Source organism: Mya arenaria, chromosome 5 (genome assembly GCF_026914265.1).
Source record: "Mya arenaria isolate MELC-2E11 chromosome 5, ASM2691426v1".
NCBI lineage: Eukaryota > Metazoa > Mollusca > Bivalvia > Myida > Myidae > Mya > Mya arenaria.
The window spans coordinates 37,823,870-37,932,486 of record NC_069126.1 but is presented as its reverse complement, the minus strand read 5'-3'; the positions used below and the strand labels follow the sequence as shown (position 1 = coordinate 37,932,486).

Genomic DNA, 108,617 nt, shown 5'->3' with positions numbered 1-108,617 from the left:
GGCCCATCAATTCGAGAAAGGGCACAAAATTGGCCTTTAAAATGAAAGCTTTGAATATTGTAACGCATATAAGACCATAATTATAGTGATTACTTTATGGGCCAATTTCTTGCGCTAATTGATATTATTTTATCAATCATAACAATGGATATACAAACGTATTAACAATCTATCAACGCATGTTATAGTTAAAATATAAATGCAGTTACTTGTTTTACACACCCTGTTCTTATCAAAACTTGGATAAGTTAATGGTATATGTATTTATTTTTATTTTTAAATAAATGAATTATTTAAATGAATAATATAATAATGAATAATATAGTTTATAAATATAAACTAGCTACTCGGTCTATATTTTTAATATTTTAGATAGTGTAAAAGTACCTCGATGTGTTGCATTAAGTGCTACGGTGAATTATACAAAGTATAGTAAAAGTGACCAACCTGCAAATCTTTGAATTGTGTCTACAACTACATTGCGTGTTACAAGTGGAAAACTTCACGTACATAAATAAACATATGTGCTAAAGATATAAGACCAGTTCATGCTTTGAAAACAACAGCAATCTTACATGCATGTTGCAGTTTATGTAAGATGTAAGCATTTATTGTAATTTAGTACAAGATCGAACCAGCTCACATAACACAAACGGGCAAAATTGGCCCTATATCGTTCATCTGATTCGACAAAAGGTTGTAAAGGTTATGATTGTATAACAAAGTGGACGCCCCCCATGCCTCCGCCCAAAAATCGGGCTGAGTTTCTGAAAAGTATTTTTTTAAAGTTTTGCTTATAGACATATAGTAGCGGCTAGCCCGTCACTGGCAACCATGTTTTTATGAATCAACATGGGGTGAAGGAATTTACATAGGGTCACCTTAGGAACATTTCTGTGAAATTATTTTTAAAATCCGTAAAGCGGATTTTTAGAAAAAGCCTTTCAACGTGTGGGGTAAAAAAATTTGATACAGGTTCACCTAAGGAACATTTCTGTGATAAAAATATTCAGCTCGAAAACCACGATCAATTATGGTCAAGTTCAATTAATATATAGATAGAAAACGTGAAGAAAACAACATTATGCAAAAAAGGACGATATCAAGGATACCGGACACAGAGCGGGCATCCAACCACCTAAATAAATTAGGGATGCTAGGAAAACAGCATACAAGATTAAGAAAGGAGATCAAAGGAAAGTAAAACGGAAAGAGCATATTCAAGGTAAAAAGTGTAAAACGGAAAGAGCATATTCAAGGTAAAAAGTGTAAAACGGAAAGAGCATATTCAAGGTAAAAAGTGTAAAACGGAAAGAGCTTATTCAAGGTAAAAAGTGTAAAACGGAAAGAGCTTATTCAAGGTAAAAAGTGAAAAACGGAAAGAGCTTATTTATGGTAAAAAGTGTAAAACGGAAAGAGCATATTCAAGGTAAAAAGTGTAAAACGGAAAGAGCTTATTCAAGGTAAAAAGTGTAAAACGGAAAGAGCTTATTCAAGGTAAAAAGTGTAAAACGGAAAGAGCTTATTCAAGGTAAAAAGTGTAAAACGGAAAGAGCTTATTCAAGGTAAAAGGTGTAAAACGGAAAGAGCTTATTCAAGGTAAAAAGTGTAAAACGGAAAGAGCTTATTCCAGGTAAAAAGTGTAAAACGGAAAGAGCATATTCAAGGTAAAAGGTGTAAAACGGAAAGAGCTTATTCAAGGTAAAAAGTGTAAAACGGAAAGAGCTTATTCCAGGTAAAAAGTGTAAAACGGAAAGAGCTTATTCAAGGTAAAAAGTGTAAAACGGAAAGAGCTTATTCAAGGTAAAAAGTGTAAAACGGAAAGAGCTTATTCAAGGTAAAACGTGTAAAACGGAAAGAGCTTATTCAAGGTAAAAAGTGTAAAACGGAAAGAGCTTATTCAAGGTAAAAAGTGTAAAACGGAAAGAGCTTATTCAAGGTAAAAAGTGTAAAACGGAAAGAGCTTATTCAAGGTAAAAAGTGTAAAACGGAAAGAGCTTATTCAAGGTAAAAAGTGTAAAACGGAAAGAGCATATTCAAGGTAAAAAGTGAAAAACGGAAAGAGCTTATTCAAGGTAAAACGTGTAAAACGGAAAGAGCTTATTCAAGGTAAAAAGTGTAAAACGGAAAGAGCTTATTCAAGGTAAAAAGTGTAAAACGGAAAGAGCTTATTCAAGGTAAAAAGTGTAAAACGGAAAGAGCATATTCAAGGTAAAAAGTGAAAAACGGAAAGAGCTTATTCAAGGTAAAACGTGTAAAACGGAAAGAGCTTATTCAAGGTAAAAAGTGTAAAATGGAAAGAGCTTATTCAAGGTAAAAAGTGTAAAATGGAAAGAGCTTATTCAAGGTAAAAAGTGTAAAACGGAAAGAGTTTATTCAAGGTAAAAAGTGTAAAACGGAAAGAGCTTATTCAAGGTAAAAAGTGTAAAACGGAAAGAGCTTATTCAAGGTAAAACGTGTAAAACGGAAAGAGCTTATTCAAGGTAAAAGGTGTAAAACGGAAAGAGCTTATTCAAGGTAAAAAGTGTAAAACGGAAAGAGCTTATTCAAGGTAAAAAGTGTAAAACGGAAAGAGCTTATTCAAGGTAAAACGTGTAAAACGGAAAGAGCTTATTCAAGGTAAAAAGTGTAAAACGGAAAGAGCTTATTCAAGGTAAAAAGTGTAAAACGGAAAGAGCTTATTCAAGGTAAAAAGTGTAAAACGGAAAGAGCTTATTCAAGGTAAAAGTGTAAAACGGAAAGAGCTTATTCAAGGTAAAAAGTGTAAAAACGGAAAGAGCTTATTCAAGGTAAAAAGTGTAAAACGGAAAGAGCTTATTTAAGGTAAAAAGTGTAAAAGGGAAAGAGCTTATTCAATGTAAAACGTGTTTCGACACGTACGTTTAGGTCTCTGAATGTGAAGACGTCATTCTGATTTTAACAGGGACCTGGCTTTCAGAAAAATACAAAATTATTTAAGACATTAGGAATTTTCACCATGGACATTTAATTGGTACGTAATTTAAAAATACAAAACAATGTTCGATATAGCGGATGAAGCTAAAGCTAAAATAAGAAATAAGCGAAAAACTATTGAAAAGCAAACTGATTTGCTGTTGGATAAAATGTGTAATAATTTTAATGTATTTTTGCCGCCATGTAATTCATCTGTTTTAAAACAATTAAATGATGATGATGATGAGGATGATGATGATGACGACGACGACGACGACGACGACGATGACGACGACGACGACGACGATGATGATGATGATGATGATGATGATGATGTTTTCTGACGATGATTATGATGATGATGATGATGATGATGATGATGATGATGATGATGATGATGATGATGACGACGACGACGACGACGACTATGATGATGATGATGATGATGATGATGATGATGATGAAAGGCGATATGTATATAAAACAAATCTGGTTCTCTTCTATTAGGAGCAGTACCAGTTTGTTCATGAAATAGTATTTGAATACGTTTAGAACAGAGAAGGGCATACTAACAGAAGAAATTGAAAATACACTTACATGACATTCCCCAATGCTAACTAAATGAGGCTAACTTTTCAGTCAAAATACATTTGATGTAGTTTCGCACAGTCATTAACATCAATTATTAACAATAATCAATAATTTAAAGTCTACAGATTGCTTTATTTTATCTATGCCAGGATGAGTGTCTCATTTACTTCAAATGAATGTCGTATTGAAAGGCTTTATTTAAGGTAACGCATATCCAGTTTCAATAATTACGCGAAATCATATTGAAAGAGCATGTAAAGCGTACGCCCCGTCTTTTTAATATAGTGCCTTGGGACTGTAATTGAATATCGCCTTTGTGTAAGAAGCAAGTGCAATGGAATTCCAACCGAATCGATCTGGTTTTATCTCCCTGATGTGTTTATCAGTTCAGTATATATTAATTTTTCACGCAATACTGTATTAACCCGTATAAAGTTACAGCTATTTCATAAAGGTTCCCTTCTTCTTATAACCAATTTGTAAATAACGAGTTCTATTGTGTGTTTTGATTTGAATAAACACAACTTCCTCTTTGGAACTGCGTCGTTCATTTGAGGCACTTGCATAGTGCATATAAGTTAAGGCACGATACTAAAACATTTTTCACTGCATGCGTGCCTTGTTTTCTTCCCTTAGGTTTTTAAGTCTTGTTTTAATTTGCTACCTTACAAATAATATAATTGTCTCATGTGACAAGTTTCAATTTTAAATCAAAGGTAACACTGATGTTGCAACAATTTAATTTCATGTGTCAAACCATACCTTAAAGCTGCACTCTCACAGATATATCATTTTTACAAATTTATTATTTTTTGTCTTGGAAAGAGCATTTTTTTGCGTAAATATCTGCAAACCAATGATAAAACATTGCTGCCAAAAGATCAGGTCGCAGATTTGCATATTTCCGTTCGAAATTAATGTTTTATGGCTTAAACCGTTAATAACGGTTTAAGAAAAATGCATAAAACATTAATTTTTGAACTTAAATATAAAAATCTGCGATCTATTGTTTTGTCAGCAGACTTATATAATTTGTTTCCATGGATTTCGCAAAAAATGGGTCGTTCCAAGACAAAAAATATAAAAGCTGTCAAAACGTTCAATCTGTGAAAGTGCAGCTTTAACCAAACACATGTGGTCACATGTGTATATTACATGGTGTGTATGGCAGTAAAGTCGACTTTATAACTGTCACTGAGTCTTCTTCTCTATGTATGACTCATTTTAAACGTATCAAAGTAAACTGAAGTTAAATAATGACAACTTAATTATCAACCATACTAGTTATTTTGTTATTGTTGTTTTTTTAATAAAATAAATACAGTTTTGATGCCATATGAAACATAGTGAGCATAGATAAAATTATGATTAATATCAACAACGGTCTTTCATTCTTCTTCACAGAGTTCATATGTATTACCTTACCTATTATTAAAGAGCAATATGTTTCAGGGTATAATGTATTAATATACAAAGGGAGACTAATTCGAAATCGTGTTATTTGTCTATATTTAGTAACGAGACAATATGCCCTTATGAGTTGTGTTTCTTGTAAGTAGGCAGTACAAAACATTACCACTCCATTATGCACCTAAAATAAAGCTCACAAAGATGTATGCACTAGTATGTTCTGTTTTTGTTAATATATGAACTGTTTACCTGAATTGGCAATAGTAACCTACTTATATAGTAAACGTTTTGGATGAGAATGTGCAATTTATAATACAAGTTGTCATAAGTTGTGTAGCATAAAACGCCGATAGTTTAATTCATATTTTCAATCGTGCAATATATTATAAAAAAGTTTTGTATGACCACCAGTAATAAATAGGATCATGTATGTATTCATAATAATTATGTCCGATCAACAAACTAGGACTATATGTGTATGTGCTGAATATCACGGCCATGTCACCCAGTCACATCAGAGTACTGACCCTTAAATTGCTTTAATTATGAAACCATTTTTGTCTGCGCTGTTACTCAATGAGCATTAGGTTTTCACATAAATATTAAGGCCGATTATCAACAGACTTAAACAATATATGTATGCACATAATAACTGGGCTAAGTTAAAAAAAAACCAGCTTTGTCGCCTTCAGACTTGGCCCTTGAATAGCTTAAATTACACAAACTTCATGTTGTCTGTGCTGTTGCTCGATATCCGTTTAAGCGATCATTCTCAAAGTTAGACAATATTTGTATGGGCAGATATCTCGGTCAAGATTAAACACAGCTTTGTCGCTCCTGTCACTCCATAGTAATGACCCTTGAAATGCCCACACTGTCCACGCTGTAAATCAAGACTCTGTTTGTATATGTATATGTATATAAGAGCTCTAGTCACTACAGATTAAGAGACCTAAAATTGCTTTAAAACAAAAGCATTGTGTGTTTGCATTGTGTCTCAATGAGATTTTAATCGTTTATCCTCAAACCTGGAAAAATTATGTATGGGCATATTATCTCAGCCAAGCTTGATAACCAGCTCTGTCGAAAGCGTCACACCAGAGTTATGGTCCTTAAATAACTTAAATTAAACATGTTTGTATGCTCTCTCTGTGTTACCCCCAAAAGCTTAAGACCGATCATCACCAAACTTATTATATATTGCGGCTACCTTCAATAATCAGCCATGTCTGTCGCCCCAGTCACTTCAGAGTTATGGCCATTGAATTGCTTAAATAACACAAACCTTGAAAAAAATCTTAATTTTGACAGTCATTTCTTAAAATGTATATATATTTATAGATAAACACGTAGGTGTTGACCATTTAGTCAATTCAAATTCAATTTCACAGGAAATAAGCCAAATACGGAATATAGTTCTGCTGGAATAATATTATAAATTAAGAAATGTAATGTTGTTTTTCAATACATGCAATCCAAATTTCGGTACTGGACTGTGTCAAATTAGTTACTGCAAACTTTTAAAAGTATGCACCAAAAATGCCATACTTGAATTTGTCTTATAATTAGAGACCAAAGTATGCTATGGTGCACACACTTTCCAAACAAGAATGTGTCTTACCAATAAGAGTTGTACCAGAATAACGTTGAAATTTAGAACTTATTTGGATTATCAACCAGAAGTGTGTGATTTTTATAAGCTGGTTCAGGCTATAACTTGCAAAGTAATTATTCAATTTAACCAGTATTACCAGGAATGTGACATATTTATAGGTTGGGAGGTCTGGACGAAGATACTACGCCTACTTCACTCTATTAAACACTAGACACAGACGGTATTCGGTTACGTTGTTATATCGGGGCAAAGTTCAGAAGTCTTTTATTCGAGTTAGCGAGTTTCACCAGCATGATGACTGTTGAGATGTTATAGTTAAGCATGTCCTTCAAATCACCTGTAAGATGGTGATTCGTGTAAGAGTCTTTAGTACGAATTGAGACCTTTCCGAAGTTGGTGAATTTTATGGGATTGCAGATTTGCGTGATTTTCCTCCATGACACCTGGTAGAGAGTGCTACGCCTAGTCTAGAGAGTACCAGACAAATTTCGGAATTATACCATCATACAATTTTGGGTGCAAAGTTAACAAGGGCTCATCTTCGGCGTTATCGAGATATCCAATGATGGTGGCATATATGGTGTGAGCGTTGTTTGTTTCCATTGTCGTTCCTGGTAGTAATCCGCCATTTATCTCTTTTGTGAGTTTCGGGCACAGTCGGAACTTAGGTTTCGTATCGCTTGAAGCCATGTCTTTGAGAACTTGGTAGTCAGTTGTGTGATCACTCTGATACCTGGTAGATGGTAATCCGCCTTCTTTCGGGGCCAAGTTTTTTCAGGCTATTTTTCGATAAAGCGAGTTTTCTCAGTGCGGCGACCTACCTATTTTGGGATATAGTTGTGTCACCTATCACATCTGACAAATGATACTCCACCTTACTTCACTCTTGTGTGTATTAGACCAAGCTGGATTCCGGAGACGGTATCGGCCCGGTGTCAACATAGCAAGCTTTTAAAAAAGTGAGTTAACGAGTTTTCCTGGGTGGTAACCAGCATATGGTGGGATGATGGGAGGTTGACGTTTCACCTACATCACATGGTAAGTTGAACTCCGCATACTTCAGTGTAGCAAAAAGCAGACCCATCCGTAGTTCGATATCATATCGTTTAAGGTGCCAAGATTGCCAGCCTCTTATTGAGATTTTTTAGGGTGGTGACCTACATATGTGATGAAAGGTATGCTCCACCCGAGGGGCGGTTTGGGTTTAAAATGTTTGCAGGGGTGTTTATGGGTATTCCCAAATCTTTTTACAATTTATAGTCCGAAATGGTTGATTTGGGGCGTATTGTTTACCTTTTCTCCTATATTGAACATAAAAGTAAACTTGAACGAATTTAGAGGGGGGCGCCGATTAACCCGATTAACTAAATGGCAAACAATATTTCAAAGATTGTAGATTGCGATTAGGGTTATAGCTGAAAAGATCCAGACATCCGAGGTTCGAGCACAATGCTAGGCACATCGTTTTTTTGTATAGGTAAAATGTTATTATATGAAATTAATTCGTATTTGTATGAGCGGTTACAAGACTTAATCCAGAGCAGAGACACTGGAAAGTGAGTTCTACTGTTTATTGTGTGTGAAAATAAACATATACGAGCATGATTCTCGAGAATGTCTAGACTAACAATACCTTTCTTTCGTACGCGTTTTAACGCATTCCGATACTCTTTGGGATCTAGATCTATAGTTTTTCTTTCTTCAAAGATATATAAACGATGGTAATTAAAAATGCAGAATGCAGTACATTTGTTTGAAAATACCATAAACCTGTAAATAACTGATGTTTGTAAGCAAATTGCACACATCAAGAAATAACAAAAAAGACATTTGGGATTTGATAAGGACGTTTGACAATAAGGCACAATATATGGTGTACACAATCAAAACTATATATGTGTATACCGAAATGATCTTGTTAATCGTCTGTATTGTAGAGAGCCCGTGGCTTGCATGGATATCGATAGTATACCTTCGTCGCAGACCCGGTCGTCACGCGCATCCTTGAGGTCTAGTAGCCAAATGACCTTAAAAGACATGCTTCTACCTGTCGACTTCCGGGATCCAGCGGGGATCTCGGATACTGACAACCCGGAGACGGATATCAGCGGCAACCGTGGTGACCTCGGGGACTTGAACGTAGGCCTGCTACTACTAGAGATACGTCAGGATGTAAAACAAATCAACACCAAATTTGATACATTGGAACAAAAAGTTAGCGAGTTAAAAGCGGAAAACAGGAAATTAAAGAAACAAAATGATAGCCTAGTGCTTTCTGTTAATAATCTCTCTGAGCGTTTAAACCAAGTTGAACTCAGTTCTTCAACATATCAAAACAAACAGGAACAACTTGAAACTCAAGCAAAACGGAATAATCTGAAGGTTTTCAATATACCAGAAGATCAAAACGAAACTAGATCTATTATATTAGATAAATTAAGGTCAATTTTAACTGAGCAATTAAACTTAAATGCGGAATCAATCCTATTTGATGACGTGTTCCGGATACCGTCAAGAACCGGAAGCCGCCCAATTATTGTGCGTTTCGCACTTCTTCAAGACCGTGATCGGGTACTGTCGGCCTTCCGGGAGAAGCGACGCGAGGGTGAACTCGATTTCAGGATCGGCGAAGATTTACCACCAAGAATTGCGCGGGCGAGGTCGGGGTTGTATCCTTTCTTCAAACAATGCATTGCAGAGAGGAAACGCGCTCACTTCAAACATGATAAACTTGTAGTGGAAAATACAGTGTATGAATTCGACGAAACTCAGAAAAAGCCCGTCCCTGTTAAGAAATAGGGGTGTGGCCAAGGCCCAAAATACATATCATTTGATCGCCATTTGAAACTATGTTCTCTTAATATAAGAGGTCTATGTAAATTTGTAAATGATTTAGATTTTGTGAATTATGTTAAACAATTTGACATTATTGCTTTGTATGAGACTTGGCAATCAAAGCGTAATGAGTTTAATGATATTTTGAGTGGTTATTCAGTTTTTGAGAGTATTAGAACCCAACGAAAAGGTAGTATCCGTAATTCAGGCGGTGTACTAGTGATACTTAATGAAACTTTTTGTCAAACTGAAATGATCACGAGAATATATGAAGAGTTTAAGGACTGTATCGTTTTGTATGTGAAAAAGGATTTACTTTGCTTGCAAAAAGACCTTATAATGATATTTACATATGTATCACCGGAGGGTTCAGTCATTTATGAAAATGATGAAAATGACGGGATTTCCTTACTAAATGATAAACTTACACTTATTAAATCAGACTTTCCGGATATATTATTATTATTAGCCGGAGACTTAAATGCACGTGTAAAAGATATAATTGACTTCATTCCACAAGACAATGTTGACTATATTTATAATACAAAAACAGACTATCCTGGAGATGAGTTTTGTTTACCGCGTAGCACAAAAGACTTAGTGTTAAACAAATTTGGGTTATCACTTATTGAATTATGCTGTACCCATGACGTGCATTTATTAAATGGTCGTCTCTTTGATGACAAGGAGGGAAATTTCACTTGTATGGCTAATAACGGAAAAAGTGTGGTCGATTATATTGTTGCTTCAAGTGAATTATTTGAGCATTTTTGTGACTTTGGTGTCGATGTAGCAGATTTTTCCGATCATTTCCCGCTCTATTGTACATTGAAAACCAACACGTTTAGACTACAGTGTTATGACGAAGGCGACCAGATTCGTAAGTACGTTAAGTACAAATGGCGCGACGAGTGTAAAGATAACTTTATGAGTAAATTTTCAACATTATACGAATCGTTCGTAAATAGTGTAGTAACAACAAATCCTGTTGATAAGCTAAGTGCATTTATAGATGTATTCAAAAACGCTGGTGAAGACATGTGTGTTAGGCAAAATGGGTCTTCGCGTATGACTGTTGAAAACGAGCAGCCGGACTGGTGGTGCAAAGCTTGTGATACGGCTAAACAGACAAAATACAAACTTTTACGTCGTTATCGAATATCGAACAATAGTGAAGATTTACAAAAGTATATTGACGCTAGAAATGCATTTAAAAATATATGCAGATCAAAAAAGGAGGCAGCGGAGAGATCTAACAGAGAAAAACTGATTGACTCTCGAAACAACCCGAAAGAGTTCTGGCGGCAAGTTAAGAAATCGAATAAAATAAATGTTGTAAAAGATAACAATATATCATCTGAAACATGGGTAGGATACTTTTCAGACTTATATAGTGAAACAAATATTGTTTACACACAAGATGAACAAAACGCGTTTGAGGAGCTTGCACGTGATATAAATGCAAATGAACTAGAAAGGGAGATAACTAACGATGAAATACTATTAGGTATAACTACGTTAAAAAAAGATTGTAGCCCTTGAAATGACGGATTATGCATAGAAATGTTTAAGAATACCAGTGGAATTATTTTACCGTATTTACGGGAATTATTTAACAATATATACGATAGCGGTGTATTCCCTGTGGAATGGAGCGAGAGTATCATTGTACCGTTGCACAAAAAGGGGTCTAAGGACGAGCCAAATAATTACAGGGCGATTTCGCTTTTTCAAGCATAAGTAAAATATTTACCAATATTTTGAATAAGAGACTATCACGGTGGTGTGAAGATAACGGGGTTGTGAGCGAATCTCAGGCTGGGTTTCGAAAGAAATACTCGACAATAGACAATATTTTTAATTTACGTGCTGTTATTCAAAAATACTTGTGTCGAAAGAAGGGGAGAATGTACGTTTTTTATATCGACTTTTTCAAGGCCTTTGACTCCTGTATACACGAGAACTTATGGAGAAGCTTATCAAGAAAAGGCATACAAGAGAACAGTAAATTCCTGATAATATTTCAGTGTATGTACAGGAACTTGAAATCATGTGTAAAGGTTAAAAACGGACTGACGCGGTACTTTAAATGTTCAATAGGCACAAAACAGGGCTGTGTAAGTTCTCCGATGATTTTTTCATTGTTTATTAATGATCTAGTCGAGTTCCTAAAGCTGAAATGCGAGTCTGGAATTTACATAAATGACAACATTGATGAAATGTATGCTTTCATGTTTGTTGATGACGTAGCAGGTGCTGCAGACACAAAACAGAACTTACAAAGACAAATAAATTACATTGAAGAGTTTTGTAACATAACTGGGATGAAAATCAACATTGACAAATCCAAGGTTATGGTATTCAGACGAGGTGGACAACTTAGAGCATATGAAAAATGGTACTATAACGGAAACCAAGTTGACGTAGTTTCATGTTATAAGTATCTCGGGGCGTTTTTTACGCCTACATTATCATGGACTAAAACTCAAGATACACTTAGACTGCAGGCTACGAAGGCAGTGTCAAATATATATGCGTTTCAGAAACGTTTTGGATACTTTCAGTTGAAGGATGCAATCAAACTGTTTGATTCGATAGTTGCACCTATATTGTGTTATTCATCTGAGTTATGGGGATATTGTCATATTGAAAATGTCGAACGTGTACATACAAGCTTTTGTAAATATATAGCATGTCTAAATAGAAATGTTTCTAACTGTTTAGCGTTGAGCGAGTGTGGAAGACTTCCTTTAAATGTGATATATATGACTCGTTGTGTAAAGTATTGGACAAAACTGATAAGCATGCCTAACTATAGGTACCCTAAAAACTGTTATCTAATGCTTCGCGAGTTAGACGGTGCTGGCAAGACAACATGGGCCACAGGAGTGAAAATACTTTTATTCGAACATGGTTTCGGTTTTGCATGGATCGCTGGCGAAGTAGGAAATATAACAAACTTTATTGTGCTATTTAAAAGCAGACTTAAAGACTGTGCAATGCAGAAGATGCAGGGATTTGTTGATTCTTCTCCGAAAGCGCTGCACTACAGACATTATAAAAGTCTTTTAAACCCAGAAAGATACCTTTCCATGGATCTACCATTCATATTGAAAAAGACGTTTTCTAATTTCCGTTGCTCTAGTCACGTATTGCAAATTGAAAACGGCCGACACGATAACATTGATCGGGACTTCAGGTTTTGTCCTTATTGTTTGAAACGAAATGTCTATGTTATAGAGGATGAATACCACTTTTTATTACTCTGTCCGTTGTATAATGATGTTAGACAAACGTACTTGTATGACCAACTTGAAAATAGAATGATAACGCTTCACTTGTTTTACAAACTATTATCAGACGACAATAGGCGAAGTGTTATATTGGTTGCACACTATATTGCAAAGGCTTTTGCTATTCGAGAGGAATTCATTCGTGATCGATAGTTTTCTATCATAGTTATATTTTCCTGATATATTTGCATTATACAGTTTTATATTTATACTACTTATATATGCATAACTCTGTCACCACTATTATGTAATTCTCTGATATTTGTATTTTGGGCCGGAGGCCTTGTACTACAATAAACATTATGTTATGTATGTTATGTTATGTTATGATAGTGTTAAGAAATAGTAATATGTGATGTGATTCAGAACAGAGATTTTACCTTATATCCTCAGTTTTTCTGGACACCTGTATCACATCACGTCTAAATTGGTGTATAAACATGCATTTTTTTTTTCGACCATTACTCGATCTCGATGGAACGTGTTTATACACCGACATCGACATCAATGTAATTTATGACGTCAGAATACCGACATCGATATCAACGTGATATATGACGTCAGAATTACTCCATATCATAACCCCTATGTATCGAGGAATTTCAAACTGTGGTACGCATGCAAACAATAGCCCGAAAAATGTTGATGATTGGGTGTAGTACGAAATGATATGTTACTTTTTTGGCCGAATATGTCGATAACATTCTCAATTTAATAAGATTATACTTACTTAATAACTGTATTTTTCCACGAGTCATGCGACTCCACCTTTAGGACTTGCACCTACTCGTTAACTCGTTGATCACATCCTTGAAATGTTGATAATAATGATTTAATATTCAATTAAACGATATACATTTGTATAATAATTTACTTGATTAATGTATCTTAAATGATATTAATGAATCAAATTCAATTAAAAAATTCGAGTGGATTGGTGGACAACGTTTAATAACAGAACAAAAAAATCGAACATAATATTCCTACAGCATATAAGAAACAAATGTGAACAATAGGAAGGCATATTTATAAATATTGGATGGCTAATTAACTCAATCCGTTACATTTAAACGTTGGCTGCGTACGTTTCCATCACAGGACAATATTTGTTTCCACGTGTTCTCAGAAAAACATGCACGTGGGTATGGGGACCAACACACCGATCGAAAGACAAACTAATGCACCCATTTTGCGCTATGTCTTTGTAACAGTCTTTTGAATATAGCGAACAAATCGATACATACCCGGATCGACAAATATTTACTCATTTGTGGTCAGGTGACAAAAGTGTGTTCATCATCCGTGACTAGTGGCACCGACAAACGTATTGAAATGTGTTTGATTTCCGTCAAAGCACTTCTACGTCAAACTTGCAAATGGATTTCCACCACGAACGTTACATTGTTAACTTTGAATAGTTGGAAAATTCCCGATCATGAAGAAGTCGATATAACTTCCGTTGTTGTTTATCAGAATACCAGTCTCTGGCTTATCTAAAAGAAATGACCATGCTTTGTATTTGCCTATTCAAGGTCATAGTTAAAATAACTCTTTTAAACAGTTTCAGTGATGGTATCTAGCGCTTCCCTAAAAGACTGAAATAACTAGTATACTGAATACACGTAATCATTGACACCATGTTTCTCTTCATTATAAGGCATTTTTCAATGTTAATAAAATGCTCATGGTTTCGACATATTTTTTAATCGATTTATTTACAAACATCTTTTTGGCGTGAAGGAGTGTAAGGTCCGCAATCAGTTAAAGCAGTTTTCAATATTCAGTACCGTATCTAACTATAAAAGACGATCATGCATCTCATTCAATTCTAAGTTTCCTACATGATGCTACCTTCGAGTCATAATATCTTGCATTGCAGAACACGGCCATTCCGTCTTCATTTCTTGTATTGCAGAACACGGCCATTCCGTCTTCATTTCTTGCATTGCAGAACACGACCATTCCGTCTTCATTTCTTGCATTGCAGAACACGGCCATTCCGTCTTAATTTCTTGCAATGCAGAGCACGACCATACCGTCTTCATTTCTTGTATTGCAGAGCAATGCCATTTCGTCTTCATTTCTTGCAATGCAGAGCACGGCCATTCCGTCTTCATTTCTTGCAATGCAGAGCACGGCCATTCCGTCTTCATTTCTTGCATTACAGAACACGGCCGTTCCGTCTTCATTTCTTGCATTACAGAACACGGCCGTTCCGTCTTCATTTCTTGCAATGCAGAGCACGACCATTCCGTCTTCATTTCTTGCATTACAGAACACGGCCGTTCCGTCTTCATTTCTTGCATTACAGAACACGGCCGTTCCGTCTTCATTTCTTGCATTACAGAACACGGCCATTCCGTCTTAATTTCTTGCAATGCAGAGCACGACCATTCCGTCTTCATTTCTTGTATTGCAGAGTAATGCCATTTCGTCTTCATTTCTTGCAATGCAGAGCACGGCCATTCCATCTTCATTTCTTGCCTTGCAGAACACGGCCATTCCATCTTCATTTCTTGCCTTGCAGAACACGGCCATTCCGTCTTCATTTCTTGCCTTGCAGAGCACGGCCATTCCATCTTCATTTCTTGCATTGCAGAACACGGCCATTCCGTCTTCATATCTTGCATTGCAGAACACGGCCATTCCATCTTAATTTCTTGCATTGCAGAGCACGGCCATTCCGTCTTCATTTCTTGCATTGCAGAACACGGCCATTCCGTCTTCATTTATTGCCTTGCAGGGCACGACCATTCCGTCTTAATTATGTCTTGAATTGCAGAACACGGCCATTCCGTCTTAATTTCTTGCATTGCAGAACACGGCCATTCCGTCTTCATTTCTTGCCTTGCAGGGCACGACCATTCCGTCTTAATTATGTCTTGCATTGCAGAACACGGCCATTCCGTCTTAATTTATTGCATTGCAGAACACGGCCATTCCGTCTTAATTTCTTGCATTACAGAACATGACCATTCCGTCTTCATTTCTTGCATTGCAGAACACGACCATTCCGTCTTAATTTCTTGCATTGCAGAACATGGCCCTTCCGTCTTCATTTCTTGCATTACAGAACACGACCATTCCGTCTTCATTTCTTGCATAACAGAACACGACCATTCCGTCTTCATTTTTTGCCTTGCAGAACACGACCATTCCGTCTTCATTTCTTGCATTGCAAAACACGGCCATTCCGTCTTCATTTTTTGCATTGCAGAACACGACCATTCCGTCTTCATTTCTTGCATTGCAGAACACGGCCATTCCGTCTTCATTTCTTGCATTACAGAACACGGCCATTCCGTCTTAATTTCTTGCATTACAGAACACGGCCATTCCGTCTACATTTCTTGCATTGCAGAACACGACCATTCCGTCTTCATTTCTTGCATTGCAGAACACGGTCATTCCGTCTTCATTTCTTGCCTTGCAGAACACGGCCATTCTGTCGTAATTATGTCTTGCATTGCAGAACACGGCCATTCCGTCTTAATTTCTTGCATTGCAGAACACGGCCATTCCGACTTCATTTCTTGCATTGCAGAACACGGCCATTCCGTCTGCATTTCTTGCATTGCAGAACACGGCCATTCCGTCTTCATATCTTGCATTGCAGAACACGGCCATTCCGTCTTCATTTTTGCATTGCAGAATACGGCCATTCCGTCTTCATTTCTTGCATTGCAGAACACCGCCATTCCGTCTTCATTTCTTGCATTGCAGAACACGGCCGTTCCGTCTTCATTTCTTGCATTGCAGAACACGACCATTCCGTCTTCATATCTTGCTTTGCAAAACACAACCATTCCGTCTTCATTTCCTGCATTGCAGAACACGACCATTTCGTCTTCATTTCTTACATTGCAGAACACGACCATTTCGTCTTCATTTCTTGCAGTGCAGAACACGACCATTCCGTCTTCATTTCTACTGGAGTTGTATACAAGAACACGTGTTGTGTTGTATGTTCTGTCTGTGTTCTCACTTACTGTTATTTGTATTGCATACGACATAGGGGAGTCACCGTCGTAAACAGTTGACGATTTGTTGTCAATAAACCATGTGATATTCGCTACATGAAAACCGAAAGGCGACTCGTATGCTAAGTTTACCAATCTGCTTTCCTGTGTATCTGTCACCTCTTGTATGTTTTCCATTATTTTTGCCGAATAGATATATATATCAATATGAACAATTAACAAAACGCTTATCTACGAAGTAAGTGTACACAGTAATTCTTGTTGATACACCTGCTTCTTCGCCATACCAACTATCACCACTATGCCCGAGGAGTTCCGAATGACCAACTATCACCACTATGGCCGAGGAGTTCCGAATGACCAACTATCACCAGTATGGCCGAGGAGTTCCGAATGACCAACTATCACCACTATGGCCGAGGAGTTCCGAATGACCAACTATCACCACTATGGCCGAGGAGTTCCGAATGACCAACTATCACCACTATGGCCGAGGAGTTCCGAATGACCAACTATCACCACTGTTGTGTTTTGTAAGAGGGTTGGGGTCATGTATAATATGAAGCTTAAGGAGCATGTACTCATTCTCACTATTTTGATAACGTTTAAATCTGATTTATCGTTTATTACGTTATTGGATTTAGGTAACTCTCCATAGAACTACATGAAATATTGTGAAGGTTCATTTGTCATATGTTGGATATGCAAATTGATAAAGATAGTGAACGATGTCCTTTTTATAAGAAGTTCCAATTAAAATAAATTTACTAACTAGTTTCCGGAGTAAAACAATCAATCAAAATAGTCAAAATATCCCAGACAACATAGGCTAGACGTCTTCCGAATTAATTTGTGAATAACAACAATATCAACAATTAAACCACAGACTAGACTTAATATTTATATTTATTTTACCACATATTTCCGACATCACAGGCTACTTCACATTACAAAACAACATGTATTAGGCAGCAAATATACAGATCATTCAAAAAAGGTTGTATCTAGTTTGTGTCAGAAAGAAGTCACACCACATTATTGCCGCTTGCCCAATGTGAAAACGACAGGAAACTGTTCCCCAAAAACACGATCATCAAACGACAGATAAAGTTAATACAGACTTAAACTGCCTTCTGTATGTAAAGAAGTTGTTATTAATTAAAATAGCATTCAATATGTATCGAGTAAGTGGGCGGGACCCAACATATTTCACTTAAGTGTTTACGCCGCCAATAAAAAAGCCTCGAGTGACGAATCCACGCAAATTCCTACCTTATATACCCCGTGCCTTCCCGCCAATACTCCAACGCCAAACGACAAATAAATCAAGCAGACGACAAATCGTCTGTTTTGAAACAGTAACAATTATATATAAAAATAAATAAATTTTATAGATGAATCTTTGTATCCCGTGTTTTAAACGAGTCAATGATTGTATCAAGGAATACACTCGATAAAGCTTCGTAAATATTTGTGGCCACGTAGCTATAAATTAAAAAAAAATACATCCTTTACGGCTCATGGTGTTGTTTCTGTACGTTTCCGTGCATAAGACAGGAGTAATACAATGTTCCTAAATAAGAGGGAGGCATTTATCATACATGTATGTATTTATTTATAGATATATTTACTTAAGACATTTAAGTTCCATTTGTATTTTCTTATCACATGTACTTAGGTCATACAACCATGTTCCTTGAATATATGAACATATTCGATCTCACCTATAATTGTGTTTATCACGGTATATGTATGTAATGCTATGTTCCATTTCTTCTTCAAAGGAGAAAAAAAGAATTATCTATCTATCTGACAGGCGCGTAGCTGCCTATACGCGAGTACGCGGCTGAATCCAGATGATCCTGACGGGGAAAAACAGCCATCTGCCAAGTTAAGGGTTTATTTGTTGATAATCCTAAAACTGTCCATTTTCCAGTACTAAATAAAGCATCACAGAACGCCCAGAATGCATAATTGTTTTAAAAAAATCACTGGCGGGGGTGCCCCCGAACCCCTAACCACAATTATGAATCCACGTGATAAGAGAGTTAGCTACGTCCCTGATGGTAAGTACTAAATAAAGCACCTCAGAACGCCCACAATGCATCAGAAAGCACCATATTTTCAAAATGTTCCTAGGGGGCCTGCCACCGATTCCCCTAGCACACTAATGAATCCATATGAATAGAGGGCTAGCTACGCCCCTGCCTTAGTGGTCAAACACTTTCGTCCATCAAATACAAGCCTCAACAACTCCGAAGAACATCCCTGGTTAAAAAACATTTGATTTTTAACTCACTATCATTCCAGGTTTAAGTTTCAAATATGTCTGTAACATCGTTAATAAATTACATTGAGCATTCTATCAAAACAGACAACTACTTTTTGCCTAGGTAACTCGATTACACTTCCACTGTAAAATTAAGACAATTGCGTACAAATCAACGTTCTAAAAACTAATCTAACAATTAATCAGCAAATTTAGAAACAGAGATCAAATATGTGTGTATAATAATCAAATATTAACAGTGGATAAAGCTTTTGCCAAATCCTGGCGCCCCTGTAACATTAATGGATTCGACCATTTTCCCACGGTCTTATCTATAATCCGGTTCAAACCGAATCTAAGGGATTGTCTCAAAATAGGTTTTACCTGTCAACTGAAATCAATGTTTTGTGCAATCAACCCGTGCAACCAAAGCCTTGCTTGTTAACTTCGTTGTACCGAATATAATACTGAGTATTTTTACCTTGAAGATAAATATCTTTCTCTTTCTTAAACATGAATAGCTCAAGAATGTAACTGAAGTCATATGCACGAATGGTGAAGAAATCCTCATAAGCCATGACTTTCTCACGGTTCGCTTCGGACCATGAGTCTGATTCCCTGCTTCATATGAAGGGTGCTACACAGCCGTTTGCAAAGTGCCCGGTGCCCCCGCATTTATAGCAGACAACGTCTCGTCTGAGAGGCTGTCCGGCCACGAAACGTTCTAACTTGCGAACAAATAATTCTTGTGACCATATGTTATCAATAATCATGTCAATGACTCAAGAAACCATGAAAAGAGGGGACATCTCAAACTATTTTAAAATTGACAGAACATTCATTAGTGATTTAATTCCTAGCTTTCTGTCTGAAAGATGTTGGGAGGCGTCTCCGAATTTCGACTTTTCAAGGCGAACCTTGGCGCGGTCCTCTGGGCGGATAAGCTGGTCATCCTAAGCGTCGATCGTTTCCTCGTTCTGTTAATATTCTTATATGGTGTATCACACGACCAGAGATGTATCTGCTATCCTAATTATCTTATTCTGATTTGTCCGCTTCTCACTGTAGAGGTTTTGGGTCCGATCCCCAATGTGGTATATTGTGAGAAGAGTGAGAGCGGTCAAGTGGTTTAGGTGTCCGCTTCTCACTGTAGAGGTTTTGGGTCCGATCCCCAATGTGGTATATTGTGAGAAGAGTGAGAGCGGTCAAGTGGTTTAGGTGTTCGCTTCTCACTGTAGAGGTTTTGGGTCCGATCCCCAATGTGGTATATTGTGAGAAGAGTGAGAGCGGTCAAGTGGTTTAGGTGTCCGCTTCTCACTGTAGAGGTTTTGGGTCCGATCCCCAATGTGGTATATTGTGAGAAGGGTGAGAGTGGTCAAGTGGTATAGGTGTCCGCTTCTCACTCTAGAGGTTTTGGGTTCGATCCCCAATATATAAGTGTGACACATGCTTTGGATGAATAAGGGAAAGTATATGTTATTCCAGTTTATAAGGGGAGTGGTAAAACAAACTTAGCCAGTGGTATTCATATACGAATACATCTTAAGTCATTTCTTTACTTAAGTCGATGTTCATGGTCGAATTAAGAAAAATGTTTACTTTCAATTCAACTCAATTCAATATCTTTATTTTGTCCTTGAAGGAGATATGCATCTTATATACAAATAGAAAAGGCAATATTCAAAATTCAAATGGAGCATTATATATATGCAAAAATAATAAGTTGTATATAATAAGTTGTATGGTATTTATCATAAAAATAAAGCATTTATGATATTTAAAACAAAATTCATATGATTATATAATCAACATCAGCAAAAATACAATGGTATAAATGAACATACAGTACTATATTGATAGGAATATTAGAAGAACAACAGGGCCCCTATTACAGAAGCAGCTGAAGTAAATTTTCAATGTTTTCAATTGATTATATAATAGTAATATTCATTCATTTATCTAAATGTTACCACACAGATATATATCATATATATATAATAAAATAAGAAAGATTTTTTTCATATGAGAACTACAAGATGTTTTCACTGCTTTAGAAATTATAGAAATATTCATTAATTTATCTAAATGTTACCACACATATCCTAAATGTACACAGTACCAGTCCCAGTATCTTTTAGTTACGTTAACTTATCGAAATGTTACCACACATATCCTGAATGTACACAGTACCAGTCCCAGTATCTTTTAGTTATGTTAACTTATCGAAATGTACGTGAATCAAATATGACTCCTCTTTACACCCCCCCCCCCCCCCCCCTTAAAAAAGAAGTAAATAAATCCATTATTAAAACAAACAATTAATGGCTACGTGGCCACAAATTTCCAGATACGAAAGCGCCTACATGTTGCTAATATGTTAGCTGTATCTAAATCATAAAGGCTTTTAATTGTTTTGGTCATTTAAGTCAAATGAGTTAAACACTTCAAAGCATTAAAGTTAACAATAAATTGCATCAACCTAGATTGTGCGTCTTTAAAATATAGGGAGAAAAACCCTTAAAACGGTCTTTAGTTGACATTATGTAAAACACTGAATACTTTGCTTATCAGGTTGAATATTTCATTCTTTATGAAATTATTCATAGTTTAACAGCGTCACACAGTATTATACAATGGATTTCTTTGACCGTACTGCAGGGTTAGTCCAACCAACGGGCGCACAAAGCTTGTCAATGACGTCATTTCCGTTGTGGTTTGAAGTCATCAAGACTTCACTGCACTTATGCCGTAAAATACCAAATAACACAAAATGTTAAGCATACTATACAATGATCACATTTCACTTGTGGATGCGGCATGAAACTGTTATCTCACTTGATTAACAATTATCCCATTTCTTTAGAATCAATGAATATTACCAAATACAAATAATTCAGCATCAACAAAACGTAATGTTTTTACTCGATTGAGTGTTCCGTTTGATGTCTTCATAATCCTTGATCGGTTCCACAGTGCACTTGTCAATACAGCAATTCACAGTGTGAGAGTATTTCTCCACCCTCTCTACCAGCTCCCTCAAGCACCGCGCGGACATTGTCACCTCGATCAGGTGAACATCATTGACAGAGGGTGGGAGGAGTAGTGGGTGATCACCGAGGGTTGTATTCATGATCTTTATTTGTTTTAAATGATTCAGCTGGGGAAGTGTCTTACAAAATAAGCTAATGTTCTTGATACGCCAAATGGTAAACTTCATTAATTGCTCACATTTTTGTTCTAATGACTGTACGATACTTCTTTCAACCTTTTCCGTAACATAAACTACCGTCAACTCAACTAAACTATGCGTATTAATCGTGATATTGGATGTTTCGAACCCATATATTGTCAAATATTGTAGACGACAACACGCAGAAAGGTCATACTGTCCAGCACGTCTACGTATTTCCACATGGGTAAGGGTGTCCTTTGAGCTGATGAACACTTCCTGGAGCTCCTCCTCGCTGATCTCTTTCTCGTGTCCGTTGATAGTTATATGACGTAACGGAGACTTGTTCATCGATATCAAGGTCTTTAAGGTTGTCAAATCCCTAGTCATACCATTAATATAAAGTTGCATTAGTTCCAGTTGAATATTCTGTACATTGTTGGCTTCTGCCTCTCTATAACCAGCACAGAGTGTTAGTTGTACTGTGTTACACCAATAGCTGTACACCAATCTGCCCATATAGTTAGCTATGTCACGTTGTTCGATTACAGCAGTTGACATCATAGCAGACATATCTTGTGCAACTTTACTGTTTAGACCGCACATGTAGATAAAAACCTGCGATACATCAGATTTTAAACTGTCTAATTGGTAATTTGAAGATAAAGACTTTATTTCTTCTTGAAAATCTGGCTTTATTACTCTTTGAATATCCTCGGTATGGTGAGCAATGTGAACTGCAGCAATGAATTCCTGTACAGTTTTGTGGATAAATGAGAAACTCGACGATTTTCTTATTAAAGATTGCGACTTTGTTTCCCGCATGATACCAGATTTCAGAGCGATCAGGAGCTCCTCTGATGTCAAACAGTCAACATTTTGAAACACCAGGGATGACTTTCGGTCCCCCGAAAACAACTTCTCGAATGCAAGCTTAGCCAGCTTCAATACGATATTGTAGTAGTTTCGTACATGTTTAGTTTGCTTGAAACATTGTAGCAACGGAGTGCGTTCGAGCGAAACACTAAGCACAGGAAGCGATTTTCTCCCAAGCATCATGTCCAACATGTATGCGTACATGTCACACAAAGAAATTGGTTCATGTCTTCCCTCAAACCACAGGCAAACTAGCAGCAGTACACTGATAGGGACTGAGAGTAGACGCGCCAGTCTTCTTCTGGCAACAAATCGGATAAAACCAATACATATTCTCTTGTCTGCTACTTTTTCATTAAGGCAAACCAGCGTTTTCTGAATTAATAGCGATGTGCTAGCTACTCCCTTTATTTCTAGGTATTTGCCTATTTTGGTGTCTTTAACGCGGTTTTGGGGCAATCGCCAAGGTCTCGATGTAATCAACACAGCTGCATCTAACGTTTGCGATAAATGCGGGATAACTTTGTCTTCTAACGAACATGAACACTTTGTTTCAGTAGGATGCGACCATTCATCCAGCCCATCTGCTATGACGACGCACTTTCGGTTTGACAACACACTTATCATAGTGTCGTAGCCAGCGGCCCTCTCCTTTGGACGGTAAATAATGTTGACCAGCTGATCTCGAATCATGTCTGACAGTTCACAGGATTCACAGCAATCTCTCAGTTTTATGTGAAACATAAACTCAAAGTCTTTAAGAGTGACCTCATCTTGAAGAAGGTCATACCTTGGCTGTGATAATAATTCACAAAATTCCTCCGTATGTGAGCTTACATACGATCGATCATCACCAGACAATGAATGGTATAATTCTAGAAATTCTCTTTGAACATTATATTTTACTATTACGCCATAGCTAGGTAGAAACCTTGGAATCAAGTTCGTCACTCCTTTCTGATCTAAACCCTTTTTGTTCAATAGCGGCCGTTCAAAGGAAGTATTCTCCTCTCTTTCTTGATCTAAACCCTTTTCTACAGAGTCTTTCATCGATACAAAGAACTGTGCAGCCCATTTTATGGTGCACATAGCGGAGAATGAGGACTTTCCCATGCCTGCCTCGCCCACAACGAAAACTGTATTGGACAATCCCTTATCTTTACTGAAGATCTGTTTGTAAGAGGAAATAGGCGAACCAGCGTGTTGTTGATCGTGTCCAAGTCTTCTGTGGTCTTTCTTCTCGATCTTCGGAGGGACGTAAAACTTGTCCAGCCTCTCGTCCTTGTCCGACAGCAGGGGCGATATTGGTGCGCTGTTGAGCTGCTTCTGATAGTACTTGATTAGCCGTCGACGTAGATCTGTAAATAGTTTAAGTATGTATATATATTACAAATAGCATGCATGTGCATTCTCGCTACATACTCACGTTGCACTGGAAGTAAATGTTGATAAATGATACAAACTACTACAGGTGTAAATATTTACCACATTTTCTGTAACTAACGGAAATTAACCTGGGAAAACCAGAACTATCACTGAGCGTGATTAGACCACCAAACGCCGCCAATGGCAGTTAAATGACTTTGACTTGATCATTAACAACATACCTTAAATACTGGACATTCTTTAAAATAAAGATGGTTTCTAAATAAAAACGAAACTATAGATATTTAAATAGTTAAACATAGTAGAAAATATGCTGAGCTGTACCATGTTATTGTGAAGTCTGTAACCACCAACCACAACATTGTGTAATTCTTCTTATTGGAGAAACAGATAACATTATTTACTATGCTCTATTTATGGCTGCGTAGTCTCTTTTTGGATTTTTTAACAACGCTTTCTTTATCTCGAACTCTCCGAGTCTCGAGGTTTTTAAGCCGATCCATGTGAGTTCTAGCCAACGGGTTTCGACTATAAAAAAAAACTTACCGAGATATAGTCGAAACCCGTTGGTTCGAACTCACATGGATCGGCTTAAAAACCTCGAGAATCGGAAAGTTCGAGCCAAGCGGAAATGCTTAGCTGCAGATTTTAAGCAATCTGTCCTTAAATACAGATCGAGTAAATGTCAATCTGTATAACATTATCGAAGTACATATATTACTCCTGCTTGTTCGGTTTTAATTTTTTCTTTAGTATCAGACAATTACCTTCTCTTTGTTCCGCCTCTGACAGGGTAGAAAGAGCTTTCATCTTCTGCAAGGCCTCCTCCAGCTCGCGTTTACCAACTTGAACAGTGTCTCTACTCTTTGCCACTGCGTCTTCAATCTCGAGTTTCCCTCTCTCCGTGACTACCCTAGCTGTTGCCATTGCATCTTCTAAATGAAGCTTCCCCTGCGTCACAACAACTTCTAGATTGCTTTTCGCTGTTTTCATTGCATCTTCGAATTGAAGCTTCCCCAGTGACACAACGCCTTCTATATCTTTCTTTCCTGTTTCCGCAGTCTCCACTAACTGACGTGTTCCAGCTTCCATGGCAGTCTTACCCTCAACACAACGCCTTCTATATCTTTCTTTCCTGTTTCCGCAGTCTCCACTAACTGACGTGTTCCTGATTCTATGGCAGTTTTACCCTGCAGCACAACGCCTTTCAGCTCGCTATGTCCTGTTTTTGTTGCATCTTCTAATTGACGCTTCCCCTGCAACACAACGCCTTCTATATCTTTCTTTCCTGTTTCCGCAGTCTCCACTAACTGACGTGTTCCTGATTCTATGGCAGTCTTACCCTGCAACACAACGCCTTCTATATCTTTCTTCCCTGTTTCCGCAGTCTCCGCTAACAGACGTTTGCCAGATTCTATGACAGTTTTACTCTGTGACACAACGCATTCTATATCTTTCTTTCCTGTTTCCGCAGTCTCCGCTAACTGACGTGTTCCAGCTTCCATGGCAGTCTTACCCTGCAAGACAACGCCTTCTATATCTGTCTTTCCTGTTTCCGCAGTTTCCACTAACTGACGTGTTCCTGATTCTATGGCAGTCTTACCCTGCAGCACAACGCCTTCTAGATCTTTCTTCCCTGTTTCCGCAGTCTCCGCTAACTGACGTTTGCCAGATTCTATGCCAGCTTCTACCGTCGCTCTAGCTTCTTCTAGTAGTTCACGTACTTCTTCAGTCGTTATTGGAAGGGTGCCTTTTTCAAGCTGTAAACCAGAGTATTGGTATTTAAACCTTATGCATTTGAAAAAAATAACATTACAGCTCAATACCTTATTTAAAACTATCCTCTATAACAATGCGTCAATATATGCTTACTTGACAAGCTGTTATATAGAACTATTAAATAGTAGGTTAAGTAATGACAGAACTATTTTAAAGAATAATGTATTTTAATATATCGTGTATATTTGCTTTTCGGACAAATAAACAATTCAATAAAGAGCATTTTAACTTTTTCAAAAACCTTGTTGAGCTCTGTGTGTCAAATAAACACACGCATTAACCTGTTGCAGTTTAAGAACAGCTTGCTGGGCATCCATGTCACTGGCCAGAAATGTAGAGTCTGTCAGAAGAGTATTCAGAGTGGTGAAGTAGTGAGCTAAGTCTGTGTCTGTCAACTTCAGATCCGTGGAATGGCGAATATTGCGGCCTATCACACGTGCCTAAAATGGAAAAATATGTTAAAAAATAGTAATTATAATATGTAATAAAAACCGAATATTCAAGATGGTTGTGTAAAACTATTATATGTTCCCATTGACAAAAAGGGGTCACAGCCCACATTCATAGGTAATATTATGTAGTTTGTGTTTGATAAAGTGCTTTCTTCATGTATATATAATAATGGTCCAAATATAAAGCATCATAGATAAGATTTCTATTAATTCTAATCATTTTGCTTCTTTAAGCGTTAACACACAAACCATATCTGCATCAAACAAAAACATCGTAAAATAATATTCGTACTTGTACTAGTGCATCTTATATAATGCAAATTACAGTCAAAGGCCAGATTTCCTTTAGCCAAAATTCTTATAGAATATGCTTATTTTAATTCACTGGCAGAAATATCGCGCGTATAAATTACCTCAGATAATGGGTTGGGTTGGTTGCCGATAGGGAACGACAATCTACGTTGGAACTCCGTACAGTTGATCATAACGCTAATGATACCATTGAAGTCTGACTCGTCGTACGACGTCACATCGTGATAGCCGTCAGGTGGCATAAAACATTTGGCTACTTGCCAATGGTTCGTACACCATTGGTTGGCTTTGGTATTCTTCCAGGACGGTCCACTATATCTGTGGACAGCGCATATTTCATCCCGAAAGTCATCACAAATCTGTGAGGGGCAAGGTCGGTGTATCTTAAATGGAGTGTTGTGGTACTTGCAGTTGCGCGGATGTGAGCAGAGTCCTTTTGTTGGACAAGGCAAGACATGTTCTGTCAGACAAAGGCTGCATGTTGTTCCAGCAGCGAGGTGCCTGGCATGGAGGACTGAATAGTGGATATTTTGATGAACGCGATGCGATTCCCCTTCAACGAGGCCTCGTAGTCCGGCCTTGGTGATCCTGAGGGCGAGGGATCCTTTTAGCCAGTTCTGGTTATCCTTTTCCTTAAGGATCTCTTTGTACGAAGCCATTTTGTTCTAAACGCGTGCTGACACGTTAGTGAAGTCAATCTGACTCCACACGGTCTGATGTTGCAGGAATCGCTGGAATTACCTGAAGGTTACAAGATACAATAAAAAATAGAGTGTGTTTTGTTGAAGCGAAATAATGAAATATGTTCATGCAGTAAATTTACTTAACAGATATATACCGGACGTCATTCGGAACTCCTCGGCCATTTTTATCGAAAATAACCTCGGATATATGCCGTATATTAGTTGAAGTAGTTCGTATTTTTTTTTAAATTACATCATTAATTAAATGAAGTGTTTTAACTTGTATTTATTTATTGATCTAAGTTGAAATTGATTGCCAGTGAAGTGTATTATTGCAAACTATTGTACACCTACTTAAAATTACTGCGAATTAAGTCTTTAAGTTTAACTGCTAAATTAAATTACTACGCGATATACTTGCAGCGGACTTAAACGTATCTATTTCTGAGGAGGTAAACCGTCCAAATACATCCGAGGTTGTTTTCGATACAAATGGCCGAGGCGTTCCGAATGCCGGACGTGGTTTGCCAGTCATGTGACCAGTGCTGGAAAAAACCGTCTTACACCCCAAATGTAAGATGTGTCACGCGTAACAACGCAATTTTTATAGTATGGTTCATGGAAAGTATATTATGCCAATTGAATCAAATATTTAAGTATGCAGGACTTTAAATTATAATTGAAAATTAATAATCGTAAAAAATGCGCTTCATCAAGTCAGCAAACAACGTCGCACGTGCATTTTGGTGAAATGTACAAACTTGCGTGTTATACGTCATTTTCTCCACAAGTTGATATTTTAAGATATGCATGAAAACATTAGATATCCATATAGTTGATTATAGGTATCTATCATGTGTTTCCGGTGCGGATAGAAAATCCGACCCTCGGGCACGCTTCGTGGTCCGTAATTTGGCAAGCCGCGTTAGCCGCTTACGCGCGTGCCCTCGGGTCGGATTTTTCCATCTGTACCGGAAACACATGATAGATACTTATAAATCTACTATAGCATCTTGTTTTATTTAAAGAATGTAATGTTAATGCATTTTAATTCTTTTTGTCAACCAGATTCACTGATGTGTTTTGAAATGTTGAAAAAAAAACCTTTCGATGTTTCGGACTCCACCCATTTTGAACACCCCAATTGCATACCATACCCCGATTAAATGCAACATGTCGATTTTAATCCTTAATATGTCAAATAAAGATATTCATCTTGATAAAATATGCATGTTGCATGATTGGGGAAACATATCTTAAGTGTAGTTGTAATACATGAAGTATTTGCTGGGACAATGACGTATGTGTGCTTACATATAATAACCATAACATCCAGTCGAATATGAACATTGCCAAGTTCGGAGAAATCCGGTGAAGCGATAGTGCCTATCAGTGGCGGGTCTATTGGGGGGCACAGAGGGCCCATGCCACCCCCACCCCCCGGGCCGGCAATAATGTTTTTTGGCATATCTATATTGATTTAAATGTACAAATAAGTTGTTTTGTCAAAATTTAAATTTTATATAAGCATTTGAGCAAATAAACGACATTCTCGTTTACCAGAGTTACGTACCTTTCACCTGAGTGACGTTAGATTTTATAACGATCGAACCTCTGATGAATGAGAATGATAAACGATTGAACCTGATTATCGAGTATAATATAGTATACGAAACGAAAAACTCTCTTGAAAATGATATCAGGGCCCAAACATTCGATTAAAAAAATCGGCACAGGATTTTACACAGACAGCTGATCAAAAGTAGATAAATATGGCTGCGGGTATACTCGTAAGTTTACTGTTTTCAGAATAAATCATATACCAGAAATATAAGTTGTTTTAAACTGTTAACATGTGCACATGTTCGTCATTGCTTTTAATAATGTCATTGTGTGTCAACAAGAGATGTGTGTTTATGACGTGCATTTAACAAAAGTTTAAATTCAAAACGTTGCCGCCTTGGAATGTCTCATTTTGGCCTTTATCATCGTCTAGTTCTCGGAATTATGCTGGAGCCTTTGTAAATTAATACATTATAAATTATTTGAAACCCTTTTTGGATTTGTTTTTCCTTCAGTTATCTTAAATAACAATGACATCCGAAGTACCTACAGTATCGTTGAGTGCAATCAATATACTGTAGGTTTATATAGCATTTATTCTACGGCATTTTGTGTGTCTCATGTGGACGAGTGGTTAACGACTTAGCCTATTGATCCGTCGACCCTGGTTCGATTCCCCAAAACGGCTAGCTATCCTTGTTATTTTTTGAAAGGTTTATCTAAGATCAGTAAATGCTATCTGTTTAATTCAATTGATCTGCCAAACATTATTGACAATGAAGACAAATGTTAATTCCATGTCATTATGATTTAAACAATGCATTCAAAAATGTTTGATATGTTTATAATTAGTTGTGCCCCCCTCCCGATATAGAAAGTCCTGGAACCGCCACTGCCTATAGCTATATCGATTTTGTATTTCTTATCTGCCTGACTCTTGCCATGCGTCCGAGAGATAAGTAAGTGCTAAAATAGCGTATCTTAACACTTCTATTGCACTGAGAGGAGACATCGATAAAAACCGCCGTTACCCAGATAAGCTCCAAAGTTGGCAATGATTGGCCATAATTTGACTAATACACCTTTAACTACTTACTAAATAATGCATTTATGGAAAATATTAATTACTGATAACAAGATTGTAACCGTGCATTTAATAGCTGAAAACGCACAAATATTAAATGATTTGTGAATGCTAAAAGATTTACTATGTTTTACTATAGTCTCACATGGTAGAAATACTGTGTTTTATGCTCATTTCTTTCAAATTATACTCGGTATCCTTTATCTGAACCATTGTTTTCGACAATTATTCATCCTTTTTGGAATATTAAAACGAAATTTGTGATTGTGGTAAATCTTATCTGGGAGTAAAAGTGCATTTTTAGGTAGGATGGATGTTTGAAAACCATCCTGTAAAGTTTCAATGCAATGCATCGAATTGTTGCTGAGATAAATTATATGTGCTAACAAGCAAAAATTTAACTGAAATGTATAAGCTTACGGCTGAACTATGAGTTTCGTTTCAATATCAGATACTGACTCGAACCCTTAACCAAGGTTTGACGTCAACGCCAATGGTGTGTAGTATCGCCCTCATTTTCTTTAAGCCAGTCGAGCTGAAAAGTTATTCAAACACAAATAAATAGTATTCAATCATTAATATCCATTGTCTAAAACAAAATTATAAGAAAATAGGCATGAATTTTAGAACATTATTCACAAGTTCATTTTTGCTACTAAAAATTTGTATCGCGATACGCGATGGAAATATTGCGATGCAATTTTCGTCTCAACACATATTCATCCCTTATTTGGGATGTGTAAAATGTAACTCTCTCATTCAATGTTCATTAGGCATTAGCAATTAGTAATTAGCCTGACCTTGACCTTGACCTTGACCACTGGGCCTGTCAATGTAGTTTTCATTGCATTACTTACAAATGTATGTCAGAAAATCATCAATAAAATAAAATCATGTCAATCAGAATATATAAATTATGAATATTTTCGTTATGGTTGGAAGCAATAACAATAAATTGTATTTTGAATTGTAATTGAAACAGGATGAACAGAATTGTCACATAAATGTGACAAAATCCCTCCAAAAGCTCCGACACTGCAAGATCATAAACTAAGTAAACACTTTGTATTAGATACAATGAAGATGTAATATACATATGCCATTTTGGTATTTCAAACTACAAGCGGATTATGAAGGGGTGCACCTAGCGCGCCCACCTCTTAATTAGTCCTGGTTTACTGTTGTTGTTTATTTCAATATGGGAGAAAAAAGTAACAAAATACGACAAAAACGCACCATTTCCTACCACATATTGTTAACATTTTCTTGAAGGAGTAACCTCAAACCCCCTTGCAAATAGTTTACGTCATATATTTACGGTTCTGAGGTAGGAGCGTATGTCAAAAGGTTGCGTTTCTGTGTAACGCCCACTCTTATGTCATTTTCTGGATCTCCCCCTGTAAATGGGCCAAAAAGTCAAGTTGTTTCAACTTTGGGCTTAATTGGTTATGGGGTATATGTCTGGGATCCATAAAGAACTTGAAGCATTTATATTTAAAACATCTTGACTTTCTTATTGCACATGGTTTATGCTCATTATCCTTTTAAAACAGCTTTAAAGCTGCACTCTCACAGATTTACCGTTTTTACTTTTGTAGTGCTGGAATGAGCAAATTTTTGAGTAAATATCTGCAAACCAGTGATAAAAGACTGCTGACAAAAGATCAGATCGCAGATTTTCATACTTTCGAAACTTAATGTTTAATGGCTAAAAGCATTACTAACGGTTTAAGAAAGGGCTACTCAGCCTATATGAGTCAGACGCCTGTCGTAGTGCTACTTAGCCTATATGAGTCAGACGCCTGTCGTAGTGCTACTTAGCCAATATGGGCAGACGCCTGTCGTAGTGCTACTTAGCCTATATGGGCAGACGCCTGTCGTAGTGCTACTTAGCCTATATGAGTCAGACGTCTGTCGTAGTGCTACTTAGCCTATATGAGTCAGACGCCTGTCGTAGTGCTACTAAGCCTATATGAGTCAGACGCCTGTCGTAGTGCTACTTAGCCTATATGAGTCAGACGCCTGTCGTAGTGCTACTTAGCCTATTTGAGTCAGACGCCTGTCGTAGTGCTACTTAGCCTATATGAGTCAGACGCCAGTCATAGTGCTATATAGCCTATATGAGTCAGACGCCTGTCGTAGTGCTACTTAGCCTATATGAGTCAGACGCCTGTCGTAGTGCTACTTAGCCTATATGAGTCAGACGCCTGTCGTAGTGCTACTTAGCCTATATGAGTCAGACGCCTGTCGTAGTGCTACTAAGCCTATATGAGTCAGACGCCTGTCGTAGTGCTACTTAGCCTATATGAGTCAGACGCCTGTCGTAGTGCAACTTAGCCTATATGAGTCAGACGCCTGTCGTAGTGCTACTTAGCCTAAATGAATCAGACGCCTGTCGTAGTGCTACTTAGCCTATATGAGTCAGACGTCTGTCGTAGTGCTACTAAGCCTATATGAGTCAGACGCCTGTCGTAGTGCTACATAGCCTATATGAGTCAGACGCCTGTCGTAGTGCTACTTAGCCTATATGAGTCAGACGCCTGTCGTAGTGCTACTTAGCCTATATGAGTCAGACGCCTGTCGTAGTGCTTCTTAGCCTATATGAGTCAGACGCCTGTGGTAGTGCTCCTTAGCCTATATGAGTCAGACGCCTGTCGTAGTTCTACTTAGACGCCTGTCGTAGTTCTACTTAGACGCCTGTCGTAGTGCTACTAAGCCTATATGAGTCAGACACCTGTTGTAGTGCTACTTAGCCTATATGAGTCAGACGCCTGTTTAGTGCTTCTAAGCCTATATGAGTCAGATGCCTGTTGTAGTGCTACTAGGCCTATATGAGTCAGACGCCTGTCATAGTGCTACTAAGCCTATATGAGTCAGACGCCTGTCGTAGTGCTACTAAGCCTATAGGAGTCAGACGCCTGTCGTAGTGCTACTCAGACGCCTGTCGTAGTGCTCCTTAGCCTATATGAGTCAGACGCCTGTCGTAGTGCTACTTAGCCTATATGAGTCAGACGCCTGTCGTAGTGCTACTAAGCCTATATGAGTCAGACGCCTGTCGTAGTGCTTCTTAGCCTATATGGGTCAGACGCCTGTCGTAGTGCTTCTTAGCCTATATGAGTCAGACGCCTGTCATAGTGCTACATAGCCTATATGAGTCATTAGCCTGTCGTAGTGCTACACAACCTATATGGGGCAGACGCCTGTCGTAGTGCTACTTAGCCGATATGGGCAGACGCCTGTCGTAGTGCTACTTAGCCTATATGAGTCAGACGCCTGTCGTAGTGCTACTTAGCCTATATGGCTCAGACGCCTGTCATAGTGCTACTTAGCCTATATTGGTCAGACGCCTGTCGTAGTGCTACTTAGCCTATATGGGTCAGACGCCTGTCGTAGTGCTACTTAGCCTATTTGAGTCAGACGCCTGTCGTAGTGCTACTTAGCCTATATCAGTCAGACGCCTGTTGTACATAGTGCTACTTAGTCTATGTGAGTCAGACACCTGTCGAAGTGCTACTAAGCCTATGTGAGTCAGACGCCTGTCGTAGTGCTACTTAGCCTATATGAGTCAGACGCCTGTTGTACATAGTGCTACTTAGTCTATGTGAGTCAGACGCCTGTCGAAGTGCTACTAAGCCTATGTGAGTCAGACGCCTCTTGTAGTGCTACTTAGACTATGTGAGTCAGACGCCTGTTGTAGTGCTACTTAGCCTATATGGCTCAGACGCCTGTCGTAGTGCTACTCAGCCTATGTGAGTCAGACGCCTGTTGTAGTGCCACTTAGCCTCTATGAGTCAGACGCCTGTCGTAGTGCTACTTAGACTTTATGAGTCAGACGCCTGTTGTAGTGCTACTTAGCCTATATATGAGTCAGACGCCTGCCGGAGTGCTACTTAGCCTATATGAGTCAGACGCCTGTCGTAGTGCTACTTAGACTATATGAGTCAGACGACTGTCGTAGTGCTACTTAGCCTATGTGAGTCAGACGACTGTCGTAGTGCTACTTAGCCTATGTGAGTCAGACGCCTGTTGTAGTGCTACTTAGCCTATATATGAGTCAGACGCCTGTCGTAGTGCTACTTAGCCTATATGAGTCAGACGCCTGTCGTAGTGCTACTTAGCCTATATGAGTCAGACGCCTGTCGTAGTGCTACTTAGCCTATATGAGTCAGACGCCTGTCGTAGTGCTACTTAGCCAAAATGAATCAGACGCCATTCGTAGTGCTACTTAGCCTATATGAGTCAGACGCATGTCGTAGTGCTACTAAGCCTATATGAGTCAGACGCCTGTCGTAGTGCTACATAGCCTATATGAGTCAGACGCCTGTCGTAGTGCTACTTAGCCTATATGAGTCAGACGCCTGTCTTAGTGCTACTTAGCCTATATGAGTCAGACGCCTGTCGTAGTGCTTCTTAGCCTATATGAGTCAGACGCCTGTGGTAGTGCTCCTTAGCCTATATGAGTCAGACGCCTGTCGTAGTTCTACTTAGACGCCTGTCGTAGTGCTACTAAGCCTATATGAGTCAGACACCTGTTGTAGTGCTACTTAGCCTATATGAGTCAGACGCCTGTTGTAGTGCTACTTAGCCTATATGAGTCAGACGCCTGTCATAGTGCTACTAAGCCTATATGAGTCAGACGCCTGTTGTAGTGCTACTAAGCCTATAGGAGTCAGACGCCTGTCGTAGTGCTACTCAGACGCCTGTCGTAGTGCTACTTAGCCTATATGAGTCAGACGCCTGTCGTAGTGCTATTTAGCCTATATGAGTCAGAAGCCTGTCGTAGTGCTACTAAGCCTATATGAGTCAGACGCCTGTCGTAGTGCTTCTTAGCCTATATGAGTCAGACGCCTGTCAAAGTGCTACATAGCCTATATGAGTCAGAAGCCTGTCGTAGTGCTACACAACCTATATGGGGCAGACGCCTGTCGTAGTGCTACTTAGCCGATATGGGCAGACGCCTGTCGTAGTGCTACTTAGCCTATATGAGTCAGACGCCTGTCGTAGTGCTACTTAGCCTATATGGCTCAGACGCCTATCATAGTGCTACTTAGCCTATATTGGTCAGACGCCTGTCGTAGTGCTACTTAGCCTATATGGGTCAGACGCCTGTCGTAGTGCTACTTAGCCTATATGAGTCAGACGCCTGTCGTAGTGCTACTTAGCCTATATCAGTCAGACGCCTGTTGTACATAGTGCTACTTAGTCTATGTGAGTCAGACGCCTGTCGAAGTGCTACTAAGCCTATGTGAGTCAGACGCCTGTCGTAGTGCTACTTAGCCTATATGAGTCAGACGCCTGTTGTACATAGTGCTACTTAGTCTATGTGAGTCAGACGCCTGTCGAAGTGCTACTAAGCCTATGTGAGTCAGACGCCTCTTGTAGTGCTACTTAGACTATGTGAGTCAGACGCCTGTTGTAGTGCTACTTAGCCTATATGGGTCAGACGCCTGTCGTAGTGCTACTCAGCCTATGTGAGTCAGACGCCTGTTGTAGTGCCATTTAGCCTCTATGAGTCAGACGCCTGACGTAGTGCTACTTAGCCTTTATGAGTCAGACGCCTGTTGTAGTGCTACTTAGCCTATATATGAGTCAGACGCCTGCCGTAGTGCTATTTAGCCTATATGAGTCAGACGCCTGTCGTAGTGCTACTTAGACTATATGAGTCAGACGCCTGTCGTAGTGCTACTTAGCCTATGTGAGTCAGACGCCTGTTGTAGTGCCACTTAGCCTCTATGAGTCAGACGCCTGTCGTAGTGCTACTTAGCCTATATGAGTCAGACGCCTGTCGTAGTGCTACTTAGCCTATATATGAGTCAGACGCCTGCCGTAGTGCTACTTAGCCTATATGAGTCAGACGCCTGTCGTAGTGCTACTTAGACAATATGGGTCAGACGCCTGTCGTAGTGCTACTTAGCCTATGTGAGTCAGACGCCTGTTGTAGTGCCACTTAGCCTTTATGAGTCAGACGCCTGTCGTAGTGCTACTTAGCCTTTATGAGTCAGACGCCTGTTGTAGTGCTACTTAGCCTATATATGAGTCAGACGCCTGCCGTAGTGCTACTTAGCCTATATGAGTCAGACGCCTGTCGTAGTGCTACTTAGACTATATGAGTCAGATGCTTGTTGTAGTGCTACTTAGCCTATATGAGTCAGACGCCTGTCATAGTGCTACTAAGCCTATATGAGTCAGACGCCTGTTGTAGTGCTACTAAGCCTATAGGAGTCAGACGCCTGTCGTAGTGCTACTCAGACGCCTGTCGTAGTGCTCCTTAGCCTATATGAGTCAGACGCCTGTCGTAGTGCTACTTAGCCTATATGAGTCAGACGCCTGTCGTAGTGCTACTTAGCCTATATATGAGTCAGACGCCTGCCGTAGTGCTACTTAGCCTATATGAGTCATACGCCTGTCGTAGTGCTACTTAGACAATATGGGTCAGACGCCTGTCGTAGTGCTACTTAGACAATATGGGTCAGACGCCTGTCGTAGTGCTACTTAGCCTATGTGAGTCAGACGCCTGTTGTAGTGCCATTTAGCCTTTATGAGTCAGACGCCTGTCGTAGTGCTACTTAGCCTTTATGAGACAGACGCCTGTTGTAGTGCTACTTAGCCTATATATGAGTCAGACGCCTGCCGTAGTGCTACTTAGCCTATATGAGTCAGACGCCTGTCGTAGTGCTTCTTAGCCTATATGAGTCAGATGCTTGTTGTAGTGCTACTTAGCCTATATGAGTCAGACGCCTGTCATAGTGCTACTTAGCCTTTATGAGTCAGACGCCTGTTGTAGTGCTACTAAGCCTATAGGAGTCAGACGCCTGTCGTAGTGCTACTCAGACGCCTGTCGTAGTGCTCCTTAGCCTATATGAGTCAGACGCCTGTCGTAGTGCTACTAAGCCTATATGAGTCAGACGCCTGTCGTAGTGCTTCTTAGCCTATATGGGTCAGACGCCTGTCGTAGTGCTTCTTAGCCTATATGAGTCAGACGCCTGTCATAGTGCTACATAGCCTATATGAGTCAGAAGCCTGTTTTAGTGCTACACAGCCTATATGAGGCAGACGCCTGTCGTAGTGCTACTTAGCCGATATGGGCAGACGCCTGTCGTAGTGCTACTTAGCCTATATGAGTCAGACGCCTGTTGTAGTGCTACTTAGCCTATATGGCTCAGACGCCTGTCATAGTGCTACTTAGCCTATATTGGTCAGACGCCTGTCGTAGTGCTACTTAGCCTATATGGGTCAGACGCCTGTCGTAGTGCTACTTAGCCTATTTGAGTCAGACGCCTGTCGTAGTGCTACTTAGCCTATATCAGTCAGACGCCTGTTGTACATAGTGCTACTTAGTCTATGTGAGTCAGACGCCTGTCGAAGTGCTACTAAGCCTATGTGAGTCAGACGCCTGTCGTAGTGCTACTTAGCCTATATGAGTCAGACGCCTGTTGTACATAGTGCTACTAAGTCTATGTGAGTCAGACGCCTGTCGAAGTGCTCCTAAGCCTATGTGAGTCAGACGCCTGTTGTAGTGCTACTTAGACTAAGTGAGTCAGACGCCTGTTGTAGTGCTACTTAGCCTATATGGGTCAGACGCCTGTCGTAGTGCTACTTAGCCTATGTGAGTCAGACGCCTGCTGTATTGCCACTTAGCCTCTATGAGTCAGACGCCTGTCGTAGTGCTACTTAGCCTTTATGAGTCAGACGCCTGTTGTAGTGCTACTTAGCCTATATATGAGTCAGACGCCTGCCGTAGTGCTACTTAGCCTTTAAGAGTCAGACGCCTGTCGTAGTGCTACTTAGCCTATATGAGTCAGACGCCTGTCGTAGTGCTACTCTATGAGTCAGACGCCTGTCGTAGTGCTACTAAGCCTATATGAGTCAGACGCCTGTCGTAGTACTTGTTAGCCTATATGGGTCAGACGCCTGTCGTAGTGCTTCTTAGCCTATATGAGTCAGACGCCTATCATAGTGCTGCATAGCCTATATGAGTCAGACGCCTGTCGTAGTGCTACTTAGCCTATATGAGTCAGACGCCTGTCGTAGTGCTACTTAGCCTATATGAGTCAGACGCCTGTCGTAGTGCTACTTAGCCAATATGGGCAGACGCCTGTCGTAGTGCTACTTAGCCTATATGGGTCAGACGCCTGTCGTAGTGCTACTTAGCCTATATGGGTCAGACGCCTGTCATAGTGCTACTTAGCCTATATGAGTCAGACGCCTGTCATAGTTCTACTAAGCCTATATGAGTCAGACGCCTGTTGTAGTGCTACTTAGCCTATAGGAGTCAGACGCCTGTTGTAGTGCTACTCAGACGCCTGTCGTAGTGCTACTTAGCCTATATGAGTCAGACGTCTGTCGTAGTGCTACTAAGCCTATATGAGTCAGACGCCTGTCGTAGTGCTACTAAGCCTATATGAGTCAGATGCCTGTCGTAGTGCTTCTTAGCCTGTATGCGTCAGACACCTGTCGTAGTGCTTCTTAGCCTATATGAGTCAGACGCCTGTCATAGTGCTACATAGCCTATATGAGTCAAATGCCTGTCGTAGTGCTGTAACTTAGCCTATATGGGGCAGATGCCTGTCGTAGTGCTACTTAGCCGATAAGGGCAGACGCCTGTCGTAGTGCTTCTTAGCCTATATGAGTCAGACGCCTGTCATAGTGCTACTTAGCCTATATGGGTCAGACGCCTGTCATAGTGCTACTTAGCCTATATTGGTCAGACGCCAGTCGTAGTGCAACTTAGCCTATATGGGTCAGACGCCTGTCGTAGTGCTACTTAGCCTATATGAGTCAGACGCCTGTCGTAGTGCTACTTAGCCTATATGAGTCAGACGCCTGTTGTACATAGTGCTACTTAAACTTTATGAGTCAGACGCCTGTTGAAGAGCTACTAAGCCTATATGAGTCAGACGCCTGTCGTAGTGCTACTTAGCTTATATGAGTTAGGCGACTGTCGTAGTGCTACTTAGCCTATATGAGTCAGACGCCTGTCGTAGTGCTACTTAGCCTATATGAGTCAGACGCCTGTCGTAGTGCTACTTAGCCTATATGAGTCAGACGCCTGTCATAGTGCTACTTAGCCTATATGAGTCAGACGCCTGTCATAGTGCTACTTAGCCTATATGGGTCAGACGCCTGTCGTAGTGCTACTTAGCCTATATGAGTCAGACGCCTGTGGTAGTGCTTCTTAGCCTATATGAGTCAGACGCCTGTGGTAGTGCTTCTTAGCCTATATGATTCAGACGCCTGTCGTAGTGCTTCTTAGCCTATATGAGTCAGACGCCTGTCGTAGTTCTACTTAGACGCCTGTCGTAGTGCTACTAAGCATATATGAGTCAGACACCTGTTGTAGTGCTACTTAGCCTATATGAGTCAGACGCCTGTTGTAGTGCTACTAAGCCTATTTGGGTCAGACGCCTGTTGTAGTGCTTCTTAGCCTATATGAGTCAGACGCCTGTGGTAGTGCTTCGTGGCCTATATGAGTCAGACGCCTGTGGTAGTGCTTCTTAGCCTATATGAGTCAGACGCCTGTCGTAGTGCTACTTAGCCTATATGAGTCAGACGCCTGTCGTAGTTCTACTTAGACGCCTGTCGTAGTGCTACTAAGCCTATATGAGTCAGACACCTGTTGTAGTGCTACTAAGACTATATGAGTCAGACGCCTGTCGTAGTGCTACTTAGCCTATATGAGTCAGACGCCTGTCGTAGTGCTACTAAGCCTATATGAGTCAGACGCCTGTCGTAGTGCTACTAAGCCTATATGAGTCAGACGCCTGTCATAGTGCTACTAAGCCTATATAAGTCAGACGCCTGTCGTAGTGCTACTTAGCCTATATGAGTCAGACACCTGTTGTAGTGCTACTTAGCCTATATAAGTCAGACGCCTGTTGTAGTGCTTCTTAGCCTATATGAGTCAGATGCTTGTTGTAGTGCTACTTAGCCTATATATTGGTCAGACGCCTGCCGTAGTGCTACTTAGCCTGTATGAGTCAGACGCCTATCGTAGTGCTACTTAGACTATATGAGTCAGACGCCTGTCGTAGTGCTACTTAGCCTATGTGAGTCAGACGCCTGTTGTAGTGCCACTTAGCCTCTATGAGTCAGACGCCTGTCGTAGTGCTACTTAGCCTATATGAGTCAGACGCCTGTTGTAGTGCTACTTAGCCTATATATGAGTCAGACGCCTGCCGTAGTGCTACTTAGCTTATATGAGTCAGACGCCTGTCGTAGTGCTACTTAGACTATATGGGTCAGACGCCTGTCGTAGTGCTACTTAGCCTATGTGAGTCAGACGCCTGTTGTAGTGCCACTTGGCCTCTATGAGTCAGACGCCTGTCGTAGTGCTACTTAGCCTTTATGAGTCAGACGCCTGTTGTAGTGCTACTTAGCCTATATATGAGTCAGACGCCTGCCGTAGTGCTACTTAGCCTATATGAGTCAGACGCCAGTCGTAGTGCTACTTAGACTATATGAGTCAGACGCCTGTCGTAGTGCTTCTTAGCCTATATGAGTCAGATGCTTGTTGTAGTGCTACTTTGCCTATATGAGTCAGACGCCTGTCATAGTGCTACTAAGCCTATATGAGTCAGACGCCTGTTGTAGTGCTACTAAGCCTATAGGACTCAGACGCCTGTCGTAGTGCTACTCAGACGCCTGTCGTAGTGCTCCTTAGCCTATATGAGTCAGACGCCTGTCGTAGTGCTACTAAGCCTATATGAGTCAGACGCCTGTCGTAGTGCTTCTTAGCCTATATGGGTCAGACGCCTGTCGTAGTGCTTCTTAGCCTATATGAGTCAGACGCCTGTCATAGTGCTACATAGCCTATATGAGTCAGACGCCTGTCGTAGTGCTACACAGCCTATATGAGGCAGACGCCTGTCGTAGTGCTACTTAGCCGATATGGGCAGACGCCTGTCGTAGTGCTACTTAGCCTATATGAGTCAGACGCCTGTTGTAGTGCTACTTAGCCTATATGGCTCAGACGCCTGTCATAATGCTACTTAGCCTATATTGGTCAGACGCCTGTCGTAGTGCTACTTAGCCTATATGGGTCAGACGCCTGTCGTAGTGCTACTTAGCCTATTTGAGTCAGACGCCTGTCGTAGTGCTACTTAGCCTATATCAGTCAGACGCCTGTTGTACATAGTGCTACTTAGTCTATGTGAGTCAGACGCCTGTCGAAGTGCTACTAAGCCTATGTGAGTCAGACGCCTGTCGTAGTGCTACTTAGCCTATATGAGTCAGACGCCTGTTGTACATAGTGCTACTAAGTCTATGTGAGTCAGACGCCTGTCGAAGTGCTACTAAGCCTATGTGAGTCAGACGCCTGTTGTAGTGCTACTTAGACTATGTGAGTCAGACGCCTGTTGTAGTGCTACTTAGCCTATATGGGTCAGACGCCTGTCGTAGTGCTACTTAGACTATGTTAGTCAGACGCCTGCTGTATTGCCACTTAGCCTATATGAGTCAGACGCCTGTCGTAGTGCTACTTAGCCTTTATGAGTCAGACGCCTGTTGTAGTGCTACATAGCCTATATATGAGTCAGACGCCTGTCGTAGTGCTACTTAGACTATATGAGTCAGACGCCTGTCGTAGTGCTACTTAGCCTATATGAGTCAGACGCCTGTAGTAGTGCTACTAAGCCTATATGAGTCAGACGCCTGTCGTAGTACTTGTTAGCCTATATGGGTCAGACGCCTGTCGTAGTGCTTCTTAGCCTATATGAGTCAGACGCCTGTTGAAGAGCTACTTAGCCTATATGAGTCAGACGCCTGTCGTAGTGCTACTTAGCTTATATGAGTTAGGCGCCTGTCGTAGTGCTACTTAGCCTATATGAGCTAGACGCCTGTCGTAGTGCTACTTAGCCTATATGAGTCAGACGCCTGTCGTAGTGCTATTTAGTCTATATGAGTCAGACGCCTGTCGTAGTGCTACTAAGCCTATATGAGTCAGACGCCTGTCGAAGTGCTTCTTAGCCTATATGGGTCAGACGCCTGTCGTAGTTCTTCTTAGCCTATATGAGTCAGACGCCTGTCATAGTGCTACATAGCCTATATGAGTCAGAAGCCTGTCGTAGTGCTACTTAGCCTATATGGGGCAGACGCCTGTCGTAGTGCTATTTAGCCGATATGGGCAGACGCCTGTCGTAGTGCTACTTAGCCTATATGAGTCAGACGCCTGTCGTAGTGCTACTTAGCCTATATGGCTCAGACGGCTGTCATAGTGCTACTTAGCCTATATTGGTCAGACGCCTGTCGTATTGCTACTTAGCCTATATGGGTCAGACGCCTGTCGTAGTGCTACTTAGCCTATATGAGTCAGACGCCTGTCGTAGTGCTACTTAGCCTATATGAGTCAGACGCCTGTTGTACATAGTGCTACTTAGTCTATATGAGTCAGACGCCTGTCGAAGTGCTACTAAGCCTATGTGAGTCAGACGCCTGTCGTAGTGCTACTTAGCCTATATGAGTCAGACGCCTGTTGTACATAGTGCTACTTAGTCTATGTGAGTCAGACGCCTGTCGAAGTTCTACTAAGCCTATGTGAGTCAGACGCCTGTTGTAATGCTACTTAAACTATGTGAGTCAGACGCCTGTTGTAGTGCTACTTAGCCTATATGGGTCAGACGCCTGTCGTAGTGCTACTTAGCCTATGTGAGTCAGACGCCTGTTGTAGTGCCACTTAGTCTCTATGAGTCAGAGGCCTGTCGTAGTGCTACTTAGCCGTTATGAGTCAGACGCCTGTTGTAGTGCTACTTAGCCTATATATGAGTCAGACGCCTGCCGTAGTGCTACTTAGCCTATATGAGTCAGACGCCTGTCGTAGTGCTACTTAGCCTATATGAGTCAGACGCCTGTCGTAGTGCTACTTAGCCTATATGAGTCAGACGCCTGTCGTAGTGCTACTAAGCCTATATGAGTCAGACGCCTGTCGTAGTGCTTCTTAGCCTATATGGGTCAGACGCCTGTCGTAGTGCTTCTTAGCCTATATGAGTCAGACGCCTGTCATAGTGCTGCATAGCCTATATGAGTCAGACACCTGTCGTAGTGCTACTTAGCCTATATGGGTCAGACGAATGTAGTAGTGCTACTTAGCCAATATGAGCAGACGCCTGTCGTAGTGCTACTTAGCCTATATGAGTCAGACGCCTGTCGTAGTGCTACTTAGCCTATATGAGTCAGACGCTTGTCATAGTGCTACTTAGCCTTTATGAGTCAGACGCCTGTCATAGTTCTACTAAGCCTATATGAGTCAGACGCCTGTTGTAGTGCTACTAAGCCTATAGGAGTCAGACGCCTGTTGTAGTGCTACTCAGACGCCTGTCGTAGTGCTTCTTAGCCTATATGAGTCAGACGTCTGTCGTAGTGCTACTTAGCCTATATGAGTCAGACGCCTGTCGTAATGCTACTAAGCCTATGTGAGTCAGATGCCTGTCGTAGTGCTTCTTAGCCTATATGGGTCAGACACCTGTCGTAGTGCTTCTTAGCCTATATGAGTCAGACGCCTGTCATAGTGCTACATAGCCTATATGAGTCAGACGCCTGTCGTAGTGCTGTAACTTAGTCTATATGGGGTAGATGCCTGTCGTAGTGCTACTTAGCTGATAAGGGCAGACGCCTGTCGTAGTGCTACTTAGCCTATATGAGTCAGACGCCTGTCATAGTGCTACTTAGCCTATATGGGTCAGACGCCTGTCATAGTGCTACTTAGCCTATATGGGTCAGACGCCTGTCGTAGTGCAACTTAGCCTATATGGGTCAGACGCCTGTTGTACATAGTGCTACTTAGACTTGCTGAGTCAGACGCCTGTTGAAGTGCTACTAATCCTATATGAGTCAGACGCCTGTCGTAGTGCTGTAACTTAGCTTATATGAGTCAGACGCCTGTTGTAGTGCTACTTAGTCTATGTGAGTCAGACGCCTGTCGAAGTGCTACTAAGCCTATGTGAGTCAGACGCCTGTTGTAGTGCTACTTATACTGTGTGAGTCAGACGCCTGTTGTAGTGCTACTTAGCCTATATGGGTCAGACGCCTGTCATAGTGCTACTTAGCCTATATTAGTCAGACGCCTGTCATAGTGCTACTAAGCCTATATGAGTCAGACGCCTGTTGTAGTGCTACTAAGCCTATAGGAGTCAGACGCCTGTCGTAGTGCTACTCAGATGCCTGTCGTAGTGCTACTTAGCCTATATGAGTCAGACGCCTGTCGTAGTGCTACTAAGCCTATATTAGTCTGACGCCTGTCGTAGTGCTTCTTAGCCTATATGGGTCAGACACCTGTCGTAGTGCTACATAGCCTATATAAGTCAGACGCCTGTCGTAGTGCTGTAACTTAGCCTATATGGGGCAGATGCCTGTCGTAGTGCTTCTTAGCCAATAAGGGCAGACGCCTGTCGTAGTGCTACTTAGCCTATATGAGTCAGACGCCTGTCATAGTGCTACTTAGCCTATATGGGTCAGACGCCTGTCATAGTGCTACTTAGCCAATATTGGTCAGACACCTGTCGTAGGGCAACTTAGCCAATATGGGTCAGACGCCTGTCGTAGTGCTACTTAGCCTATATGAGTCAGACGCCTGTCGTAGTGCTACTAAGCCTATATGAGTCAGACGCCTGTCGTAGTGCTACTTAGCCGTTATGAGTCAGACGCCTGTAAAAGTGCTACTAAGCCTATATGAGTCAGACGCCTGTCGTAGTGCTACTTAGATTATATGAGTCAGGCGACTGTTGTAGTGCTACTAAGTCTATGTGAGTCAGACGCCTGTCGAAGTGCTACTAAGCCTATGTGAATCAGATGCCTGTTGTAGTGCTACTTAGACTATGTGAGTCAGACGCCTGTTGAAGTGCTACTTAGCCTATATGGGTCAGACGCCTGTCGTAGTGCTACTAAGCCTATATGAGTCAGACGCCTGTCGTAGTGCTACTAAGCCTATATGAGTCAGACGCCTGTCGTAGTACTTGTTAGCCTATATGGGTCAGACGCCTGTCGTAGTGCTTCTTAGCCTATATGAGTCAGACGCCTGTTGAAGAGCTACTAAGCCTATATGAGTCAGACGCCTGTCGTAGTGCTACTTAGCTTATATGAGTTAGGCGCCTGTCGTAGTGCTACTTAGCCTATATGAGCTAGACGCCTGTCGTAGTGCTACTTAGCCTATATGAGTCAGACGCCTGTCGTAGTGCTACTTAGCCTATATGAGTCAGACGCCTGTCATAGTGCTACATAGCCTATATGAGTCAGACGCCTGTCATAGTGCTACTTAGCCTATATGAGTCAGACGCCTGTCGTAGTGCTACTTAGCCTATATGAGTCAGACGCCTGTGGTAGTGCTTCTTAGCCTATATGAGTCAGACGCCTGTGGTAGTGCTTCTTAGCCTATATGAGTCAGACGCCTGTCGTAGTGCTACTTAGCCTATATGAGTCAGACGCCTGTCGTAGTTCTACTTAGACGCCTGTCGTAGTGCTACTAAGCCTATATGAGTCAGACACCTGTTGTAGTGCTACTAAGCCTATATGAGTCAGACGCCTGTTGTAGTGCTTCTAAGCCTATATTAGTCAGATGCCTGTTGTAGTGCTACTTAGCCTATATGAGTCAGACGCCTGTTGTAGTGCTACTAAGCCTATTTGAGTCAGACGCCTGTTGTAGTGCTTCTTAGCCTATATGAGTCAGACGCCTGTGGTAGTGCTTCTTAGCCTATATGAGTCAGACGCCTGTGGTAGTGCTTCTTAGCCTATATGAGTCAGACGCCTGTCGTAGTGCTACTTAGCCTATATGAGTCAGACGCCTGTCGTAGTTCTACTTAGACGCCTGTCGTAGTGCTACTAAGCCTATATGGGTCAGAGGCCTGTCGTAGTGCTACTAAGCCTATATGAGTCAGACGCCTGTCGTAGTGCTACTTAGCCTATATTAGTCAGACGCCTGTTGTACATAGTGCTACTTAGTCTATGTGAGTCAGACGCCTGTCGAAGTGCTACTAAGCCTATGTGAGTCAGACGCCTGTCGTAGTGCTACTTAGCCTATATGAGTCAGACGCCTGTTGTACATAGTGCTACTTAGTCTATGTGAGTCAGACGCCTGTCGAAGTGCTACTAAGCCTATGTGAGTCAGAAGCCTGTTGTAGTGCTACTTCGACTATGTGAGTCAGACGCCTGTTGTAGTGCTACTTAGCCTATATGGGTCAGACGCCTGTCGTAGTGCTACTTAGCCTATGTGAGTCAGACGCCTGTTGTAGTGCCACTTAGTGTCTATGAGTCAGACGCCTGTCGTAGTGCTACTTAGCCTTTATGAGTCAGACGCCTGTTGTAGTGCTACTTAGCCTATATATGAGTCAGACGCCTGCCGTAGTGCTACTTAGCCTATATGAGTCAGACGCCTGTCGTAGTGCTACTTAGCCTATATGAGTCAGACGCCTGTCGTAGTGCTACTTAGCCTATATGAGTCAGACGCCTGTCGTAGTGCTTCTAAGCCTATATGAGTCAGACGCCTGTCGTAGTGCTTCTTAGCCTATATGGGTCAGACGCCTGTCGTAGTGCTTCTTAGCCTATATGAGTCAGACGCCTGTCATAGTGCTGCATAGCCTATATGAGTCAGACGCCTGTCGTAGTGCTACTTAGCCTATATGGGTCAGACGCCTGTAGTAGTGCTACTTAGCCAATATGGGCAGACGCCAGTCGTAGTGCTACTTAGCCTATATGAGTCAGACGCCTGTCATAGTGCTACTAAGCCTATATGAGTCAGACGCCTGTCGTAGAGCTACTTAGCCTATATTAGTCAGACGCCTGTCGTAGTGCTACTAAGCCTATATGAGTCAGACGCCTGTCGAAGTGCTTCTTAGCCTATATGGGTCAGACGCCTGTCGTAGTGCTTCTTAGCCTATATGAGTCAGACGCCTGTCATAGTGCTACATAGCCTATATGAGTCAGAAGCCTGTCGTAGTGCTACTTAGCCTATATGGGGCAGACGCCTGTCGTAGTGCTACTTAGCCTATATGGGCAGACGCCTGTCGTAGTGCTACTTAGCCTATATGAGTCAGACGACTGTCGTAGTGCTACTTAGCCTATATGGCTCAGACGCCTGTCATAGTGCTACTTAGCATATATTGGTCAGACGCCTGTCGTATTGCTACTTAGCCTATATGGGTCAGACGCCTGTCGTAGTGCTACTTAGCCTATATGAGTCAGACGCCTGTCGTAGTGCTACTTAGCCTATATTAGTCAGACGCCTGTTGTACATAGTGCTACTTAGTCTATGTGAGTCAGACGCCTGTGGAAGTGCTACTAAGCCTATGTGAGTCAGACGCCTGTCGTAGTGCTACTTAGCCTATATGAGTCAGACGCCTGTTGTACATAGTGCTACTTAGTCTATGTGAGTCAGACGCCTGTCGAAGTGCTACTAAGCCTATGTGAGTCAGAAGCCTGTTGTAGTGCTACTTAGACTATGTGAGTCAGACGCCTGTTGTAGTGCTACTTAGCCTATATGGGTCAGACGCCTGTCGTAGTGCTACTTAGCCTATGTGAGTCAGACGCCTGTTGTAGTGCCACTTAGTGTCTATGAGTCAGACGCCTGTCGTAGTGCTACTTAGCCTTTATGAGTCAGACACCTGTTGTAGTGCTACTTAGCCTATATATGAGTCAGACGCCTGCCGTAGTGCTACTTAGCCTATATGAGTCAGACGCCTGTCGTAGTGCTACTTAGCCTATATGAGTCAGACGCCTGTCGTAGTGCTACTTAGCCTATATGAGTCAGACGCCTGTCGTAGTGCTTCTAAGCCTATATGAGTCAGACGCCTGTCGTAGTGCTTCTTAGCCTATATGGGTCAGACGCCTGTCGTAGTGCTACTTAGCCTATATGAGTCAGACGCCTGTCATAGTGCTGCATAGCCTATATGAGTCAGACGCCTGTCGTAGTGCTACTTAGCCTATATGGGTCAGACGCCTGTAGTAGTGCTACTTAGCCAATATGGGCAGACGCCAGTCGTAGTGCTACTTAGCCTATATGAGTCAGACGCCTGTCATAGTGCTACTAAGCCTATATGAGTCAGACGCCTGTCATAGTTCTACTAAGCCTATATGAGTCAGACGCCTGTTGTAGTGCTACTAAGCCTATAGGAGTCAGACGCCTGTTGTAGTGCTACTCAGACGCCTGTCGTAGTGCTTCTTAGCCTATATGAGTCAGACGTCTGTCGTAGTGCTACTTAGCCTATATGAGTCAGACGCCTGTCGTAATGCTACTAAGCCTATGTGAGTCAGATGCCTGTCGTAGTGCTTCTTAGCCTATATGGGTCAGACACCTGTCGTAGTGCTTCATAGCCTATATGAGTCAGACGCCTGTCATAGTGCTATATAGCCTATATGAGTCAGACGCCTGTCGTAGTGCTGTAACTTAGCCTATATGGGGCAGATGCCTGTCGTAGTGCTACTTAGCTGATAAGGGCAGAGGCCTGTCGTAGTGCTACTTAGCCTATATGAGTCAGAAGCCTGTCATAGTGCTACTTAGCCTATATGGGTCAGACGCCTGTCATAGTGCTACTTAGCCTATATTGGTCAGACGCCTGTCGTAGTGCAACTTAGCCTATATGGGTCAGACGCCTGTCGTAGTGCTACTTAGCCTATATGAGTCAGACGCCTGTCGTAGTGCTACTTAGCCTATATGAGTCAGACGCCTGTTGTACATAGTGCTACTTAGACTTGATGAGTCAGACGCCTGTTGAAGTGCTACTAAGCCTATATGAGTCAGACGCCTGTCGTAGTGCTACTTAGCCTATATGAGTCAGACGCCTGTCGTAGTGCTACTTAGCCGTTATGAGTCAGACGCCTGTTGAAGTGCTACTTAGCCTATATGAGTCAGACGCCTGTCGTAGTGCTACTTAGCTTATATGAGTCAGGCGCCTGTTGTAGTGCTACTTAGTCTATGTGAGTCAGACGCCTGTCGAAGTGCTACTAAGCCTATGTGAGTCAGACGCCTGTTGTAGTGCTACTTAGACTGTGTGAGTCAGACGCCTGTTGTAGTGCTACTTAGCCTATATGGGTCAGACGCCTGTCATAGTGCTACTTAGCCTATATGAGTCAGACGCCGGTCATAGTGCTACTAAGCCTATATGAGTCAGACGCCTGTTGTAGTGCTACTAAGCCTATAGGAGTCAGACGCCTGTCGTAGTGCTACTCAGACGCCTGTCGTAGTGCTACTTAGCCTATATGAGTCAGACGCCTGTCGTAGTGCTACTAAGCCTATATTAGTCTGACGCCTGTCGTAGTGCTTCTTAGCATATATGGGTCAGACACCTGTCGTAGTGCTTCTTAGCCTATATGAGTCAGACGCCTGTCATAGTGCTACATAGCCTATATAAGTCAGACGCCTGTCGTAGTGCTGTAACTTAGCCTATATGGGGCAGATGCCTGTCGTAGTGCTACTTAGCCTATATGAGTCAGACGCCTGTCATAGTGCTACTTAGCCTATATGGGTCAGACGCCTGTCATAGTGCTACTTAGCCTATATTGGTCAGACGCCTGTCGTAGGGCAACTTAGCCAATATGGGTCAGACGCCTGTCGTAGTGCTACTTATCCTATATGAGTCAGACGCCTGTCGTAGTGCTACTTAGCCTATATGAGTCAGACGCCTGTCGTAGTGCTACTTAGCCGTTATGAGTCAGACGCCTGTTGAAGTGCTACTTAGCCTATATGAGTCAGACGCCTGTCGTAGTGCTACTTAGCTTATATGAGTCAGGCGCCTGTTGTAGTGCTACTAAGTCTATATGAGTCAGACGCCTGTCGAAGTGCTACTAAGCCTATGTGAGTCAGACGCTTGTTGTAGTGCTACTTAGACTATGTGAGTCAGACGCCTGTTGAAGTGCTACTTAGCCTATATGGGTCAGACGCCTGTCGTAGTGCTACTTAGCCTATGTGAGTCAGACGCCTGTGGTAGTGCCACTTAGCCTCTATGAGTCAGACGCCTGTCGTAGTGCTACTAAGCCTATATGAGTCAGACGCCTGTCGTAGTGCTACTTAGCCTATATGAGTCAGACGCCTGTCGTAGTGCTACTTAGCCGTTATGAGTCAGACGCCTGTTGAAGTGCTACTAAGCCTATATGAGTCAGACGCCTGTCGTAGTGCTACTTAGCTTATATGAGTCAGGCGCCTGTTGTAGTGCTACTTAGTCTATGTGAGTCAGACGCCTGTCGAAGTGCTACTAAGCCTATGTGAGTCAGACGCCTGTTGTAGTGCTACTTAGACTGTGTGAGTCAGACGCCTGTTGTAGTGCTACTTAGCCTATATGGGTCAGACGCCTGTCATAGTGCTACTTAGCCTATATGAGTCAGACGCCGGTCATAGTGCCACTAAGCCTATATGAGTCAGACGCCTGTTGTAGTGCTACTAAGCCTATAGGAGTCAGACGCCTGTCGTAGTGCTACTCAGACGCCTGTCGTAGTGCTACTTAGCCTATATGAGTCAGACGCCTGTCGTAGTGCTACTAAGCCTATATTAGTCTGACGCCTGTCGTAGTGCTTCTTAGCCTATATGGGTCAGACACCTGTCGTAGTGCTTCTTAGCCTATATGAGTCAGACGCCTGTCATAGTGCTACATAGCCTATATAAGTCAGACGCCTGTCGTAGTGCTGTAACTTAGCCTATATGGGGCAGACACCTGTCGTAGTGCTTCTTAGCCTATATGAGTCAGACGTCTGTCGTAGTGCTACTTAGCCTATATGAGTCAGACGCCTGTCATAGTGCTACTTAGCATATATGGGTCAGACGCCTGTCGTAGTGCTACTTAGCCTATATTGGTCAGACGCCTGTCGTAGGGCAACTTAGCCTATATGGGTCAGACGCCTGTCGTAGTGCTACATAGCCTATATTAGTCAGACGCCTGTCGTAGTGCTACTTAGCCTATATGAGTCAGACGCCTGTCGTAGTGCTACTTAGCCGTTATGAGTCAGACGCCTGTTGAAGTGCTACTAAGCCTATATGAGTCAGACGCCTGTCGTAGTGCTACTTAGCTTATATGAGTCAGGCGCCTGTTGTAGTGCTACTTAGTCTATGTGAGTCAGACGCCTGTCCAAGTGCTACTAAGCCTATGTGAGTCAGACGCCTGTTCAAGTGCTACTTAGACTATGTGAGTCAGACGCCTGTTGTAGTGCTAGTTAGCCTATATGGGTCAGACGCCTGTCGTAGTGCTACTTAGCCTATGTGAGTCAGACGCCTGTTGTAGTGCCATTTAGCCTCTATGAGTCAGACGCCTGTCGTAGTGCTACTTAGCCTATATGAGTCAGACGCCTGTTGTAGTGCTACTTAGCCTATATATGAGTCAGACGCCTGCCGTAGTGCTACTTAGCCTATATGAGTCAGACGCCTGTCGTAGTGCTACTAAGCCTATATGAGTCAGACGCCTGTCGTAGTGCTTCTTAGTCTATATGGGTCAGACACCTGTCGTATTGCTTCTTAGCCTATATGAGTCAGACGCCTGTCGTAGTGCTGTAACTTAGCCTATATGGGGCAGATGCCTGTCGTAGTGCTTCTTAGCCGATAAGGGCAGACGCCTGTCGTAGTGCTACTTAGCCTATATGAGTCAGACGCCTGTCATAGTGCTACTTAGCCTATATGGGTCAGACGCCTGTCATAGTGCTACTTAGCCTATATTGGTCAGACGCCTGTCGTAGGGCAACTTAGCCTATATGGGTCAGACGCCTGTCGTAGTGCTTCTTAGCCTATATGAGTCAGACGCCTGTCGTAGTGCTACTTAGCCTATCTGAGTCAGAAGCCTGTCGTAGTGCTACTTAGCCGTTATGTGTCAGACGCCTGTTGAAGTGCTACTAAGCCTATATGAGTCAGACGCCTGTCGTAGTGCTACTTAGCTTATATGAGTCAGGCGCCTATTGTAGTGCTACTTAGTCTATGTGAGTCAGACGCCTGTCGAAGTGCTACTAAGCCTATGTGAGTCAGACGCCAGTTGTAGTGCTACTTAGACTATGTGAGTCAGACGCCTGTTGTAGTGCTACTTAGCCTATATGGGTCAGACGCATGTCGTAGTGCTACTTAGCCTATGTGAGTCAGACGCCTGTTGTAGTGCTACTTAGCCTCTATGAGTCAGACGCCTGTCGTAGTGCTACTTAGCCTTTATGAGTCAGACGCATGTTGTAGTGCTACTTAGCCTATATATGAGTCAGACGCCTGCCGTAGTGCTACTTAGCCTATATGAGTCAGACGCCTGTCGTAGTGCTACTAAGCCTATATGAGTCAGACGCCTGTCGTAGTGCTTCTTAGCCTATATGGGTCAGACACCTGTCGTAGTGCTTCTTAGCCTATATGAGTCAGACGCCTGTCATAGTGCTACATAGACTATATGAGTCAGACGCCTGTCGTAGTGCTTCTTAGCCTATATGAATCAGACGCCTGTCATAGTGCTACATAGCCTATATGAGTCAGACGCCTGTCGAAGTGCTACTTAGCCTATATGGGGCAGACGCCTGTAGTAGTGCTACTTAGCCGATATGGGCAGACGCCTGTCGTAGTGCTACTTAGCCTATATGAGTCAGACGCCTGTCGTAGTGCTACTTAGTCTATATGGGTCAGACGCCTGTCATAGTGCTACTTAGCCTATATGAGTCAGACGCCTGTCATAGTGCTACTAAGCCTATATGAGTCAGACGCCTGTTGTAGTGCTACTAAGCCTAAAGGAGTCAGACGCCTGTCGTAGTGCTACTCAGACGCCTGTCGTAGTGCTACTTAGCCTATATGAGTCAGACGCCTGTCGTAGTGCTACTTAGCCTATATGAGTCAGACGCCTGTCGTAGTGCTACTTAGCCTATGCTTCTTAGCCTATATGGGTCAGACGCCTGTCATAGTGCTACTTAGCCTATATTGGTCAGACGCCTGTCTTAGTGCTACTTAGCCTATATGGGTCAGACGCCTGTCGTAGTGCTACTTAGCCTATATGAGTCAGACGCCTGTCGTAGTGCTACATAGCTTATATGAGTCAGGCGCCTGTTGTAGTGCTACTTAGTCTATGTGAGTCAGACGCCTGTCGAAGTGCTACTAAGCCTATGTGAGTCAGACGCCTGTTGTACTGCTACTTAGACTATGTGAGTCAGACGCCTGTTGTAGTGCTACTTAGCCTATATGGGTCAGACGCCTGTCATAGTGCTACTTAGCCTATATAAGTCAGACGCCTGTTGTAGTGCTACTAAGCCTATATGGGTCAGACGCCTGTCGTAATGCTACTTAGCCTATATGAGTCAGACGCCTGTCGTAGTGCTACTAAGCCTATATGGGTCAGACGCCTGTCGTAGTGCTACTTAGCCTATGAGTCAGACGCCTGTCGTAGTGCTACTTAGCCTAGATGAGTCAGACGCCTGTCGTAGTGCTACTTAGCCTATATGGGTCAGACGCCTGTCATAGTGCTACTCAGACGCCTGTCGTAGTGCTACTTAGCCTATATGAGTCAGACGCCTGTCGTAGTGCTACATAGCTTATATGAGTCAGACGCCTGTTGTAGTGCTACTAAGCCTATATGAGTCAGACGCCTGTCGTAGTGCTTCTTATCCCATATGAGTCAGACGCCTGTCATAGTGCTACATAGCCTATATGAGTTAGACGCCTGTTGTAGTGCTACTTAGCCTATATATGAGTCAGACGCCTGCCGTAGGGCTACTTAGCCTATATGAGTCAGACGCCTGTCGTAGTGCTACTTAGCCTAAATTAGTCAGACGCCTGTGAGCACGACAGGCAGCAGTTACGTTGACAGGACCCACCCTATGGCCACCCCCTCTAAAAACAATTATTAAAAAAAAAATCAAGACCAAAAATGATTGGAACATGATCATTTATCATAAAAACATAAATATCAACCAAAAATTCAACTAAATTTTTTCCCCCCAATATTTACTATTGTTTATAGTAAAGGTTGACATGTGAAGGCCCTCGTACGTAGGGTGGTGTTTTTGAAAAGCACGTAACTAGTGAGCACTACTAGTTGTACGTGAATAGAAACCGAAAGTTGAAAAACATTTGAGTCATAATTGACATTAATATAGTCATAATTGACATTCATATTTAACAAAACGCTGCACGATGCTTTGTATAATAAGGTAACATAACTATGCTTACTCAGGTACATAAGTTAAGAGTGTAAATTCCAAGAATTAATTTACTTCACTGAATGTGTTAATGAAAACGAAAGTAGAATTTAGTTTTCAGTTATCAGTGTCATCTATCGCAATTGAACGCCCAGTTATATATATTATAATGTTATTAAATCTAACGATATATTTCATTCCTTTGCTTTAGGTAAATGCAAACTGTAACTGAGAAGAAAACGATTAAATTACCTTAAGATTAAGTTTTGTCAGCCATAGCGGAAGCATGAAGTATGATCTGTCATTATTCTCTATACTGCGACAAGAACTCTTGATTGGACTCTATACAGCCAGTAAGTTTACCGTAAAGTAAATCTTGAATCTGTTGACTGCAGCCAGTTGTCTGCTCTATTACGTATGGCATGGGTTACCTGCCCTTACAATTTCATTGTCTTGTCATGCAGAGTACGCTGGGTACCAGCAAAAAAAAAATGAAGATATATTATATTCAAATTTACAATTATTAATATTGAGTATTATGTCATTTTTCTATGTAATGAAATATCAGATAAAAAAAAATGTTTCTGAATAGATGAATATTTGTACCACCAGTTTGTGTTTCAGAAGAACGAACTTTGTTTCTGATGATTAGTTGCTGTGAGCCTCTTACATTCTGAAATATGTAGAGCATTATTATACAAGTATGGAGTATATTGATATAACTTACATAGTATGTATGCACTGTGCTGTTTGTGGAGTTTTCATACATGTACTTTCTTCCATGTTTCTTGTTTGTGATTTCAAGTTCTACGTCTTTGGCGTTTACCCAGTGCCATTAAACCGGGTTTATGTTTAAACTTTTTGCTACTGAGCTTGTTTCTGTAGATTTTCGCATAAATATTTACATTTATAGGTATTTGGTGCTAGGAAAAGCTGTCACGTTACAGGGTCTTTGCATCCTCTGGAAGTATGATGATTATCGTTTTCATTCCAATAATATACGTAATCCATTAATGGTAACTGCTGAAAATTTTCAAACACCTGATTGATTTAATTTCCGAGAACTACTCGCCGACTGGTATGGGATTGCTTTTTAAATGATGGCATTGGTTGTAGAAATGTTAATAACAAAATTGTCTGAAATACTTTGATACCTTTTTATATGAACCAGACCTTGTTGGCGGTTAAAGAATACAAATTAAAGTACATGAATGCATCATATATAAAAATCATACAAATATTTAATGTTGTTTTTTAATATTTTATATCTAAATATTTTGTTGTTGCTTTTATGTCATACATTTAGCTGTATAGAGTCCAATAGTTGTCCTATGGCACGTCTGTAAAGTGGCAAATACACTGTGTAGAGGGTAATTTGATGTAAGAGTCTATTTTCTGACAAATTTTGCCTGATATCTGTTCAATTTTGTAACTGTTTCGAGTCCAATGCTTGTCCTATTGGCCATAATTTTCAGCTGGAAAAGTATATGTTTTGAACCCAAATACATAATTATATCCGTGCAACATAATTATTTTGAAGATTGTACTATTTTACGACATTTTCGTCTGGCTGTATAGAGCCCAAGAGTCAAGTGCGTGTGGTTGTATAGAAAATTACGACGACCATGGTCTTTGGTCCAAAGTCCAATCGTTATCAGCTTGCCTACGTCATATAGATAATAAATGGTTAACTTCAACTAATATTAACTTGCTTACTCCTACGATAGATTGACATATTGTATTGCTGGTATAACTTTAACTAGAGTAATGATCGTTAAGGGGTACTTTTTATTATTTTGTCGTTTCTTATGTATTTCTATCTGCCATAGCCATAACATAACAAGACTCGTTGATTTTCAATAAGTTGATCAGGTATAACTTTAAAGAGCAGACTTAATAAAGATATTGTCATTGACCGAGGCGATTTATGACTATAGTTTGCAACATTGCACTATAAAATAAGCATGGAATACTATTTGGAATGGGGGAGCTTCTCAACAGCTTGAACTCAACTGGGTATAGGTTAAACTTTCAAATTCAATTAGTTCATTTTCGAAATAGAGAGAAGGTAGTATAAGATTATCTTACAATATGTTATATTCAACAAGCGCTTTAACATCAGTTAAGCCGTGTAGTGAGTATTTACCTTCAATATGCGACCTGCAAAACTTTTCCAGAACCAGCCCTTTAAACGACTATTACGACTACTATTACGACTATTAATACTACTACTACTGCTACTGCTGCTGCTGCCATTTCCGCCTCCCCCACCGCCATTACCACCACCAACACCACTTGCTGCTGCTGTTGCTGATCCTCCTCCTCCTTCTCATACTACTACTACTACCACAACTTATAAGCACTCATGTTGTTGTTGTTGTTGTTGTTGTTGTTGTTGTTGTTGTTGTTGTTGTTGTTGTTATTATATTTATCATAGTATTATCATTACCATTTTTTATATAATTATATAACTACTATTTTTTATTTTTTTTTATTATTATATTTGTATTATCAAATTATCAAATAGCAATGTGATCGACAAAATCTATGAAGAATATGATTCTCTTAAACCACCATTTTGGTCAGTGATAAATATGAAAACTGTAAAGATTAGGATCCTATTTTTCATAGACCTGTGAAGAATATGATCTTGGAATAATAATTAAGGTCCTACACACCGTTATTGAAGATTAAGCAAATATATCCTAACTTAATAGACGCACAGGAAGAGAGCGGCCTGGCAGCCTAGCGGCCTAGTAGCCTAGCGACCTAGCGGCGTGAAGTTCGCAGACTTAATGCAGCTAGGCCACAAGGCCAATAACTGAGTTACAGACTTTATGCCGCTAGGCCATTAGGCCGCTGGTTCGCAGACTTCATGCAGCTAGGCTGCTAGGCCAATTACCGAGTTACAACCTTTACGCCGCTAGGCCATTAGGCCGCTAGTTCGCCGACTCCACGCAGCTAGGCCGCTAGGCCAATATTACAAGGCCAATGACCCAGTTACAAACCTTACGCCGCTAGGCCATTAGCTCGCTAGTTCGCAGACTTCATGCAGCTAAGCCAATAACTGAAATACAAAATTTTACGCCGCTAGGCCATTAGGCCGCTAGTTTTCAGACTTCATGCAGTTAGGCCAGAAAGCCTCGAGGCAAATGATTCAGTTACAAACATTACGCCGCTGGGCCGCTGGGCCATTAGGCCGCTAGTTCGCAGACAGCATGCAGCTAGGCCGCAAGGCCAAAAACTGACTCACAAACTTTACGCCGATAGGCCATTAGGCCGCTAGTTCGCAAACTCTATGCAGCTAGACCGCCAGGCCAATAACTGACTCAAAAACTTTACGCCGATAGGCCATTAGGCCGCTAGTTCGCAAACTCTATGCAGTTAAGCCGCCAGGCCAATAACTGAGTTACAAACTTTACGCCGCTAGGCCATTAGGCCGCTAGTTCGCAGACGTCATGCAGCCAGGCCGCAAGACCAATAACTGAGTTACAAACTTTACGCCGCTAGGCCATTAGGTCGCAATTCCGCAGACCTCATGCAGCTAGGCCGCCAGCCCGCAAGGCCAATGACTCAGTTACAAACTTTACGCCGCTAGGCCGCTAGTTCGCTATTTCACAGACTTCTTGCAGCTAGGCCGCTAGCCCACGAGGCCAATGACTCAGTTACAAACTTTATGCCGCTAGGCCATTAGGCCGCTGGTTCGCAGACTTTATGCAGCTAGGCTGCTAGGCCAATTACCGAGTTACAAACTTTACGCCGCTAGGCCATTAGGCCGCTAGTTCGCCGACTCCATGCAGCTAGGCCGCTAGGCCAATAACTGAGTTACAAACTTTACGCCGCTGGGCCATTAGGCCGCTAGTTCGCAGACTGCATGCAGCTAGGCCGCAAGGCCAAAAACTGACTCACAAACTTTACGCCGACAGGCCATTAGGCCGCTAGTTCGCAAACTCTATGCATCTAGGCCGCCAGGCCAATAACTGAGTTACAAACTTTACGCCGCTAGGCCACAAGGCCAATGACTTCACCCGCTAGGTCAAAAACTTACGCCGCTGGGCCATTAGGCCGCTAGTTCGCAGACTGCATGCAGCTAGGCCGCTAGGCCAAAAACTGACTCACAAACTTTACGCCGATAGGCCATTAGGCCGCTAGTTCGCAAACTCTATGCAGTTAGGCCGCCAGGCCAATAACTGAGTTACAAACTTTAAGCCGCTAGGCCATTAGGCCGCTAGTTTGCAGACGTCATGCAGCCAGGCCGCAAGACCAATAACTGAGTAACAAACTTTACGCCGCTAGGCCATTAGGTCGCAAGTCCGCAGACCTCATGCAGCTAGGCCGCCAGCCCGCAAGGCCAATGACTCAGTTACAAATTTTACGCCGCTAGGAAGCTAGTTCGCTATTTCGCAGACTTCATGCAGCTAGGCCGCTAGCACACGAGGCCAATGACTCAGTTACAAACTTTATGCCGCTAGGCCATTAGGCCGCTGGTTCGCAGACTTCATGCAGCTAGGCTGCTAGGCCAATTACCGAGTTACAAACTTTACGCCGCTAGGCCATTAGGCCGCTAATTCGCCGACTCCATGCAGCTAGGCCACAAGGCCAATAACTGAGTAACAAACTTTACGCCGCTGGGCCATTAGGCCGCTAGTTCGCAGACTGCATGCAGCTAGGCCGCAAGGCCAAAAACTGACTCACAAACTTTACGCCGACAGGCCATAAGGCCGCTAGTTCGCAAACTCTATGCATCTAGGCCGCCAGGCCAATAACTGAGTTACAAACTTTACGCCGCTAGGCCACAAGGCCAATGACCTCACCCCGCTAGGTCAAAAACTTACACCGCTAGATCATTAGGCCGCTAGTTCGCCGACTTCATGCAGCTAGGCCGCAAGGCCAATAACTTTACCCCGCTAGGTCAAAATCATTTCACCGCTAGGTCATTAGGCCGCTATATCGCTGACTTCATGCAGGTAGGCCGCTATGCCCAAAGGCCAATAACTTCACCCGCTAGGTCACAAACTAAACACCGCTAGGTCATGAAGCCGCTAGTACGATTACTTCATGCAGCTAGGCCATTAGGCCGCTAGTTCGCCGACGTCATGCAGCCTGGCCGCAAGGCCAATAACTGAGTTACAAACTTTACGCCGCTAGGCCATTAGGCCGCAAGTCAGCAGCCCTCATGCAGATAGGCCGCCAGCCCGCAAGGCCAATGACTCAGTTACAAACTTTACTCCGCTAGGCCGCTAGTTCGCTAGTTCGCACACTTCATGCAGCTAGGCCGCTAGCCCACAAGGCCAATGACTCAGTTACAAACTTTATGCCGCTAGGCCATTAGGCCGGTGGTTCGCAGACTTCATGCAGCTAGGCCGCAAGGCCAATGACTCAGTTACAAACTTTACGCCGCTATGCCATTAGGCCGCTAGTTCGCAGACTTGATGCAGCTAGGCCACAAGGCCGCAATGCCAATGACTCCGTTATAAACTTTACGCCGCCAGGCCATAAGGCCGCTTGTTTGCAAACTTCATGCAGCTAGGCCGCAAGGCCAATGGCTCAGTTACAAACTTTACGCCGCTAGTCCATTAGGCGGCTAGTTCGTAGACTTCATGCAGCTTGGCCACAAGGTCGCCAGGCCAATAACTCAGTAAAACTGTACGCCAATAGATCACTAGGCCGCTAGTTCGCCGACTTTATGCAGCTAGGCAGCAAGGCCGCAAGGCCAAAAACTGAGTTACAAACTTTACGACGCGAGGCCATTTGGCCGCTAGTTTGCCAACTTTATGCAGCTAGGCCGCAAGGCTAATGACTTCACCCCGCTAGGTCAGAAACTTCACACCACTAGATCATTAGGTCGCTAAATCTCTGACTTCATGCAGCCAGGGCTCTAGGCAGCAAGGCCAATAAATGAGTTACAAACATTACGCCGCTAGGCCATTAGGCCGCTAGTTTGCCAACTTCATGCAGCTAGGCCGCTAGGCCACAAGGCCAATGACTCCGTTACAAACTTTACGGCGCTAAGCCATTAGGCCGCTAGTTCGCAGAATTCATGCTGCTAGGCCACAAGGCCAATGACTTCACCCCGCTAGGTCAAAAACTTACACCGCTAGATCATTAGACCGCTAGTTCGCCGACTTCATGCAGCTAGGCCGCAAGGCCAATAACTTCACCCCGCTAGTTCAAAATCATTTCACCGCTAGGCCATGAAGCCGCTATATAGCTGACTTCATGCAGGTAGGCCGCTAGGCCGCAAAGGCCAATAACCTCACCCCGCTAGGTCACAAACCTTACACCGATAGGCCATGAAGCCGCTTGTTCGTAGCTTAATGCCAATAACTTCATCCCGCTAAGTCACACATTTCACACAGTGCTAGGCCATTTGGTGGCTTGCGCGCTGCATTCACGCAGCTTGGCCGCTAGGCCGCAAGGCCAATAACTTCACCCCGCTGGGTCAAAAAATTTACACCGCTAGGCCATTAGGCCGCTAGTAGGCTGACTTCATACAGCTAGGCCGCAAGGCCAATTACTTCATCCCGGTATGTCAAAAACTTTACACCGGTAGGCCATTATGCCGCTAGTAGGCTGACTTCATACAGCTAGACCGCAAGGCCAATGATATCACCCCGCTATGTCAAAAACTTTGCATCACTAGGCCATTAGGCCGCTAGTACGCTGACTACATATAGCTAGGCCGCAAGGCCAATAACTTCACTCCGCTATGTCAAAAACTTTCTTTTTTATATAATATATACTGATAATCATTTTTTATGTAAAAAATACCTTTGGTGGTAACATAGTGTGGCCTGCCAACAACAGCACGGAACACAAAAACTCAATCACAAATAGAATGAATGACATACATTTGAATATTTTATTATTATTTGATTGGTTGTTAATTAAGCATTTAAGCATAAGCTTTAATCAATGATGCTGAATTGATGTAAACATGGGATACAGGTGGTCTTTATTTGAATGTGAAGTCTACATTAGGCATTCAAACATCACATACATAAGGGATATCTTATAACAAGTATTTAATTAAAACTTTGTTATACATATCATTTAAAAGGAGAAAACATATCATTTAAAAGGAGAAACGGTATTTTAAACTGTTAAAGTTACCCTATCAAGACTAATAGTTATGCATTGACTGAATATATTTTTTCTTGAACACATTTTTTTACGCATATACATTTAACAAAAAAATGAAGAAAATCTTGCATTGTGTCACAGTGAACTAATTAACGGCAAGAACAAAATCAAACCAGTTGTTAAGTTGGGCAAGTTCCGTAATCTGGTAGGCTCGAATGTATTCTGGCAAAAATATTGTCATAGCCCGTACATTCAGAACTGCCCGAACTTAAACTGGGTAATTTAAATTGCATTTTACTTGCTATATTTATCTACTGGCATATAACATTAAAATAATTCACGCTTAAACATAAACCACTAAAAAAATCATACATCACACACACACATGAAACAATACTGGCAAATACAAACGGTACTAGAGTTGGGCACGTTCCGTTTTCTGGTAGGCTCGAACATATTCTTGCGAAGATATTGTCATAGCCCGTACACCCAGAACTGTCCGAACTTAAACCGGCTAATTGAAATTGCATTTTGCTTGCATACTAGATTAACTGGCATATACATGTGATAATAAAACATGGTTCAATCAGTATGTGTATAGTACATGTAACATTGCAACATGATTCAATCCGTGTGGGTATAGTACAAGTAACATCATAACATGATTCAATCAGTATGGTTACAGTACATGTAACTTTGCAACATGATTCAATCCATTTGAGTATAGTACATGTAACATTGCAACATGATTCAATCAGTATGGTAATAGTTCATGTAACATTGCAACATGATTCAATCCGTGTGGATAGAGTCCATGTAACATTACAGCATGATTCAATCCGTTTGTGAATATATCAAATACAAAATAAAATACAATTGAGACACATATTTGCAATATACATTATTTAGAAATATTAACTGGATATCTCGATAGACTGATAAGTTATTTATTAAAAAAAATAATTAAATATAAAAAAACACGTACAGCCTGATTGTAGATTCCCCTTCCATCTAAAAACTAATTCCCCAACTACTTGATAGCGAATTACCCTACTACTTGATAGCGAATTACCCTACTACTTGATAGCGAATTACCCTACTACTTGATAGCGAATTACCCTACTACTTGATAGCGAATTACCCTACTACTTGATAGCGAATTCCCACACTACTTGATAGCGAATTACCCTACTACTTGATAGCGAATTCCCACACTACTTGATAGCGAATTACCCTACTACTTGATAGCGAATTACCCTACTACTTGATAGCGAATTACCCTACTACTTGATAGCGAATTACCCTACTACTTGATAGCAAATTACCCTACTACTAGATACCAGAATCCCTTACTAGTTGATAGCAAATTACCCTACCACCTGATAGCAAATTGCCCTACCTGCCGATGGCAAATTGCCCTGACACCTAAAAGCGAATTACCCTACTACCTGATAGAGATTACATTACTATGAGATAGCATTTCCTCTACCACCTATTTTTTTTCGAAAGGACAGACAGACGGAAGTACAGACGGACGAACAGGGTAATCACTATAGGACACTTTTGGTTGGGCCCTAACTAACCTATTTTACATATATCTATACCTTAAATTATCTAACGTTGAGCAGATGCACATAGTAATACAACATACGTGCAAATAAATTCACTGGAAACAAATATTTTCCAACAAAAAAGACATAAATAAATTATTCATATGCGGTTAACAACAGGGACAGGGTGCGTAGTAATGCTACACCCCATGACTACGCCCCTTCCGCCCAAACAAGATAAATAAATATTCCAAGGCTTATTAACAATGACGTGGGAATTGTTACTAGAAATAACTAACAACATTGTTTATACTATTATTCTATATGAACCCTGCCCCTGTGCAATTAACCACATCACTGAAAATCAATTTGAACTTAGTAACACATATTAAATATTTAAACACTACAATTAACTAATTTTACTATTCAAGCACGTGATGCCAACTTCAACACGTGATGCTAGCTTAAACCACGTGATGCCAACTTAAACCACGTGATGCCAACTTAAACCACGTGATGCCAACTTAAAACACGTGATGCCAACTTAAATATGACACATTCAGTTTCTGGTAGGCTCGAATAAATTCTTGCAAAAATTGTCATAGCCCGTACAACCAGAAGTGCCAAGACTTAAGCTAGCTTCGTAACAATTGCATTTGTGCTTCCTATCAATGATATTCATGTAAAACAAATTGAGTCCTATATTACTATATAAAGCGCAAAACTAATCAATGATGGTAAAGTAATGGTAATGATAGAAACTATGAACTTTGAAACAAAATTTCGACTAGTCACGAACTAATTGTTGACATTTGCCTGCTTGGGTGCATTCGAACTTGAAACAAGACTGGGACAACGCACGAAGTTATTGTTGACAGTTGCCTGTATGGGTGCATATGAACTTGAACCAAAACTGGGACAAAGCACTTAGTTATTGTTGACATTTGCCTTTTGGGGTTCTTAATGAGATAACATTTTGTTTAGCAATTAATACTTAAATAGTGAACCAGAGCTATCTTCACAACTTATAATATTATTTTTTATACAAAATATTGATAACAACGAATAAAGCAAAATAATAATACCTAAACAAGTTAATTATATAACAATAGCGTTTGTAAATTAAAGAATTCTTTCAATCACAGTTGGCGGGTCTTCATTATGTGAACGGAATCAAGTTGCTGGTGGAATACTCGTGAAACGGCGCCTCACTTCCAGTCCCTACTTCCTGTCGGCCGTGCCCGCCGAACACCTTCTCTCCGTACTTCCGGTTTTGACGCCGAAGCGTTCCATGTAGCCGGTCAAAAAGCAGTGTGTTAAAACCAAAGTTGCAGTGGAAGTGTCTGAAAAGGGGAGATAATAACGTAATTTTGACTCACCGTATTCGTTCGGTTAATGGGCTTGACCACAAAGGAGGCAGTATCGGTCAGGAGATGGTGAAAACACCAACATTAAAATACGTGTTTACATTAAAGATGTTTGAAAATAGTTTTGGGGATTTTCTTATCAAATTTACAGTCGAACCTCGTTGGCTCGAACTCGCTTGGCTCGAGTTCCTCGTTGGCTCACAATGAGTGTAAAGAACCGATTTATTTTTACTGAAAGAAAGCATTTTCGCTCGGCTCGAGTTTCCTGAAGCTCGAGGTATTTTCGCGGGAGTTTGAGCCAATGGGGTTCAACTGTATACTAATATATGTATAAACAATTTAAAACATCCTCGATCGATACTGTCACCTATGCTTATCCCTTTGATTTTCATTTCTTTATTACCACATAGGGGTACCAACTATCTAAATGGTCGCAATCAATATGTGCATTTTCGGTCCATTCATATCCGTACAGTGTTAATCTTGAAAGCTCTTTCTTAAATAAATCATGAGGCAGAAATGTTGACACTTGAAAGCCGTAAATAATTTAATTTAATTCAGATATTTTGTGAGTCTCACAAATTAAATGTTTTACTTGTAAAAATAATTACACGTTGCCTATTTGACCAATAAAGGTCTAATAAAGTTTCGAAATAAATATTAGGTTACGTGGTTTTATAAGTTTGCTCCCGTAACGTTATCACAATGTTAGGAAGCCGTTACGCCGCTTACCTATGATGGTCGTCGTGAAACATGGAAGACGGTTGCCAGGGCCAGACGGCGTCCATCTTGATTCCTGAATGGTCCATCATGCCGTAGTAGTAGCCGTAGAGTAAGTGGCCAACAAACACCACTTAAATAAATATTAGACTGGGTCAAACTTACAGCCTCGATTATTGTGTTCAAGGGCACTTCCCAATACATAGAACATAGTGTTTGCCGTTGGTCCATTATGCCAAAGTGGTAGCCGTTAGTCCATTATGCCTATATGGTTGCCATTGGATCATTGTGCCATGATGGTAGCCGTTCGTCCATTATGTCTTAATAGTTGCCGCTGGATCATTATGCCATAATGGTAGCCGTTGGTCCATTACGTCATAATGGTTATTGTTGGATCATTATGCCATAATATTTACACCTCAACTTCCATTCCTTATAATGGTAGCCCTTGGTCCATTACGTCTTAATGGTTGCCATTGGATCATTATGCCATAATGGTAGCCGTTGGTCCATTACGTCTTAATGGTTGCCGTTGGATCATTATGCCACAATGGTTGTCGTTGGATCATTGTGCCTTAATGGTTGCCATTGGATCATTATGCCATAATAGTTGCCGTTGGATCATTATGCCATAATGGTTGCCATTGGATCATTATGCCATAATTGTTGCCATTGGATTATTATGCCATAATGGTTGCCGTTGGATCATTATGCCTTAACGGGAGCCGTTGGTCCATTACGTCTTAATGGTTGCCGTTAGATCATTATGCCATAATGGTTGCCGTTGGATCATTATGCCTTAATGGTTGCCGTTGGATCATTATGCCTTTATGATTGTCATTGGATCATTATGCCATAATGGTTGCCATTGGATCATTATGCCATAATGGTTGCCGTTGGATCATTATGCCATAACGGTTGCCGTTGGATAATTATGCCATAATGGTTGCCATTGGATCATTATGCCATAATGGTTGCCGTTGGATTATTATGCCATAATGGTTGCCGTTGGATCATTATGCCATAACGGTAGCCGTTGGTCCATTACGTCTTAATGGTTGCCGTTGGATCATTATGCCATAATGGTTGCCGTTGGATCATTATGCCTTAATGGTTGCCGTTGGATCATTATGCCTTAATGATTGCCATTGGATCATTATGCCATAATGGTTGCCATTGGATCATTATGCCATAATGGTTGCCGTTGGATCATTATGCCATAATGGTTGCCGTTGGATCATTATGCCATAATGGTTGCTGTTGGATCATTATGTCATAATGGTTGCCGTTGGATCATTATGCCTTAATGGTTGCCATTGGATCATTATGCCATAATGATAACCGTTGGTCCATTGTTTCATTGTCCATTTGTTTACAATCATGACAATAAAACAAGAGATTTACACTGGTAGCAAAAAAAACCTATTTATAAAAATGGTACATTAAGAATTATTTGATACCAATTATGTATTAATGGTAAGAAAGTGGAGTTTTTGCCATTTTATATACATTTGAGAACTCTTTGGTTGTTGTTGTTTATATCGGAATGGACCACCGTTCATTTTTGAAAAAAAAATGTATCAAAAAACAGAGGAGTATTCATATCTGTCATGCGTGCGCGAAATGTTATGTTTAAGTATGCTATGCTTGCTATCAGAGTATAGTTTTAATTAAGATTGTCAAGTATGAGTACAGTGAACGTTGGGTGAATATAATGCAACATCTATATCAGTCACCAACCGTTCTCGGTGTTAAGGCCTAAACTACGTTTGGTTCGGGTACCCGACCCTCCCTACGAAATAGGCCCTACATTTTTTTATAGTCAATTTGTTAAAAAAAGGAAAAAAAGTAATACTCGTTTTTAAAATCGTTACATACACATGTATAACAATAATAAATTTTGAGTGATAAACCTTTAACTACTTTCTTAATATTGCATTTATGGAAACTAATAATTACTGTTAACAAGATTGTAACCGTGTATTAAACAGCTGAAAACGCACAAATATTGAATGACTGGTGGGTCCTAAAAGATTTACAGTGATCAATTATCGTCTCATAAGGTAAAAATACCGTGTTTTCTGCACCTTTCTTTCAAATTAAACACGGTACCCTTCATAGAAACCACTGTTCTCGATCTTTTTTTCAACCTTTTGGTATATTAAAACATGAATTAATTATGGCACATCTTATTCGGAAATAAAGAGTGCTTATTCGGAAATAAGAGTGCTTCTTTAAGTGTTTTAATATGTAGTTTAAAACCTTTAACGTTTTATACATAAGATTGTTAAAAACCATTCTCCAATGATGAAAATAGCGTTCTTATATAAAGTATAATAAGAAATGCCTACTTGAAAAGGATGTAACCGAATCAAACCAGTTTTTTGGCTTAAGCGTTTCACGATGTATGTGGTTTAAACATTTTTGATGATAAGATATGCGGTATTTGCAAATATTTGTGGTGAAGTAGATCGTATTGTGTGCATACATGCCTTCTATAAGGCTCATGTTTTATTATACACTCCTTCGCACAGGGTGAAAGAAGGTAGAAAAATCAGCTCTCTATATGCTTATCAAAGCATATGCTCTCCCTGAGCCTATTTCTGACCAATGTGCGCAAATGTGTATAATAAAGATATCAAGCAAAAACATTTTATCCTATCTATTGCCAGTTTGCGGTTGTTAAAGTGAGCCTTCGGGGACCTTCCACCTAGTTTTATAAAGTATGTGTTTGGGTTTAATAATACACAAAGTTTTTAAAAAGTTTTAACATAATGATTTTTTTTTTAAATAAGGGCCTGTTGTTCAGATAACGACATCGTTGTTACCTTGTTAAGGTTTAAAAATACAACCAATCACACGTGTGCATTATTTTTTCCAAACAGTAAATATTTTAAAGTTAAAAAAAATCCCGTTAACAACTTTGCTAACTTTAAGAATGAACAATCGGCCGATTATCTTCACTGCAGTAGATACAATCAATGTACGTCCCTTGCTTTGACAATGAATAATCGGCCGATTATCTTCACTGCAGTAGATACAATCAATGTACGTCCCTTACTTTAACTGGCCGATTATCTTCACTGCAGTAGATGCAGTCAATGTACGTCCCTACCTTTAACAATGAACAATCGGCCGATTATCTTCACTGCAGTAGATACAATCAATGTACGTCCCTTACTTTAACAATGAATAATCGGCCGATTATCTTCACTGAAGTAGATACAATCAATGTACGTCCCTTACTTTAACAATGAACAATCGGCCGATTATCTTCACTGTAGTAGATACAATCAATGTACGTCCCTTACTTTAACAATGAACAATCGGCCGATTATCTTCACTGCAGTAGATACAATCAATGTACGTCCCTTACTTTAACAATGAACAATCGGCCGATTATCTTTACTGCAGTAGATGCAATCAATGTACGTCCCTAACTTTAACAATGAACAATCGGCCGATTATCTTCACTGCAGTAGATGCAGTCAATGTACGTCCCTTTAAAGGGACTAGACACCAGATGGTTCAAAAATCAGCAAATACCGTAGTTCCTAAAAACAAGCCTAGAATTGTCAATGCGACCAAGTAGGAGGTCAATAATACACTATTTTACATGATTAAAAGAAAAAAACGCAACAATCATAAAAAAATGTTGCTGTTTCATCTGAGTTTCTACTTTTAAAAAAACTGTGCATAATGTTTCCCAGTTTAAATCATATCTATTATGAGTACAGATAAATATACCGGCGCTATTTCTAACAGTTTCTGACATGACAAGCTTATATTCATGGTAGCTTTGGTGCAGAAATGACAAGCCTATACACATGGTGCCTTTGGTGCAGACATGACAAGCGTATACACATAGTACCTTTGTACATACAGTACCTTTGGTGCAGACATGACAAGCGTATACACATGGAACCTTTGGTGAAGACATGACAAGCGTATACACATGGTACCTTTGGTGAAGACATGACAAGAGAATACACATGGTACCTTTGGTGAAGACATGACAAGCGTATACATATAGTACCTTTGGTGAAGACATGACAAGCGTATACACATAGTACCTTTGGTGCAGACATGACAAGCGTATACACATAGTACCTTTGGTGCAGACATGACAAGCGTATACACATGGTACCTTTGGTGCAGACATGACAAGCGTATACACATGGTACCTTTGGTGAAGACATGACAAGCGTATACACATAGTACCTTTGGTGAAGACATGACAAGCGTATACACATAGTACTTTTGGTGAAGACATGACAAGCGTATACACAAGGTACCTTTGGTGAAGACATGACAAGCGTATACACAAGGTACCTTTGGTGAAGACATGACAAGCGTATACACATGGTACCTTTGGTGCAGACATGACAAGCGTATACACATAGTACTTTTGGTGCAGACATGACAAGCGTATACACATAGTACCTTTGGTGCAGATATGACAAGCGTATACACATGGAAGCTTTGGTGCAGACATGACAAGCGTATACACATGGAAGCTTTGGTGCAGACATGACAAGCGTATACACATGGAAGCTTTGGTGCAGACATGACAAGTGTATACACATAGTACCTTTGGTGCAGACATGACAAGTGCATACACATAGTACCTTTGGTGCAGACATGACAAGCGTATACACATGGAAGCTTTGGTGCAGACATGACAAGTGTATACACATAGTACCTTTGGTGCAGACATGACAAGTGTATACACATAGTACCTTTGGTGCAGACATGACAAGTGTATACACATAGTACCTTTGGTGCAGACATGACAAGTGTATACACATGGAAGCTTTGGTGCAGACATGACAAGTGTATACACATAGTACCTTTGGTGCAGACATGACAAGTGTATACACATGGAAGCTTTGGTGCAGACATGACAAGCGTATACACATAGTACCTTTGGTGCAGACATGGCAAGTGTATACACATAGTACCTTTGGTGCAGACATGACAAGTGTATACACATGGAAGCTTTGGTGCAGACATGACAAGCGTATACACATAGTACCTTTGGTGCAGACATGACAAGCGTATGCACATAGTACCTTTGGTGCAGACATGACAAGCGTATACACATAGTACCTTTGGTGCAGACATGACAAGCGTATACACATAGTACCTTTGGTGCAGACATGACAAGCGTATACACATAGTACCTTTGGTGCAGACATGACAAGTGTATACACATAGTACCTTTGGTGCAGACATGACAAGCGTATACACATAGTACCTTTGGTGCAGACATGACAAGCGTATACACATAGTACCTTTGGTGCAGACATGACAAGCGTATACACATAGTACCTTTGGTGCAGACATGACAAGCGTATACACATGGAAGCTTTGGTGCAGACATGACAAGTGTATACACATAGTACCTTTGGTGCAGACATGACAAGCGTATACACATGGAAGCTTTGGTGCAGACATGACAAGCGTATACACATAGTACCTTTGATGCAGACATGACAAGCGTACACACATGGAAGCTTTGGTGCAGACATGACAAGTGTATACAAAAAGTACCTTCAACACACAGATGACAAGCTTACAAGCATGGTAACTATAGTGCTGACATGGCAACCTTAAACATCATTGGTGCAAAGATTATACACATAGTTCCTTTATGGCAGACGTGACAAATCTATACGCATGGTGTCTTTGGTGCAGAAATGACAAGCTTATAAACATATTACCTTCAACACTGACATAACAAGCTTATAAACATGGTTACATTTGGTGAAGACATTACAAGTTTTACACATGGTACCAATAGTGCAGAAATGACAAGCTTATAAACATATTACTTTCAACACTGACATAACATGCTTATAAACACGGTTACATTTGGTGAAGACATGACAAGTTTTACACATGGTATCAATAGTGCAGAAATGACAAGCTTATACACATGATTACATTTGAAGCAGACATGATAAGGTTTACACATGGTTCCTTTGGTGCAGACATGACAAGCTTATACACATGGTACCTTTGACACAGGCGTGGCAAGCATTAACAAAGCAGGTCCCATTGAATCATTCAATAAACGGTAACCAACGAATTTAACACATGGTGCCCATGTCGGAAGTATGATATACAGTCGAGACCCGTTTGTTCAAACTCACCGTGATTGACCAAAAACGTTGAACCATTGCAATTTCAAGCTAAGCATGTTCTTTTAATAGCAACAACACCCTGGTCACATTTAAAACGTGACATTTTGGACTAAGCACATAAGACTTTTACAAATTTACACCTTACATGCGAGTGTGTATATTGCACCCTTTAAGTCACACGGATTAAAGCTGCCCTCTCACAGATTGACCGTTTTAAAACTTTTTTTTATTTTTTTTATTTTCGAATGAGCCAATTTTGCGTAAATGTCTTGAAATCAATGATACAAGACTGCTGACAAAAGATCAGATCACACATTTTTGTTCAAAAATTGTTGTTTGATGTATGTTTCTAAAAGTGTTAGAAACGTTTTTAGCCATAAAACATTCGAACAGAAGTATGAAAAAACTGCGATATAATCTTTTGTCAGCAGTCTTATATCACTTGTATTCAGATATTGACGCAACAATTGGCTCATTCAAACACGAATAAATAAAAAGTTGTCAAATCGGTAAAACTGTGAGAGTGCAGCTTTAACTGAAACAGTGACGGGTAGCATGGATATACGAGTACGAGATCTCACCTGCGTGAAGGGGGATGATGAACGCGGGCAGGCCAAGAAAGGTCTGATACATCAGGAAATCGAGCGGATGCATGGCTACCGCGCTGTAAAGGGTAGGGCTCCCGTACCGGTGATGGATCTTGTGGACGTTCTTGTACAACCAGGGATAGTGGAACAGCCTGTGTAAAACAAGGTTTAGGTATGTGGGTTTTGGGGTATGTGATAAACATGGATTCGAGGCGTGCCTCGAGTAGCTCATGCCGATGTCAGCACGCTTCGTCGTCAGTTTCCTTTTTGATAAAGTAAGTTTATAGCTACAATGTATACATGATGTGACTGAAAATTGTAACATACACTGCTCATCAAAAGTCTTCTTGGGTGAAAATGCTACAAAAATCAATATACTAGTAAAACCAAATATTCGAAGCACATATTTTACCGCACACACAGTTGTTTTCCCTGTTCACAAACCTGTGTGGATAGTAGCTGACAGCCTCACCATACATAAACAAAACAGGAATTGAGAGCAGAAGGTATGCCCAGCCGTACTGACCAGGATCCATGTATAGGGTGCACCGGCCTGTAACATTTAGAAATGGGTTGGAAAACGTAACTACTAGCGTTACGTTAAATAAGCTTTTGATTGTCATCGGCGTCCTCATTTACTTCGACATGAGCCGCGTTATCAATGTATTCATCACCTATATATGCATATGTGTTCAATATTTCAATGCTATCATTTACACATTAATTCATTCACATAATCAGTCAAGTAAAAAAAACAATCATAAGCGGAGCAATCCAGTCCCAAAGCTAAAGCAACGCCTCTATATAACAACTCAGTAACCAAATACCCCCTTACCCACCCCCGCCAACCCCTTAATACACGTAGCCCGTACACCGTCACTTAAATTTAATTTTGTTTTATTTTCAAGGCTTAAATCCGCTTACGTCGTCGCTTGAGCTGACGTCTAATCGTAAAATCATCTGTCGCTCTTTGACTGGATAACTTATACGTCTTAACAACCACCCACGACCCTTGTACCCTGACCTTTCCAACATTCTCAACACACAAGAGGGTACCTTAATTCATGTTATAACACCCCCCCCCCCCACGAACCCTGACCCTTCCAACATTCTCAACATACAAGAGCATACCTCCATTCATGATGTGACACTCGCATCCCCCTCCCCGATCCCTGACCCTTCCAACATTCTCAACACACAAGAGCGTACCTCCGTTAATGATGTAACACTCGTATCATCCCTCCCCGAACCCTGACCCTTCCAACATTCTCAACACACAAGAGCTTACCTCCATTCATGATGTAACACTCGCACCCCCCTCCCCAAACCCTGACACTTCCAACATTCTCAACACACAAGTGCGTACCTCCGTTAATGATATAACACTCGTATCCCCCCTCCCCGAACCCTGACCCTTCCAATATTCTCAACTCACGAGAGCGTACCTCCATTCATGATGTGACACTCGCATTCCCCTCCCCGAACCCTGACCCTTCCAACATTCTCAACACACAAGAGCGTACCTCCGTTAATGATGTAACACTCGTATCCCCCCTCCCCGAACCCTGACCCTTCCAACATTCTCAACACACAAGAGCGTACCTCCATTCATGGTGTAACACTCGCATCCCCCTCCCCGAACCCTGACCCTTCCAACATTCTCAACACACAAGAGCGTACCTCCATTTATAATGAAACACTCGTATCCCCCCTCCCCGAACTCTGACCCCTCCAACATTCTCAACACACAAGAGCATACCTCCATTCATGATGTAACACTCGCATCCCCCTCCCCGATCCCTGACCCTTCCAACATTCTCAACATACAAGAGCATACCTCCATTCATGATGTGACACTCGCATCCCCCTCCCCGATCCCTGACCCTTCCAACATTCTCAACACACAAGAGCGTACCTCCGTTAATGATGTAACACTCGTATCATCCCTCCCCGAACCCTGACCCTTCCAACATTCTCAACACACAAGAGCTTACCTCCATTCATGATGTAACACTCGCACCCCCCTCCCCAAACCCTGACACTTCCAACATTCTCAACACACAAGTGCGTACCTCCGTTAATGATATAACACTCGTATCCCCCCTCCCCGAACCCTGACCCTTCCAACATTCTCAACTCACGAGAGCGTACCTCCATTCATGATGTGACACTCGCATTCCCCTCCCCGAACCCTGACCCTTCCAACATTCTCAACACACAAGAGCGTACCTCCGTTAATGATGTAACACTCGTATCCCCCCTCCCCGAACCCTGACCCTTCCAACATTCTCAACACACAAGAGCGTACCTCCATTCATGGTGTAACACTCGCATCCCCCTCCCCGAACCCTGACCCTTCCAACATTCTCAACACACAAGAGCGTACCTCCATTTATAATGAAACACTCGTATCCCCCCTCCCCGAACTCTGACCCCTCCAACATTCTCAACACACAAGAGCATACCTCCATTCATGATGTAACACTCGCATCCCCCTCCCCGATCCCTGACCCTTCCAACATTCTCAACACACAAGAGTGTACCTACGTTAATGATGTAACACTCGCATCCCCCACCCTGAACCCTGATCCTTCCAACATTCTCAACACACAAGAGCGTACCTCCATTCATGATATAACACCCGCCTCCTCTCTCCCCGAACCCTGACCCTTCCAACATTCTCAACACACAAGAGCGTACCTCCAGTTATGATATAACACCCGCGCCCCCTCCCCCTCCCCGAACTCTGACCCTTCCAACATTCTCAATACACAAGCGCGTACCTCCATTCATAATGTAACACTCGCATCCCCCATCCCCGAACCCTGACCCTTCCAACATTCTCAACACACAAGCGCGTAGCACCATTCATGATATAACAACCGACGCCCAGCCCCCCACCCCTCCCAGAACTCTAACCTTTACAACATTCTCAACACACAAGAGCGTACCTCCATTAATGATGTAACACCCCCCCCCCCCCCGTCCTCTCCCCGAACACTGACCCTTCCAACATTCTCAACACACAAGAGCTTACCTCCGATTATGATGTCGCACCCCCCTTCCCCGACCCTGACCCTTCCAACATTCTCAACACACAAGAGCGTACCTCCGGTCATGATGACCCCCTCCACTCCCCGACCCTGACCAATCCAACATTCTCAACACACAAGAGCGTACCTCCATTCATGATGTAACACGAGATGATCCCAGAGATCACTGAGCCAAGCATCATGTTGAAGGAGCCCAAGAGAAACTCGTGCCACTCGTTGGAGCGCGAGTCAGCCACCGCTCTGGCTGGCACTTCCATGTGTCTGCCTGAAGAGTTTAATCGTAAATAAATAGTCAAGCATGTCGACACGGCATCCTTATGCAAGAGAATATTCCTCTAGACTAGTGTTAATACAACCGGTACCCTATGCCTTGGGCGTGTATGACCGAACCTATTCGACGCGTCTGGTGACCGACAACTGAAATATCGGCACATCGCCTATGCTGCAGGGGCGTAAGAATCGACGATTGATGGTAGCGTATTTAGATACATGTACCACGTTATTCATTGCTAGTTAGAATATTTTCGTTGCGACCCTTACCATGTGTTTCCCGTTCTTATAGAAGTACATGTCAAAAGTCAGCCCGATGCCCCAGTACAGCGAGAACGAAACAAACAGTGCGAACAACACGTAAAAATGCAGGTCCCGCAGCCCCAGGCGCTCAAGCATCCCGGCGGAAGTGACGTGCGTCGAGTTACCCGCTTCCGCATGGCCCAGCAGCGACTGAAGTTTATCTCGACCGAGGTAGACAATGAATAATAGCCATTCGCCTATGCGGGAATGATGACATACTTTTAACAAGAGTGCCACTGTGGCCCTTAAACGTTAACCTGAAAACCAAAGGTCTGGGCCGAAGAAATTTAAAGTTTTAAAATGTTGACGCTGGACGACGGACATTGGGCGACCAAACATGCTCACCTTGAGCACTTGATGCTCATGTAAGCTAAAAGACAATCGGTATCGTATAGTTCGATATAGTCTGTGTACCAGCCAATTCCATAGAAATAGATGTGAAATTAAAATCGTTTATAGTTTATTCATAAGCGAGACACGATCGTTTCACTGTGTGGGCAAAATATTGTAACTTGAAGTCTGATTTAATCATGTGTTTTACCTTATCAAAATATATATGCCATTCTTACCTCTGACTGCAGTGGCCAGCTGGTGACGTCACTATTTCAGATCCTGGAGATGCTTCCGATGATGACGTCAGACTGCACTCAGAAAACGTCATCTTACGAAGATCGGCTGACGCTTGACGTGGCATTGTCGTTTTTGATCTGAAATAAGTTCAGTGTTATTATCATTATAAATATCTGCTTCACCCGGAGCAAGCGTTCAAACTGGTCACAGTGATATAAGACTGCTGACAAAAAAATCAGATTGCAGATATATATTTTACAACGATTGTAAAGAAAGCTGTGATGTGGGGGAAACCGGAGTACCCGGAGAAACCCACTTATCCAGCTTGTTGACCACTAACCAAACTCACATGCGCCAAGGCCGGGAATCGAACCCAGGTCGCCTAGGTGAGAAGAGAGTGCGCTAGCCACTGTGCTTACCGGACAACCCAAAAATTGCAGGTTTTCATATTTATGTCCCAAAAAGATGTTTTATGCGTTTTTAGAAAGCGTTAGTCATAAAACATTACTTTTCGAACGGAAACATGAAAAACGGCGATCTGATCTTTTGTCAGAAGTCTTATATCACTGGTCATCAGATATTTAAGCAAAATATTTCCAATTCCAAAAAATAAACAAAGTTGTCAAAACGGTCGATCTGTGAGAGTGCAGCTTTAACCTTGAAACATCGAAAAACTGTTCATTTCACTGAATCCATCTGAAATCAAAAACAAACAAAAAATATACTGCAATAACTATATCAGTCATGTTTATTATGTGTAGGTAAACAGTAGATAATACCCTTTGAGGATACACAAATTACATATCTATTTGGGTCACCAGGCCAATTGTATGATCAATTACAATATAGACGTTGCGTACGTTGTTGGCGTACATCGGGAATTTGTTAGTTTTTTACAACTCAATGCTTCATGAAATTTGTAATAGAAATACGATTGTTTATATTTTTATATGACAAGAAAGGCAAAACTGTCGCCCAAATAGTAAATGGGATTGCATGTAGGTTTATTAATTAGTATAAATTTAATTCGACATATAACAATAGAAATCATCACAAAAACGTCAAGTAAGATGTAACATAATTTACCAATGCGCATTGTTTAACGGCTTGGTAAATTAATAAAATTATTTTTTTCTGCCAAAAAAGAAGACTCGGTGACGTGACGTCAACTATATATGCCGTAGTTTTAATCATATGCAGTTAAAGACTTTCGGTAGAAAACGGCAAGCAAAAGACCTATCAAGTTACGATTATATCCGAACATTGCAATATAATTCACTCATAACGTATTTGTTTAGAATTAAATTAAAATGAATAATGTATAAATACTTTCATCTCCACTATTAAGATGAAGTTCGAAACTGGAGCAGAAAAAATAGCATACTATCGAAAAACACCTCTCAAGTTATCTATGTAACGTTAAAACGGTTAACAATGACGATAACGTCGGTTACGCCAACATCGTACGCAACGTCATTTTTTTAACATTTATGCATCGATCACCAAAATAGCTTGGCCTAATTTTCTCGAAAAATCTTATAATGCTAAAGTAACTAATTTTATTATGGTATATTCTGTGTAATATTGAAATTCTTAGTATTGCCATCTTAAGTGGTTTTGAGTTTCAATTACAATAATATTTATACATCGATCACCAAAATGGCTTGGCCACAATTTCTTGAAAAATCTTAAGTCCCTTAATACAGAATAACGCTAAGGTCGCTATTTTGTAATGGTATATTAGTGTAATATTGACTTTCCTTAGTGGTTTTAGAGTTTCAAATTATATTATCTTAATAATAATCATAATAAACCTATTTTGATTTAGTAAAATCAAGATTAAGTAGCATACATGTGTTTGCTCAACGACCTAAGCTACTTGAGTTTAAGCTTAATAACTTTCGAGAAATTGGAAACTATTGCTCAGCTGTGTTAAATCTTATAAATACCTATCATGTGTTTCCGGTACGGATCTCAAAATCCGACCCAAGGCGCGTGCATAAGCCGATAACGAGGCTTGCCGAGCTACCGGCAACGCAGCGTGCCTGGGGATCAGGTGTTTGGAACCGGACCGCAATAACACGATATATATTTTTTCTTGCATATCTAAAATTATCAATTCGTTGAAAAATTGAAGTTTAAAACGCACTTTTGTACATTTCACCAAAAAGCTCGTGCGACGTTGTTTACTGACGTCATAAAGCGCAGTAATCTTAAATCACTATTGACGTCAAATTATTCCACTAAAAATCGCGTTATTATAATTATTTATTTTAATTGAAAGTCTTGCATATTTATATTTGATTGCACTTTATTAAGTTGACATAATACACTTTTCATAAACGCTACAATAAATAAGAAGAGGCGCGTTGTTGCGCGTGACTCATCTTACATGGGGGTGTAGGACTAATAATATCGATCTTTCATGTGTTCCCATTCCGGATAGAATAATCCGACTCGAGAGCACCTGCGTTACCAGGTAACTTGGCTTGTATTTTTGCATTCGGAGCTCCTCGGCCATTTTTATCGAAAACATTCACGGATGTATGCTAGTACATCAGTTGAAGTAGTTTGTAATTTTTTGAATTATATCATTAATAAAATATACTGTTTAAGCTTGTATATATTGATCTAAGTTTAAATTGATAGACAGTGAAGTGAATTATTGCAAACATAATTTAGATTCCCAAGAGTTAAGTCATAAAGTTTAACTGCTAAATAAAGTTACTATGCAATCTACTTGCAGCGGACTTAAACGTACCACTTTTTGACTTTGCAAATCGTTCAAATACATCCGAGGTTGTTTTCGATAAAAATGACCGAGGAGCTCCGAATGGCACTTTTGTACAGTTCACCAAAAAGCGCGTGCGATAATGTCTACTGATGTCATGACGCGCAGTATTTTTTTTTACGTCACACGTCAAGAAGTTTCTTCAGTATCACGTCTTTTAAGGGTGTTTTCTAAGATATATTTTTGTAAAATTAATGTTTATGGAACTCGTGTTATAAAATCTCATAATGATGGTGACATAAGAAATATAACGTCACAGCGCGTCACTCATATTGCATGGGGATGCCAGATGGAATTTTCAAGCACGGCTGAATTCCCCGAAAATCCTTTTCTAGCACACCGGATAGGCATTTCCGGTGATTTCCGGTGCTGGAAAATTCCATCTGGCACCCCCTATGCCAGATGAGTCACGCGCTGTGACGTAATACTTTTTATTTATTTTATTATACACTTTATGTAACCATACTTATGCGATTTCAATAGATAAGTTTCCATAAACATTCACTTGACAAAAATATATTTTCAAGACAAACCAAAATAACCCTTAAAAGACGTGATATTGTAGGAACTTATTGGCGTATGCAGTATATACAAATTACTAAGCGTCATGACGTCAGTAAACATCATCATATTTTGGTAAAATGAATAAAAGTGCGCTATATATGTATTTTCTTCACAAAACAATGTGATTTAAGGTATGCTAGAAAAAATATCTATCATGTGTGTCCGTTCCGGATTGAAAACTCCGACCCTCTGGCACGCTGCGTTGCCGGTAACTCGGCAAGCCTCGTTACCTGGCAACGCAGGTGCCCTCGGGTCGGATTTTTCTATCCGGATCGGAAACACATGACATATATTATCAATCCGGTGTTCTAGAAGTTTTTTTTCCAGCACTGGTCACATGACCGGAAACACACGTCCGGTATGCAAGAAAGGTTAATCCGACAACAACTAACGCGTTTAATATTTAAAACAAGTTTTTTGTAAAAAGGGCAGCCGGCCATAAGGCTCAAACAAATGTTTGATTATGATTAAATCTTGTCCAAAATCAGGTAAGGTATGTAGGTGTATTATAATCATTATTGTTATTATTATTATTATTATTATTATCATTATTATTATTATTATTATTATTATTATTATTATTATTATTATTATTATTATTATTATTATTATACTTGTAATATGTGAAACGTTTTTGTCATCATTGGGAAATGACATTAGAGTTCACTTCTGTATAAAGCTGCACTCTCACAGATTGAACGTTTTGACAACTTATTTTTATTTTTTGTCTTGGAACGAACTTGCCAATTTATGCGAACATGCATGGAAACCAGTTATATAAGACTGCAGACAAAAAAATCAGATCGTTGATTTTCATATTTAAGTTCAAAAATTGATGTATTATGCAGTTTTCTTAAACCGTTAGAAATGCTTTTAGCCATAACACATTATTTTTTCGATCTGACATTTTGTCAGCAGCTGTGTGTGTGTATATATATATATATGGCTTGCAGATATTTACACAAAAATTGGTTTATTGTGCCCAGACAAAAACTGAAACCATTGTCAAAAAGGTAAATCAGTGAGAGTGCAGCTTTAAAGGTTTTTAAACTACATTCTAAATCACAAACAAAAATAATACAAAAATTCATTATTTGTTTAAACTAACGGGCTATAAAAACTGTATGGTCGGCGCGTACTTCGTATAGGTAGGGTCGGGTAACCGGAACCGGAAGTACTTTTTATGCCGAATGGTTTTATCGTTTTTGACCGCTGATAGAAGAGGAAAAACGTTTATTTCCCGTACATGTATATACAAACGATGTGTTTGAAATGGTTGTCGATATGACAGTTTTGAGATACATTTCGTAGTATCTTTGGCGCATATTGATTCATGCGAAGAACTTTTGAATACAGAGGAATAAATAATCAATAGATCGAATATATAATGAAGTTTTTGCAGATAATATCTGTGGTGATCATTAAGATGGATGGCGACGATAAGGCCTAAAACATTGCTTATTTCTGGTAGCCTGATCCGACCTTAAGAAAGCCGACAACCATAGTATATATAAAAAATGAAACAAAAAAAACAAAAAAAAAAAAAACCGGTCTTCCTACTGTAAAAACAATAAAAAAAATCAAACAGTAACTGTCATTAATATTTGACAGAATAAAGCTCCATAACAACAGCAATACAATAGTGACATTTGCAAAAAGTATCGCTATTTGCAAGAAAATATCTTGAAATAAAGTATATTTGAAGAATAAGAAAACAAAACCCTACCTGCCATAGCTAGTAAGTTTGTGGGTGTAACTCTTAACAAACATATTTGTTTGGGTCTAAGCCGCTTAACACTATCGTTGTTGATGTTATCGATATTCAGTGAATATGGTACACAAAATTGAAGTAAACTCATATATCTGAAGAGCGCTTCAAATAATAATAGACCTCTCCAATTAATGATAGCATCAGTTAAATAAGATTGCTCTCCATATCATTTGGAGAGCTCTTCCAAGTATATATAGACCTCTCAGATCAACAATTCCGACAAATGAAAATGTCGCAAATAAACTGAATTGAAGAGCTCTCAAAATCCTTAGAGACCTCTCTAACTATGTAGAAGACACCTTCAAATCACTTATATATACATATACAATCGAACCCTGTTGGCTCGAATTCGCTTAACTCGAATACATCATTGGCTCGAACTTGATAGAAAGGACCGATTTCTTTATAATGAATGTCAGCACTTCGCTTCGCTTAAATGTTGCCAGGCTCGAGGTATTTCCGCCTGTCCATGTGAATTCGAGCTAACGGGGTCCAAGTCTATATATTTTTTTTTCATTTCAATAAATATAAAGCAGTAATACATTACACCCAAAATGCCCAATTTTGGACTACAATTTGATAAAAAATATGTGGTGAGTTAATCCCAACACCCCTGCCGACATATAAATTTCTGATCAGAAAGAGGGCGCAAGTCTAAAGAGGGGTGCAAGTCTTAAGAGGGGCGCAAGTCAAAAGAGGGGCGCAAGTTTTAAGAGGGGCGCAAGTCTAAAGAGGGGCGCAAGTCTTAAGAGGGGTGCATGTCTAAAGAGGGGTGCAAGGCAAATGAGGGGCGCAAGTCTAAAGGGGGGTGCAAGTCTTAAGTTAGGTGCAATTCTAAAGAGGGGCACAAGTCTAAAGAGGGGCGCGAGTCTCTTAACAAGGGAACACGTCTTAAGAGAGGCGCAAGTCTAAAGAGGGGTGCAAGTCTTAAGAGGGGCGCAAGTCTAAAGAGGGGTGCAAGGCAAATGAGGGGCGCAAGTCTAAAGGGGGGTGAAAGTCTTAAGTTAGGTGCAATTCTAAAGAGGGGCGCAAGTCTAAAGAGGGGCGCGAGTCTCTTAACAAGGGAACACGTCTTAAGAGAGGCGCAAGTCTAAAGAGGGGCGCAAGTCTAAAGAGGAATGCAAGTCTAAGAATGCAAGTCTAAAGAGGGGCGCAAGTCAAAAGAGGGACGCAAGTCAAAAGAGGGGCGCAATTTTTAAAAGGGGCTTAAGTTTGAAGAGGGGCGCAAGTCTAAAGAGGGATGCAAGTCTAAAGAGGGATGCAAGTTTAAAGAGGGATGCAAGTCTAAAAAGGGGCGCAAGTCTAAAGAGGGGCGTAAGTCAAAAGAGGGGCGCAATTTTTAAGAAGGGCGCAAGTCTAAAGAGGGATGCAAGTCTAAAGCTTACGCCCCAATGTTACGCCACCACTAACGTCAAGTCCTTGGTGTCGACATCGACCCTATGACAGATATTTCTGTTTTCTTCCTGTTGAATGGCGCCATTTCATCACTATCTTAAGTCATTTTCCTAAGTTAAGTAGTTCACTGCAATATTTCAATTCTACTGATTTAATTGAATAAATATACCTTTATGTTGAAAACAGTTTTGTCTTAATTTAACTATGATTTCTTTTTAGGAAATCAGCTTAAAGCTGCACTCTCAAAGATTATCCGTTTTGACAACAGTTTTTTTTTTCTTTTTTGTCTCAGAATCAGCCGATTTTGGCATCAGTTATATATGCTCTTTATTTCCTCTGATCGAGATACATATATTAATTAACATATAAATATATAAATGCATATGTTAACAAAATAAACGAAAAGAAATATGTCATGATAAGTACATGTAAAGATATACTAATGATCCGATCAGATATACATTTGCAAGCAGAAAGACAACACAATATGACAAAATGTGCATTTGTAAAGAATATGTTTAGGCCACAACAAATTGATCATTTGTTCGTCGGATTTGCCGCACCTAAAATTCGAAAAAACGAAAAAAAAGAACTTTTTTTTTGCGCCCGCACATACTATTTGGCCGCGCATATTTATATTTTTTGTTGACTTCTAAATTTCCTCTATTTTCTGAAATTCTTATACTTAGAATTTAAACCTGCAATGTCGACCTCGCCTTTTTGAAGGTAATTCCGTGCTTTACATTCTTCGCGAGCAAACTTTCCTCGTGTCAGGACAAAATAAGGTCCGGGTAACCGCAAAATAGCCGATATTTGTTGACAGTCTTTTTTGTCGGGAATATTTTGCAGGACGCACCGTTGTTATTCATTTCCGGTATTAAGTTTCAGGTTACTTTCAGCGTCGATGCTATTGTCTATCTCAGATTATTATACGACCTCTTATTGGGCATCACAATTATTAATATACTGTAAAGTAATGTAAAGTAGCTCGACTACCGTAAATTGGTCGTTTTAGGTGAAACAACATGGCGGCGACCATGCAAAAAAGTTTACTGGAGGCTCTGGTAGTCATTCTAGAGGCTCTGGATGCGATTCGAACACATGAAATTGAAACGACAACTCGTTTTGTGTCATGGTCTTCGCCTAAAGGATTTGGAAATCTTGGTAATGTTTTAATATTGCTCTAACTCCTAGTTTATAGACGAAAGTCAACAAAGGAGACACATTTTTGGTGTCTATCTTGAAAACAAATTATGAAAATTTTGTAGTTGAAGCATAAAAAAGTGGTCTCATTTGTCATATTATCTATCATGATCAACGCAGTTCCTCTTGTCTATCGTAAATTATTATTCTTGAAATGTTGAACTTTAGCTGTTTATCCAGATTTTTTTTCTTATTATCTATCGTAAAAATATGTCGTTTTTTTAAATTTATGATAGACAATAAGAATTATTTATATTTTTCTTATTTGTCTTATAATTACATGAAAACACTAAACTAAACTATCATAAAATACTGGGATTAATCTTATCAATAAAAAAAAATAGAAATGAACATTACTGTTCATTTAACTTTAACCATTGTTTATCTACCATCACATGGCTTCAAGATAAGTTTAATGAATTTTATTATAATATGGTAATAAGTGATACTGGTTATGAAATTTTATCTTAAAAGCAGGGGAGAGTTCAGGATTAGATGTTAGAGAGGGCATACCTAAGGGGCGTACTCCGTTCCCCAAGAGAGGACGTACCTAAGGGGCGTACCCCTCCCCCCTAAGGGTCCGCTAGACGTAAGCAATTTGTGAAGAAATCAGAAAGACATACAAGTGAACATAACACATCGGTGGCCTTCAAGTAGTGGTGATATTGACTTCATGGCATATCTTGCACATGTTCAAGGATTGCGTTCTGCTACAAGACTGGAGAAAATAACTTTTTTCTCAGTTTTATGGCATGTATGCTTTTTTTGTTTTCAACAAATATCACACGGATGATGGATACATTTTCACCATTATTGGAAATTGTTGGAAGACGAGGAAACTGTTGTTTATATACGGATGAAGAAATATCAAGTGGACATAATTAAAGGAAATTGCGCTGTTTGAATTTGTTGTTTTTATGAGTTCACGTCGCCTGCACATGATGGCATTTGAAAGGTGTAGCTTATTAATTTCCACTCCTTTGAGATGGAATGCAAACTTTGACGACTTTAGTGATGGGGCATGTGCCGGGTGTGCTATCCCTCCTCCCACGGAAGCGTTTGTGTTAACTGTTGGTCATTGCAATTGCTCATTGATCTGTGATAGACTGCAGACTGTGAGCAGAAATTAATGATTGGTAATTGAAGACAATTCTATTTCTTTCTCACTTACACTTGTTTGATCAATGTACTTTTCTTTATATTATCAAAGAACATATTTGATGCAAAAATTAAAATATATCAATTGATTTTGTTAATATGTACCTTCAAATGTCCATAAAAGAAATGGTATATGATAGGGTTATTTTTGTATGACATACATAAATTTCAATTAAAATATTTCTTTGATAGACACTAACAACTTCGTATTAAAAGGTACATATTATTGAGATGCGGACAACAGTTTCATAATCATGATACTTTTAAGCCTAAAATCTGTTTGCTCAATAGCTTATTCGTCAAGCTAAATAATCTGTGATAGACAACAGTTTCAACGTATTTATAAACGTTGCATTAAAATAATTCATGATAGACTCCTAAAAAAGTATGGAATATACTATAATATAGTAATATTGCCATTCCTTTTATAACATAAAAGTAAAAAAAAAAATATCACGACAAAGATGAACGATATTAATAATTCTGATGGCCTCAAGCAGGTCCGATCATAATTAAGGATAGACAACTGGGCCGACCTACTTTCAGTATTTGTAATGTAAAATACAGGTTTTAAGTGAAAATCAGTGTCATAGTCAATGGATTATAGTCTTCAGTAAACAACAAGAGTTTCACAGCGTCGAAGGCAATAATTATTTATGTGTGTTCTAAGTAATTTATTGTTTTGTACTCAAAATTTAGTGTTAAATAATAACTAAATCGGATTTTGAGTGCAAAACTTATATTAAAATACACGAACACACGACTTACGGTACAACCATTGAACATGTTTTCGTGAGTTATTTTTTTTTAATTCTTATATGTCTCAGTTTTCATATAATCATAATTGTTTAAAACAGATAAAAATAGTAGGACCTGTAAATGTTTTAGAAACATTCTGTATTTATGCACCAGTCAATTGTAACCACGCCACCCCCCAACCCCCTCCCCTCTAGTCCAAGGATAGCCGGGTAAATGAACCGTGTTTTAACCTTCCAGGTGGCCCCGCAGTTCCGGGTGAATGCGGTGGATTTGCCCGGCGGGGTTGGCTAGACCGAAAGTCCCCGCTATTCCCCAGACCTGGAGGGGGGGGGGGGGCTGGTGGTTACAATTGACTAGTGCATAACACATACAGTTTGAAAATAACATCAGTTAAATCAGAAAATAAAACCTTTTATAAGTAAAATGACTGTTTTAATTTTCTCAATTCTTTGTGCTTATCCAATTTTTTCTTTGACCGAGTTGTAGTAAAGTGGCCTGTTTCTTACGGTCATTGAAGCTATGGGGCCATCATGTTATTCTTATTAAGGCACGGACCTATACAGCATAGGTTCTTGGTCAAGGCGAGGTCTTGAAAGGGAAACACCACCTGCTTTAAAATAATAACCGGTGCCACATTTGCAGAATTGTTTGATCCTGCTTCAAGTATATTGTCCCGCAATTCAATCCACAGTGTTTCTTTTTTTAGAAATGTTCTCTGTGTTATTTACTTTTTCAATCTTCTGCAATGTCAATGTCAAATAGACCTGACCCAATATTTGGAAATGCTCAAATGATGAATTACTCTTACTAGTCTAAAATGCTTTTTGTGATAGTAAGTTACGGAATGAATACAATAGTTTTCTTTTTGGTCCTCGAATAATTGCACGTTACTATGAGGAATGTTGTCTTTACAATATATCCACGTTTAAATTTAAGTTAATAGTAAAGCACTGGATCTCATTGCCATTTGTTAAATATTGAGACAGATTTTCATGTGATACAATCAAAACCTTTTCATTTATAACTGAGAACCTTTGTTTGTAATTTAAAAGCATTTCTTGACATAATTGTATGATAAATTTGGTAAGAAATAAACTTTTTTATTTATTTTTTTTTATTTTTCGCTCTTCGCTCGCCTCTGATTTGCCTTAAATGTAAAAAAAAAAAATTTTTTTTTTTCGCTCGCTCGCTCCTACTTTTTTTTGGCAAAATCCGTAGAACAAATGATCAATTTGTTGTGGCCTTATATCAAAAAAGAGAGAAAAATGCATATGCGAACAAGCATAAATGTTACATTATCACGATAAACTGTTGTGCAAGCAAGAGTCATCATCGAAATCTTGCTAACTTATGTTTACATGCTAATTGAAATTGAAATGTATTTTCAAGATAGTTAAGCATTTGTAGACAAAGTGAATTGCTATTCTCAAAAAATGTTTGTGTACCTTCTTATCTATGAAAGCTAAATGTTTTTTCCAATCAAATATTGCAACTTTGCCTCCTCATTTCCAAACGAAATCAACGAACATATGTCGTGAGGAAAGTTTTCTGAAAGCGTATTTTTAAAATTATTTTTAATATCAGACGATAAATTGCATGAAAATAGAACATGCTTTACGGCATTATTTATAATAACGCCACACGCGTGACATAACATAACTGACTTATTTTCGTATATGCTAGGTTCAATCCAAAGTTTACTAACTTCAAGAGCATGTCGCCTTGATTGAAAATCGTTTGCACAAGTCCATATAATGGCCGGTTCGATTCTTGTATATAGGAGCATGAAGCGACAAAAAGTTGCGTCACTTTGAACTCTTAGTTTCCAGTCGTCTAATTCCGTATTATACACTAACATTTTGCATTAACGTTTCCACATTGACTTTTTAGGAAACATTCCTGTTTGTATATATCTAATAATAAAATCAGATAACTTGTATTTTGACAAAATTCTTATAATGTCAGGAACAAATCCTTTTTGAATACACTTATCAGTTCTGCAAGAAAATAAGGCTAGTCTTTTATTGAAGATCTGTTTTGTAAGCACCGATGTCGGCATATTGCACAGCCGTTCGAGGAACATAAGCTTCTTTAAATTTATTTCGCTTTCTATACGTTTCCAGCCTAACATCGCTAAACAGATATCGATTCGTGTTCGAATGGGAAATCGTTGAATGGTTTTTGCTGCCATTCGTATAAAACGTTCTAATTGCATGCAGTTTGATTTTGTTAGATTGTTCCAGAGTTCTGTTCCGAAAAGAAGTTTTGGTATACAATTTTTTGACACTAACGATGCTGATGTAAGGGGATTGATGTGAAACGTTCCGATGTTGATCGATAGTAAGGAATAGAACGATGATTCTGCTTTCTTGCACGCTACCGATATTTTATCATTGCCTGTCATTTTGTCGTTTAGTTGTATACCTACATGTCTTATTTTATCTGTGCGTTCAATTTTGTTTGGCCCTAGATAGAAATTAATGTTCGTTTTATTTTTGGCAGTGTCACCGAAAACCATTACAAAACTTTTTGTCGAGTTTATTATGTATCTATAATTACATATATAATCGTATGTAATGTTCAGTAGATTTTGAAGACCATTTGGTGAAATTGCAGCTAACGCGATGTCATCAGCCAACGTAGTGTTACTTGTTATTACGTTTATAACATTTAAACCTTGTCCACTTCGCTCCAGTGAATCTAAGAGTCCATTTATGAACAGATTATATATCCAAGTTGAAATAATTCCCCCTTGGCGTATACCTTGCAACACGGGAAAGAACTCGGAGGTTAAACCGTTTGCAATAATACAACTATACATATTACTGTGCGTGTCAACTTTAAGCGACCAAATTTTGCCTTGAATTCCAAGTCCTGCAATCTTGTAAAATATTGCATCCAACCATACAGTGTCAAAGGCCATTTTTGTGTCGAGCATAGCGACGTATACTTTGTTGTGGAGCTCAATATTGTGATAGATGGATTCTTGCAAATTAAAATACGCAGTTATTGCTCCTGTATTCTTTTGGTATGCGTTTTGCTGTCGGTTTGGAAATTCAATGTTGGTTTCTTTTACCCATTTTGCAATTATGTCATGTAAGACTGTTTCAAATAGTTTATATATATTTGGTAATAACGTTATAGGTCTATGGTTTTCGGGGTCACTTCTTGGTTTACCAATATCTTTGTAGGCAGGAATAATTAATCCCTTTTTACACATTTTTGGAATTTTGCCTGAGATTATTATTGTATTGAATAACGTTGCCAGGGCCTTATGCAATGCATCGCCTCCATATATTAAGTGTTCATTAAAAATAGCATCGTATGATGAGGCCTTCCCCCTTTTCAACGTTTTAATATACGTTTTAATTGTTTCGCTAGTGATAGTTGGATTTATTTCTGGAATGCTATTTGCGGTACTGTTTTTTTTATTTTTAGTTGTTTAACTTTTTCCTCTACAAGCTTTTTAAAATCGTTATCAAAGTGTTCACATTGAAGAGGTGAGTACACATCGCGAAAATAGTTTGTAAATACCTTTAAAATATCGCCTGATTCTCTAACAGGGGTGTTTTTGTAGAATAGATGGGTACAGGCAGATGGTCTTTTGTTTTTCCTAGATTTAATTAAGCTCCAAAACAATCTGCTATCGCATTCAGCTGCTTCGATAAGCTGACTATTGAAGTGCTTTTCAACGTTTTCAATTCAGTCATATAAGATAACTCGCAATAAATCAGATCTCAATTAATTGGAAAACTTTTCATTTTTCTTAAAGCATTAGTAACGCTTTTAGCCATAAAACATATCATTTCGAAAGTAAATATTAAAAACTGCGAACTGATTTTTTATCTTATAAAAAGTCTTATATCACCGGTGTTTATCCTATTTCCGGTGTCCGTTCCCCCACCGTGTCACCGGTGTTTAGACATTTACGCAAAATTTGGCTCATTCAAGGATTATAAATATAAAGGTTGTCAAAACGATCAGTCTGTGAGGGAGCGCCTTTAAGTTAAGGAATGACTTAATATATCTTATGAACACAGTCCAAGGTGTCAACATATCATAATAATATGAACTAAGGCGCTGCCTCTACGGGCTTGAAGTGCTATTGCCGGACACTTTAAGTTTACTTAATGACTAAGTGAAACATACTCGGAGTAAAAGGGAAACGTTTTTGTTGTGTATATGTTAATAAAACATTTTAAATAACAAGCAGTTCTGTTGCTATTAGCAATTTATTTAGTGTGTACGCAACAATCTTCAATAATAGTGTATACATTGTATATAATGCATTACTTTATATTTTATATGAAGTTTAGAGTTATTCTACTTAATTAACTTAAGTAAAACTACTAAAAACGCATTTGAGGAATATGTTACAAACAGAAAATAAATAAAAACAAGAGCTGTCACAGAGACAGCGCGCTCGACTATTCCGCCGCTGTTCGGTGTATGGACTGAAAAGTTTTGGAGAAACATGCATTGATCACTGTTATATTATATTTCAATGCAATATATGATGTGCTGAGATATTTACATAAATTGAATTGGAAAATATTTGAGGTGGTACGCAAACTTTAACATAAATTGTAAGTTGAAAAAGGGGCATAATTTTGTCAGAATGCTTGATAGAGTTACCTCGTCCTGTGTACAGGTTGGGGGCATGATGGTGAACAAGCGTGCAAAGTTTCAAAGTCAGATGTCAATGGACTTTGAAAATATTTGAGGTGGTACGCAAACACGGTAATTCTAAGTAAAAAAGACATTTTCCATTCTCTGGAGGTGGTATGGAATTCCAGACGGAATTATCTTGAACAGGATTTTTTGTCCATAAAGGTCCTCTCGAGCTTCAGCAACCAGGTGGCTATAAAAAAAGAACCAATACATTTGTGCTTTTACAGAATGTTAAAATGTATTAAGAAGTATTGAGGGATAAGTCAAAAACCTGAAATTTATAAAAAAAGCAAACAAAATAGATCATTAGAAAATGATATAACCTCATGGCCGTGACCGGAAATAATTTACAAACAGCATGAAACAATGTTATTTAGGAATGAAACAAACAGAAAAGATAAACTTAAAAAATTCAAACACGCTACTGTTTGGATACATTTTCATGAAGTGATTGTGAAATACTAAGTAATGTCTAATCCAATTTGAGTTCGGCTGGCTGGCCTGTCATCATCCTCATCTCCAACCTGTTGCAAACATTAACAAATTAATATTAAGTTATTAAGGAATTGGATTACTAAAAAATGTCCACTATACCTGGTTGATGTAATTACTAAAAATCTTATTTTCATAAGGACATTCACTAGCTTCGAGTTGGGTTGGTGAAGCTGGCATCTATACACCAGTCAATTGTAACCCCCCCCCCCCCCAGGTCCGGGGACTAGCAGGGACTTTGACTTCTGGTCAAGCCAACCCCGGCTAAAATCTCCGCCCTGCGGGGATGACCAAATGGTAAAATCCCTGCCAAATGCCCGGGCACCCCAGGGACTCTTGGTATGCCCATTCCCCGCTATATTTTGTGCAAAAACAATACCACCGCATTTATCCGGCACTGCGGGGCCACGTGAAAGGTAACAAGAACTATCACTGAAAAGGATTAATACCCCCGAACGCCGCCCTGATAAGAAATTGCAACTATTTGGAAAGCCAACCTATAAATGACAACTTTATTTTATGGACTACTGTCATTGTAATTTGCTAAAATAGTGTTATGATTCATGTACACTGAACTCCTTCTCATTGTGCTGTACCATTGTATAAAGGTTTATTACAATCCATCCGGTAGATTTCAAGTTATGCTCCGGACAAGAAAAAAGTAACAAAGGGTAATAACTCTGTAATTGGCTCAAATAGAATTGCGGTTTCTATATACTGCACTTCCTCTCATTATGATCTATAACTGTATGAAGTTTTATTTAATTCCATCCAATAGTTTTCATGTTATGATCCGGACAAGAAAAAATAACAAAGGGCAGTAACTCTGTAATAAGCTGAAATAGAATTGAGGTTCCTATACACTGCACTTCCTCTCATCATGATCTATCACTGTATGAAGCTTTATTAGATTCCATCCAATAGTTTTCAAGTTATGCTCGGGACAAGAAAAAAGGATTAAAGGCCATACCTATGTAATTAGCTAAAATAGAGTTATGGTTCTTGTGCATTGCACTTCCTCTCATTGTGCTTTACCATTGTGTGAAGTTCCAATGAATTCCATACAGTACTTTTCAAGTTATACTCCAGGGTCCATATTACAGACGCATCTTAATATTTATTTTAAGTAATATTTTATCCTTGAATAATTTCCTTAGGTACGGAAAAAAATAAAGATTTTCTTAAGTAGTATTCCTAAAAAATCTTAAGGAAATCTTTCGTAAAATATTTCTTATCTTTACTTTTAACCTTAAAAAATATCTATCCGCGTTTCTAAGGAACTTCGGTAATTCCGTGTCTAAATATAGAACGGATTTTGGAATTCCAATTGTTCGCCAACTAAATATAGAACCGGAAGCTGGAATTCCGGTATTTTCCAGCACAAAAATAGAACCGGAATAAGGAAGTGCGCACTAAATATATCGTGCAGACGGCATTTGTCATTGTTTACCTTTGTAAATATGGAAAAACAAGAGGTCAAGAAACGTTCTCCGAATTTTTCCCTGCATGATTGTATGCTGTTGGCAGAGGTTATGGGAGGACCAAGCGGAACACAAAATCTAACCCGTTACCAATACGTGCATAACAAGCACACACCCTGTGAGTGTATTTGTACAACTAAAATATATCTAAGCAGTAGTCAGTGTTTGTATCACAGAGGCAGCAGAGTGCGTTGTTGATTTGACACACCCCTTTGACCACGCCCCCCCCCCATTTTTTTTAAATCCAAGTCTCATTTATAATGATGGTGAACTTGTTACTATTGATAACTTACAAAAAAAATGTTTTTTGGAACTTTTATTCTGTTATCTTTGTAATGTACAAAGTTAAGATAATCAAAATTCCAACTACACACCCTGCCCCTGTGGTTTGTTCAAAAGTCAGACCGAACAGTCGAAATATTGAGACTAGTGTGATCTTATGTGTGTATCAAAACTTTTTCACATACATTTTTTTTAGCGTTGTATTAGAAAGTTTTGAATTTAGACACATTGAGTGCATTTTAAAGAGCTACAGACTCATCTATTCTTATTGTTTTTTTGTTTTTGTTTAAGCTATTACAACAAAAACCAAGCGGCACATGTGGGAGGAAACCATACCAAAGATGTATAACGCTGGGTCAGAGTTCCCACGCTCATCCATTGATCTTCTGAAGAAGTGGGACAACTTGGTGCAGAGGCATAATAACTTATACCAAGATTACATCCAAAATCAACAAAAAACTGGTATAATTCATTAAATTCATTAAATGTATTTTTGTTGCTATTCATATTCTATGTTCAGTACACAAAAGTAATGCACTTTATGGATAAAATTGCTGTCAAAATGGCTTTTCTTTATATAAACTTTTATTCTTCATATTGTGTGTCATATAATTGAAGTGACAATCTTATTCAAAATCAATACATTCACATGTAAAACATACATCACTTTTGACTGAAAAACCTTTAGCTACTTACTAAATAATGCATTTATGGAAATTAATAAATACTGGTAACAAGATAACCGTGTATTTAATAGCAGAAAGCGCAAAAATAATAAACTTATACTACTTACTAAATAATGAATTTATAGAAAAAATTAAATACTGATAAGGCCAAAAAAAAATTGTTTGTTTAGGGTAACCTTCCCAAAATTTCTAGGTAGGGTAGGTAGGGATTTTTATTTTCTTCAAAATCTGTCGTAAGTTCAGAGTGTTTTCTTGCACATGGCAGTCTTTCCTACATTACTGTCATTGCCTGACTTTGTTTCATCATATAAACAATAATTCTGATTAAAATCTGCATTTTTCCGCCCTTCGTAACTCTCTTTTCGCTAACGAATACTTTTTTTGCTCAGAAACGGAAAAAAAATAGTTAGGGTCAGCACATTTTTATAGGTAAGGTCGGGTTACCCGAAACAGACATATTTCTTTTTAAGGCCTAACAAGATTTTAACCGTATATTTAATAGCTGAAAGCGCAAAACAATATTAATGATTGGTGAACGCTTAAAGATTTACTATGGTCTACTATAGTCTCATAAAGAAGAAATACCGTGTTTTATGCTTATTTCTTTCAAATTTAACTCGGTACCCTTCATAAGAACATTTGTGTTCGATTTGTTTATAAATACATTTATGACACTAGTAAGGAAAAGCATATGTCATGTGTTTGCAAATTTATCATTTTAATATTGCAACAGTTGATCATGTATCAAAAAATCTTAATACAAGGAATTACTATTGTTTATCCATTTTTTCGATTATGTTCCACAATGATAATCATTTACACTGCACTTATTCCAGGTGGTGGACCTAATGCTGGGACCATTGGTCTATTGACAGATGCTGTAATATCTGTAGTTGGGAAAAAAGCCTGCGGCCTAATTGGAATCTCAGGCCAGGCCGGAATGCCAATGGACTCGGGATTTCTACAGCTGCCCTCCAACAAGTAAACTCATTAATCGTTGCATGTATAGCTGTAATAGTTACCCCCCCCGACCATATTGAGTGTAACAGATACTGCTTTTGTTACCATTAAACAGCTAAATACTGGGATTTCTCGCTACCCATTTCTAATGTAAAAGCAGGGTTGGTTTCTTTTGCGATCAGATATGAGATTTTTCACCATGTTGATTTCTAGCCTCTTACATTTTAAGTGAGTTGCAAACACCTTAACTTTAGAACCACTCTTCTTATCCATGTTTCCTTAGTGCATCAGACTAATATTTTTATAGTATCATTCATATATAGAAAGACAACACTGCGATAAATAAAAAAAATGCATTCATTCAAGTGTTTGTTATTGCTTATAAAATTGTAAAGATTAAATAAATAAAGCTAATGACATGTAATAACTAATGGGGTTATCATTTTTTAATTGTTCACCTGCAGCACATGCTCATAGATGAAACATAAATAAGCACTCCATTCTTCCAGGAGTGGGTGCATTAATAAGTATTAACACTGTACATACAAAGAACTTTTATAAAAAGAATGAAGTTACATATTTTTAACAAATTGTTCAGGTAGTGAATGCATCTTGATTGATTAAACTGTTTTCATAAATGTTTTATGTATCACAAACTGAACATTTTAATTTCATTGCAATCATAAACCAGAAAACTGTTTATATTTTTTCAGTGTGTCCACAGGCATTTCCACAACTAATGGGAGTGATCTTAACAGGTAAAAGTATGGCTATAATAAAAGCAACTTTTAACATAAATGTTAGGATTAAGAAACAATATCAATTTGCAAATATACTGTCTGACAGTTAAGTTAATATGTAAACTGGTTATACATATTATCAGTTATCTCATACTGATACATTTCTGTTTAGATTGTGATGAAAGCTATCACTATATATAATAAATAGAAAATTTGTATCTAGTTCAAGTGAACAAAGGAAGAGGCCACAAGAACAACAACAACAGGGTTATGTGAAAAGCTAAAAAAGACATTTTCCATTCTCTGGAGGTGGTATGGAATTCCAGACGGAATTATCTTGAACAGGATTTTTTGTCCATAAAGGTCCTCTCGAGCTTCAGCAACCAGGTGGCTATAAAAAAAGAACCAATACATTTGTGCTTTTACAGAATGTTAAAATGTATTAAGAAGTATTGAGGGATAAGTCAAAAACCTGAAATTTATAAAAAAGCAAACAAAATAGATCATTAGAAAATGATATAACCTCATGGCCGTGACCGGAAATAATTTACAAACAGCATGAAACAATGTTATTTAGGAATGAAACAAACAGAAAAGATAAACTTAAAAAAATCAAACACGCTACTGTTTGGATACATTTTCATGAAGTGATTGTGAAATACTAAGTAATGTCTAATCCAATTTGAGTTCGGCTGGCTGGCCTGTCATCATCCCCATCTCCAACCTGTTGCAAACATTAACAAATTAATATTAAGTTATTAAGGAATTGGATTACTAAAAAATGTCCACTATACCTGGTTGATGTAATTACTAAAAATCTTATTTTCATAAGGACATTCACTAGCTTCGAGTTGGGTTGGTGAAGCTGGCATCTATACACCAGTCAATTGTAACCCCCCCCCCCCCCAGGTCCGGGGACTAGCAGGGACTTTGACTTCTGGTCAAGCCAACCCCGGCTAAAATCTCCGCCCTGCGGGGATGACCAAATGGTAAAATCCCTGCCAAATGCCCGGGCACCCCAGGGACTCTTGGTATGCCCATTCCCCGCTATATTTTGTGCAAAAACAATACCACCGCATTTATCCGGCACTGCGGGGCCACCTGAAAGGTAACAAGAACTATCACTGAAAAGGATTAATACCCCCGAACGCCGCCCTGATAAGAAATTGCAACTATTTGGAAAGCCAACCTATAAATGACAACTTTATTTTATGGACTACTGTCATTGTAATTTGCTAAAATAGTGTTATGATTCATGTACACTGAACTCCTTCTCATTGTGCTGTACCATTGTATAAAGTTTTATTACAATCCATCCGGTAGATTTCAAGTTATGCTCCGGACAAGAAAAAAGTAACAAAGGGTAATAACTCTGTAATTGGCTCAAATAGAATTGCGGTTTCTATATACTGCACTTCCTCTCATTATGATCAATAACTGTATGAAGTTTTATTTAATTCCATCCAATAGTTTTCATGTTATGATCCGGACAAGAAAAAATAACAAAGGGCAGTAACTCTGTAATAAGCTGAAATATAATTGAGGTTCCTATACACTGCACTTCCTCTCATCATGATCTATCACTGTATGAAGCTTTATTAGATTCCATCCAATAGTTTTCAAGTTATGCTCGGGACAAGAAAAAAGGATTAAAGGCCATAACTATGTAATTAGCTAAAATAGAGTTATGGTTCTTGTGCATTGCACTTCCTCTAATTGTGCTTTACCATTGTGTGAAGTTCCAATGAATTCCATACAGTACTTTTCAAGTTATACTCCAGGGTCCATATTACAGAAGCATCTTAATATTTATTTTAAGTAATATTTTATCCTTGAATAATTTCCTTAGGTACGGAAAAAAATAAAGATTTTCTTAAGTAGTATTCCTAAAAAATCTTAAGGAAATCTTTCGTAAAATATTTCTTATCTTTACTTTTAACCTTAAAAAATATCAATATCTATCCGCGTTTCTAAGGAACTTCGGTAATTCCGTGTCTAAATATAGAACGGATTTTGGAATTCCAATTGTTCGCCAACTAAATATAGAACCGGAAGCTGGAATTCCGGTATTTTCCAGCACAAAAATAGAACCGGAATAAGGAAGTGCGCACTAAATATATCGTGCAGACGGCATTTGTCATTGTTTACCTTTGTAAATGTGGAAAAACAAGAGGTCAAGAAACGTTCTCCGAATTTTTCCCTGCATGATTGTATGCTGTTGGCAGAGGTTATGGGGAGGACCAAGCGGAACACAAAATCTAACCCGTTACCAATACGTGCATAACAAGCACACACCCTGTGAGTATATTTGTACAACTAAAATATATCTAAGCAGTAGTCAGTGTTTGTATCACAGAGGCAGCAGAGTGCGTTGTTGATTTGACACACCCCTTTGACCAGGCCCACCCCCATTTTTTTAAATCCAAGTCTCATTTATAATGATGGTGAACTTGTTACTATTGATAACTTACAAAAAAAATGTTTTTTGGAACTTTTATTCTGTTATCTTTGTAATGTACAAAGTTAAGATAATCAAAATTCCAACTACACACCCTGCCCCTGTGGTTTGTTCAAAAGTCAGACCGAACAGTCGAAATATTGAGACTAGTGTGATCTTATGTGTGTATCAAAACTTTTTCACATACATTTTTTTTAGCGTTGTATTAGAAAGTTTTGAATTTAGACACATTGAGTGCATTTTAAAGAGCTACAGACTCATCTATTCTTATTGTTTTTTTGTTTTTGTTTAAGCTATTACAACAAAAACCAAGCGGCACATGTGGGAGGAAACCATACCAAAGATGTATAACGCTGGGTCAGAGTTCCCACGCTCATCCATTGATCTTCTGAAGAAGTGGGACAACTTGGTGCAGAGGCATAATAACTTATACCAAGATTACATCCAAAATCAACAAAAAACTGGTATAATTCATTAAATTCATTAAATGTATTTTTGTTGCTATTCATATTCTATGTTCAGTACACAAAAGTAATGCACTTTATGGATAAAATTGCTGTCAAAATGGCTTTTCTTTATATAAACTTTTATTCTTCATATTGTGTGTCATATAATTGAAGTGACAATCTTATTCAAAATCAATACATTCACATGTAAAACATACATCACTTTTGACTGAAAAACCTTTAGCTACTTACTAAATAATGCATTTATGGAAATTAATAAATACTGGTAACAAGATAACCGTGTATTTAATAGCAGAAAGCGCAAAAATAATAAACTTATACTACTTACTAAATAATGAATTTATAGAAAAAATTAAATACTGATAAGGCCAAAAACAAATTGTTTGTTTAGGGTAACCTTCCCAAAATTTCTAGGTAGGGTAGGTAGGGATTTTTATTTTCTTCAAAATCTGTCGTAAGTTCAGAGTGTTTTCTTGCACATGGCAGTCTTTCCTACATTACTGTCATTGCCTGACTTTGTTTCATCATATAAACAATAATTCTGATTAAAATCTGCATTTTTCCGCCCTTCGTAACTCTCTTTTCGCTAACGAATACTTTTTTTGCTCAGAAACGGAAAAAAAATAGTTAGGGTCAGCACATTTTTATAGGTAAGGTCGGGTTACCCGAAACAGACATATTTCTTTTTAAGGCCTAACAAGATTTTAACCGTATATTTAATAGCTGAAAGCGCAAAACAATATTAATGATTGGTGAACGCTTAAAGATTTACTATGGTCTACTATAGTCTCATAAAGAAGAAATACCGTGTTTTATGCTTATTTCTTTCAAATTTAACTCGGTACCCTTCATAAGAACATTTGTGTTCGATTTGTTTATAAATACATTTATGACACTAGTAAGGAAAAGCATATGTCATGTGTTTGCAAATTTATCATTTTAATATTGCAACAGTTGATCATGTATCAAAAAATCTTAATACAAGGAATTACTATTGTTTATCCATTTTTTCGATTATGTTCCACAATGATAATCATTTACACTGCACTTATTCCAGGTGGTGGACCTAATGCTGGGACCATTGGTCTATTGACAGATGCTGTAATAATCCAACAAGTAAACTCATTAATCGTTGCATGTATAGCTGTAATAGTTACCCCCCCCCCCCCCGACCATATTGAGTGTAACAGATACTGCTTTTGTTACCATTAAACAGCTAAATACTGGGATTTCTCGCTACCCATTTCTAATGTAAAAGCAGGGTTGGTTTCTTTTGCGATCAGATATGAGATTTTTCACCATGTTGATTTCTAGCCTCTTACATTTTAAGTGAGTTGCAAACACCTTAACTTTAGAACCACTCTTCTTATCCATGTTTCCTTAGTGCATCAGACTAATATTTTTATAGTATCATTCATATATAGAAAGACAACACTGCGATAAATAAAAAAAATGCATTCATTCAAGTGTTTGTTATTGCTTATAAAATTGTAAAGATTAAATAAATAAAGCTAATGACATGTAATAACTAATGGGGTTATCATTTTTTAATTGTTCACCTGCAGCACATGCTCATAGATGAAACATAAATAAGCACTCCATTCTTTCAGGAGTGGGTGCATTAATAAGTATTAACACTGTACATACAAAGAAATTTTATAAAAAGAATAAAGTTACATATTTTTAACAAATTGTTCAGGTAGTGAATGCATCTTGATTGATTAAACTGTTTTCATAAATGTTTTATGTATCACAAACTGAACATTTTAATTTCATTGCAATCATAAACCAGAAAACTGTTTATATTTTTTCAGTGTGTCCACAGGCATTTCCACAACTAATGGGAGTGATCTTAACAGGTAAAAGTATGGCTATAATAAAAGCAACTTTTAACATAAATGTTAGGATTAAGAAACAATATCAATTTGCAAATATACTGTCTGACAGTTAAGTTAATATGTAAACTGGTTATACATATTATCAGTTATCTCATACTGATACATTTCTGTTTAGATTGTGATGAAAGCTATCACTATATATAATAAATAGAAAATTTGTATCTAGTTCAAGTGAACAAAGGAAGAGGCCACAAGAACAACAACAACAGGGTTATGTGAAAAGCTGAGAATGCAAATTCAAAATTCAAAATGCAATAATTTTATTGTGTGTTGTTTTTTCCAACTACTTTAATTGTAAATGATATCTGTATTTTATCATTTGTACCAAGTATTTATATCTCCTAAAACCATTACAGTGCATCAACATGGGGAATAAGTGCCAGTTCCAATGCAAGTCTTAGTGCCAGTGAAGACTTGGTTACAAATTACAGGTAACTTTTCAGGACTGTATCATTTATTATTATTATAAGGAGTTGCCAAAACGGTCAATTTTTGAGAGTGCAAGTTAATGCTGAAATTCACTTGTGTGTGTATATATATTGGTCCAGGGCTGGTCATATTTTTCAATATTGGGTCAGCAAATATATATACATGTAGTACCATTTCAGGGTTTGCTCTCACCAGATATGGTTTCCTTTCCCCTGTATATCCCATAATGGGTCATCTTATAATCTCTGCAACTTATATTATACAATGAAGTACAATTATACTTCAGTAGTTGTTAAAACTTGCAGCTGTTATGTTCTTCATACATCAATATATTATAAGTCATTTTTTTTCAAGCTATTCATTTTTAATGTAATGATTTTTTTTTCTTTCAGCCCAGTTCAGATGGTGACAGACCTTAATGTGACCAGTGAGACATACAACATGTAAGTAACACATTCATGCCAATTTTTTTACTGCAAACTGTGTGAATAATGTCTATTCATAAAATGAAGTTGTAAACTTTTCATCAGCACATCATCCAATGATTTCAGGCCATGGCACAATCTAAAACAAAGGATAAAAGTTGTCACTGTTAATAAATGAACTGTATATGTATGTACAAAGTAGAAAAAAGTCTCACAATCAATTCTTGTACTGTATTTATCAGTACCAAGTTAACTTATAATATGTTACTGAATGAAACTTTATACAAAATGCTTATACTTATATGGCAAACCTGTTTCTGTGGTAACTTTGTTTGGGGTGTTCAAATCACCTTTAGTGATAGCTCAAGTTTCTTTTTATACTTGTAATTAAAACTGACTTATTGTTTGCAGCAGTGACTCAGTGATCTGCACCTGTTCCTGCCATACTGTGATGCAAGGTTTGCGGGAAGAGAAGCTACGGCTCCAGATCAGGGTGCTCAAAAAACAGCTTGGCGAAGAATGATTATAGCCTCGGATTCATTTGTACTTTTAATGTTCAGGTATAAGATCATAATATATTTCACGGAGTGACCACCAAAATCTCTATTTCACAATTGGTGTAGCTCATCTGTGAAATATTGGCTTCTGGGTTTACAATGTGAAATATTTTGCTATCTTACACTGAATTCAACACTTCTTTTATTATATGCATAAATATATGAGATAAAATAATTAAAATTTATTGGAAGTTTTTCAGGCAACCGGCCAAAATTTAGGCAAATGTAATGTCATTTCAGAATTGACATCATAAAAAGTGTGTACCAGCACTTTGCACGTTCATTTTGTATATGCATTTCCTTTCAGTAGGAGCTTGTTAAATTTAAAAAAATAAAGAATGATATCAAAATGTTATTTCACCTATTGAAATATCCTTTTCAATTCATCGGTTAATCTCTATATATCATTATAGAGGATATAATAAAACAAGAGGCCCAAAAGGGCCTATGCTCTACTGGCATGGCTTTTGTGGTCATATCAATCCAGAGCATGTATGTATGGGTAAAAGGCAACAGACATATAGTTTATGTTTTGTGTTTGGGTTACCTGAAAACGTAGCACGTTCAACATCTGAGCCCAGAAAGTATTGTAAGCAGATTAGTTGCATGAACTATTTTAATATGTGCCAAGTAAAAGTCATCTGACAAAAAAAAATGCTTTCAAAACTGTACTCATAGTAAAATTTTCTGTAGTTTTAAAAGTTAAAAAAAGTTGGTCAAAAGGTCAAAGTCAAGGGCATCCTAGGACAACATTGATCAATTTGAACAAACATTCACAATCAATTGTGCTGAGATGGATGCACGAACACACAAAAAGATTTTCAAACCTTTCCAGATTTATGTTTACCAAACCTGTGAACCCTGGGTGTGGCCAGTAATGACACCAGGTGCATAACTTAAACATTCACAACCAATTTTGTTAAGATGAATGCGCAAACTACAGAACTTAAAGCTAAAAAATGGCCTTTGGGCTTTCAACAAGAACAAGGCAGAGTAATTCACAAAATCAACTGCAGAAGCAAAAAGCAAATTTTCTCTCAAAATCCTAGACTTGCAAATTGTCTCCCTTAACTCTAGACTTGAATTAACATATACATGTAAACTTGGCTAAAAATAGAATTCGCTCATGCAGACCTGGCTAAAAATAGAAAGCATTTCTTTAAAACTTTCATGGCCCATAATCTAGGCATTCATGGGCGGATCTTGCTGGTTTTCGAAAGGAACCAAGCTTTAATGGATATCTAGATACTGTACAAGTTTCATCGAGATATAATCAAAACTGAAGACTGTATCGTGTTCACAACCAATTGTTTACACAATAGCATTTTTTATACTATCAAGGGCCATAATCTAGGCATGCATGGGCGGATCTGGCTGGTTTTCGAAAGGAACCGAGCTCTAATGGATATCTAGATACTGTACAAGTTTCATCGAGATACAATCAAAACTGAAGACTGTATCGTGTTCACAAGCAATTGTTTACAGACGCACGGACGCATGGACGCACGGATGCACATACTACGTACACATTACCATCGCATAAGCTCTTCTGGCCTTTGCCAGTAGAGCTAAAAACTTACATGTACTGCTTAAAAGTAGGTGTTGGCGAAGTAATCTCTGTACTGCATACCATGTTGAGGAGCAATGTTGTTGTCCATGTTGTTAGCATTGCCGCCGTCATCAATCACATCTGGCATTGGTATGTTCCGCGCTTTACAGATATTGTGCAAAACAGCGCAGGTCAGAACAATTCTGTAATTTAGAGAAACAATGGAATGTTCTTATTCAGAAATTTAAGAACACTACTGTTCAATTTCAGAATAATTATGTTAACACTGCAAATAACTTGTTTTCTTTAATGTTTTTGAATTAATGAATTGATACACTTTAATAGTATAGATTTTCAGTGATTTTTTGGGAGATTATTTTTACAGCCTGTGCCTTGCAATTTGGAAAAAAGGTTCACTTTGGGAAAAATAAACAGGTCACATTGGCTTAAGTCATGGCAAATATACATGTTTTTACCTTTTTATGAATACATTATCATGTGAAAGAGTAAGTCTTGTAGAGATTTTGTTCATTTTCAAGAAATTCATTGTTTTTTTTATTTATTAAAGTAGCCTTCATTAATTAACTTGGAAAAAATATATGATTTTGGTGGGGGGGAGGGGGGAGAATAACACGAGGGTAAAGAGCCTTTAGAAGGCAGTAAATTGCAACCAAAAGAGCAAAAAAAAAAAAATTGAAACAAAGCTGTTTCATATTATGTATTGAATCTAATAAAATTAAATGTATTAAAAACCTAATATGAAAAAATCAGTTGTATATTCAGATATTGTTTCAGAAAATGTCTGTTAATCCAGTATGTAAGTAAACATTAAAATCAACAAACCACACTGACCAAAAATAATAATAATACCATAAATGTGTTTTTTAAATGGATTGAATTTACAAATATTGTCAATTTAATTTTGTAAATTTGAAAGGGTTCTTTCAACAACATTAAACAAAAAGGCTCCATACATTGTCTAAACACAGTATTAAGTGCTTTTTGGTTATTTCAATGTATTAGGATTTGAGTGTTAAATAGTAAATACATGTCAGTACTGGGTGTTTGTATGTAAAAAGAAATCATTTTTAACTGAATCTTTAATCATATTAAGAGGGTTAATGCACCCGGTGAAAGGTTGTTTTCATTTTCTAATTTAACATATGTTTGCATATATATATATAACTGGAACAGTGAGCTCATGAGTTGTATGTTTGACATGTTATGCTGTAACTTTGCTGGACATAACAAATGCAGGAATGAGTTGAATAAAACAGTATGTGTTCAGTAAATTTTCTGTGTCATGCTTATGTTTGTACCAGTAATGCTCCTGTAATTAAGCTTACACAAATACTTGCTTGTTTTTTAACTAAAAACTTTCCTTAAAGTTTTGGCCTAAAGTTTTGGCCTATGTATTTTGTCTAGGACACAATAGCTAAAATTTTCAGCTCAATGTCACCATAAAACGTTTGATATAAACCTCCAAATCAGTAGGGTCACCTACCCATGATCAACATGTCCATCAAGTTCCTGGGCCAAACATGTGCATTGTTTCATTAGGAACTACTCTTCTGACAATGGCCACATGCCCATACATCAGTTTTGTTTTTGTTTGAAAAAGTGCATGAAACTTAAAAGTATATTTTTTATGCAATTTTTGTTTTGCATATTACTAATACCTGCAAGCTTTTTCTGGCTGCACCCTAATTTCACCATGGAGAACACCGAATCGTCTTTTAAGTTGGCCTATGCCTCTCTCCACCTTGGCTCTAGTAATTTTATGGGATCTGAAAAAAAAAAATATATATAGAGGATATTTGTTTATTTCAGTGTAAGATCGTATTTTATTTCACGAGTGTCATAGAAAAACATATTTTCACGAGTGGCGAAGCCACGAGTGAAAATGTAGTTTTTTTATGATCACGAGTGAAATTAAATACGATCTTACACTGAAATAAACAAATTTTCTGTTTCTTTTATGCTTATTTTCGGAGTTTTATTTGTTTTTTTATTTATTTCTGAATTACCCCCTTTTTTGAAAAGGGTGGGCTTTATACCGCTACCCGTGGGGCGCCCCTCATGCATAATTATAGCTGTCAACTTTTCTACTTTCAGTTTGCTGAGAAACAGTTCTCTGCTATTCATTCTTATAGCTTAATATTCGCTCGTTTTTTATTGCAAAGCTTTATGAACAGTAAAAAATGAAGTATTATTAGTGCACAAATGTTCCAAAAATAATGAAAACACTTTATTTTAACCAAATTACTACGCCGCTATTTATGGAATGAAACTTTGGAAGGTCAAATGTGTTAGCAAAACAAATGTGGATACTCATTGGATTTTAACCATTCTTCTTAGTTTAAGACTGCATATACGCGTGTTTTAATAGTAAGTTAATATTCAGTCATCTTACAGACCAGTCTGTTTCGCTTTAAAATGTTTGTTTTCCAGAAGAGTAAATGCCACACTAGTTTGTTGATACATTTTGAGATGTGGGTGGGGTAAAAAATATCGGATCTATCTGTAAATTGTTGTGTGAATTCTCCAGGAAGCTCATTTTACGTACTACAACGGTTAACAGTTCAAAATACATTTGAACGATGCTATAAAATGTTATTTATGTTCGAACAGTTGTTTTTGTCTGTAATTTGTTTAGAATGAAAGCAAATGTTCGAACATTCAGCTTCAAAGATCAGTAAAATGTTTAATAATCGGGATAACCGGTAATAAACGGTAAGTTGTTAGTTTCCAATTATATATTTATTTAAATTTATAAAATATTTCTTTATTTTTTTAACATTTTTTGACATAATTTACTGAAGTCCAGTGTTCTGTTTTGACCAAGACAAGTACATGTATGATAATAACAAAGGATTTTAAAAGTAGTTCTGAAAATTGATATTTTCACTCCTTATTTTGCAGTGAAAATATCAAATTGATATTTTCACTGTTGTTATTTCACTGTTAAAACCCCATATTTCATCGTAAAGCATGAAAGAAATATATATATATCATTACATATACATTGACGAGTGTAAATAAGATTATTTTCTTACCACTGCCATATCAAAGCAAATGCAACGTGAGAACATGTATGCATCAGTGTATTCAAAGGAGTTCAGAAAGAAAATAATGAAGAGGGCATTGTTGTTTTTAATTACTTTGACGAAGAAATAGGTTTAGTTATGTCTCGTGAAAGCTTCTAGTGTTACAGATCACCTTATTACATGATTAAATTTTACAATTTTCTTTCAGTGTTGACAAATGTTTTAATAATTGTTCACTTTGTTTACTATATCAATGTCATGCAGAATAATTAATTTACCTGTTGTATGCTGTTTGGCTACCAGGCTGGGGATTGAGGTATGGGGTAAGTAGCCACCTTCGCCCAGCATATCCGCTGTCCCCAAGAAGATGGTATTGACCATTAGGTACGTGACCTTCATCAAATAGGTTCCTAAGGCCACTCTGCTGAAGAATTCTGCTGTCATGTGCAGACCCTGGCCATCGGGCAACCACATTTGTTATTCTGTCAAAACCATCAAACACAACTTGTACGTTAATTGAATGGAAACCCTTCCTATTGACAAAAGACGGCTCATCCTCCGAAGGGGGCTGAATACGTATGTGGGTACCATCTATGACACCCACCACCTTTGGAAACTGTGCCAGTCCATAAAACTGTTGAACCTGTGCATCAAGCTCCCTCACTGTTAGTGGGAAACGCACCTTCCCAAAACATCAGCAGATGATTTGTCACTTCAGTCAATATTTTTGATACTGCTGGCTATGAGACATTGTGCATGTCAGCATCGTTTAGCTGAATTCCCCCTGTTGCTAAGTACCTTAGAGTAATAAGGAGTTTGTCCATAGCCGACAAACTCTTATGTCTCATTGTAGCTGGCTCCAGTGCTGGTCCAAACACAGTTTCAAGGTAATTGAGGCCTGCCCTGTTGAAGCGATACCTATCAACAAGTTGCTGGTTGGTAAGTTCATTTAGGATATTGCCCCTATCTGCCATACTGGAAGGATGGAACTAGCTGCTGAAAGTGTCTCGCCGAACTAGTCGCTAGACTTGTCAGCCAAAACCGGTCGCTGAAAGTGCCCAGCAGACTAGAACTAGCCGCTAGACTTGTCAGCCCCCACCAGTCGCTGAAAGTGTCTAGCCGCACTAGCCACTAGACTTGTCAGCCCAAACGGGTCGCTGAAAGTGCCCAGCAGACTAGAACTAGCCGCTAGACTTGTCAGCCCCCACCAGTCGCTGAAAGTGTCTAGCCGCACTAGCCACTAGACTTGTCAGCCCAAACCGGTCGCTGAAGGTGTCCAGCAGGCTATAACCAGCCGCTAGACTTGTCAGCCCCCACCAGTCGCTGAAAGTGTCTAGCTGCACTAGCCGCTAGACTTGTCAGCCCCCACCAGTCGCTGAAAGTGTCCAACCACAACTACTGCAAGACTTGTCAGCCCCCACCGATCACTGAAAGTGTCCAGCGGGCTAGAACTAGCCGCTAGACTTGTCAGCCCCCACCGGTCACTGAAAGTGTCTTGCAGAAAGAGATGCTGGACTTGTCAGCCCTACAAGCCTGTGAAAAAGCAGAAACATAATTAAAAATAATACAAACCAAAATTTGTGATGTTAAATGCCAATACTACACACCTTTATCAAAGCTGCCTATTTACAATCACAAGGCAGACAATACATAAAGATGCAAACATGTGGCTTACAATTAAATCACTCATTATTACATAAACAATTAAATCCGAAACCGAGCCTCATCCGAATACGTATTTATACTAATCAACTAGTATTTATACGACTATTAAATATTTTGCCACTTGAAGCTTCACATTTCGTGCGATAAAAGAACGATGTAATGACAGCAAAAACAGTATTATCCTTTTGTTTTAAACAAGAAAGTGCACCACTCTTTTAAAGAATAATCGTGAGGGGATGTTTTCTTTCTTTACTTCCGCTGACGCAATTCGCGTTTCAAGTCATAATGGAAACCTTTAATACGGTATTATCGGTATCTAAATATGAATACATACCTTTGGTAAACCGCCGATTGTATTATTGTCTGCAAACGATAGTTTTTGACAAAAACAGGATCAGCGTTCCTCGGTCTTGTAATTTCCTCAACTTCTAAGAATTTTTCCTCAACTTCTAAGGAAGGTTCGGACCTTCCTTATAATTTAAGGAAGAAATCGCTCCATTTAAGGAATATTTTAAGATAAAAAGTTTCTGTAATATCACTTAAAATATTTCTTAAAAATAAGATTTTTTTAGTACATTTAAGGACTTTTTGTATGAATTAAGGATAAAGTTAAAGATAAGATGCTTCTGTAATACGGACCCAGACAAAAAAGTAACAAAGGGCAATAACTCAATTTTAAGCACGAATAGAGTTATGGTTATTGTACACGGCACTTCCTCTCATTATGCTCTACCTTTGTATGAAGTTTAATCCAATTCCATCCAGTAGTTTTTAAGTTTTGCTCCAGACAAAGTTGCAACGGACTGACCAACAAACCGACCGACCACAGGGAATAAATATTATTAAAAGTTGAAAAAAACAACAACATGATAGTATTTAACAGTTTTTTCCATTGATTGTTTAATTGAATTGTCTCTGACATGAGGAAATAGTAACTAGAATATCTTTTACTTCTTATATTGATACTTATTGTTCTGGGTGGTGAAAGTTATATTCACAGATTTCCTAAACAAAGATGAAGTTTACAGATGCAACTTCACATTTGACAGTTTAGACATTATTGAGTGTTTGTATTAGATGAAAGAATCAGCCTATTTTTGTATCATTACAAAAACAGATCTCAAGTGTATGAAAATGTCCCTTGAATTACATTTTTCCTAAAACATTATTAAGTAACAGAGCTTTTTCTGCCCAATTTGGGAAAACGACCCTAGACATTTTGGATAATTTTGCGT

General features: G+C 39.4%; 4 protein-coding genes across 4 annotated transcripts; 1 reads left to right on the top strand and 3 right to left on the bottom strand.

The window, feature by feature from the left end:
* Window positions 1-20,544: 20,544 nt before the first annotated feature.
* LOC128233965 (uncharacterized) lies at window positions 20,545-54,581 on the bottom strand. Its single transcript, XM_052947867.1, is given in 7 exon segments — window positions 20,545-24,330; window positions 25,126-25,454; window positions 25,457-26,118; window positions 26,419-26,577; window positions 27,003-27,642; window positions 30,652-30,766; window positions 54,538-54,581. Coding segments are annotated over 5 exon segments (4,212 nt in total). The 5' UTR covers window positions 27,561-27,642; window positions 30,652-30,766; window positions 54,538-54,581; the 3' UTR covers window positions 20,545-21,826.
* An 8,125-nt stretch (window positions 54,582-62,706) lies between these two features.
* Window positions 62,707-76,058, bottom strand: LOC128235664 (uncharacterized). The gene is given in 8 exon segments (XM_052950469.1): window positions 62,707-64,261; window positions 65,018-65,138; window positions 71,733-71,890; window positions 72,183-72,291; window positions 74,919-75,015; window positions 75,018-75,056; window positions 75,332-75,561; window positions 75,941-76,058. Coding segments are annotated over 8 exon segments (1,056 nt in total). The 3' UTR covers window positions 62,707-64,077.
* Window positions 76,059-92,198: 16,140 nt separating this feature from the next.
* LOC128235663 (uncharacterized) lies at window positions 92,199-101,426 on the top strand. Its single transcript, XM_052950468.1, has 7 exons — window positions 92,199-92,337; window positions 92,793-92,963; window positions 94,024-94,168; window positions 94,861-94,905; window positions 100,067-100,141; window positions 100,532-100,582; window positions 100,976-101,426. Exons 1-7 carry the CDS (start codon window positions 92,199-92,201, stop codon window positions 101,085-101,087), a joined length of 738 nt encoding a protein of 245 aa, XP_052806428.1. The 3' UTR covers window positions 101,088-101,426.
* A 4,565-nt stretch (window positions 101,427-105,991) lies between these two features.
* Window positions 105,992-106,691, bottom strand: LOC128235662 (putative nuclease HARBI1). Its single transcript, XM_052950467.1, has 2 exons — window positions 106,553-106,691; window positions 105,992-106,380 (listed from the first exon to the last, which is right to left on the bottom strand). The coding sequence occupies exons 1-2, from the start codon at window positions 106,689-106,691 to the stop codon at window positions 105,992-105,994; spliced, it is 528 nt and encodes a 175-aa protein (XP_052806427.1).
* Between the last annotated feature and the right edge of the window lie 1,926 nt (window positions 106,692-108,617).

Bases quoted from the DNA above. Each gene is read 5' to 3' on its own strand.
- LOC128235662 (XM_052950467.1), bottom strand. From the start codon at position 106,691: ATGGCAGATAGGGGCAATATCCTAAATGAACTTACCAACCAGCAACTT. The intron at 106,381-106,552 runs GTTTGTCGGCTA...TCCCACTAACAG, and splicing joins AGCTACAATGAGACATAAGA to TGAGGGAGCTTGATGCACAG.
- LOC128235663 (XM_052950468.1), top strand. From the start codon at position 92,199: ATGGAAAAACAAGAGGTCAAGAAACGTTCTCCGAATTTTTCCCTGCAT. The intron at 94,906-100,066 runs GTAAAAGTATGG...AAACCATTACAG, and splicing joins AATGGGAGTGATCTTAACAG to TGCATCAACATGGGGAATAA. The intron at 100,142-100,531 runs GTAACTTTTCAG...TTTTTCTTTCAG, and splicing joins GACTTGGTTACAAATTACAG to CCCAGTTCAGATGGTGACAG.